The sequence below is a fragment of the Elephas maximus genome, chromosome 1, assembly GCF_024166365.1.
Source record: "Elephas maximus indicus isolate mEleMax1 chromosome 1, mEleMax1 primary haplotype, whole genome shotgun sequence".
NCBI lineage: Eukaryota > Metazoa > Chordata > Mammalia > Proboscidea > Elephantidae > Elephas > Elephas maximus.
Genome location: NC_064819.1, coordinates 16,058,545 through 16,173,802, shown reverse-complemented (window position 1 = coordinate 16,173,802; position 115,258 = coordinate 16,058,545). Strand labels below are relative to the sequence as shown.

Below are 115,258 nucleotides of genomic sequence, written 5' to 3'. Positions count from 1 at the left end.
GGGATGAAGTCGCTGCATTCGGGGGTCTGTTTGTTACTGCAGCTTAGCCTAAGCCTAGTCTAACTAACACGAGCCGAGTTAGGGAAGCCTCTGCAAAAGCTCTGACTACAGGCAGTATCAGGTGGTGGAGACGCTGGGATCACTGACGATTATACCGTCAACTTCGTTGGAATGCCCCCCACTCCTACCTCCAGAGAGGTTAGAAATGCCTGACTCCCAACTCACTCAGCCTTGGAATATAGTCTGAGATGGCTTGCCACCTGTTTCCTTCTAGATCAGTAGATTCCCAAGGCTGGAATGAATCTGAGAGGTTATCTGATGTATCCCCCTGGCCCAGATGGGGTCTCTTCTAAGCCATCTAAGAATCTTGTCTGGATTTTTATATCCCTGGGAAAGAAACATTGTAAGTGTCCCTTGTACACTTGTTTATACCTCCTCGCTACTGTCTCAGAAGTTCTTTCCAGTTAACCAGTTGCTGTCGAGTTGACTCCAACTCATGGTGACTCCGTGTGTGGCAGTGTAGAACTGTGCTCCACAGGGTTTTCAATGGCTGATTTTTTTTGGACGTATATCTCGAGGTCTTTCTTCAGAGGCACCTCTGGCTGGACTCAAACTTGCAACCTTTTGATTAGAAGCTGAGTGCATTAACCACTCAAGGACTCCGAGAAGGTCTTTACTGAACCCTAAAACATCAGAGCTGGAGCACTCCTTAACAACCATCTAGTTTTACAGGTGAGGACTGAGGCCCAGATCACACAACGAGATAGTGGTAAAGTCAGGACTAGAAACAAGGACTTAAGTCTATTACTCTTCCCAAGATTCTATGTGGCCTCAACTCTCCCTTGCTGAGATGTAGCCTGTTTTTTTCTTGTTCTCTCCTAGGCAGAGATGGAAAAGGGCTGGAATCTACCTTCACTGTGACCAACCTTTCCAGCTTCTTCATGTGCCTCTTGCTACTCGTCCACAGGCTAAGCCCTACCTAGCTGTGACAGTTAACTTGAACTCAGTCATTTCTGTTAGAAGATTAGAGAGAGATAAGCCTGTGGTGCTTAATGGGAGGAGCAGGTGGTGGGTGCATATTTGCTTTTTGGGCCTTGGTAGTAAAGGCAGATTCTCCAGTGGGATCTCTAAATACACAAGGGAAGCCCGTAAGGGTCATTAAATCATTAAACCTTACTGGTTGCCTAGAAGGACAACCAGTGCTGTGTGAAATACTCTCTGTGAAGGGAGAAAGCAGCTGTGACCAGAGCCTCTGAGCACAGCGTCTTGGCTTGTTGGAGCTTGTCAGGCTGGGTCTGGGCAGCTGCGCAATCCTGCCTGTTAACAGGAGAGCAGGGTCCAGCAAAGTTGAGTTGGGGCCATGAGAGCGAACTGAGTTATTTACAGGGGAATTCTTGTTTTGGTACTTTCCTGGAGAGACCTGGACATTCCATAGGAGAACCTTGGAAAGCTGGGTTTGTTTTGAGGTTCTTTAAAAACAAAACAAAATCGAATCAAATCTTTACTCTTTTCTTCCCCATTTAAGGTGTGTTTATACGGAGCACCCTTTATGTTTTCTGCCAAATGACTCACAGAGTGACCACTGAGTCACTAGAAAGTGGGCCCAGGACACTGTGATCTGCTTATTCCCCTAGAGGTGGGTCAAGGAGATCTGGAGACAAAGTACCAGAGAGGGGCAGAGAAGTAGGGTGGAGAGGCAGGCCCAAGGGAGGAGGCCATCCTCATTTTTCTGAGAATTCAGTGGTCAGGCTGGGATCCTCAGCAGAACTGACAAGTTTCCCAAGAAGCTCCAGTATTCGTTTCAGTGGAGACATTGTTTGAATTATTGCAAATTCTGAGTTAGGGGAACAGAAGTAATGAAGCCACATGGAAGTATCACTTCATCTTTAGCGCCAGGATCTTGAGCAAGTTTTGTCCCCATTTTGAGCCCCCTTTATTTTCACCTATGAATGAGCCTTGCACTCCTAAATTTAGACATTTTATTATTTTTTATCAGCGGCTGGGGGGTATGGACACACGTGGTATGTAATTTACCAAGAAAATGTGTTTGCGCTGAATCTTTGAAATTCTCTCCTCAAGATTCCTGTTTAAATTCAGTGATCTCTACATCCTTTTGCTGAATTGTCATCCCGCATCCCTTTTGCTGATGGTAAGTTTGCCCAAGCCCTGCCTGAATTCACAGTTTCCTTTTCCCTGCGGCATGTTTGGGTGTCCCAGCGGCGACATCCCTGCAGAACTCTGGTTTGAGCCAAAGGCAGTGGTCGAAGGGGAACGAAATCCAGGCTCCAAAGGTGGAGGGGAAAGTGATGATTCCCACACTGGCCCGACGGTGGGTGAGGTGTCAGCCTTGGCAAGACCAAGCACCACACAGCCCCGGGGGCCTGGAGAAGGGGTAGTGGTGGGAGTGAGTGTGCTTCCAAACAGTAAGGGGCGGTGGCCACGCGGTCTGGGGAGCAGGGAAAGGATCCCGCTTTTGTACCAAAGCACCTTATGTAATCTAGTTTGTGCCAGTCACATCCTCCGAGTACCTGCTCTTCTCAGACTTAGCGTCTGTTTAAGGAGTTGGGAACTTCTGGTTCCTGATTTGGAAGACTCGGCTGCTCGGGTTTTTCTCCAGAAAACAAAGCAATGCTAAGGGGGTGAGAGGGAGGACAGGGGCGTGGGACAGAAGTTGCACTGCGGCTCTGCCGACCTCATGCCGCTACCCCGGGCCAGGCCGATCTCCCGGGCGCCGGCCCCCGCCCCCTTCCTGCCCTCTCCCCGCCCCCGGCCGCCCGGTGATGTCAACCCGAGGAGGAGCCGCCCGCCCGGCGACCCGCCCGGCTAATTAGCATGGAGCGGCGCCGCGGGCCGCCTCCGCCGCGCCCGCCCGGCCCCCGGCCGCCCTCCCGCGGCTCCGACAACTTTTGAGGCGGGGACTGCGCGCGCTGCCTCACTCGGCTCACTTCCCCGGCCCCGCGCCGCACCGCCGCCCGCCGCCTGGCACTCGCGGCCGCCCCGCGCCCGCCCCGCGCGCCGGGCATGTGAGGCGCCCGGGCGCAGAGACCATGGCCTCGCCGCGCGCCTCGCGGGGGCCGCCGCTGCCGCTCCTGCTGCCGCTGCTGCTGCTGCTGCTGCTGCCGCCGCCGGCGGCCCCCGGGCCGCGGGGCCAGCCGCCCTCCCCGGCCAGCCGCGCGCCGAGCGGGGCGCCCCTCGCGGACGCGGGGCTGGCGCGGCCGCCCGAACCCGGCTCGGAGCGCGAGCTGCAGCCGCTGCCGCCCCAGCACAGCCGCGGGCCCGCGCCCCCCGCTCCCAGCCCCACGCCCTCCGGGCCGGGCGTCGCGACACGGCGGGGCCCCTCCGGCCGAGGCAGGAGCGCGGGTGAGTGAGAGCCGGAACGGGCGCCGAGCGAGCCAGGGCCGGGGACCGGGGGCGCGCCGCGGGGCTGCATCTCCGGCCTAGGCCCCTCTGCGCTGCTCGGCCCGGCTGGGGGCTTCGCTTCCCGGCGCGCGTGGGGTCCTCGGGAGGGCGGCGAGTGGGGAGAGTGGATTTCCCGGACGCTTGCGCTGGTGGCTGGACCGGGGGTGTGACCATCCCGTCCGCCCCCATCCCTTGGAAGAAAACTTATCATCCCTGGGGTACCCTGTTTCGCCCTACACATCTCCTTTTAAAAAAGAAAGAACGCTTCCAAAGCGCTTGTCCCACCTCTGAGGTGATAACACACGGCTCGTCCATTCCCCAAATTCATTCTTTCTTTTCTTTAGATGCAGAACTAGCTTCTCCAGGTGCAGAGCCTCACTTCCAAATATCAGTAACTGATGTGTAAAAGAGTTCTAGCACCGAGGATTTTGCAATGAACAAAGGAGTCGGTTCGAAACAAAACACTCTCCCCCAAGTCCGTTAAAAAGTTATTCTTTCCTGGTTCAGTCCCAAAGCAGAGTCGCTGGGAGACGGTTTGCAAGGTTGAAACCCTGCAGGACAAGCTGGCACAGGACGGTCCCCGAGCTCCCTCCCTCCTCAGCTCCAAAGGCAGCCACTGCGGCCGGGGCAGGTAGCAGGAACTGGCCTCCTCTCCTCCGAACCTTTCTGTCCAGTTCTTTCTTTCGGCCTGGAAGAAAATGCCAAGGACTGAGTGGGATTTTAACCATAATAACATTGGGACCTTGGAGACAGCACCTCTTTTGGTCTCAGTTCCACCATCTGTGTAATGGGAGTAATGATCCCTGTTCCTCCTGGCCTCCTAGTGATATGTGACAAAGTGAAAGTAAAAATAAATGGAAAGTGCTTTGAACAAAGTCAGCAACGTGGTAGTGTTAGTCTTTGCCTTGCTGTGAGTGACACAGGGTATCCCTTCTCTCAGAGTTACCCTGGGGGAGCAAGGCTGCTTGCAGCATTAGGTTTTGACTTTGAGTTTAGGCGAAGGTTGAGCAGATTTCATTGGACTAATTGACAATTCATTTCAGTTTCTCAGATCACACAAACTTTTTGGCATATGAATCAGCTTGCTCTATCAAGCCTACGAATGCTTCTTGTAGTTGAATAAGTAAAGTTTTTGGCTTTTTTTTTTTTTTTTAAATCAGGGGTCCTCTAGTCAAAACTCAAGTTCATATTTGGCCGTACTCCCATCATTGCAAAACGCCTTGCCCTTGTGAACTTCTACATCACTGGCATGAGATTGAGAAACTGAGGGAAAGTAGCTTCTCAAGACCTAGGAAACACATTCCGTTGTAACTCTGACTTGAGATAACTTACAACATACATTGGTTACTTTCCATGGGAAAGATCGAGAACATAAAAGATGTTATTTCCTGACTTTCCTGTCTTAGAAAAGTAACCGAGGAATACTGTATGCTATTTTGTGAGTTTTTCTAAATAGAAACTCAAGTTCAGGGACTTGAGGACATGGCAGAGGAAACACCCAGGAAATGAAGGCAGGTTTCTCTGGCTGGTCTTTAGGCTTTGGTAGCTGAGGGCCCGTGATCTTGTTGTTAGGAGGTAGGTGGAGGGGATGCTGACTTGCAGGGCCCTGGGGGGCTGAGGTGGCAGGGGAACCTCCTTGCTTCTCTCCTGACTGGGAATCCCCATAGGTCATGGAGAGGTTAAATGTTACGGAGAGATTGGAAGAAACTGGCTTAGGGGCTCAGCAATCTCCTTTGCCTAGCTAGTCAGAGACCTCCCCTTCATTAGAGGTGTGGCAGGTACAGCTGCCAGTCTTGTCTTTGAAACCTTCGTAGTTTGATTCATTTTGGAAAGTGAGAGTTTTGGAGGCTTCAAGTCCATGCGTCACTAGGAAGAATGCATCCTAGAGTCCCAGAAAGCAGTTAGGGAGGACTCGGGATGGTCTAAACCTTCTCCTACTACCGTGGTCTCTCTTGGGATCACCTAAGAAGTGCCGGCTCTTCAGCTGATCCAAGGTGGGATCTCAGGGGAGATGTTAGAAAGGTGGGGTGAGAAGAGATGAAAATGATTCTCTGTTCAAAACTGCTAGAAGTGACTAGTACTTTTGAGGATCCAGGCATGACCTGTACTTGATTTCTAGTGATGGTTCCAACAGTGTCACTTGGGGGAAAAAAAACAACAAGAAAACCAGTGGTAGGTAATATCAGAGATTCTGAGTTTCCTAATAACCTCTGAAGATTTTCTTCAGAGCCTTTTCATGAGCCACTGTGTGTCACCAGGTAGTATCAGCTATTTCACAACGGGTAAAGTCGCAGTCCTGAAAGGGCCTAAGGAGGTCATCTGGTCCCCCCTGCTGCAGCTGTCTGCCCTCCACAGCATCCCTGACAGATGGTCACTCAGGTTCTGTATCACCATTTTGTATTTGGGGAGTTGCTTGTTCCTGCTGGTGATGAGCCCCGTGGTCTTACCAACAATGTGCTTCGTTTGGTTGTTGGGGAAACAGCCTGCAGCCCCTTCTGCTGCAGGGATATTGTTGGTCAGTGCCTCGCCTTTGTGGCTTGGTCTTCCAAATACACTGGTGTCAGGAGCAGGGACCAAAGATGTCTCCAGAGGCCACTCTGTGACTCCTTTTCTTCCCTGTGGTCCACTTCTAGCCCTTTTCCTCCTCTTGGCAGAGTTCAAGGCTCTTGCTGTTGAGTAATTATTTCCATTCTGTATGTGGGCTCTCTGCCTGCTTTGAGACGACAAGTCACTGGAGAACAGTCCCCTGTTTGTACAGCCATTGTTAAGCTTTTGTGCCCACCTACCCACGCTGCTGGCTCTTCAGCTGATGTGTATTGCTGGTGCCACAGCCACTGGTGACAGGGAGGATGCTGAGTCCTGGAGGTTTTCTTTTTCTCTGTGTTTTTAACCTCTCGAGGTATCCGAGCTGCAGTTCAAATCTGGATGCTAAGCTTATATTAATGTCTTGGTTTTTTTTGATCCAGAGGCCATGGCTTAATTGTGAGGTTTGTAGATGAGAGGAACAAAAAGGCTTAAATCATAATGAAAGTCATTGCAGAAGGAAAGAACTTTCCCACCCACAGAGGAGATGATGCTGGAACAGCCAGCCGAAGGAATAAAAATCTTAGAAAAATGCAGCTCCCTAGAGTAAAAGTAAGGGAGCCCTGGTGGCCAGTGGTTAATCACTTGGCTGCTAACTGAAAGGTCGATGGTTTAAACCCACTAGCCGCTCCACAGGAGAAAGATGTGGCATTCTGCTTCCATAAAGATTTACAGCCTTGGAAGCCCTGTGGAGCAGTTCTACCGTGCCCTGTAGGGTCACAGTGAGTCAGAATCAACTCATGGCAATGACTTGTTTCAGAGTAAAGGAAGCGCTAGGAGCCCAGCCCCTTCTGAGCTGTTAAATAGCTGTCGCCTGTGTTGCCGTAACTGTGTGGGCCAACTTCGTCATTTAGCCTGGCTGCTGGGAGACCATTACACGGTGACCCGGCCTGGGAGAGAGGCAGCCCCTTAGGGAAGGGAGAGTGGCTTTCTTCCAGGAGGCAGGAGGCTGGCATTCCTGAGAAGCCTGCTTGCTTTGATTGGGGGGTTGGGGGTGGAGGGGGTGGTGGTGGTGCCCCAAATAGAAGGAGGGATGTGGGGAAAGGGACTCTCAGTGATGCGTGTGTGTTTTAAAAGCCACATCCTTTTAACAGGGCAAGAGCCCTTTTCTTGCCTCCCTCCATGTGAGCGTGCAAAAGCTGAACTGATACTTCCTGGGGGAGAGCTGAGTGATGTAGGCAGAGGGAGAATGCAAGGTGTTTGCTGCCCACTGGGCGGTTACCGCATCCCTGGTCCTGGAGAGCCGGGGAGGGGCCTGTGCCCTCCCGGTGATCCCTTCTCGCCTTCCAGCAGCCCTGCCCAGCTGGCTGAAAACAGAGTTCCTGGAATTAAACTTGTCATTGCCCCAGAGAGTCAGAAAGAAAGCAAAGAACAGATGGCAGTTGAGGTTTTGCTAGCCACTTATTGCTGTCTTCAGTGGCTTCCCTCTGTCCCAGTCCCACCCCAGCCCCCCTCCCTTTTTTTTTTTTAATGAACGGAGGTTTCAGCTGTAATAAAGGCACCTCCCTTTGAAGAAGCCTGGGAAGCAACAGAGAAGGCTAGTGTTGGCCTTTTTTTTTTTTTTTTTTGACTCCTAGGCTTTCAAGCTGGCTTGGCTTCCCTTTGAGCACCTATGCGTGGTTGGTGCTTTCCCACGCATTATCCTATTTATTCCTCAGAACAATGCTGTGAGGGATATTATTTCCCTTTTCCAGTTGGGGAAGCTAAAGCCTGGTGAGTTTAGATCACATAGTAAATGGAAGAGGCAGGATTTAAGTCCATTTTGACTAAATCCATTTGCTCTTTCCACAATATCATGAAATCTCAGTTTTCTTATCTGTAAAATGGGGCAATAGTTGTCCTAGACTGCCAAGATCCTCTCCAGCTTGTCATTCTTTTTCCTGTCTTCCTCAGTCCCCTGCTCTTGTTTGTTTCAGAGAATAGGGTCCAGGATTGAGGTGGAAGAAGAGATAAGGAGATGGGAATGGTAAGGGGGACAGTCTGCAGAGTACCAACCAAACAGTTGCGATCAAGTTGACTCCGACTCATGGTGGCCCCGTGTGTGTCAGCATAGAACTGTGCTCCGTAGAGTTTTCATGGCTGTGACCTTTCAGAAGCAGATCACCAGGTCTTTCTTCTGGGTTGCCTCTGGGTGGGTTCTAACTGCCAACCTTTTGGTTAGTCGTAGCTCAGTGCTTAACTATGTGTGCTATCCGGGGAGATCCAGAATTAATTTATGTATTTATTTATTTGAGGAATTGCCTGAGATAAGACTGCAAGCCTTTATAAAAACATGTATGAAATAGAATTTTGCATCGATATTACGAATTTTGCCCTATTTATATGCCAACTCATAGGTTACTGATGCTGAGGGCAGCTACATTATTTATTAACCAAACTGAAATGAATTGGTGGTGTTCTTAATGGACTGTCTTCTGGGAACATGGAGCATTGGCTGATACTATGAGGCAGTTGTTATGTTCAGTAGGAGGAGAGGTTAAAAGTACTCGTATTCAGTGCCATAAAATTGCTTTCTTTTTGAAGTCTATGCCCTCTTGTGCCCGCTCAGTCTTCATCCTGTATAAAACCAAAAAACCAAACCCGCTGCCATTGAGTCGATTCTGACTCATAGCGACCCTATGGGACAGAGCAGAACTGCCCCATACGGTTTCCAAGGAGCACCTGGTGGATTCGAACTGCCGACCTTTTGGTTAGCAGCCGTAGCTCTTAACCACTATGCTCACCAGGGTTTTCTCATCTTGTATAGGCAGATGTTTATCCCGTCTTTTCTCTCTCCTTTTGTTGGAGTGTGGCAGATGTCTCAGTCTGTGTCACATCTGACCAATTGGTAAATCGGGAAGTGTTTGCTGAGGCCTTCCCTGTGGATGAGGATCTGTGGTGGGTGATAGGGAGGGCTTCTGTGGAAGTGCATTTTGCCCCCCTGGAAATATGCATCGAACTGGTAAAAAGTGAAATAATGATGCAAGAGGTCTGAGTTCATAGCTAAAGACGTGGCAAGAAGATCAGAATGACCAAAGGAATGGTGTGGCTAGAGAAGGACAGCAGCATGGAGGACTAGAGAAGAAGACTTCAGGGAGAAGGAAGGAGTTGTTTAGTGGTTGAAAGTTGACTAAGGATATGGAGAGACAGAGAGGCAGGGTGAGTATTGGCATCAGCAAAGTCCCAGATACTGAAAAGCTCAAGGCTTTTTAAATGGAGGTGGTCACTGCTTAGGAAAGGCCAGAAGAGAAGACTTGGGGAGGCTAGTTATCCCTCTAGAATAACCAGAGTCACTGAAGACAGGACTGGAGAGGAGATTAGGGCAGATCGTGGAGGGCTTCAGAGACCTGTTGAAGGTGTTTGGTTTAATGACATCTCCATTGTGGAGCCCTTGGTGGCTTTTGAGGAGGGGAGCAGTGGAGTTTGCTGGTTCCTTGTTTGTGATTGGTGCTGGGGGCTCTCAGATGAACCACAGATGAGCCACTACTGTCCAGAGTTATGTCTGAAATATTGGAATGCTGGCAGGCATTATACCAGATGTGTTGGAAGGAAAGGACTGAAGACAGGGCATGGACTAGAATGGAGGTAGGGGAAATGGAAAGCGAGGGTTGAAACGGTCCTTTAAAAATGCAAAGCAGAGGGATTGGGGACTGGCTGGCTTAGAGACAACAGAGGGTGAGGAACCAGGGATGAGGGCAGAGAATGCAGAAGAGCTGGTTCGTCACTGAAGAGGTTACTTTAGTTTTAGTAACTTTCATTATCAAGGCTGCAGTGTGTCCTGCTGAGAATTTACCGCTGAACTAGAGAGGAGTCAGGGCTAGATACAGCCTGGTGGTGCAGGAGTTGAAGCCACAGAAGAGGAAACCAACTCGACAGAATGGAGAACATTCAGTGTAGACAGTGGGGCAGGAAGAGGCACCTGCCAAAAAGCCAGCCGAGCCTGAGGGTACCGTGAGGGGTGGGGCAGCTTGGAGGCTGGCTGTAGATCGGCAGGTGATGTGAATATAACACACGGCTTATGCATAAAATGCAACGAAGACCTATGCAAGCTAATACATAACTGCGTGGACCTGTGGTCTTATCTGGGTGCCATCCAAGTTAAAAGGAAAAGGGAGATGGGAACAAAGGCCATGGAATTTGATTCTGAGGTGCTTGGTGGGGACTTTCAAGAGTGTAGGAAGCAGCCTGCTTGCACTGTGGTAAGCATGGGAGAGCGCAGATGTTGACCTTCCTATGACAAAGTCAACAGTGAAAAGAAGCAGAAAAATCAGAAAGAACCAGAACCCTTGATTCCCACCCTCTAAATCTGTTGTCGGTCGACCCCTGAATCTTCAGCGTATCAGGAATTGGCAACACGATCCACCGAGGTGCTTACGCAAGAAATCTGAAAATCATCCTCCATTCCACGACTTTCCTCACCTTCTGCATTCATTTTTTGGGTGACTCCAGTTGACTTTGTGTCTAACAGATCATCAGTCCTGCCTCTTCATCCCTATTGCTCTTGTCTGTTCTCCCTGCATCCACTCATGTTCTCCCTCTAATCCGTGCTCACGGAAGCCAAGTGATCTTCTTAAGATGTAATTCAGGTCACCTCACTCTTTTAAAACCCTTCAAGGGCTTTGCATTGTACTTTGAATAAAATCCAAACTCCCTGGGGTGGGATACAAGGTCCGCAGGATCTGACCCTGCCAACCCTCAGACTTCTCTTTCTCTACTTTGCTAACCACACCAGACAGTATTTAGTTGTTGTTATTTTTCAGTTTTGTTGTTGTTGTTGAGGTGAAATTCAAGCTACGTAAGATTAACCATTTTAAAGGGAGCAATTCGGTGGCAGAGTCCTGGTGGTGCAGTGGTTAAGAGCCATGACTGCCAACCAAAAGGTCGGCAGTTCGAATTCACCAGCCGCTCCTTGGAAATGCTATGGGGCAGCTCTCTGTCCTTTAGGGTCACTATAAGTCAGAATTGACTTGATGGCAATGGGCTTGGTTTGCGTTGGTTTAATTCAGTGGCATTTAGTATATCCACAGTGTTGTGCGACCACCACTTCTGTCTAATTCCAAAGCATTTCATCCCCTCTCCAAAAGAAAACCTCGTACCTGTTAAGCAGTTGCTCCCTGTTCCTACTCTCCCCAGCCCCTGGCAACCACCAATCTACTTTCTGTCTCTAGGGATTACCTATTCAGACTTTTTATGTCTGGCTCTTTTCACGCAGCATAATTTTTTGTTTTGTTTTTATTTTAAGAGGAGTCGGTAAATTTATTAATTATTCTTCTCTTTACACTTCAACTTGTTTAAATAAATCTTTACCTTAATATCCTTCTTAAAAATAATTTTTTTGTTGTTGATTTTTTTATTGTGCTTTAAGTGAAAGTTTATAGAAGTTAGTTTCTCACACAAAAATTTATATACTCATTGTTGCGTGACCCTAGTTGCTCTCTCTATAACGTGACAGCACACTCCTCCTCTCCACCTCGGATTTCCCATGTCCATTCAACTAGCTCCTGTCCCCTTCTGCCTTCCCATCTTGCCTCCAGACAGGGGCTACCCATTTAGTCTCATGTATCTACTTGAACTAAGAAGCACACTCTTCACGAGTATCATTTGTCTTATAGTCCAGTCTAATCTTTGTCGGAAGAGTTGACTTCGGGAATGGTTTTAGTTCTGGGTTAACAGAGAGCCTGGGGGCCGTGGCTTCCGGGGTTCTTCCAGCATCAGTCAGACCATTAAGTCTTGTCTTTTTACTAGAATTTGAGTTCTGCACCCTACTTTTCTCCTCTGTCAGGGACTCTCTGTTGTGTTCCCTGTCAGGGGGGGTCATTGGTGGTAGGCAGGCATTGTCTAGTTCTGGTCTCAGGTTGATGCAGTCTCTGGTTTATGTGGCCCTTTCTGTCTCTTGGGCTAATATTTTCATTGTGTCTTTGGTGTTCTTCATCCTCCTTTGCTCCAGGTGGGTTGGGACCAATTGCGGCATCTTAGATGGCTGTTTGCTAGTAGTATAATGTTTTTGAGGTTCATCCACATTGTAGTGTGCATCAGTACTTCATTCCTTTTTTATGGCTGACTAATATTCCATTGTGTGGACATACCACAGTTTACCCATTTATTCACTGATGGACATTTGGGCTCTTTCTACCTTTCAGGCAGTTTTTATATACATGCCAAAGTCACTCCTGTCTTGTAGACTTGGCACATGGCTTCCTTCTGCCTGTAGCAAAAAGAACATTCCAGGCAGAGGGAGTAGCCAGTGCAAAAGCCTAAGGTAGGCACAAACTTGCCATGTGTCAGGACTGGAGAGAAGGAAGGCCACTGTGCCTGGACCGCGTAGGGTCATGAGAACCACTGTAGGAGTTCAGATTTTCTTATAAGTCTCATGGAGGGATTTTAAATAGGTGGAGAATAACCTGTTGCTGTCCAGTCAATTCTGACTCGTGGTGACGCCGTGTATGTCAGACTAGAACTGTGCTCTATAGGGTTTTCAATGACTGTCATCTTATGGATGTAGATCCCCAGGCCCTTCTTCCATGGCACCACGGGTTGGATTCAAGCTGCCAACATCTCGATTGGCACCTGAGAGCAAACTGTTTGCCCACCCAGGGACCTTCGGTGGAGATTATTGTAGGAAAATAAGAGTGGAACTGAAGATAGGAGCCCAGGTCTAATTTTGTGCCTGGCACATGTTAAGCACTCATGGTATTTGTTGAATAAATGATTGCAAAAAGGGAAAGTGGGTCCAGATGCAAAAGTTGGAAGTGGGAAGAAGAATGCATGCTTGCTGTCGTTTGTCCTGGCACAGCAGGAAGTGAAGGAGAAGGCAAAGAGGCTGTAAGTAGAGTGGAGAGGCTGCCCCTTGCTCTGGTGCAGAGGTGCGGTCCAGGGCGCTTGGCTGATGTGGGTGGCTGTGGAGGCAGACTCTCTAGAAGCAAGGATTTGGAGGTACATCTCTGGAGTGTGCCTTATGCTTGTTGATAGTTTTTCTGCTTCCATTGTTAGCCCAGGAACTCTCAAAGGGCAAGGATGCATCTCAGACAGGTAGCCCCTGCCCCCTGACTTTGTTTCCCCTGCCAGACCAGAGAGGGTTTGGTGCCCTTTCACCTCATGCCAGCTTCCAGGCTGAGCTCTACACGTGGTAAGCAATGAGCCAGGAGGTGATGTTTTTGATTTAGGTGTTTAAGATAAAGTATGGTATTTCCAAGTTTGCTTTTTAAAAATTATAACATTTAATTTTTCTGGCTATAAAAACTTGATGTGTTTATCAGAGATATACTTTGAAAGTTATAGAAAAGTAAAAGCAACCAAAAAAAATCACCTATATCCCAACTATTAAAACCAAACCAAACCCATTGCTGTCGAGTTGATTCTAACTCATAACAACGCTATAGGACAGGGTATGACTGCCCCACAGGGTTTCCAAGGAGCAGCTGGTAGATTCGAACTGCCTACCTTTTGTTTAGCAGCCAAGTGCTTTACCACTGTACTGCCAGGGCCCCATCCCAACTATCAGAAGTGTATAAAAATGTTAACAATTGTTATTGTTTCTATGTAATATAAAATTATGTATATGTAACAATATAGGTATATCCAATCCATATATGTATCTGTATGAATATCCAGAATGGATACTGTGCCATTATACCATAATTGTTTTTAGCCATTTCTGTACTGGATATATAGAGTGTTTCTATAATGCTGTGATAAATATCTGTGTGCAAATGTCTTTGCATTTGTCTATGATTATTTGTTTAGTCTTAATTGCTGGATGTGGAAAAATTTTTAATATACTTTATTTTTAAAAATCTTTTATTGTGATTTTAGAGAAAATTTACATAGCAAATTACATTCTCACTTAACAATTTCTATGCATATTATTCAGTAACACTTGTCACACCTTTCACAATGTGTCAGCATTCTCGTAGTTTCCATTCTGATTGTTCTGTCGCCATTAATCTAGCTTCCTTGTCCACCCTCACTTACTCATCTTCGGTCTAGGGTAAATGTTAACGTTAGGTCTCATTTAGATGATTGTTTAGAGGAGCACAATACTCATGGGTGATATTATTTATTTTATGAGCCACTTTGTCTTTTGGCCGATAGGTGACCTCTGAGAGTGGTTTGAGTTCCAAGCTTAAAGGGTATCCCAGGGTGATAGTCTTGGGGGTTCATCTAGTCTCTTCTGGCCCAGTAAGTCTGCCCTTTTAATATATTTTATTTTTTAGAGCAGTTTTAGGCTTACAGAAAAATTGTACGTATGTCCTCTCTTCCCCTTGAGCACAGTTTCTCCTATTATTAACATCTTGTATTCCTGTGGGTACATTTGTTACAGTTGATGAACGAATGCGGATACATTATTATTAACTGAAGTCCATAGTTACATTAAGGTTCACTCTTTCTATTTGTACAGTTCCATCGGTCTTGACAAATGCATAATGTTGTGTTTCCACAATGACAATAATATGCACTGCCCTTAAAATGCCCTGTGCTTCACATAGTCATCCCTCTCCCTCCCCCACGGAACCCTCAGCAGCCACTGATCTTTTCATCATCTCTATAGTTTTGCCTTTTCCCGGAATGTCAGTTCCTCCATGTCTTTTCATAGCTTGATAGCTCATTTCTTTTTATCACTGAAAAATACTCCATCGTATGGATGTACACAGTTTGTTTATCCAGACACCTATTGAAGGACATCTTGGTTGCTTCTAAGTTTTGGCAATTATGAATAAAGCTGCTGTAAACATTTGTGTGCAGCTTTTAGCATGACATAAGTTTTTAACTCTTTCTAAGAAACTGACAGACTGTCTTCCAACGTGGCTGTACCATTTTACATTCCCACTGGCAGTGAATGAGAGTTCCTGTTGCTCCACAGTCTCATCAGCATTTGATGTTGTCAGTGTTCTGGATTTTAGCCATTCTAGTGTGTAGTGGTATTTCAGTGCTGTTTTAATTTGCAGTTCCTTAATGACATGTGATGTTGAGCATCTCTTCATATGCTTATTAGCTATCTGTATGTCTTCTTTGTTAAGATGTCTCTTCCCAAATTTTGCTTACTTTGTAATTGGGTTGTTTGTTTTCTTATTGTTGATTTAAGACTTCGTTGTATATTTTGGATGTTGTTGTTAGGTGCCATTGAGTCGATTCTGACTCATAATGACCCTATGTACAACAGAACAAAATGCTGCCCATTCCTGCACCATCCTCACAGTCCTTGCTATGTTTGAGCCCATTGTTGCAGCCACTGTGTCAGCCCATCTAGTTGAGGGTCTTCCTTTTTTTCCCTGACCTACTACTTTACTAAGCATGATGTCCTATTCCATGGACTGGTCCCTCCTGATAACATGTCCAAAGTATGTGAGATGTAGTCTCGCTATCCTTACTTCTAAGGAGCCTTCTGGCTGTACTTCTCCCAAGACAGATTTGTTTGTTCTTCTGGCAGTCCACGGTATCTTCAGTATTCTTTGCCAACACCGTAATTCAAAGGCATCAATCCTTCTTCAGTCTTCCTTATTCGTTATCCCGCTTTTGCATGCATATGAGATGATTGAAAATACCATGGCGTGGGTCAGGTGCACCTTAGTCCTCAAAATGACCTCTTTGCTTTTTAACATTTTAAAGAGATTTGTAGCAGATTTGCCCCATGCAATACGTTGTTTGATTTCTTGACTGCGGCTTACATGGGCGTTGATATTTGGGATACAGGTCTCTTATCAGCTATGTGTTTTGCAAATATTTTCTTCCAGTCTGTGGCTTGTCTTTTCGTTCTCTTAATGGATGTGGAAATTTTATGATTCTTGACAGTATTACAAAATTATCCTTTAGAAGAAGAATTGTACCAAATTATACTTTCACCAGCATTATACAATTGTGTAGATTTCACCACACACTGTTTGTCAACAGGTATTTTGATTAAAAACAGAACAAAACATCTTTCTCAAAAAAAAAAAAAAAATTTTTTTTTTTACCCCAGGTATCTTCTGACTGTGTGTGTGTGTGTGTGTGTGTGTGTGTGTGTGTGGTGCAGAGGGAGCCATCAATCTGAGCACCTTGCTGCTAACCCCATTTCCTGAAGCATCTGTGGCTTCTTCTGGTCCTCTGGCTTGAGGCAAGTTGAAGAGAGGATGGTTCAGCGAGTGGCTGACTTTACAGGGCTTGTGACCGGCAGGAAGCTCGGTCTACACCGTGGGCAGAAGTAGACGCCTTGAGAGCAGTCAGGCAAGCCACTCACAGTGGTGTGTCTCGGCAGGGTGGCAGTCAGAGCTTTGGCAAAGTGTCCCGGCAGGAGGGAAACAAGTATTTTAGAAGGAGCTGGAGTACAAAATTTGGGGTGGAGCAAGAAAAGGCCATGGGAACCTGGCATCTTCTTTCTAATTTAGAGCCATTTGATTGGCAATAATTGAGCCTTCAAACATTGGGGTATTGGGCAACATTAGATTTTTGTTTTGGGCGTCTAAGAGAACATTTTGACACTGCGCCTTATGTTCAGAGAATCCTAGACATTCAGAAATGGAAGGGATCTTAAAAGCTCTGTCTTCACTCATTAAATGATAGGAAGGCTTATTTCCAAAATTAAGAGGAAAAAGAAGAATCTCCGTTTTGTTTCAGGTCTCTCACTCTTTGTCTCGTCTAGCCTGGCTGATTTCCAGCCAGAGTCAGTAAATTTCATTTTTGTGCTCAGAAACTCCTGGCCTCTTTGTTCAGGGCAAGAAGCGAGGTCATTTGAGTTTGGGAGCTGGTCTGACAAACCCAGACACTTTGTACTGAGTGATGTGACTGCGGCTCACAGACATAGCTACTCGAGGAAAGTTGCTGGAAACCAGTGAGACAGTTTCACACCCATCCTAGCAACAGAGCTATAGCTGGGTAATGGAAACAATTTCACAACCATCCTCCAACCTGTAGTGGCCAGAGGTGAAAGCCGGTTGGAAGGTCTGGGGTCACAATTTTGGTTCTGCCACTCAGTCATTGTGTGACTTTTATCTATGACAAGAGGAGGGCAGAAGTCAAGGTCAGGCTCCCCAGCTGCCTCTGCACCATCCTTGACTGTCTGAACTGAAGCAGTCAGATGGGAGGAAGGAGTAGCAAGAATCAGGAGTGAGGTGCCTGGTTGTAATCTGGTGGAGATGTTGTCCTCTGTGCGAGGCCCTGAGCAGTGGTTATCGTATGTCAGGCCAGGATTGAAAACCACTCCATTTTCCTTCCCTGGGTGGTAGGAGGAGATGGAAACGGCTTCAACTTGGGGACAGATGTCACTCCTACAGCCTCTGGGGCCGCCAGGACATTTGTTGCTGCCATGTAGTTAGAGTTTTTCCAGGATCATGCTGGTGAGCGCCCTCCTGGCCTTGCAGGCACAGACCCTGAGAGGTCCAGGCCTGGGGGTCAGACAGCCTCACTTGAGGCCCCAGCAGTGCCCCCTTGCTAGCTGTGGTTATGTAAGCTCTCTGTGCTCTTGGTTTCTCATCTGTCAAATGGGCTATTAACAGAACCTTGCTCAAGGAATATAAGTGCGAAGTGCTGGATGCCTCGGCAGGAAGACTCTGTAAATACCAGTGATGGTGATGCTACCAGATCCAGTGCCAGTTTCTGCTGATCCTTGTGTTTATGGTGATCCCTCCCCTCCAAGCCGCCAGGCTTTTAGATTTGGACGAGGGACAAATTCCAGCTTTCAAGGACCCCTGTTGCCTCATCATCCATTACCCTGGATGCCTGCCAGCCTCACTTCTTGGTATCCTTGAACCCCCTCTCCCTCATAGCATTGAACACAGAGAAGAAGGAGAGCAAGATCTGAAGCCAGAAAACCTCAGTGCAACAGCCCTAGCCATCTCAGAGAGTACAGTCATCTGAGGAAACCAGATTAACACACATGAAGCCATTAGAATTTGACAAAAACGGAATGTGAGGTGTGCCACGAAATAATAAGCCTTTAAAAATCAGTCAATCATACCTGGACCTCTGTAGCCAAAGAGTATTCTCCTTCGGGTCAGAACCTTTGGGGGGCTATTGACACATGCCTCAAAAGAGTCTGAAGGAGAGGCCACCTTCAGAGCCAGTGTAGGGGCTACACAAGCAAAACACAAAGGTGCTTCTTTGCAGCTGAACCTCCTCGTGCATCCAAGATGGCATCACCCACCTCAATCTCCTACATCATTTACTAGATTGGGCTTTGAATTTTTGTCTTCTTCCCAAAATAATCCAAGTCCATTATTAAGGAATAATGTTTGGATGAATGTTTGTCATTATTCAGGGTATTCAAGAGAATGTTCTGCAGGCTTTATTGAAAATCAGAGAATTTTAACAAATGGTTTGAACAAGAACCTCATTATTGGAGTAAGTATTGCCTTAGTGAGACCTCGTTGAAGAGGTGTATACTCACTTGGATAGGTGAATTCTCGTGGTTTGTTAGGAATTATTTATAGTATGGTCATGCCTTGTGTTAATGGAATGCTACTGTCTATAGCGCTGGCTGAGTTAGAGAAGACAAATGTCAGTGAGGGCTCAAAAGCTCTGTTGGGGAATAAGAGGACTGTTGGTCTCAACGTCTTCAACTTTCTAGCTATATGGCATTGGGCAGTTGCCTAATTTCCTGGATCTTAATTACCTCATGTTAAAGACAGGGACAATAATGTCTATCCTGCGTCCTTCATGGGGCTTTTAAGGGGGAGCAAATATAATTGTGACTGTGAAAGCACTTTTAAATGTAGACATAACAAATGTTTTGAGTCATAATACAGTTAACTGACATTGGGCAAGTCGTTTAATCTCTGAACATGTTTCTATGTCTGTAAAATGGCAATGATAATGCCAGTTCTGTTGACTTCACAGTGTTGTTACGATGAAGTGAATTAATGCACAGGGATGTACTTTGGAAACACACGTGTGCTTACATGTCAGTCATCAATGTTTCCCAAGTAAACATCAGGCATTATTATTACTGTAAGTGAGGGGAAGCTTCATGAAGAAGCTAGGATTTGAACTGGTTATGGAAGGATGCATCGAAAGTTGCAGAGCAGGTGGAGAAAAAGAGAACATTTCTATGAAATCTCTGTGGCCTTTTCAGTCCTCCATCTCTTTGTCCTCTCAGCTGCCTCTGGTTCCCATACCTAATTCCTCCTTCCCAAGACCCTGTTTTCTGGCTGTTAGGATTCTGCATTCGCTGACCCACCTGGCCTGACCTTCCCGCTCCTTTACCTTTTGCTGTCTGCCACCTCTTCTCCCTCCCACTAAGTGGGAATGTTCCTCACAGTTCTGCCCTTGACCTTCTACCTGCCCTGTCCTATGCACCCTTCTCAGCTGCATCTTAGTCCAGCGGACAATTATTGAGCACCTCCAGTGAGCTACACCCTGGGATTCAGAGATAAATGAGCCATGGTCCTTATAAGGGAGCTAGAACTGTGGTCAAATAAAGTATGATTCCTTAACAACATAAAACAATAGTCCAGAGGGAAAGAGCTCTCTCTGGGGAAGACTTCTTGGAAGTGGTGGTCTCCAGCCTGGCTGTGAGAAGTCAATCCGGTTTTGCCAGAAGGGCAAGGAGAAGGGAGTAGGGCATGCCAGGTGACAACTGCAGGGACAAGGGTGCAGAGGGTTGACATAGCATGGCTTGACATAGCGTGGCTTGACAGAGTGTGGCTTGACATAGCGTGGCTTCGTTTGTTTTCTCTGAGCTGGTGATTCCAAGAACTACCTTTCTTCTCTTCAGAAATCTAATTCTGCACCTTCGGCCTTCTGTTGGACAGACATTCGCGCGTGTTTATTATCTTGCTGAACTTAAAACTCAACAGATAACATACTTGGCAGGGTTATCATGAAAGTGTTAAATGAGATAATAGATGTGAAAACACTTAGCACTTGCTAAGCACCAAATAAATATTAGTGAAATCTGAATCTATAGATCTATAAATGTAAATGTTGCCCCTTCCTCCCCCAAAACCTGACCTTCCTTTTCTTGTTAAGGGTCCCATTAATCTCCCATTGACACTCAAAACCTCGACCATCTTTGTCTCTTGCCTTCTGCTCTTGCTTTTTTACTCACATGTGAACACCGTTGACTCTTTCCTCCCTCTCTCTCTCTCCTTCGTCTTCCCCCCTTCCTCCCCTCTCCTTCTCTCCTTCTGTCTCTCCATCTCTCCTGCCTTCTTTCCTTCTCATCTTTAAACCTTTTCACCACACAACTCTATTTGGGCAGTGGGCTGCATAGAATGTCAAGATGTAACATCGCCCTTTATATCATGAAACTGTAATTTGGATCTAAACGCCTTAGTGAGGCCTCTGCAAAGCCGACATGGAGGAAGGCCGTCTGTGTCCTTTCTGGGTTTTGCTTTCAGTACACGTTACCGTTTTGCTGTAGCTCTGTCAGAGTTGCTCTTTCTTATCCTTCATTCTTTCTCTATTTCTGTATTTCTTTTAAATTGGACTTTCTTTGGAGTCAGACAGACCTGGCTTTGGATCCATTTGTACCATTTGCTGTGCAACCTTGAGCACATTACTTAATCTTACAGTTTTTGGTGATCTGAAAAACAGGCAATTATGGTACCTACCTCATAGGGTTGTCATGAGGATTAACTGAGACAATCCATGTGAAATGCTGAGCAGAGTGCCTGGCATGGAGCAAATGCTACGTACATTTTGGCTATTATTCTTAGCCTGTTCTGGTATGTGTCTTCTATTGTTTTGTTTTAATTCTCCCTAGCTGTTATTTCTCCCTCCTCTTTATCTTTCTCCCTTCTGTTTTGTTTCTCTTCTCAGTCCTTTTCCTTTCTTCTCCCTCTATTTTGTCTCTTCTTCTTAACTTGCCCTGCTATACAGCTGATTTTTAAAATATTCGTTATATTTGACTAGAGTGTCAGGTTTCTCAATCTTAATTTAAAAATCATATCATTAAACTTTTAATTCATCTCTTTAAATAGATTTTACTCATACAGTCCCAGCGGATAGCATCCCCAGCTCCGATGTCCTCTCTGCCCCTTGGGGCCATGTGGTAAGTCTCCCGCCCAGAGTGAGGGTCATTGGGACAGCCCGTGCCCTTATCCCCTCGGCTCACAAGCATCCCAGCTCTTTGTGCTGAAACGTCACCCCATTGTGTACATTTTCTAACAATGCTAAACTTTCCAGACAGGTTATGTTTCTATGATTTCCTCAGAGTCCTGGGCCACTTCACAGAGATCTATAGAATAAATTAACTCCAGAACTTATAAAAGTCAGCTGCCAGCGCTGTGTCAATGTTGAAAGCCCAGAATGACAACTCATTAAGTTCAACCTGCACTGGCCCCAGCGGCTGAGGTTTCTTCCTGCCCCCTCCTCAAGCCCAGCCCGCTCCCCCCCTTCCTCCTCAGAACCAGGATGTTTTTCCTTGCCTTTTTATTGTTTCGCTAACCTGGCAGGCCTCCTTTGGTGGAGCCCTGCCACCCGGCTTCCTCTCTGGGTGTGAGCGAGTGTATGGTGACAACACAGGCGACAGGACCGGCGCCGCCGCCTTGGGCTTCTTTCTCACAACGGGCTCTTTGCTGAGAGACTCTTCTTCAGCAACTCTGCGGGGTGCTTATTTTTCAAAGAGCAAGAGGGGCAAAGAAAATGGAGGCAGCAAGGTAGACGCCCCCTAGAAACAAAATAGGCATCCACGCAGAAAGCCTTTTTGTTTACTTATTTAACTCAGCGGGAATCTTCTAATCTTCAGCCCTAAGACTTTTTGCCAAGCCACCCCCCCCCAAACCCTTTTTAATCTATAGAATTATTTTTACTCTCAAGAGCTTGAGGTGCTATCTAGTTCCTTCATCTTTCACTTCTGCCTGGGTAGGCCTCATCCCTCCTCAGCGCCCTAGAGGCAGCCTGGGGCAATTCTGTTTCTGGAAGCCTAAGCCCCCTCCCTTGGGTCACGCCTCAGTTCCAGATCTGTCCCCCGCCCCCACCCTAGGACACTCAGCTGAACCAAAGCCCACTCTTTCTCAGGGAGGGAGATAATATGCCTTGTCACCTTTCCATTCTAGAGGCTGTTTCAGGGGACCCTTTTTACAGATCACATCACTTCTCAGTGTGTATGATTTTTCTGAGGCCTGCTCCTTCCAGGGTAAGGACAAGGAAGGAAACGAAACTCCCCGAGAGCCCTGGACGGTCCAGATTGAGGGCTGAGTCCTTTGTTCACACAAACTCATTTGGCTCCCTCACGTCCTCCACCCAAGATCATTACATCCGCAGCAGCGTTTCAAAACACAACCCAGAGTGGCCGGCCGGGCAGAGGGGGCGGCTGCCTTTCTGGTGAGATCGTGGCCACCTCCCCCCACGCCCCCAAGGTTCCTGCCTGCCCAAAAATATCCACTGCGGCCATCCGGCCTGAAATCCCCCTCATTTGGATGGATCCTGGGGCGAAGGCAGTGAGGCAGACAGGGCCCCAGCCTTGGAAGGGTCTAGTTTTATCTGGGATGGAGGGCAGACGAGCAGTGGAAGGGGAGGCTGGGTTTCTTAGTCCTGTGCTTACCTTCCCCCTCAGCGTCCCTCTGTGCCTCTCTGGTCCACTTCTCACACCCCAACGACATTGTAATTATTTATTTACACGTTCAGCTCTCTGGGAAGCAGTAAGCTCCTTGAGGCAGATTCCGTATCTGATTCACCCTTGTAACCCTCAGTGTCTTGCCTCTGGTTGGTGCTCAGTAGACATTTCTTAAATTCATAAATGCAACTCATTGATTGTGTTGTGGATTTGGAAATGTTACCTTCCCTCTTGGGCCCTCAGTCCTGTCATCTGAGGGTTAGACTTGTTGGTTGCTGTGGTCCCTAAGGATGGTGGTCATCTTTGTGCAGGGATGGGGGCACTAAAGACAGCCCAGCCGATTTCCCAACTTTGGCCTCGTTGGATGGTGCAAAGCAGTCATGGATGCTAGCTAGTGAAGCACACTGCATACCATGAATTAGTTTAGGAGGAGCTGTCTGAGCTTCTCTCTTCTCAGTCCTCACTGGTTCTCATTTGGGTGTGGTTAATGAGGAATGGTGAGCCCTAGTGGTGCAGTGGTTAAGCACATGGCTGCTAACTGTAAAGGTCGGCGGTTCAAACCCACCAGCGATTCTGGGAGAAAGATGTGGCAGGCAGCCTGCTTTTGTAAAGATTTACAGCCTTGGAAACCCTATAGGGCAGTTCTACTCTGTCTGTAGGGTCATCGTGAGTCAGAATCTACTCGATGGCAACAGGTTTGGGCTTTTCGTTTAATGAGGAAAGACACTGGTTGAGGAATTAAAGAGCTGGGCTCTAGTCACTGCCACTGTTCTCTGGGTTACTCTGGACAGAAGACGGCACCAGAGAGCCTCAGCTTTCTCTTCTGTAAAATAGGGTAATAATTCCTATCCTGCCCATAACCTGAAATGTAAGGATCTAATAGGATAATTTAGGCCCCCTACATTATCCCATAAAAAGTGCTTTGCAGTTGTAAACGTGTGGGATTCCTTAATTTGATCTCTGAGAACAGAAGCATCACTTAACTCTCCAGGAAAGCACCTGTGAACAACGTTCCGCTCCTCTTGTGTGTGCAGCTATCCACCAAACTAAAGGGGAAATTAAAGGGGTGGAACTAAAATCTCTTTTCTCCTTCTCTGTGTGAGCAATTGGATTTTAGGAAAATCTTTCAATATTATACTTAAAAAGCCCCACTAGCATAGATATAAGGATCCGTTGCTGGTGTATAAAAAAAAAAAGGTGTATACAAGAACGTAAGTACAAGGATTCCAGGGCCCCCAGCAAGCCCAGGAGGGGTTCTCAAGGTGAGAAGCCCAGGAAAGCTTTAAAGAGGAGGCAGAGCAGGGAATTCCATAGCTAGTGATCAGTGTCATAGTTTCAGAACCTCACCCTCGCTGGCCTCAACCCCTAGCAATTTGGCCTCCATCTTCCATCCACTAAGTGGTACTCTGAAAAGCCCTTGGCACTTCTATTGACTAATTCATGGCTTTTTTGCAGGCCTGGGTGTCCACAGCCTCTGTGCTACATCTCGGTAACCACCACCTTCCTCTTACTGCTGCCTGTTCTCTCTCTTTTGTTTAGGGTTGCGGTGTGATTAATTACTTTTGTGTGTGGCCTTTCTGGCCATGGTCTTGTAACTTCCACCCACCCAGGTGATTATGTGATAGGGTAATTGTGGCCTACCAAGGGGATTGGTCGGTTTTGCCTGAAAAGAAAGCCAATTCCAGAGCAGAGAGGAGGAGCCCACCACCAAGGAAGGAGAGACCCAGCAGCAAGAGACGTTGTGGTGGGCTTCCTGCCCTCAGAGAGAGAAAGCTGAGTGGCTTTGGGCAGAGACAGAAGGCTAGGGAAGAGGTGTGCCTGCGAGCACAGCTGTGGAGAGGCTATTCTGATGGAAGAGCTGTATCCTGAGTGTTCTTAAGCTTGAATTGTAACTGTTAACGTCCCTAATAAACCCCATAATTGTGAGTGATGATCTTTGAGTTCTATGTGGCCATTGCACTAAATTGTCGAACCCCGTAGGGAGCGCTCTGGGAGGGATGGTTGGTGTCAGAATTGGTAGAGGTGGCAGAGAAGGTATGTCTGACCTCCACCTCATAGGAATCAGCCTTGGGCTGTTGATCTTTGTTCTTCTTCTCCCTTGTAGGGTTGGAGGAGGTCAGATGCTTCCCCAATGCCATTTTTACAGTGGTAAATATATACACCCCAAAAATTGCTGTTTTAATAATTTTACGTGTAGAATTCAATGACATCAGTTACTTGCACCATGTTGTACAACGATCACCACTGTTTCCAAAAATTTGTCATTGCTCCAAACAGAAACTCAGTGCCCCTTAAGTAGTAACTCTCCATTTTCCCCTCCCCCAGAACATGGTGACCTATGCTTGACATTTTATATAAGTGGGATCGACAATATTTACCCTTTGTGTCTGACTTCTTTCCCTTGGCATAACGTCTTCAAGGTTCATCCATGTCGTAGCATGTATCAGAACTTCATTTCTTTTTATGACATGATATTCCAATTTATGTATATACTACATTTTGTTTATCCATTCATCTGTTAATGGACACTTGCTTTGCTTCCACCTTTTGGCTATTGTGAATAATGCTGCAGTGAACATTAGTGTCTAAGTGTTTAAGTCCCTACTGTCATTTCCCTTGGGTATATGCCTATGAGTAGAATTGGCTGGGTTATATGGTATTCTGTGTTTAGCTTCTTGAGGAATTGCCAAATTGATTTCCACAGTGGCTGCACCATTTTACATTTGTACCATTAGTAGGTGGGATTCAATTTTTTTACATCTTCACCAACACTTGTTATTTTCTGTCTATACGTATGTATATTTAATAACAACCATCCTAGTGGGAGTGAAGCAGTATCTCATTGTGGTTTTGATTTGCATTTCTCGAATGACTAATGATGTTAACCATCTTCTCATGTGCTTATTGGCCATTTATCTATATATCTTCTTTGAAGAAATGTCTATACAAGTCCTTTGCCCTTTTTTTTTTTTTTAATTGGGCTCTTTATCTTTTTGTTGTTGAGTTGTAGGAGTTTTTAACATATTCTGGATATTAAGCCCTTATCAGATATATGGCTACCAAATATCTTCACCCGTTCTGAAGACTGGCTTTTCACTTTCTTGATAACGTTCTTGGATGTACAAAAGTTCTTAGTTTTGATGAAGTCCAGTTTATCTTTTTTGTTGTTGCTAGTGCTTTTGGTGTCAAATCTAAGAATCCATTGTAAAATACAAGGCTCTGAAGCTTTACCCCTATGTTTTCTTCCAAGAGTTTTATGGTTTTAGTTTAGGTCATTGATCCATTTTGAGTTAATTTTTGTATAGGGTCTAACCTCATTCTTTTGCCTGTGGAGATCCGGTTGCCCCAGCACTATTTGTCTGTCTCTTTCACTGACTCTTCTTCCCCCTCCAAGTTCAAGTCTTCCATTGATTCAGTTCTTGATCCTCTCTTTTCCCCTCATGTGCTGTCTTTTTGTCCTTCTTCCTAATCCCCAGTCCCAAATTTTTAACTGCCTGTTGGACATTTCTACTTGGGAGTAAGTTATAACACCACCCCAAACTTCACATTTCAGGAACAGGCTTGTCTTATCCCTCAAACTCATTCTCCCTTCTGGCCCTATTGTTTTTTTGCCATCCTTTTAATCATCTATAAAATTACCCCCGAGTTAGAAGCTGATTTTAAAAGCCCTTTTGCTCAGACTTAAGGTATTATGAAGCTGTTGTCAAACTCAAGTCTATCTGATACCATAAGCCCTTGTGATATGGACATTTCCTTCTTCTTCGTAGGAAGGAACAAGGTCAGTGCAGTTGAGTTTAAGGCTGAAGGTTGAATGCAAGGTGGGACTTTTTTTGGCCTTTGTCACTGGTTAGTGCCTTAAAGCTTTGCGTCCAGAATTAAGCTGAAGTGTTGATGGAACCAGCACCAAAAAATTGGAATTAGGAGATGTGGGTTTAAATGGTGTTTCTGCTGCTGTTTGGCTTGTGACTTTGAGCAATCACCTAATCTCTCTGCCCCCAGTTCCCTAAGTGCTGTATGAGGATAATAATACCCACTTGGCAGGGTTGTCATGAGCATTAAATGAGATAATAGATATGAAAACACTTGGCACTTGGTAAGCACTGAATCAATGCTAGTGAAATCCAAATCTAAACAGAGAGAAATGAAAATAAAGCGCTCGTTCTTCAGCTCTGTGCCCCAGAAACACAAGCGTGTACTGGCAGCGCTTGACTCACAGCCCTGCTGGTGACTGGCACCATGTGGGGGTGGGACAGGCCCTCCGGGAGGAAATTGCCTCTTTGGGATGACACCACATACTCCCTGTACCCTCCCACTCCACTGCTCAGAAACAATACAAGTTGAAAAACTCCAAATCGTCGGGGGAGTGGGGGTGGTGGTGGTGAGGGTTGACTCTGTAGCAGCTGCTAATTAGGAAGTCTATTCCCCGGCTGGTTCCCTGAGGATGCTGGTTCACAAACAGATGTTCTAGAACATTAAGGCACTGTAGAAGTGGAAGTTGTCAACGTGGGGGGGAAAAGAACCGGGCAAAGCAATAAAACTCTTCCTGTTAATTTCAATCTCCATTCATAGTCCAAGGGAAAGTGATGGCCTGACACAGAGGGGCGAGGGCACAGGGAAGGGTATTTCTAGCTCAAAAGGTACCTTAGAAATTGGGACATCTGAACTCCAGCGTGAGGCTGGTATGACTCAGTTGCCTCAGTATACGAGTGGGGTTTGAGTAATAGTCTCTAGCCATCTGGGGAGAGGGCCTGTGTGAGGTTCACTACAGCTGAGCCTCCAGGGTGCCTCCTCCACGCCCCCAGAGGATTCCCTGTGAATGTCAGTGGGGCAGAGTCTCTTCTGCTCACTCCACTCTGGCCTAGGCTCAGCAGCTTGAGGCATTCTTTCTCCTTTCCAGTCCTCCAGGGCCAAATTCTCTTCTCTACCAAGAGCAAGAGCTGGCTCCCTGGTACCTTTCCCAGCAAATGGTAGGTCCCTGTTGAGTCCTGTCCACTTTATTACTCTCCTACTCAGGGTTTACACGGGTGCCGACTAGGAAGTGACACCACAAACAAAATGCAACCACAATAGCTCTCAATAATTCAGTGCTTCGGAAAGGATTAGTCCTTGGACTTCAATAAATATTTTAACACTTGACCTATGGTTCTCCCTGAGATACAATATGGATTAGTGCAAAACACTCGGATGTTCACAGTCAAACAAGATTTTGTGTGGCGGAGGGGGTGGGCTAGGGGTGCTGCCTGCCCCTGCCGGGTTTGTTAATCCCTTTTCTGAGGAACAGTTAACAGGCAATGAAAGAATTGAGAGCATCCAGAGTTAAACACGGGGCCTTGGAATACCGTTCTTTCGGGACCCTTGCCATGATGGAGGTGGCCTTGGGTCTTATACTGTACCCCCTGAATTCTCCATGCACCTCCTAGGAGAGGGATCATGGAGCAGAGCTTAGGATGAGACATGAGCCGCTCCAATAGCCACTCAGCCAACCTCAGTACTTTAGTCAGAGTGGACTCCTAGCTACCAAGAGTGCGTAGGAGCCTGGGTGGTTTTCACCTGCGGTCCCACCTCTACTCCACTGTATAGAGGAGGATTGGGAGACAGCCATGATTGATGAATGCCTGCTAAGGTCATCCCCAAATCTATTTGTTAAAAGTTGATAAACCTGAATCTGTTTAACAGCTATAGTTATATAGTACTCGTTACGAACTAGGTACCATTCTAAGCTCTTACATGTATATACTCTATTAGTCTTCACAACCCAGTGAGGTAGGTAGTTATTACCCCCATTTTACAGATGAAGTCAAAGCACAGAAAAATTCTGTATCTTGCCTAGGATCACAGGGTATGTAAGTGTTGGGGCCAGAAGATTAGCCACTGAGTCTCTTACTAAGAATGGGATTCTGGTTCCAGGCATGGAGCTGGAAGCAGGTTCTTTTCCTTCTACATGAGTTGACCTCTACGTAGAGAACACAGAGTTACAAGGTATGGGCAAAACAATGCAACTTTTTGTGTTGTCTCCTGTGCTCCTAATACCCATAAGGGAAGAAAAAGATCCCTAGATAAAGAGGGCAATTAAATGTTGTAGTTTCTCACCATCCTGGCAGCTGTGGCATTTAGTGCCTGAGGAGAAGTGGTGGAGGTATCACCATAAGCCAGCAGGTATCCAAGGTCAGCAGGGCCCAGAAGTAGCAGCACAGACCAGGGATGTGTCCCATTGCCTCTAGCTGCCCTGGAGAGATAGTCATGGTCAGCTCTCTGATCAGGCCACCAGTTGTGGCCATGACTGGTACTGAGAACAGTTAGGCATCCATGGGGCAAGAGTCCTGGGCACAAGTAGTCTTCAGCCTGCTAACTCTGCATTCAAAAGCCACTCACATTCTTATGATCTAGAAATAGCATCAGAGCCAAAACCTATACACTGTATTAATATCAAGTTGTGTGAATCAATTTTATATTTAAGGCTTTCTGCTTTGTAGTGAGTTGAATAGTGTTACCCCCAAATTCATGTCCACCAGAACCTCAGCTGGAAGCTTGACCTTATTTGGAAATACGGTTTTTGCAGATGTAATTAGTTAAGGATCTTAAGATGGAAGTATCTTGGTTTTAGGGTGGACCCTAAATCTAATGACTGGTGTCCTTACAAGAAGAGAAGAGGACATAGACACAGAGGAGAGGGCAATGTGAAGATAGAGGAAGAGATTGGAAAGGTATGTCTACAAGCCAAGGGACACCAAAGATTGCCAGCAACCACCGGAAGCTAGGAGAGAGGCATGCAATGGTTTCTCCTTCAGGAACCAACCCTGCTGAGACCTTGAATTCAGAATTCTGGCTTCCTGAACTATGAGAGAATAAATTTCTTTTGTTTTAAGCCACCCAATCTGTGGAAGTTTGTTATGGCAGCTATAGGAAACTAAAACAGACTTCAAATACTTTAGGAGGCAGTCTGGGGGCCAAAGAAAACCCATTACAAAGACATTTCTCCATGTCTCCAGAGATTGTCCTGGGGACCTCTTACTAGGATAGCGACCTCTTTTTGTTCTTTTTCTAACACACACATTTTTAATAACATGGGATCATATGGTACATACCATTTGGTAATTTTTACTTACAACATTCCTGTTGCCGTCCAGTGGATTCCAACTCATAGTGACCGTATAGAGTAGAACTGCCCCATAGGGTTTCCAAGGAGTGGCTGGTGGATTTGAACTGTCAACCTTTGGGTTAACAGCTGACCTCTTAACCACTGTGCCATCAGGGCTGCACTTACAACATAGGGTGAGCATAATACATATTTAAAACTGTATATCTATCGTTAATATATTTTGCTCAGTCCTTTAAAATTTTTTCTCGTAATTAAGTTAGCCAACTCCCTGTTGCAGAAATTTAGGTTGTTTCCAATTTTCATTATTATAAACAGTGCTGTGATAAACTTCCTTAAACTTAAAACCTGGTGCACTTCCTTAATAATTTCCTTACAATTAATTTCCAGAAATGGAATTCCTGGATCAAAAAATACTTGTTTTTAAGGCTTTCGATATGAGTTGTTAAGTTTCTCACCATAAAGACTGTGCCAATTACATTCTTACCAACATTATAAGTCTCCATTTTCTGTACCTGCACTGACGTTAGATATTATCATTTGCAACTTGATTGGCAGTCAGTCAATCAAAGTAAAGATCTTTTCTAGTTTGGGTTTGTATTTCTTTGCTTTCCAACAATACTCTCATGTATTTATTCTCCAGTTGTATTTTCCTCTTATAATTACATATTCTTTTATGATTGCACATTCATGTTCTTTTTCTATGAGATATACATCTTAGGGTTTTGAAATTTTTTTTTCATGTATTAAGGATGCTAACCTTCTGTCATGTGTTGCAGATATTTATTATTCAACTTTTAAAAATTTAGTGTTCATTTTTATAAAAGTTACACATAGTTTAATCAAATAGCTTCTATAAGGCTATCATAAAAAACCCTGACCACCCTATCACCATCATTTTCTGCTCCCCAGAATCAACCGTTTTAACTGATTCTTTTAGTAATTATATCCGTAATATGCTTATATTGCCACTTTTTTGGTTTGGTTTTTGCCAATATTTACTGATTTCTCTTTATGGAAATTTTCTATTGTTTCAAGCTCTGCCAGCTAGGAAGTGATGCGTTTGATTTTATTCTTTAAGGTCTGCTTGAGAAACTTTAAAATTCATTTTTAACACAATTCAAAGTTACTTTTCTTCTATGCAGCGTGATTCTGACTATGTACCTTTGAATTAAAAAATAAATTAAAAAAAAATTTTTTTTTTAGTTATCCAGGATTTGTTCTATCTTGTTTTAGCAATCTCACAAATTAGAAATTATTATTATTTTATAAAATCAATGATTCTTTAGATTTATACACATACTTACCATTTTCTTTGCTCATTATTTCTTCTTATATCTCATATCCTTCACCTAGGATTGTTTTTCTTCCATTTGAAATAAGTCCTTTATAATTCCCTTTAATGAAGGTGGTCAATAAGCTCAAATTTGACTGCAGTTGTTTTTATTTTGAAAGATAGTCACAAAATGTTTTTGAAAAGATAGTTTTGCTTCATACACAATTCTAGTTTTTTTTTTCCACTCTCTCAGAACATTGAAAATATTTATCCACTGTCTTTTGGCTTCAATTGTTGTTGTTGGAAAATCAGCTGTTAGTCCAATTGTCATCTTCTGTAGATGATTTTTCATTTTTAACCCTAGCTTCTTTTTATTTATTTTTTGTGGTAAAGTACCCTCTGGTTGCTTTTAAGATCTTCTCTTTGGTTTTCTGCAATTTCACTATAATGCAAATGTAGATTTCTTTTTATTTAGCCTTCTTAGGGCTTGTTGGGCTTCCTCAGGCTGAGAATTTATGCTTTTTATTGGTTCTAGAAAATTCCCATTCACCTTTTTGAATTGCTACTTCTCCATTCTCTCTCTCCTCTCCTGCTAGAACTTCAATTAGATGTGTGTTGGGCTTTCTCACTTTATTTTCCTTGCCTCTTAAACATTTTTCATATTTTCTCTTTATCTCTTGTTCTATTTTGGGTATTCTGTTGTTTTTTGTTTGTTTTTATCTTCTAATTCTTAATTCTTCATTTATATCTAATATGCTCTTGAGTTTTAGTTTCAATTTTTTTGTTTATAAAATTTCCATTTTAGTTTCTTTCAAATCTTGATCATTATTTATAGTCTCATTTTCAGTTTTTTTTTTTATGTACTGTATATTTATTTAGAAGCCCCGGTGGTGCCGTGGTTAAGCACTCAACTGCTAACTGAAAGGTCGATGGTTCAAACCCTCCAGCCACTCTGCAGGAGAAAGATGCGGCAGTCTGCTTCCGTAAAGATTTACAGCCTTGGAAATCCTATGGGGGCAGTGCTTCTCTGTCCTATAGGGTCTCTATGAATTGAAATCGACTAGACGGCAATTTTGGGGTTTTTTTTTTTTTTGGTCTATTTCATATTCTTTGATAATTCCAGTATTTGAAGTCTCTGCCCATCTAACTTTGCTCTCTGTTGTTTCTGCTAACTTTTGCTCATTGGTGCCCTGTTTTCCTCTATATTTTGTGATTTTTGACTGTGATTTCTCATTCTTAGAATTTTGTCAGTAACTATTAAAATTGGGTTGAGGGTATGTTCGTCCAGGGAGGATTTCCATTTGTTTCTGCTAGGTTCCTGGAGGCGCTACAAATCAGGGGCACTACCCCTCCCATTGATATTTATATATATACGTGTGTGTGTATGCATACATATATATATATATATATGAAACCCATTGCCGTCGAGTTGATTCCGACTCATAGCGACCCTATAGGACAGGGTAGAACTGCCCCATAGGGTTTCCAAGGAGCTCCTGATGGGTTTGAACTGCTGACCCTTTGGTTAGCAGCCATAGCTCTTAACCACTACGCCACAAGGGTTTCCTATGGATATATATATATATATATACACACACACACACCCACACCTCACTTATTGACATGGTTAGATTCTAAGGACCAGATATTTATGTGAAAATCAGTGTTATATGAAAATGGAGGATTTTTTTTGTGTGTGTTTTCAGACCATCCATTTGTCCTTTTTTTTTTTAAAATTTAGAAAATATCATAGAAATAGTAGCAAAGATTTGCTGATATGCTCATCCCTGTGACGAGTCCAGTTATGGATTATTCTTCTGTGGAGAAGGAGCCTTGGCGGAAATAAGGCTGGATAAAGCTGGAGGGCCCATGGCTTAACCACTTCACCTTTCTCTTGTGCTGGGTCAGAGCTTCCCTCTCACAGCTGCCTCCAGGGCTCCACTCCTACCCCTACAAGCCCTGTATTTATAATCCTGGAGCCTGCTCTTCCCTCTGGGCCTGGCAAGTCATCAAGGGTTGAGTGCTGGGAGCCTGGCCTTGCCCCGGCTGCAGCCGCGCCAAAGGCAGAGGCTTCAGGCCCCATTGGGCTCACTTTGGGATGTCATTAAACTCATACACATTTCTTCCAAACACCCTCCTGATGCCTGTCTTTCCTCCCTTCTAACCCCACAGAAATTTTGAGCTCCAGGGACTCAGGCAGCATAGGAGCTGGGAACCCAGAACAGGCGCCCACTGGCTGGCTCAGTGCCATGGCTATGAAGGAGGCCAGCCCCGCATGGTAGCTGGATGAGCAGGACGCTGGAACCATGCAGCAGAAAGCAGAGGACACAGGGCAGCGTGGCCCAGCTTCTCCGAGGCCGGCTGCTCAGAGACAGCCATTGCCGCCTTGCCCTGCCTTGCCCTCTGCTTTGTTAATGTGCAAAATAGTCGCATAGTAGATTTTTTATTATTGTCGTAAATGCAAAATGTTATATAACAAGATAGTCGCTAAGTGAGGAGCAGGCAGTTCAAATATATACTGGACAGTGGTCCTGAACCTTGTGAATCTTTTCAGCATAAAAACCTCTAAGTTATACACTTCAAATGGTGAATTTTATGGTACGTGAATTATATCATTCATTATCTAAAGTGTATAATTCAGAGATTTTTATGTTGAAAGATAAACAAGGGTCAGGACCACTTTTAAGCATATCCTCAGCTCGAGGTTTAGACCACACAGGTAATGTAAAATTATGCTGCACACCCACATGGTTACAAATTCTTGGGTGAGATTTGTTTTTTCTTTCCCCTACCACCAAGATTGAAAGGCCAGGGTTCCTTGTTGTCCCCTTCTACAGGACAAATTTGTCTCAATTTGCCTTATACCCAAGGTACGGTCCTTTGGGGTCCAAGCTTTATATATGGGTTTCCTTTTAGACTCCCTCCTTGAAGGGTTTGGTTTCTCATCTCCTGTAGTCCATGCCGTCAGAACAGAAGTTCAAGGTCACAAACATTGAACAGACGCCGCCAGGGAAGCTACCAGCTTTCAAGTTAGCTCGGCTGTCTGAATTCCCGTGCTTTATTCATTTTTGTCCTTCGAAGATTCGAGTTCTTACTTGTCAGCTCAACAGTGCAGTTAGAAATATTTTTTAAACTATCGTATTCAGCATTTTTAGTTGTTTGCAGCGGAAGAGTTATTTAGGATACTCCAAAACTATTGTCTGCCTTTGAATTTTTTTTTTTTTTCTCTTACGACTTTAGTCCACCCTCTTGGGAGAGAGTGGTTCAGAGTTCGGCAGGTCCTTTCTGCATGTGACCATTCTTTCCCTTTTGGAGACTGCAGTAGAATTGCTTGAGCTGACTGGGGCTGGGACACCCACACCTTGGGACATCGTGGCTTCCTCAAAGGCTCAGCCACACTCACAAATGACTGAGTCTCATGGCCTTCCCTTTGCTCATGGCTTGCCAGCTTTGGGGCATGGGTTTTGAGTCTCTTCTTCTGCCTCTCTACAAGCACTTGTTTCTGGCTTCCTTTGAGAATAATTTCTCACATTGTGCCCAGTTAACCAAGAGGATAGAGAAGTAGTCCTCAAACGCCTTCACCTTCTACTCTGCCTGAGGAACCTTTGTAGCTCAGATAGGAAGAATAAAGGGAACTTGCCCTACAGGTCACTGCTGTCTGTAATCTCAGAGTCTCAAGTTGAAATTATGGACTTTTTGGTTGCCCTAGAATCTCACCCTCCACATCCTGTATCTAGCCAAGTTTGGTCCTTGCCTGTCTAGGACTGGGCCCCAGAACAGGCTAGGTGCCTGGTCAACTTCCCTTCTCATCCAGGAAGCTCCTGTTCATTACCACCTACAGGAAACAGGACAGGAGACATCAACAACAGTAATTCTGAAGGGCTTTTAGGATTCCCTTAGGAAAGTTTATCAGAATCTTGTATGGAAGTTTTTCTAATCACTAGCGCCTCACTTCCAAACAGGTGAAGCCACTGTTCCTGTTAGGAGCGGACCAAACCAAAAAACCACTGCTGTTGAGTCGATTCCGACTCATAGCGACCCTATAGGACAGACTCGAACTGCCGACCTCTTGGGTAGCAGCTGTAGCACTTAACCCCTACGCCACTTAACCAGGGTTTCCAGGAGTGGACCAGCATGGGGAAAATGTTGAGAACCATTGGTCTAGAACCTCACTGTCCAATATAGTAGCCACTAACCAAGTGAAGTTATTGAGTTCTTGAAATGTGGCTGGTCTGAATTGTAAAATATACACTGGATTTGAAGATTTAACACCAAAAAAAGAATATAAAATATTTCCCTACATTTCTCATATTGATTACTTGTTGAAATGATAATATTTTTGGATATGTTGGATTAAATAAAATAGTTATTAAAATTAATTTCACCTGTTTCTTTTTATGTTTTAAAATGTGGCAACCAGAAAATTTAAAGTTACCCAGGTGGCTTGGTTTGTGGCTCATGTTCTATATCTCGGGTACACGATGCTGATCTAGAAGGTAACACGTTCCTTTTGGGAGTATATGGTGTGCCTGTGTATGTATGTGTGTGATATTTTGAGTTGAACTGTAGATTCTGCCTTTAACCTCTATTTATCAGATGGTTTGCCATTTTTAGGGTCACCATGATTTGGAATCAACTCGACGGCAATGGGTTTGGCTTGGTTTTTGGTTTTCGTATGGGTAGAAGTGACTTCTTTCATTGCTGCAGAGATTTCTCAACAGTACCCATAGTTCCGGATCCTGAGCAGAAAAAAAAAATCTTATTCTCAGATGGAGAAATAAAAATGGGTTTTTCAAGAAGCCATGTGGTCAGTAATCACTTCAAACGATTCTTGTCCTCATTCTTGCTCTCTCGAGACGCTCATTAAACTCAGCATCCTGTAGTTAGCACGTGCATTTCAGATTTGCTGCCATGTTAGTTTGGATATGGTCTTAGAATGCTCTTTATGTTTGATGTTATCTTCCAGAGGCTTGGCTCATCCAGCTTTTGCTTCCAGGCTATGGCTGGGCTGGGTGCAGATGTCTCCCAAGTTGCAGGATAACCTTCTAAGGCCGGACTTGGGCATCCCACCTATCAGTTCTGACTCTGAACCCCCCACCTTCACAAATGACACTTGAAACTCCAGAGGATTTCCTCTGCAGTCACTTTCAGCCCCTAACTTTAACTTCATCCTCAGAGCATTTTGAACTAATATCTTCTTTGCTATCATCTTGATGATGGTGGAAACCCTGGTGGCATAGTGGTTAAGTGCTACGGCTGCTAATCAAAAGGTCAGCAGTTTGAATCCACTGAGCACTCCTTGGAAACTCTATGGGGCAGGCAGTGCTTCTCTGTCTTATAGGGTTGCTATGAGTCGAATAAACCCAGCAATGGGTTTTTTTTTTTTTTTTTGGTTGATTGTGATGGAAGTAAAATGATCTTTTAAACATATTTTCTAATATAAATGAATTCCTGATTTATAAACTGCATGTCCATATTTACACGCAACATTTCATCGGCACCCCTAAACTGAAAGTTAGAGGGCATGGGAGGATCCATCCTAAAACTCTTCCCCAGCACTTTATTCTTCTGGCTGAGCACAGCTAAGAGGGAAGGGGCTGGGCTCGGAGCAGGCTGCCTGGTGGAGTCCTAGTTCTGTTGCGAGTCCTAGTTCTGTTGCTTTTTAACTGTGTGACTTGGACAAGGTACTGACCTCTCTGTGCCTGCGTCCTTGGCCTCATATGTAAAATGAGGATAATAAGACCACTTATCTCTGATTTTGTGTGAAGATTAAATGAATTAATGCTCATAAAGTCCTTAAAACAGTGTTTGGCATGTACATAGTAAAAATTCAATACACGTTTGCTAATGTTTTTATTATTTATGTTGCAAAAACGGGATCACACTCTGAATTCTATTTTGAAGCCTGTTGCTTTAACTCAGTAATATGGTTACTTCTAGAACATCTTTCTTTATTCTTATATAACATCTTTTTTTAATAACCATAAAACCTGTTGCCGTCGAGTCAATTCCAACTCATAGCGACCCTATAGGACAGAGTAGAACTGCCCCATAGAGTTTCCAAGGAGCACCTGGCGGATTCTAACTGCTGACCTTTTGTTTAGCAGCTGTAGCACTTAACCACTGTGCCACCAGGGTTTCCTTTATGACCATACACTATTCTTTTCATATGGATATAACTTAACTGATTTATCTCTGGTAAGATTTTTTTGTTTCTTTCTTTGCTTCTTTTCTATAGTAAACAATGCTGTAATGAGCATCCATGCAGTCCACATTCTTGAGTATTTCCTCAGGATAAATTATTAAAAAAAAAAATTACTACATCAAAAGTATTTACATCATTAAGGTTTTAGCAATATTGCCGAATCTTTCACATGTCTTACCAGAAACTGTACATGCCCCGCCTCCTGCCTACAGGAACAGCTTTCAGGATTAGGTGTTGCTATCTTTCACCGCCCTACTGCCTCAGAGGGCACAGTTCTTAACAGCCTTGGCTGTATAAGAAGAGCTTCCCCATCCGTCCAACCTGACCCGCCTCTTCCATGTCCCTCTCTGAGACTGCCCAGGCCCCACAGGTTCAGGCGTTCTTCCTTGAGCCCCGAGTCAATCTCTTTCTATTAATTTTCATCATTTATTGCACCCACTACAGAATTTGATTTTATATACTGTGTTGTTGCTCCATAATTTCTCCCATTGCATTGCAGGAATAATTAATAGAGGAATTAAAGACAGATGAAATTATTTTACTTGAATCTATTTCTGTACTGATACATTTGCGTTTCATGTCTCTGCTGAAGGTTTACTTTTCCTTTCAGAAGCCAGCAAAATCTCACTTATCCATTTTCTTACTGTTCCAGCTGCCGTCCGGAACCATTGGCCAGAAAATAACACTGAGCCCCACTTAGAAAACATCACCTTTTATCAGGGTCAAGGAAACTTTTCAGCAGTGGTCTCCAAAGAGCCTGTGATGGTTCAGACTTCCAGAAAGAGCCACACTTCTTCGAGCGCTCCAGAAGACTTTACTCTACTGACTGAAACAGCGAATACTGGAAGACGATCTGACTCTCTTAGTGGAACAGATTTCATCATGTCCCCTGCTGCGGGCTCACCTGAGGTAGCAACAGCTCTGAATTCCCAGAACAACACCTCAGGTGAGTTTGTGCTGATGAGGTTCATTTCATTCATGTGTGTCCACTCATGGAAAACAAAGCTTCCACCAGAGTTACCCCCCTCCCAAGGGTCCTGGGCTGGGGTGGACCAGACCTGTGACTTAGGGTCCCCTTGTGATGTGTTGTAGTTAATTGCTGGAGCCGTGATGGCGCAGTGGTTAAGCACTTGACTGCTAACCCAAGTTCGAATCCACCAGCTGCACCTGGGGAGAAAGATGTGGCAGTCTGCTTTTGTAAAGATTTACAGCCTTGAAAACCCTATGGGGTGGTTCTACTCTGTCCACAGGGTTGCTATGAATCAGAATCGACTCGACAGCAGTGAGTTTGGTTTTTGGTGGGTAGTTGATTAAGTTGCAAGTACAAACCAGATGAGGGTACAGATTTGCTAAGAGATCTAACAGTTGACAGGTTTCAGAGCTGGGATTTGAGCTTAAGTCTGTGTATCTGAGCCAGGCGGGAAGGGTGTCTGAGGAGTGGGACTTCCCAGCAGTGTGGATGAAGATGCACAGGAGAGATAGAGAAGGTGGCCTCTTCACGGGGCAGCAAGGCCAGCAGCCTTGCCTGGGGAGGCTGGTAATTGCACACCGAGGAGAGGAGCAGAGGCAGAATACAGTCATGTGAATGGGACTCTGGAAACCAGACAGTTCAGATTTGATGGGATAGGAAGAGTCACGGAAGGCTTTTGAACAAGGAAGTGGCATGATGAAAGCAACTTGGGGGAGGATTTGCCTGGCAGTCATGTATAAGATATTAGAGGCTGGAGGGGTGGGATGGGGAGGGAACCTGCAGTCAGGAGGACCACTCAGGAAGACACAGAAATTCACACCCAGATCTCAGATGCTGAGATATGGCCTAGTGACTGCAGGGATGGAGAGGAAGTGGTTGGTAAAGTGAGATCTCACAAAGGAAAATTGATGGACTTGGTAAGGGTCTGAAAGTAGAAGATGCAGGCATCAGAGAGCGTGCCAGGATTCACGCCCTAGTGACAGGAGGTCTGGTCGGAGACTCAACTCTGTAAAGAAGACACATGAAGGTATTTCGTGCTTCATCCATGAAGGATGGTCGCAGAGCTTGCGGCCACTGCATGTGTTGCTGCCTGTGTCACCAGCCATGCAACTAGTGGGAGTTTTGTTTGTGTTAATGTCAAGCAAATCCTGGGACCAACTTTGTGGAATGTGAGTGATGTGCCATGATGACTGCAATCTGATCTCTGATTCCATATGATCTGATGTTGCTGTTAGTTGCCATCATGTCTATTCCAACTCTTGGTGACTCCAAGTGTGCAGAGTAGAGGTGTGCTCCATAGAGTTTTCAAAGCTGTGACTTTTCAGAAGCAGGTCGCCGGGCCTGTCTTCCAAGTTGCCTCTCGGTGGGTTTGAACTGCCGACCTTTAGGCTAGTAGCCGAGTGCATAACCATTTGCACCACCCAGGAGCAACCCATATCTTCTGATACTTAGCTCCAGTATGCCCCTTTTCTGATAATTTTACTATAAAATGCAAAGTATTTGGTTAATGAGATCCAAAAACAGCCTTTGTCTTGGTTTGTGATCTCTCTTTCAGGACTTAATGTTTCATAGAATGAATTAAAAAAACCAAACCCAGTGCCGTCAAGTCAATTCTGACTCATAGCGACCCTATAGGACAGTAGAACTGCCCCCACAGAGTTTCCAAGGAGCGCCTGGCAGATTTGAACTGCCGACCCTTTGGTTAGCAGCCGTAGCCGACCCTTTGGTTAGCAGCCGTAGCACTGAATAAAGTTGTGCCTAATTTCTTTCCATGGCTACACATTTTGTAGAGGTCAGAGCTGGGCCCACTAAAAGACTGTTAAAGCATTTGGAAGTCTGCTGATGGAATTTTAATTGTTGCTGTCTGGTTTCAGCCTGGGAAAAGCTTCACTGGTCATCCAGCGGTTCAGAGTCAGAAAAAAGGATTGCTGCTTCTCAAACAGAGAGTGGAACGCTCCAGGGCTCCCTGGCCACGGGAAAGGGTCTCCCAGAAGAAGCGACTATGCGCCCTCAAGTGGCTGCCACTTCTGTTTTGAGCCAGTCCTCTCTTCCTGCTTTGGAGATGGGAGAACAGACCATGTTCTTGGGGAAGAGAAACTCCTGGGGACCAGAGCTCTCCTCCCAACATTTCTCCAGGACTCCGGCTTACACCCCTCCCTCAGACCATTCTTCATGTGAGTTCTCCCATCCTGGGCTTAAATGGAAATAAATAGATGGATGCAGCTAGGTAGAGGCTAAGGCGGAAAGACAGTATACAGAACTGGTGTCACTATAATGCAAAATGTTTGATCCTAGTGTTTTCTTTAGCTGCATAAGGAAGAAAAGAATAGTTGGTCTGGTGACTCCTGTAGGTCTTTCTGTCCACCAACCCCCTGCTTTCTGCACCCCTCACCGCCGCTCCCCCCACATACTCCCACATATACGCACAACAAAGACTAATTGTTATTGGTGTGTGTTCTTAGACAGGCGTCTCAAACGCTTACCACACTCAGCTGCTAACCGAAGGGTTGGTTTAAGTCCACCCAGAGGTACCTCGGAAGAAGGTCCCGGGCTGCTACTTGCCCCAAATCAGCCACTGAAAACCCCACAGAGCACACACTTCTACTCTGACACGCAAGGGGTCACCATGAGGCACAATCAACTCAATGGCATCTGGTTTTATTCTGAGACAAGAGACCATGGCTGGAATACTGTATCCTTTGATTGGGAATTAAACTTTTAGTTTGTCTCCGTTACTGCAAACATGTTTCCTTTGATTGTGAACAAAATGTGAGTGTACATTTTTCTAGGAAAAAGAAGACAACAACTCAATGCAGATGTTGGCAGGGCATGATATTAGTAAGTGCAGCTGTAGCATAGCCATCTTCCTCCCTGCCAACCCCATTCCTACCCATCATTTACGCCTCAGCACAGGTATTCCACTTCCGTGAAGCTTTTCTTCAACCACACCCCCCACCCCGTCACCCCAATCCTCAGTGATTTACAGACTGTGCTAGTCCCCTGGTAACGCTTCGTTGTCTAATACCTTGTCTGCCCAGGTAGACTGTAATTCTCTTGAGGACACGGGCCGGGTCTGTTACTTCTCGTAGCTTCCCCCCTGCCTGAGAACAAGGTGCAGTTGATAAGCAATGGAGATTAGCGTGTGCCCATATACCCTCACAGGGCAGATACAGCCGGCGGACAAAGAGAGGGTTAGAAACTGCCCGTCTTTTCTATTCCCCGAGGTTTTATTCCGAGTCTGTGTGTGTTACTGGTTTTCCTCCCCGTGTCAGAGGGAGAAGACAGAGAGGGCTGGAAATATGACTGGGAAATAGAGGTTAGCTTGTTTCAGGGATTGCCATTTCCAAAATTTTTATAGGTCGGAGGTTTTTAGAAGTACTTTGCAAGGCTAGGTATTTGGGTTTATGTCATCAAAGCAAAACTGAACCCAGAGGTCCTTTCTGTAAATCCTATTTTGAAATCAGCCAATTCCTCTTCTGTATCCCCTGTATACAGTTTCCTGCTGACTGGATATACGTATAATTTATGATTCATGTTTTTAAGAGATTGCTTTTTAAGGTTATGATCCTTTTTAAAGCTATGATCCTTTCCAGATCCGAAGAACTGTGGTTCAGTGATTTACAACCAGCTTCACTGAACAGTGGGAAGAGAGCTTTTTCTAGACAACTATACTTTGATTCTGGTCAGGGTCATTTAATATTTATAATTTAAATTCAACCCACTAATGTGGTATATTTGAAAATCAGCATGTTTCCAACTTTATTGGATTTTGCTATGTAGTCACTTATATTTTTCAACATTAAAAAAATAATTGGTCCTAAAATTCTTTGGGAAACCCTGGTGGCGTAGTGTTTAAGTGCTATGGCTGCTAACCAAAAAGTTAGCAGTTCAAATCCACCAGGTGCTCCTTGGAAACTCTGTGGGATAGTTCTACTCTGTCCCATAGGGTTGCTATGAGTTGGAATCAACTCAACGGTAATGGTGGTTTTGAAAAAAAATTCTTTGGGCATTCATCCTTTTAGAACTGTATACTTTTAATTTCTGGAGAGTGCTACCGTATCTTTCATACTCCTTGGGTCTTTGTGAACTGGGTTATCTCTTCTAGGTTGGGTCCTAACTCCCTCTGAAGTATCAGAGAGGGCTTTGGACACTGTTAAATGGGAGTATAAATGAGGGGATCCAGGATCCTCCTTGTGGAGATCCCAGACAAGACTTGCACAAGGAACGAGACTTGCACAAGGAACTGAAGCCATACTAAAGTTCTGCTGTATTTTAAAGCTGGGCTAACAACAGCAACAAAAAAATTGCTACTGTTGAGTCAGTTTCGACTCATAGCAACCCTATACAACACAGTAGAACTGCCCCACAGGGTTTCCAAGGAGTGGCTGGTGAATTCGAAATGCTGACCTTTTGGTTAGCAGTCGATCACTTAACCACTGCTCCACCAGGGCCTTAAGCTCGACTAGCACCTGCTAACTCCCTAAACAGAGCTTTGGTCTCCTTCCTGAAACAAAACCAGTTGCCATTAAGTCAATTCTGACTCGACCCCACGTTTGTCAGACTAGAACTGTGCTCCGATGGGTTTTCAGTGGCTGTGATCTTTCAGAAGTAGATCACCAGGCTTTTCTTCTGAGGCATCTCTGGGTGGACTCGAATTACCATCCTTTCGGTTAGTAACTGAGTGATTAATCATTTGCGCCACCCAGGAACTCCTGGTATACCTCCTGCCTCCCTTTAAATCTAAATCCTAAGGCGTTACTACCTGGTAAAGGAACTGGGCATGCAGGCAAGAGTGCTGAGAGAGAGCTGGCAGGACTTGCCAAAGGTGGACCCAGAGTCAACCCAACCCGGCCGAGCAGCTCTATGGAAGTACAGAAGAAAGGAGGGAATGCAGTGTGGGCTTGTGCCATTTGACACTTGGCCGCTCCATCTACTAGTTAAGTGTGACCCAGTAAAACCCTTGGCCCTTAGACCAGTCAGATTAGTGATGTTTCTCACTTGGTGAGAGCTAGGATGGCCACCCAGGAGCCTGGCACGAGGTGGACGGGGCTAGCAAACAAGGTCCTTATTTGTAATATGAGGGGACTAGACTTTTTTTTTTTTTAGACTAGATGATCTCAAAGACCCTTTCTAGTTCAGCATCTCTTATTCCAAACACATTCAGCCTTTGTATCCTGTGCCTTCTTTCACGCACCAGTCTGTTACACAACACAACCTCTTCTGAGGCTGGAAGAACCGGGCGTTACCTGCTTCCGGAAAGAAATGGTTTGCCTTACAGTATTAAAGCAGGTATAGGATCAGGCAGCTAAAACAGATTTATGAAAGGGATTGGAAACCTTTTGAAAGAAAAAAATTTTTTTTTCTGCTTTACGTCTTTGTATGCTTTCTGTATTTTCTATCGTGAACATGTATTATTTGAACATTGGGGTGTGGCGAGGAGTAAATGAAGGAACAAACAGGAAGAAAAAGCCTCTTTTGAAGGCGAAAAGATATGTGTATGTTCAATTGTGTGAGAGTTGCTACAGTTGAGCACTAAATTTAGCACTGAGCTTCCTGGAAACCAGGGCATAAAGGGAAAACCGGGTGGAGCATGCGATTGTTGTCAGATAAAGCAAGCCTATGGTTTTATCCATAGGCATAAGTGCTTTGTGAGCAGTAAATTCTACAAGGAATATTTACGGAAGGAATATGGAAGATCATAATGGACAAGGCCTCCAACTGCCATTTTTGGGAAATTTGTGCTCATGTTCTATAAAAGGTGGTCTCTTCTATAGATCTTCAAAAGGAGCTCAGGGTATAATAATGCATCTTAACTCATGAAAGTATTTCTGTGGGTTGCTGAGCTAACATGGTTCGGGGTAAATTGCTTTGTGGTGATTTCATTTTGTAAAGGGAAACAACATTAAAAAAGAAACAACTCAGAAGGTTGTTGATTGAACGTATCTTTCGCAAATATCAGCTGTGTCAGCTGTAATTTTGGCAAGTTCTGGATAGCAGTCAAGATTGAGTATTCTGATGTATGCACGAGGGTCCGGTGTTGGATGTTGCGCCTGGAGAGCCACCCATATGCTTTTACCAGAGTGGTAGGTGTTCTCTCCAGCTCCTGTTATAAAGATTAAGGAAACTGGCTTATTTCTGTTCCCAAATGGGTAGTTGTGGTTTTTTGTTTTTGTTTTTGTTTCTATTTGAATGGCTGATTCAAAGATAGAAATGAGCAAGGAAGGGCAATTATTAAATAATCAACAATGCTGGCCTCTTGATTAGAAGCAGTAAATCCCCCCTTAGATTTATCTAATGGGCATTCATTTACTAGTATAAGTGGTGATGGTGGTTGGGTTTGACCAAACGTTTACTCCTTTTACTAAGAGGCACCAGCTCTACAGAAGTACTCACACCCATTTCATGGTTTTACTATGAGGATTAACTGAGATTATGGATATAAAGTATTTAACACAATGCATGACACATTGTAATTGGCCAATAAAGGGTAGCTTTTAATAATGATGATAATAATGAGATCAGCCAAAGAATGCTCCGTAGAGCCGTCAGGGCCAGGGAAAACATAATAACTTCCCTTTTGTGACTTTCAGCATTTGCAACTTTTGTGATTGTATTTTTGTGGTCACTGATTTGCCAAAACCGCAGGAGGTGAACAAGCCTGAGATCTTCAGGCCAAGTCCAACATAGCTGCTGCTGTGTTTTGGTGAGAACATTGAATGAAAGCATGAGGTTTGCTGGAAATAAAAGTGTTTTGAAAGAACACCTAGCAATCCAATGAGGTTGTAATTTGGTGAACGTAAAAGATGGACTCCAGGTTAGGTCTGAGAAGGTAAGGGATTGAGTGAGAATTTGGGAATAACGTATAATAAATCTTTTCCAATGAGCCCTGGTGGCACAGTGAATAAGCTTTCAGCTGTTCACCAGGAGGCCAAAGGTTGGAACCTCCCCGGGGGCTGCACGGGAGAAAGACCTGGTCATCTGCTCCCATAAAGACTGCAGCCTAGAAAATCCTACGGAGAAGCTCTACTCTGTCGCGTGGAGTCGCTAGGAGTCGAAATCGACTTGATGGCACTCAACAACAACCATGCTTTTCCTTTTTTATACTCGAAAGGTTTGTGTGTGTTTGTTAGTTTTGTTTTTGTTTTTTAAATAGGAGTGAATAGACTAGAACTCTGCTTTTGTGTCCAGGCTTTTCTATTTATTTTGGGTACTAGTTTGATGGATCACGTGCGTGTTCATTTCGTCTTCCTTAAGGTCAAGGGACCAGAGCTGCAGACCGTACTCTGGGTATAGCTGGTTCCATAGGTTTTGTTCAAGAGTAGAAGGAGCCTCTTCGTTTCCTCTCTCTAGCTGATATTTATTTGTGCTTTTGGTCACAACTGCACATAGGAATGGTCTTCAGAGAACAGTTTATAATGACCACTTCCTTCTTCCCTTTTCTCGGTCATAATTAACAGCTTGAAACCTTTCATTATATAGGTGTAGAGTACTTTTTGTTATTTTTCCCCCACAAGCAAAAAAAAAAAAACAAAAAAACAAATCACCCTCTTTTCTTCCCTTTGAAACTTGCCAGCCATGTTTCTGCCCACTCACTGAGCTTTCCTGCAGTTGGCTCCTGGCTTAGGGATTAATAGCCCTTTGTACCCCCTGGAGGTCAGTTCTCAGGGTGTCCTTTGGGAAAGTTCTTTGTGGAAGGGAGCCTTCAGCGAGTCACCTACAGAACAGAGTGTGGATTTTGACCAGTGGTGTAAAATTTAATCCTTGAAGTTCTTGACAATTGTTTAGTGGCTACCATCCTTTTTGATAAGTATTGAAAAACTCTTCCCAACCTGAAGTCCTTGGTCTCCTAGGGGCCTGTTGGAGTAGTATATAGTGTCAGGAACTCATCTCCAAAGTCTAATGAGGCTAACTAAAATAATGAAAAAATAATGAAGCCTGTGTATTTATGGATGGAATTATATTAGCGGGGTAACGAGGAGCCCTGGTGGGACAGTGGTTAAAGCACTTAACTGTGAACCGAAAGGTCGGAGGTTCGAACCCACCAGCCGCTCAGCAGGAAAAAGATGTGGCAGTCTGCTTCCGTGAAGATGACAGCCTTGAAAACCCTGGGGCAGTTCTAGTCTGTCCTGTAGGGTCACCGTGAGCCAGAATCGACTCAGCGGCGATGGGAATGGGGCAGCAATGAGTATCTCCTGCTGATCAGAAGCTCTGTTACTTAATAAATGCAGTTTGGTTTATAGTCTCTCAAAACATAAGGTTTATCGTGGCCCTGAGGTGGGGAATACTAGAGTCCTTGATGGTGACTAGGCTGAGAATTATTGTTCTGGGCCAGTAGTGTTCCAGCTGTGTTCTGCAAAGCCCTAGACCTCCTCAGTCATGACCTGGGAGTGGGTGCCCTGGAACTGGCCCACTTTTACTCATTTGATATATTGGGTTTTAATGTGTAATAGCATTTGAACAAAAGAGTTATGCTGCTAAAACAAAATAAAATACAACAAAAATCACCCTGTGCCTTATCATGAGGGCCTATCCTGTTTAAGTCATAATGTGGAATTCAAGGGTAGAAGTGTTCACCTTCCTCTATAGAAACCAAAGCAAATAATATGGAGAGTCTTTCTCCCGTCTTCCCTTTAGCCTGAGCATAAAATTTTCATTGTGGCTGGTAGATGACCTCACTGCTTCTCTACTTAGCTTATGAGAGTTAGAGCTAGGGAAGAAAGAGTACATGAAGGTGTCCTGATTGCACAAATGTTTATTTCTATATTAAGCCCACAGTCATTAGATTTTTTTTTTAATTATTTATTTTGTTGCTCTTGTTTGGAATATACACAGCAAAACAAACTAATTCAACAGTTTCTACAGGTACGATTCGGTGGCATTGATTACATTCTTTGAGTTGTGCAGCCATTCCCACCCTCCTTTTCTGAGTTGTTCCTCCCCCATTAACATAAACTCACTGCCCCCTGAGGTTTCTGTCTAATCTTTTGAGTTGCTGTTGTCAGTTTGATCCCATATAGATGGATTTTAAAAGACCATAATGCTCAAAGCAGACATTTTTTACTAGTTAAGCTAAAGTGTTGTTTGGTTTTAAGATTTCAGGGGATATTTTTGGTTTAAGGTTTAAGGATTATCTCAGGGCCATAGTTTCAGGGGTTCATCCAATCTTCATGGCTTCGAGAAGTCTGGAGTCCATAAGAATTTGAAATTCTGTTCTGCATTTTTCCCCTTTTGATCAAGATCATTCTATAGAATCTTTGCTCAAAATGTTAAGCAGTGGTAGTCGGGCACCATTCAGTTCTTATGATCTCAAGGCAAAGGAGGCAGTTGTTGGTAGAGGCAATTAGCCACACATCCCATATCCTCCTCCTATTCCTGACTCTCCTTCTTCCTCTGTTCCTCCAGGCTAGTAGAGACCAATTGTTGTGCCTTGGATGGCTGCTTGCAAGCTTTTAAGACCCCGGACACTATGCAACGAACTAGGGGGTAGAACAGAAGCACTAAACATGTTATTAGGCCAATTAACTGGGGTGTCCCATGAAACCATGACCCTAAACCTCCAAACCAAGGAACTAAATCCCATGAGGTTTTTCATTGTATATAAGCAGCCTCAGCAGCTGTTTTTTTTTTTTTTTTTGTCATTGTTGTAAATTTATCTATCACACAGCTTTTGCCAATTCAGCTGTTTACAGGTGTACAACTTATTGACAGCAATTGCAATTATCGACTCTGCAGCTGTACCCTTAATCAACATTATATTTCCATCACCGTTAACCCCTCCTGACCCCCTCCCTACCACCCTTGGTAACCACTAATAAACTTTGTTCTCTATACACTTGTCTTTTTATGTAAGTGAGGTTATACGGTATTTCTCCTTTTGTGATTGACTCATACCACTCAGCATCACGTCTTCCAGTTCCATCCATATTGTAGCATGTATCAAGACTTCATTTCTCTTACTGTCTGAGTAGTATTGCCTTGTATGTATGTACCACATTTTGTTTATCCATTCATCTGTTGATGGGCGTTTAGGTTGTTTCCACCTTTTGGCTATTACGAATAGTGCTGCTATGAACCCTGACGTACAAGTCTCTGTTTGAGTCTTTGCTTTCAAATCTTTTGGGTATATACCTAGGAGCGGAATTGCTGGGTCATGTGGTAGTTCTATTTTTAGTTTTTTAAGGAACTGCCACACTGTTTTCCACAATGGCTCTACCATTTTGCATTCCCCCCAGCAATGGACAATGGTTCCAATTTTCCCACATCCTTGCCAACATTTATTATTTTCTGTTTGTTTTTAATCTTAGCCTTCCTAATGGTATCTTATTGTGGTTTCAATTTGCATCTTTCTGATGGCTAATGACACTGAGCATCTTTTCATGTGTTTGTTGGCCAGTTGAATCATAGTCCCTAGATTTATCTACTAAAATCTAAGAAATGTTATTTGTATCTAGATACTTCGCTGATTTTCTTAAAACCTTTGAGTTTTGAAGCTTATTTTCTTCTGTTTTAGCTTCTGGAAGTATAAAGGAGCTAAATAACTTCACTGCCTTCAGTAGTCCCTCAGCCAGTCAGACAGAGAGTATGCATGATGCCACCATGTTTACTGATGGTGTCCCTAGGATGCTCCAATCTTTACCTGTCAGCCTGGGACCTGTAAATGAGACAGAGCACTTCCCTGAGTACTCCGAAATTGCCGCCACTTCAGCGTCAGTCCGTTCTTCACCCTCTGTAGAGGAATCAAGAAGGAACAGTGAAGTAACTGGGAATCTAGGGAATGCGGAGATCACTGAACCGTCAACAGAAAATGGATTTAAACTTACATCTTCTGAGATCTCGATGGAATTTTGGCAAAGTGATTCTCCAAGTAAGTGTTCAGTCTTTCCTTATGAATGTTATTAGATAGTTGAATTTTCTTGAGAAGTTGCTTCAAGACCATTTGCAATCTCCAAAGAAAAGCATATTCTTAGATAACACCAGCTCCTTTATCTGTTACACCACCTTGTTGCATTTTGATTTGCATCCTTTGCAGACCATTGTGCAGTAAGCCAAACAGGTACCACTCCTCCCTCTTTTTTGATAGATGAGGACACAAAGGCTCAGAGGAGTTGAGTAATGAGCGCAGGATCTCTCAGCTCACTCACAGCAGACTCGGCTGGTCCCTCAGCCTTGGGGCTCTCGCTTCCGGTTCCACCTGCTTTTCACTCTGAAGCATTGTCTTCACAGTGAGAGCCGGCCCACCCTTTAGAACGACCTTTTGTTATTTTATGTATGGATTGTCATTACAAAATAAAACATGCAGATATAAATATATTCCCCAAATCCATGATTTTTGTTTACTCCCTATACTTGATTTATTTCACTGTATTTCAGAATTAGAATAATCTTTTCCAATATCAGAACTGTTTTAGAAAAGTGTTTCTGACCATGCAGAATATTTACGCCTATCGTATTTGCTAGACTTAATGACGCACTTAACTCCTTGACCACTTTTTAGGGGAAAGATAATAAAACACTCAAGCTTATAAGTAACTCTGCCACTTTGCACATGTTGTTCAAAAGCACTGAACTCCAGCTTCCCTCTTCACTACCTTTTACTTAGGTATCGCTGTCTTGCTGACACCTAAGAGTTTTGAAATAATTACTTAGAGTATGAAACTACATGCCTGGTTATACATATAACAAATGCTGTACAGGGTTCCTTGGCAAAGGGGATCTCTTTTTAGAGAGGAATCACCTCTCGGTTGTTGAGGATTCTCTCTTACACCTATGTAATGGTGGCATTTTTTTCTTTTTTCCCAACTTACAGCCTCCGGAGGACATCAGCTTGCCACCATCTCTGATGCAAACAATGGAAGTTCCATTTCTCAGACTGAGACTGTGTCTAGATCGGTGCCATCCATTGAAGGTGGAGAGAGCACAGCACACTGGTCCTTGACCAACAGCAAGATGTTTGTAAATGGGACAGGAAGCTCGACTTCACCTCCTGAAGCTATGAACTCTTCAGTTTTGACCCAGTTCTCTGACTCTGCTCCACAGCCCGAAGGAAGCACGTTGAGTGATAGGAATTACTCTGAGCCATCCACAGAGTCTTTGTCTGTATCTTCCTCAGAAAGCCTGGATCCCTCAGCATCACGTGGTGAACGTTCAAGTGAGTTTTCATTTCATAAAGCTGAACCCCACTGCGGGGAGAGGGGACGTACTGTGTTTATGATCTTTGTGGCATAGCACCAATAATCAGTTACCATTGAGTCGACTCCAGCTCATGGTGACCCCCATGCATGTCAGAGTAGAACTGGGCTCCATAGGATTTTCATTGGCTGATGTTTTGGAAGTAGATTGCCAGGCCTTTCTTCTGAGATGCCTCTGGATGGACTCAGTCCTCCAGTCTTTCCCTTAACAGCCAAGTGCCTTAACTGTTTGCACCAGTCAAGTATCCCCTGTAACGTAGCAAGGTCAAGCATTAATGAAATAACACTCCTGGGCCCCTCTAGTTTTATGCGTTAATGAAATAACACTCTTGGGTCCCAAGTCATTCTTCTAGCTCATTGCTACACATATACCTGTATGTTCCCAAATTCTCCCTGATACATCTCCAAGGAGCCACTGCTGCCACCTGCCCCTCCCAGATGCAGCTCAGGGACCCCACTGCCCATCTTCTCTTACTCCCTACTACCTACCCGCCATCCCACGTTGTTGTTGTTGTTAGGTGCCATTGAGTAGATTTTTGACTCATAGTGACCCCATGTGTTACAGAGTAGAACTGCCCCATAAGGCTTTCTAGGCTGTAAATCTTGAAGGAAGCAGATCGCCAGTCTTTCTCCCACAAACCCTATGGTGGGTTCGAACCACCAACCTTCCGGTTAGCAGGCAAGCACTTAAATGTTGCGCCCCCAGGGTTCTTTCCCTATCCCCATACCTGCCTCAATCACAGAGCTCCTGAAAGATGAAAATAACACCTTCTTAGGAGCAATTGTTCGCCACTGGTCTGGATACTCATCAAGGGAAACCCTTTCTTCCTTTTTTATTTTAACAGCTTTATTGAGGTATAATTCACATTCCATACAAATTCACCTGTTCAAAGTGTGCAATTCACTGGTTTTAGTATATTCACAAAGTTGTGTAACTATCACCACTATCGAATTCCAGAACATTTCTGTCACCCCAAAAAGACGCCGTGTGCCTGTTAGCACTCACTCCCAATTCCCCCTCCCTCCATCCCCTGGCAACCACTAATCACTTCCGTCTCTATGGATCTCCTATTCTGGACTTTTCATATAAATAGAATCATACAGTACGTGGCCTTTTGTGTCTGGCCTCTTTCACTTAGCATAATATTTTTAAGATTCATCCACACTGTAGCATGGGTCAGTACTTCGTTCCTTTTTATGGCTGAATAATATTTCATTGTATGGATGTGCTACATTTTGTTTATCCTTTTGTTAATTTATAGACATTTTGGTTGTTTCCATTTCTTGGCAATTATAAATAATACTGCTGTGAACATTCTGGAACACATTTTTGTGTGAATGTATGCTTTAATTTCTCTTGGAATTGCTGGATCATATGGTAACTATGTTTATCCTTTTGAAAAACTGCCAAAGTTCTTCCCAAAGTGGGTTACCATTTTACATCCCTCTCAGCAATGTATGAGGGTTCCAGTTTCTGCACATTCTTGTCAACACTTGTTATGGTTCATCTTTTTTATTATAGCCATCCTAAGTGGGTATGAAAGAGCCTGGGTGGTGCAAGTAGTTTGCAATCAATCACTGCTAACTTAAAAGGTTAGCAGTTCAAACCACCCAGCTGCTCTGTGAAAGAAAGGCCTGAAAAACTGCTTCTGTAAAGATTACAGCAAAGAAAACCCTATGGAGCAGTTCAACTGTGTAACACATGGGGTCGTCTGGAGATGGGGGCTGACTTGATGGAACCTAACAACAACAGTGGGTATGAAGTGGTATCTCATTGTGGTTTTGATTTGCATTTTCCTAATGACTAAACTCCACTCATCTGTCGATTTGTCAACATGCGTGCTGCTGTGATGCTGGAATCTATACCACTGGTATTTCAATACCAGCAGGGTCACCTACGGTGGACAGGTTTCAGGGGAACTTCCAGACTGAGAAGACTAGGAAGAAGGACCGGCAATCTACTTCTAAAAAAATTGTTCAGTGAAGATCTTATGGATAGCAGCTGAACATGGTCTGATATAATGCCGGAAGATGAGCCTGTCAGGTTGGAAAGTACTCAAAATATGACTAGGGAACAGCTGCCTCCTTAAAGTAGAGTCAACCTTAATGACGTGGATGGCATGAAGCTTTTGGGACCTTCCTTTGCTGATGTGACATGACTCAAGGTGAGAAGGAACAGCTGCAGAAATCCATTAATAGTTGGGAAGTGGAATGTATGCAGTACAAATCTAGGAAAACTGGAAGTCAAAACTGAAATGGAATGCTTGAAGATCAGTATCCTAGGCATTAATGAGCTGAAATATTGGCCATTTTGAATCAGACAATCATATGGTCTACTATGCCAGGACTGGCAAATTGAAGAGGAACAGTATCACATTCATCATCAGAAAGAACATTTCAAGATCTATCCTGAAGTATAGCACTGTCAGTAATAGGATAATACCCGTACACTTTCAAGGAAGTCCAGTTAATACGTCCAGAATTCAAATTTATGCACCAGTCACTGATGCCGAAGATAAAGAAATTGAAGATTTTAACCAGCTTCTGCAGTCTGAAATTGATCAAACATGGGATCAAGATGCATCGATCATTACTGGTGATTGGAATGCGAAAGTTGGAAAAAAGGTAAAAAGATCAATAGTTGAAAAATACGGCCTTGATGATAGAAATGACACCAGAGATCGCATGATCGAACTTTACAAGACAATGACTTATTCATTGGAAATACCGTCTTTTCAATACCATAAATGGTGACTATACAGGTGGACCTAGCCAGATGGAACACACAGGAATCAAATCGACTACATCTGTGGAAAGAGATGTTGGAGAAGCTCAATATCATCAGTCAGAACAAGGCCAGAAGCCGACTGTGGAACAGATCACCAATTACTCATATGAAAGTGAAAATTAAAGCTGAATAAAATTAAATCAAGACCACGAGAGGCAAAGTATGACCTTACGTATAGCCTACCTGAATTTAGAGACCATCTCAGGAATAGATTTGACTCTTCGAACACTAATGACTAATGACCAGATAAGTTGTGGGACGATGTCAAGGATACCATATGCAAAGAAAGCAAAAAGTCATTAAAAAGCAGGAAGGAAGGAAAAGACCAAAATGAATGTCAGAGAGACTCTGAAACTTGCTTTTGAACATAGAGTAACTAATGTAAACAGAAGAAATAAAGTAAAAGAGCTGAACAGAAGATTTCAAAGGGTAGCTTGAGACAAAGTAAAATATCATCATGCAATGTGCAAAGACCTGGAGTTAGAAAACCAAAAGAGAAGACAACGCTTGGCATTTCTGAAGCTGAAAGAACTAAAGAAAAAATTCAAGCCTCAAGTTACAATATTGAAGGATTCTATGTGGAAAATATTGAATGACATAGGAAGCGTCAAAAGAAGATGGAAGGCTTAAAAAGCTAGAAATAGAACTACCATATGATCCAGCAATCCCACTCCTTGGAATATATCCTAGAGAAATAAGAGTCTTTACACGAACAGATATATGCACACCCATGTTCATTGCAGCACTGTTTACAATAGCAAAAAGCTGGAACCAACCAAGGTGCCCATCAACAGATGAACGGATAAATTATGGTATATTCACACAGTGGAATACTATGCATCAATAAAGAACAACAATGAATCTGTGAAACATTTCATAACATGGAGGAATCTGGAAGGCATTATGCTGAGTGAAATTAGTCAGTTGTAAAAGGACAAATATTGTATAAGACCACTACTATAAGATCTCGAGAAATAGTTTAAACAGATAAGAAAATATTCTTTGATGGTTGTGAGAGGGGAGAGGGAGGGAGGGTGGAAGAGGGATATTCACTAATTAGATAGTAGTTAAGAACTACTTTAGACAACACACAATACAGGTGAGGTCAGCACAACTGGACAAACCAAAAGCAAAGAAGTTTCCTGAATAAACTGAATGCTTTGAAGGCCAGCGTGGCAGGGGTGGGGGTTTGGAGACCATGGTTTCAGGGGACATCTAAGTCAATTGGCATAATAAAATCTATTAAGAAAACATTCTGCATCCCACTTTGGAGAGTGGCACTTGGGGTCTTCAGCACTAGCAAGCAGCCATCTAAGATGCATCAATTGGTCTCAACCCATCTGGACCAAAAGAGAATGAAGAACACCAAGGACACAAGTAATTACGAGCCCAAGAGACAGAAAGGGCCACATAAACCAGAGACTACATCAGCCTGAGACCAGAAGAACTAGGTGGTGCCCGGCTACCACCAATGACTACCCTGACAGGGAACACAACAGAGAATCCCTGAGGGAGCAGGAGAGCAGTGAGATGCAGACCCCAAATTCTCATAAGACCAGACTTAATGGTCTGACTGAGACCAGAAGGACCCCAGTGGTCATGGCCCCCAGACCTTCTGTTGGCCCAGGACAGGAACCATTCCCAAAGCCAACTCTTCAGACAGGCATTGGACTGGACAATGGGATGGAGAGGGATGCTGGTGAGGAGTGAGCTTCTTGGATCAGGTGGACACTTGAGACTATGTTGGCACCTCCTGCCTGGAGGGGAAATGAGAGGGTAGAGGGGGTTAGAAGCTGGTGAAATGGACACGAAAAGAGAGAGTGGAGGGAGTGGGCTGTCTTATTAGAGGGAGAGCAACTGGGAGTATGTAGCAAGGTGTATATAAGTTTTTGTGTGAGAGACTGACTTGATTTGTAAACTTTCACTTAAAGCACAATAAAAATTAAAAAAAAGAAGATGGAAGGAATATACAGAGTCACTGTACCAAAAAGAATTGGCCTACATTCAACTATTTCAGGAGTTAGCATATGATCAAAAACTGACAGTATTGAAGGAAGATGTCCAGGCTACGCTGAAGGTATTGGTGAAAAACAAGCCTCCAGGAACTGATGGAATACCAACTGAGAGATTTTGTCAAATGGATACAGTGCTGAAAGTGCTCACTTGTCTATGCCAAGCAATTTGGAAGACAGCTACCTGGCCAACTGACTGCGAGAGGTCTCTTTTGTCTGTGTTTGTGCCCGTTCCAAAGAAGGGTGATCCAACAGAATGCAGACATTATTGAATAATATCATTAATAATCGCACTGAAATAAAATTTTGCTGAAGATCATTCAAAAGTGATCGTAGCAGTACATTGACAGGGAATTGCCAGAAGTTCAAGCAGGATTCAGAATAGGAGATGGAACAAGGGTGTCATTGCTGATGTTAGATGTATATTGGCTGAAAGCAGAGAATACCAGAAAGATATTTACCTGCGTTTTATTGACTATGCAAAGGCATTTGACTGTGTGGATCATAACAAATTATGGATAACATTTTGAAGAATAGGAATTTCCAGTACACTTAATTGTGCTTGTGCAGAACCTGTACATAGACCAAGATACAGATGTTTGGACAGAGCAAGGGGATACTGCATGATTTAAAATCAGGAAAGGTGTGTGTCAGGGTTGTACACTTATTCAGTCTGTATGCTGAGCGAATAATCCGAGAAGCCTAACTATGTGAAGAAGAACAGGGTATCAAGATTGGAGGAAGACTCATTAACAACCTGCAATATGCAAATGACACAACCTTGCTTGAAAATGAAGAGGACTTGAAGCACTTACTAATGAAGATCAAAGACTACAGCCTTCAGTATGGACTACACCTCCACATAAAGGAAACAAAAACCCTCACAACTGGACCAATAAGGAACATCATGATAAACAAAGAAAAGAGAAATTGTCAAGGATTTCATTTTACTTGGATCCACAATCAATGCCTATGGAAGCAGTGGTCAAGATATCAAATGACTTGCATTGGGCAAAAGACCTCTTTCTTTAAAGTGTTAAAAAGCAAAGGTGTCACCTTGATGACTAAGGTGCACCTGACCCAAGCGGTGGTATTTTCAATCCTCTCATATGCATGTGAAAGTTGGAGAATGAATAAGGAAGACCAAAGAAGAATTGATGCCTTTGAATTATGATGTTGGCAAAGAATATTGAATATACCATGGACTGCCAGAAGAACAAACAAATCTGCCTCGAAAGAAGTACAGCTAGAATGTTCCTTAGAAGAGAGGATATCGAGACTTCATCTTGCTTACTTTGGTCACATTGTCAGGAGAGACTAGTCCCTGGAGAAGGACATCATGCTTGGCAAAGTAGAGGGTCAGCAAAAAAGAGGAAGACCCTCAATGTGATGGATTGACACAGTGACTGCAACAGTGGGCTCAAACATAGCAACGATTGTGATGATGACACAGAACAAAGCAGTGAGTTGGAATGGACTTGATGGTACCTAACAACACAACAACAACGGCTAATCTAGAGCATCTTTTCATGTGTGTATAGGCTTTTTGTACATCTTCTTTGGAAATGTCTCTTCAAATCCTTTGACCGTTTTTTAGTTGGGTTGTTGTTTTATTATTTACTTGTAAGAGTGTATATTCTGGATAGTAGGGTCGCTGTGAGTCAGAATGGACGCCATGGCAGCGGGTTTGGTGTCGTGGTTTTTTTAGTCCTTTATCAGGTACATAATTTGCAGATATTTTCTTTCGTTCCATGGATTATCTTTTTGACCTTTTTGATGATATCATTTGCAGCTCAATAGTTTTGAGTTTTCGTGAGTCCAATTTATCTGTTTGAGAAACCTTTGCTTTAATGGTCCCTTTTAATAATGTGTTTATTTAAAGTGATTAGAAAAAAAAACTCTGAGCAGCCTTATCAATGTAAAACATATGTTGATGAAAGCAAAAACCCATTAACTTATCATTTAAAGTTATCACAGGCTTAAATTCTTGCTTCTCTACCACTAATAATCATAGCTCCAGTTTCTCTGTGTGAGAATCCTAACTAGTGAGGAGAATTGGCGTTAGAAAAGCATGTGCTTATCATGAAAGAATGACCACGCATGGGTGGAAGATATTTATGCTCTTCTATGTCTGTACATGAAAAACACAGTATCTGTCTCCTAAAGTAAAGGAGTCCTGTCCCACCGTCACCACTGTGGGGCTCAGAATTTTACCTTCTCAGACCAAGGGCTTGGCTCCCAAGGCCTTTCCCTTTTAAATCTCTTCAGTCCCCTTTCTCTCTGCAGCTCACGCTCGCTCCGTTGTTTAATCTGGAAAATGGGATTCCAATGTGAGCAGATCTTGCAGTTCGATTATAAAGAGCTAGATGAGGAATAACCTCACTCCTGTCTAGTTCAGTTATAAAGAACTAGATAAGGAATAATCTCAAAGGTTTTTCTTGATTCCTCCAAATCGGCCAGAGCTGACTGATTCTGCAATCCAGCTTCAGCATCCACTATTCATTTCTTTTTTGAGTTCAGATATAGTGCCTGCTTCAGGGTGTGGCCCTCTACTTCGTAAAGTCTGTAACCCTGACGTGGTTATTTGCCTGGATTTAATTAACCAGAGTTTTTTTAAGATTTCTCCAGCCAAGACCTTTTTCTCTTTGCCCGGAGAAATTGCGCTCAGATACGCTGAGTTCTTCAGCCTCTCCTGGTTGACTTTTCATAGGTCTAGAGCCCTGCGGTTCTACTCCGTCCTATAGGGTCGCTATGAGTCGGAGGAATCGACTCGAGGGCACTGGGTATGGGTTAGAGCCCTTCAGCCTGAATCCAGTCGTCTCTCTCTGGTCTCTGGCTTTCTCAGTGCTGCTCTAGGTCACTGTACGTTCCTGTCCCCACTCTTTTTCCTGCCTATCAGTGAACTCAAGCCTATCATAATCTTACCTGAAATTCACCTTTATATCTATTTTCCATGAGTTGTGTCCATAGGATGCTAAGGGCCAGCCTGGGCTGGAAATGGGAATAAGAATCTAGAAAAGAGCCTGTTTCCTCAGAGTCAGATTGTGAAGTATTTAGGCCAAGAAGGGATTGGGCCTCACTTTCCTCATATGTATCTGAAAAAAGGGGTTTGTTTGATAATCCATGATCCCTTTTCATTCTAAGACTCCTTAAGCTTAGAACATAAAATATACCCGAAAAGGGAAGGAAAGAATATACATTCATGTGTCACTTATCCCCCTCCATCCCCATCCATAAAATAGAACAAATGCATTAAAAATAATAATAAAACGAAAAGCAAACTACCCGTAACCTCCAACCACAGTGCCATTGCTCGCTGATGTGTTAAGGCAAAGAAATAACACTGCACAGAATGAGAGGCCCCGTGTTAATTCGTGTGTCACAGGTCATACAAAGAGGGGAAAGCCTTTTGAGTAACGTGTGCCTCCCTCCTGGGCCTTCTCAGAACACCTAAATCCCCAGTAGGGTGGTTAGTCTTTTACCCGTCATTCACCGCCCCCACCACCAATTTTCCTGACGTAAACTCTATTTATTATGTGTCACTGAGCAGAAATGCGGCATTGATCCTGTTCACTGAAGTAATAAACCTTCCCAGAAATCTGAGTCACCTGAACAGATATGCTGATCCGCAGTCCCTCTTGAGGTTTTAGTCATTTTGCTATGTGTTTATAAGAATGACATATATTTTGGTTTTCCGCATTGTCGGTCTCAGATAAAGACCCTGAGATAGCATAGGGAGGCGTTTTGGCTCACATAGCCCAAGAAGTGGGCCTTATTCCTGACACTCGATTTCATGTGCAATACTGTTGCTCTGTTCCTGTATTTGGGGGCGGTGGTGGTTCAGTGGTAGAATTCTCACCTTCCATGCAGGAGACCTGGGTTCGATTCCCAGTCAGGGTACCTCATGTGCAGCCACCACCCGTCCGTCAGTGGAGGCTTGTGTGTTGCTATGATGATGAACAGGCTTCAGTGGAGCATCCAGAATGAGACAGACTAGGAAGAACGGCCTGGTGATCTGCTTCTGAAAATCAGCCAATGAAAACCCTATGGATCACATGGTGTTTTGTTCTGCTGTCCACGGGGTTGCTGTGAGTTAGGAGTCAACTCGACAGCAGCTAACAACGGCAGCAGTAATCACCGTTCCTTTTTTTCAATCTTCTTTTAGCTGTTGAAGGCAGCCATGACGTGGCAGGCAGTTCAGTCCCACAGGAAAAGACTTCCGGTTCTCACCCTCACAGCCCACACACGTCAGCTACTTTCACTAGAGGTGGAGAGCGGACGCTGCGGTCTCTTACCAACGGGAGCACAGCTCCTGAGGAAGTGGGGAGCTCTGCCTCGGTGCTCAGAGAAACAGAGAGCGCCACACAGCATCTGGACGTGACTGAGGACACAGACTTCGTTTCAGGTTCACTGGCTGCCTCGCATGTCCTTGGGGGTACTGTGTCTGCAGCTGAATCTCCTTTTCCACATTCCTTCAGCTCATCTGTCCATCTTCCCACAGCCCTAGAAGGACTCAGTTTTCTGTCAACCCGGAATGTACCTTTCAAGCTCTCCGGAGGTGAAGGGAACTTTCTGGGTTCTCCCTGATCAGGAAAATGAGCAGCCCTTCCCAGCCTGTTCCTCCCCACCCCCCCACACACATACACACTTGCCTTGGCATTTGGGTTGATGTCTCCTTCAAATAAAGGAGACCAGCTACTTTGTGGCTAAAGGAAACCCCCTGGGAAAGAAATATCTCATTACACGTGATGGAAAGTTGGGAGGGTTTTCCTTTTTCCATTTAGGCATAACAATTGTTCTATTTGGGGTCTTAAGAGCTTTTATCAAAAAAGGCACGTGGAAGGAATTTGGATCTGTTCCCAATTCTTAGGCTTGCAGCCCCTCCTTCTCCTTTATTACCATTTCCTTTGCCACTACCACTGTTCCTCAGGGGAGGAGTAAATAGCCTCAGAGCAGACACTGTTCTGCCATCTGGTACTGTCCCTTATCCGGAGTGCTCGCCATTGAAAACCACCTCCCAAGGAAGTGTTTCACCTCAGTCGTGTTCATGGAAAGGACATTGAAAGTCTATTTTATATTTCATGTTTGTTCAGTTGACCTAACTTTAGTTTTTCCCTTTGCAGTCACTGGAGTTGGTTACGGTCAATTGAATGGCACAGATATGGAACAGAGGACTTCCAGCGACCTCACGGACCACACCTACGCTTCATCTACTTTCACCAAAGGAGAACGGGCATTACTGTCCATTACAGACAACCTGGACACAAGGGAGAGTTCAACCTCTTATATCAAGATCTCCAACTCTTCACATGTGGAGTATTCTTCCTCTTCTCATGCTCGGACTGAGAGAAGTAATGCCTCATCCTCATCCTATGATGGGGAATATGCTCAGCCTTCCACTGAGTCACTGGTTATGGGTACTCCCAACCCTCCATCCTACACGCCCACCACTAACTTGTCAAATACTTCAATTCTTCCGGACGTGTATGCTGAACCTGTTGGTGACTCCTCTTCTTCTCCATCAGGGGCCCCTTTGCCTCTGCCGTCAGTGTCACAGTCCCACCAATTGTTCTCATCAGCCCTACCATCAACCAGTGCCTCTGCTCCTCTACTGAAGTCTACCTCGGATGCGTTTTTATCTTCCTCACCTTCACCTTTACCAGTGTCCTCGATAGCATCTACCCCTGCCTCATCTACCACTGCCCCGTCTACCCCTGCCCCATCTACCCTTGCCCCATCTACCCTTGCCCCATCTACCCTTGCCCCATCTACCCTTGTCCCATCTACCCCTGCCCCATCTACTCCTGCCCCATCTACCCCTGCCCCATCTACCCCTGCCCCATCTTCTGTCTCACAACCAACCTTACCACGTTCATCTTCTACCCCTGTCCTGCCTAGGGCAAGGGAGACTTCTGGGACTTCACTTGGGACATGGACAATGGCATCATCCATAGCCATGCTCCATAGCAGTCAAACAGCAGATCCTAAGAACCAGAGTGACCCATACCAGGAGAAAGCCATTACAGAGCCAAAGTCACCAAGCCTAGGGTCTTTGCCAAAAGTGTCCACTGAAGCTGGAACAGTGAGTTCTCCTTCGGGAGTCCCTTTGCCCCCAGCCTTAACAGAGTCCTCCACCAAGCAAACTCTTCCAGCCTCGAGCACCAGCTTAGCCCAAGTGTCTCCAGCTCTGAGAGCCACCACTCTTGAGACTTCTCATCCCTCTGTGACCACTGTCAGTCTCCCATCAAGCACAGTGGCTCTGATGAGTGGTACCACAATAGTACAGACTACATCTGGAAAACAGGTCTTGCCAATAAGTCCTGAGATCCTAGTGCCACAAATCTCAACACAGGATGCTGTCACCACAAAAAGGACTCAAGTTCATGTAGATACTACCACCAGATTGATTCCTCTGACCAGTGCACCCACATCAGCAAGAGAATTGGCTACAAGGCTTAGTGTTACAGAAGAGCACAGCCCAGCTTCACATTTCTCCAGAGCACCTCCTTCTCCTCAAACCACAGATGTTTCTACTGTTCAAGCACTGACTCTTAAATCTACCACCTTCCCTGCTCAGGACAGCACACAGTCACCAACGGCATTGTCATCTCCAGCCTCAGGTAAAACTCAGTCTCACAAGCACACATTGAATGGGAGGCCCAGTCAAACACCGAGAGCTGTACAGGGCTCAAGGTTCGTGTGGATGTGTGGATGTGGCTAGTATTTGAAATAGTATGTGTGTATTCTGTGATCTAAAATGCTTCCTGTTGAAGCACTTAAACCATGAAATAATGTCACGGTGGGCCTAATGTTCCCACCCCTGAGTTACATGATTCTTCCTGAAGAGGAGCGGATGCACTGGCGTGCATGACATTAGTAGGCAGCATAGCCGTAGCTTTTAATGCCCTGTAATTGCAAGAGCTTTCAAGCGTGACTCTCACCCTTCCAAGGTCAGAGAGGGGCAGCAGTGTGGGATTAGAGGGTGAGGAGACTGAAGTAAAGAAGCTTTAGGTGGCCTCTGGGACACGGAATGAGTCCGCCTGCTCCCAGATCAGAGCCCAGGGCTTGTGAGCCAGTCAGCAGGCTCCCCTACCCTCTAGGGAGACTTCTCTTGATCCAGAGGAAGCATGAGCTGCTCTGTCTCCCTAAGATTGTGTTGCTGGTTGAGATGGCAGGGCTGGAGGGGGCATGGCCAGTAGACCTGTCCAATGAACTAAATTTTTTCCATAGTGACTGCATGGCCAGGGCTCCTTTACATTGCGCTTGAGGTTACCTTTATCTATATTCATGTTAAAGTAACTGGTGCAAGGAAAATAAAGCCATCCAAATGATTCTTTACCATTTAAGAAAAGATAGAAGGAAGCGGGATGATGTACCTTTTGATGTCATGTTCAAGGTTGTCCTTTTGGCTTGTCCAGACCAGGAAGGAAAGAAGAGAAATGTTTTGTAGTGACAGGAGCAGGGACTCAAGTTACTGACAGTCTCAACCAGTCTGCCGTGATCAACCTGCAGAATTGGCGGGGGATCATAAACCACCACCCTCGCCAGCCTCAGAATACATGAAACATCGATACCCCCCACCCCCTTTGTGCCAGTGATCCCAGGACCTCTGGGAAAGGAAAGATGGATCATTCTTCAGGGAAATTTGGGAACCCTGCTTCAGAGCACACAAGGCTTCATTTCCAGAGGCCAAACATATTACAATACCAGAAGGTACTTTACAAGTCTCCCCTTAAGGAGGTGATGGAATGCAGTTCATAGGTCATTACAATGATAACTATAGGCAAGTATTAGGAGCGTAATTACTGGCTGGTAATGTATTCTTTGTGATGGTGTTTGTGTGTATGTAAGTGTTTTTAGGTAATAGTTAAGGTAGCAGTGAAGAATAGCAACACCACCTTTAGATTTAGGCATTTGTTTCTTGGGGTTATTGTGTTGGAGTTTGAGCTCTTGACTTCTTTTCTTGTTCCACCATGGATATGCTCCTTGTAGACAATGGAGGTATGTTGTGGGTTCCAGCTTTTCTAAGTCAGTGCCAGTAGCCTTTGTTACGAGGCCCCTGGAGCATGGTACTAGCAGTTATACAGAGCAAAGCAGAGAGTTGTGGTTACTGCCCTTGGGGGCTGGGAGTCCAAGATGATGTCAAAGTGTGTGAACCATTACGGCCTAAATGAATTCAGATAGGGCTGATTTTTACATTATGTGAAGAGAGAGGGCAATTGTAGTGCCCAACTCTGATCATTTTTCTAAATGATTGCACAGTGTGTGGAGACCCAGTTAAATTTTGAGTTTTCAGATAAAGGATGCTATGGTTTTGATAAAACACTCAGTTGCACAGTTACAGCAGGGGGAATGGCTTGATCAGGGATGCTTTCTTCTCCTTAACATGTTGGAAATTGGCATTGATTCAAACAGAATTTTCCAAGTGTCACAAAGGCAATATAGCCATCAATCCTGAACTGAGGGACCTGTGAGCAGTGTTTAGATGTACAACAGAGCTTACATTCAGGGAGCCACTGGTCTCGCATTTGTATGTGTACACAAACTGGTACCAATGCCCAGGGCTACAGCACCTGTCTTCTGCACCTCTTGGGGGTCCATAGTATTCTGGAAGTATGGCCTTTCAGGGTAAGTAAACACAAATAAGCAAGAATCAAATATTAGCTGGGAATACTAAATACCTACCTAGAGCTGCCTTTACATTTCCTGTGCGATTAACTGCCTTATTCCTGGAATGTGTTTTCAGTCAACATCTGTGCCACCAACCCTTGTCTTCACGATGGGAACTGCATTGCTGATGCCTCCAGCCGTGGGTATCGGTGTGTGTGCTCACCTTCCTGGAGAGGGGATGACTGCAGTGTGGGTAAGAGCAAAAGTAATGTCCAGTCCACCACAGTGTCCCTTTGAGATATTCAGTGAGCTCTATAGTCCTCCAGAATTAGGGAAATAATATTTTCTAATTAATACTCTGATCCACTGAGAGTTAGCATGATTATGTGTTCTCTGCAGGATAGCGTCAGACACCGCAGTGTGACGCCGACAAGCCCCACGAGCTGGCTCCACTCTGTGGGCTTCCGATATGCTAGCCACACTGGACCACCTATAGCTCCCTAAAGACCCCTACACCTTCCTGCCCCGGCCTTTAGCTTACGGGTGCTTAGGCCTAGAGCGCCCCCTCCCTCTGCTTATTAAAGTCAGTCTGCCTTAGTCCAGATGTTATATAAACAGTTTTTAATTCTCTCCCTCCATCAAAATCTACTCCTTTCTTTATACTTCCAAATCCTGTCTTGTATTTATAGTCGAGGAGCCTTGGCGGTACAGCAGCTAAGTGCTTAGCTGCTAACCAAAAGGCCAGCAGTTCATACCCACCCACTGCTCCGTGGGAGAAGGATGTGTGGTGGTCTGCTTCCATAAAGATTAAAACCCACTGCCGTCAAGTCAATTCTGACTCATAGCGACCCTATAGGACAGAGTAGAACTGCCCCGTAAGGTTTCCAAGGAGCACCTGGTGGATTCGAACTGCCAGCCTTTTGGCTAGCAGCTGTTGCACTTAACCACTACGCCACCAGGGTTTCCTCCATAAAAATACAGCCTTGGAAACCCTAGGGGGCAGTTCTACTCTGTCCTTTAGCGTTGCTATGAGTCAGAATTGACTCAAAGGCAATGGGTATTTATAGTTGGTGATTTACATGGTGGCCTCCACCCTTACTGGGTTTTTTCCACCCTTAATAGACTATCAGCCCCCTGAAGACAAGGCTGATATCTTACTCATCTCTGTGGTCCCACTGTACCTGGTGCCATTTGGCCCTTAGCAAGTGCGGACTGTTCTAGATCATGGTCATGCTGTCTGCCACAGATCCCATAAGGTCTGGTTTCCTCCCTTCCGCAGATGTGAATGAATGCCTCTTGAATCCCTGCCCTCCCCTCGCCACATGCAACAACACTCAGGGATCCTTCACCTGCAAATGCCCCGTTGGGTACCAGTTGGAAAAAGGAATATGCAATTTGGGTAAGAGACTTGGTCTATGTTGGATTTTATTTTGTACCACCATGTATTTTATAAAATAACATCTACTGTTTTTTTTTTAATCTCTAATCAAAATCAGTATTTCTCCAATCTGTAAACTTAAGGAATATGGAGAGAAGTAGAAGACATTTCCTGTAATTCCCCCACTCAAAGAGATAGCACTTTACTTTGCAGTCTTTTTTGGTATGTGTTATATTTCTACATAGTTGAAATCCTAAGGCATATGCCTGCACTCTGTATTTTAAACATTTTCCCGTTATTAAAAAAATAGTATACAAACATCTTAATGACTTCGTAATATGCATTACATAATTTACTTAACCATTCTACACTGCAGTTAGGAAAAAAAATTATCAAAAGGGCTTTCTAACAACACAGTAAAAAAAAAAAATTAGGGGGAGAAAAGAGAATAAAACCCTGATTGGCCTACCACTTGCACATTCTTTTCAGTTCTAAAAATGGTCTCCCTGTTCTTACCCACAGTCAGACAGGTTTTCACAAAGATGCTGTTGTAACTGTACCACATCATTCGTTGTGTTTTTGTTCCCTAATTTGTAACTTAGAAGCTAGTTGATTTTAAGTATAATCTCTGCTTTGCAAGTTAGAAAGCAAACAAGTAAACCAAATGAAAACAAAAGCCCTGAGAGGGTGCTATGCTAATGTGGGTAAGCTTATCCAACTGGCTGATGAGAGAGGCCTGATTTCCAGTCCACAGTTCTTTCCGTTATACAATAAGGCATTAATCATAAGAGCTTTCTTGCATACAATAAAAATAAACTAAAAAAAAAACCACTATGGGGCCCAGTCCTGCTCAGACACACACGGGGTTGCCACGAGTCAGGGTCAACTCGATGACAACTGGTTGGGTTTAAAAAAATCACTTGCTATCTAGTGGATTCCAACTATATGTATTCGGTAAAACTAATTTTCCTTTTTTAAACATGAGAATAACAAACAGAAAAATAACCTTGGAGTGAGAGAGAGGCAAGGCATTGGAATCTATGAGAAACAGACAGGGGCTTTCAAACTATGGTAATATGAGGTGGTAAGTTCACATGGTTCTTAAATTATTAGTATGCTTCATAATTTACAGTGATATTACATGTATTCTTGGCAGGTACTAAATAGTAAATAAAGATTTTTTTTACCTCTTATTTTTGTACTTTAGACGAAGGTTTACAGGGCAAGTTAGTTTCTCATTAAATAATTAATACACATATTGTTTTGTGACATTGGTTGCCAACCCAATGACATGTCAACACTCTCCCGTTCTCGACCTTGGGTTTCCCATTACCAGCTTGCCTGTCCCCTCCTGCCTTCTTGTCCTTGCCCCTGGCCTGGTGTGCCCATGTAGTCTCGTTTTGTTTTATGGGCCTGTCTAATCTTTGGCTGAAGGGTGAACCTTGGGAGTGACTTCAGTACTGAGTTAAAAGGGTATCCAGGGGCAATACTCTTGGGATTTTTCCAGCCTCTGTCAGACCAGTAAGTCTGGTCTTTTTTTTGTGTGTGTGGTGAGTTATAATTTTCTTCTACATTTTTCTCCAGCTCTGTCTGGGACCTTCTACTGTGATCTCTGTCAGAGCAGTTGGTGGTGGTAGCCAGGCACCATCTAGTTGTGTTGGACTCACTCTGGTGGAGGCTGTGGTAGTTGTGGTCTATTAGTCTTTTGGACTAATCTTTCCCTTGTGTCTTTGGTTTTCTTCATATTCCCTTGCTCCAGAAAAAAAATTTAAATAGTATGTAAAAAAAAAAAAGAAAAAAAAAAGCTCTGAGTAAGTATTTTTTGAAAAAACAATTGTCTGTGTCCTTTCAAAGTGTTATCTGTATGAATTCCTATTATTTATAGGGCTACAACAACAACAATATAGGGCTACAACAACAACAGTAGGACTAAGGAGATCATCAGACTTTTTAAGAAGGTTGGAATGCTACTAAAATAACTAGAATTTTGAAAGTTGATTAAAATATAAGATTGAGCCAAAGCATTATTAAAAGAAAGAAATATCTAGAAATATAAAAAAAATATATATATATAGTCAGTCAAAATCAAGAATTCGTCATATTTGAATCATTTATCTGCATTTGGATAACCTAACCCGCTTAGCCATACCCAATAAGGAATAAAGCAGGAATTCTGGGTTCATTCAGGAGTGGAGGAGGTAGAAATGATTTTGTTTTGAAACAATATGGAAAGTTACACTTGCCCAGCGTCCAGCTCCAGGCCTCCTACCTCCCATACCTGAGCCTCAATTTCCTCATCTATAAAATCAGATTACCAACTGCTCTGCTTCCCACTCAGGGTTCCTGTAAAGATGACATCAAATAATTACTTCCACAAGCTCTGAAAATGATAAAGAGCTCCCCAGATGTGTGGTAACATTTAACATTATTCTTCAAACTCTTGGACCACAATTAAAAGCAATAAAAACAACAGACTACTATGAACACAAAATAATAATTACAGATCTTTTTAAAAATCATCTTAGATAACATATGGATACCAACAACAAAATTTGAAATAAAAATTCAACTTAAATCAGATGATCTAACTGTAGGCATGAACGGGTGGGAAGAATACTGTATGATGCTGTCTTTATATTCTTAATGAAATCCGAGGCCATGCTTACTTGAAGCCATCCTCTCGTGATTCAGATGAGATCTGTGTGCTTAACATTTACAATATGGGTTTCTTTTTTTTAATTTTCTTTCTATTTTAATATTTTATTGTTGAGTGTATACACAGAAGAGCATTCATCAATTTCTATGTGTACAATTCAGTGACATTGATTACATTCTTCAAATTGTGCAACCATTCTCACCCTCCTTTTCTGAGTTGTTCCTCCCTTATTAATGTAAACTCACTGCTCCCTAAGTTTTCTGTCTCATCTTTCGAGTTGCTGTTGTCAATATGATTCCCTGGTGGTGTAGTGGTTAAGAGCTCAGGCTGCTAACCAAAAGGTCGGAAGTTCAAATCCACCAGCCATTCCTTGGAAACCCTGTGGGGCAGTTCTGCTCTGTCCTGTAGGGTTGCTATGAGTTGGAATTGACTCAGCAGCGGGTTTCGTTTGGTTTTTTAGGTAGTTATGAAAAGAGCACAGTGCTTAAGGCAGACATTCTTTACTAGTTAAGCTAAGCTATTGTTTGGCTTAAAGAAGACGTCAAGGAATATTTTTGGTTTAAAGTTTAAAGATTATCTCAAGGCAGTATTTTCAGGGGTTGCAATATGAGTCTGGGTATAACCCTTGACATGCATGGCCCTATGAAATATAAAGAAAGATGAGGAGTAGGGTGACCGTTCTGGAAGCCTGTGTGTTGAGTGTCCCACAGGTAGCCCGGATCCAGAGGAAAGTAATTCTATTGTGTTAACAGCCATCTTTTCCTTTTCAAGTCATTTAGCTTCATTGTTCATAAACATCGCAGGAACATGCAAATTAGAGCATGCTGGAATGCTTTCATTTGGTGGAGAATGTTTTCAAAAAGCTCCCTGCTGCTCAGAAAGAGTCCTAAGCAGCTGGCTTCACTGATCTGTAGAACAAGCAGAAAGATGTTAAATAAGGATTAAGGGCTTTAGACAGTAAGTATAAGATGTTAAACGTTTTCCCGGGCTCATTGTGGGCCTTTTTCAGAATTCAGCATGCAAGCTTTCTATGTAAGGGCAGCTTCAGGGCTTCTGGTTTTTGTTTTTGTTCTGGAGGGTGGGGTGGCTAGGAGGGATCCTTCCCTCCCTCCTTAGGGAAAGATAAGAATTTAATATAAGGAGAGATAAGAGCTAGCTATAAAGCAGGCTATACTCATTTTTTGGTTGCCTGCCCACTTATAAGTTTTGTTTTGGTGTTGCCCACTTATAAGTCCCATTTCCCTTAGGCCCAATCAGCACAAATTGGTATTAAATACAATTTTATTTTATGAGTGAAATAGGCCTTGGAAACAGGGCTGCTTTCTTTCACTTCTGAACCCACAGTATCTTCATTATGAGTTGTTTTCATTGTGTGGCTTATAATCATGGATTCTGGCAACTCCCAGAGTGTGGGACCACTACAAATGTTTGACATCTTTCTCTGTAGCCCCTTGGTTGTCCTCTGATGCCTCTGGGGACAGAGGGTGTGGTGGGTAAAGAAGAGCTTTGAAGATGAACACACATGAGTTTGAATGCTAACTTTGGCACTTGGAAGCTGTTTTTCTGAGCAAGAGGGATGATGACAGCTCCAGTGAGAAGAAAAAACTGAAGCAGCCCTTTGAAGTTGAGGGGTAAACTTGGTAAAGGACCCCAGAGACCAAGAGTGTTCCTCAAAAGCTTTGGCAGGCCTGACAAACATTTTAGTATCTAGCGCCCTGTCTTCCTCCCATTCTCCTCAGCTTATATTTAGAGCAGCTCATCTTTCTTCTTTGTCAGCTTTATTGAGCATCTGTTATGTGCAAGGCCACAAGAAGTTGCTTGGAGTCTCTCACCCAGAGACTTAAGTTCAACAGATGCTCACTGTGCTGGAAAGGGAACCCAGGAAAGGGAGAGGTGGTTTCCACCCTCAAGGAGAAAGAAATGCACAGATTGTTCCATGAGGTCAATCTGGATAAAAGATGGACAGCCCAGAGATTTACAAAAACATAGCCTTGAGTAGGTCAATTCATCATGTGGTCTAACAGGTTATGTTTTCATTTGCAGTTAGAACCTTTGTGACAGAGTTTAAATTAAAGAAAACTTTTCTCAACACTACTATGGAAAAACATTCAGACTTACATGAAGTTGAAAACGAGATCACTAAAATGGTAAGTTTCCTAAAGAGCATCTTTGTGCTAATGTTTTGTTCACTAGTACAGATTTTATTCAGAGTTAGGAACCTCCTGGGCTATTCGTAGCTATCATGTTTGGAAGATAAACTTCGTGGTAAAATAAAAAGTCTCTCAGAAGCGGGTTATTAAGGACTAGAGGAGCCCAGTAGATACATTTGTTCCGTGTGTCCCATTTGCAGTCTTATCTGTACGTTGATATTTCTTTTCCATCTACAGATTTGTAGTCAGAGACATATAGGTGACATACATCGATAAGTGCTGTTAGGAAGAGGAAGGACCCCCCAAAACACTAAAACCCATTGCGGTTGAGTCAGTTCTGACTCAATGATCCCACTAGACAGAGTAAAGCTGCCCCACAGGGTTTCCAAGCCTGTAATCTTTATGGAAGCAGACTGCCGCATCTTTCTCTGGTGGAGTGGCTGGTGGGTTCGAACTGCTGACCTTTTGGTTAGCTGCCGAACACTTAACCACTGCACCACCAGGGCTCCTAGGAAAGACCCAGATAATCCTAACATCACATCTGCAGTAGACCTCTCTGCTTTGGAGGTTGAAGAGAATAATAGTCTTCCTCCAGGGAATGCCAAAGGAGTAAGAGTTAATCCAGGATTCGGGAGTCCACCGCTTAGAACATACAGGGGCCTTTGATTCTTCTTCTTTCCTTCTTTACCTACTTCCTGTCAGAAAAAAAGAAAAATGGAGAGGAAAGAAGAAAAAATGAAAACGAAGCTCAAATCAGTAAATTCTGCTTCTCCATTGCTACCTGAGTCTAAGATTTGGTGTTCAGAAAATTGAAATGTGCCATTCAAATAAGTTTTAGAGATTAGTTGATGTTTGATTTCAGGTTTCCTTGTTCATCTGGATAAGAGTTAGTATAAAACCAAACCAAACCCATTGCCGTTGAGTCAATTCCAACTCATAGTGACCCTATAGGACAGAGTAGAATTGCCCCATAGGGTTTCCAGGGAGCAGCTAGTGGATTCAAACTGCTGACCTTTTGGTTAGCAACCTGAGCTCCTAACCACTAGAGTTAGTATATTAGCCAAGAATTCTAGAAGGGTATTGTTGACCGTGGATTTTATTAGTGTAAGATAGGCATTCGAATTCTGTTTCTGTATCTCCTGAGCATCTATCCTATGGCAGGCCCTATGCCAATGCCTCACTCTTGTAGGAGGTGTTGCCAAACCCTTTTACAGATGAGAAAACTGGGAGGCGGTGGAATATTAGTGGCAATGGCCAAGTTCACACAGAGCAGGATTTGAAGCTTACGTCTTTAGCGTTCCACATAGAGCTCTTTCTTATACTTCCGCCACAGCTCGGTTGTGCTGTAGGTAGATAACTCTTTCTGAGGTAGTTCAGGGCTTTAGGACTCTGGGCAGGGGCACAGTTCTTCACATTACACACACTAGGTGACTTCTCTGACTTGTTAACTTTTGCCCAGTTTCAACATATGCTTTATTGGTGATGTGACCTCCCCACCTTCAAGAAATAATGGAGATTTAGGCAGTGACTGGGGAAACGACTCAGATGGCCTTTCCCAAGATGTCATTCTGCTTTACCAATATCTAGGGAAAAAGTTCAGATAATGCAGTGAAACCTGTGAGAGCTGGAACTCAACGGAACTGCCTTGTTTTTCCGGATCTCGTGAGTTTTCCGCCTTTGGAAAATATTTGCATTTTCCTTCTCTGACAGGTTTCTGCCTTACACAAGTTTTGGTTTTTACGTCATAATTAAATAATATATCATTGCCTATCAAAATATAAATCAAGGTAATGCAAAGCCAGAAAGGGTTTGATAACATGCCATGTTTGAATGCGTCTTCTGAAGAGTAAGATCTGTCTGAGACATGAGCTTTGAAGACAAGTGGGTCTGCCCCGTACACAGTATGGAGCCCCTCGGATCCATAGAAGGAATCTCCAGCCCCTGTATGGGGGCAGTGGGGAAACAGGCATGATACTTTGTGCTGTGGCAGGGTTTTCTGCTCTCTCTGAAGGCCCAAGGCAAACATAGGGAGAGTCATCCTTAATTTACTCCCAACAAAAGGGTACTTGACCCATGTAATGTAATTTCCCTTTTTGAAGAAGACCTATCTTTGAGTTAGATCAACTCATTGTAGATTATGAGGCCTCTGTGTGGGGCCCACCAGGCCTGGGGTAGCTGAAAGGACACCAACTTTTTCAACAAGGCTCATTCACGATGCAAAGTCCAAATAAACAGTGGCTTCTGAGCCCTTTGAAACCCTGGGTCTTAGAAGAGAACCTGCTCCTTTGAAGATGTTTTGCATCCCAGGGTGCTGTTCTGAACATCATTTCCTGCCAAGCTTGCCCCCTCTGATTTACTGTCTGCTTTTCTCCCTTTGTACTCGTGAAACAAGAGAATGAGAGCAGAAACGCATGTAAGAGGAAACAAAAAAGGGACGCCACTTCTGTGTAAAGCTGGCCGCTGGTAACTTGATGGCTGGAAAATGTCTATTTTGTCATAGAAATAGAAAATTGGTTCTAGGTCCCAGGCTTTTGTCTAATTCCCAGTTAACGACAAACCTGTTCTTCTTTTCAGTTAAATGTGTGTTTTTCAACGTTACCTGGCTATACCCGATCCACAGCTCATGCTTCTGGGTAAGTAACAGAATTACGTTTGCTTGTGAGCCAGTCCATAGAAACGGGAGGATAGTCTAACACGGGTGATAACAACAAACTGGTCTCTGTTTTAACCAAGTCACTGGGTGACCCAACACCAAAGTCATTCCACCTTGATGTTCTTCCATTCCCTCACTGGAGAATGGACATGACGGGGATTTTCCGAGAACGCTGCCATTTTGAACAACTAAAAACCTACAGACTTTGCCCACAGGGAGTCCAGCATGGTGGTGCTGTCACTGCAAACCACCTTTTCCCTGGCCTCCAACGTGACGCTGTTTGACCTGGCCGACAGGATACAGAGGTGTGTCAACTCCTGCAGGTCCTCTGCCGAGGTCTGCCAGCTCCTGGGATCTCAAAGGAGATTCTTTAGAGGTAAGAGCGATGCCTTCTGAGAGGCCCCCACCCATACAGCTAGGCATAGACCTAAGATAGAACAGTAAAGCATTCAGGGCTCAGGGCCAACAACGCTCATCACAGAACCTGTCTTTGAAGTGGGTGTTAACCAAAAGGCCTTGGTATGTACACACCTTTGTGCATGTACACATACACACTCACACTCCTATACACGTAGCCTTGAAGACACCTGGTCCTTGGCATGTACTGTATTACTGTTATTATTTGCAAATGACAAATGCACAGAAAGAAGACCCGAGGAACATAAGCCAGAATGTTCACCGTGGTGCCATGAACGATGATTTTCCTTTTCTTGTTTTTGCTTTATCTATTTGGTCAAAAGCTTCTACAGTGACTCTAGTGTGAGGCTATTGAAGAAAGGAGTTAGAGACAAGTTCACGGGGAAGATCTAGGGCTTAGAGGGAGGTTTTCATTGCTGGGATGGGGAAAACACTGCCTAGGAATCAAAGATGTTTCCTTGCAAAGAGGCCCAACGCCCTCTGCCATATCGTAAATGAGCAAGCAGACTCTGGCTACTCATTTTACTACAAAACTAGGGCTGGCAAAGGATGAATGATCAGTCTAACTGTCATCATCTGGTATCCAGATGCTAGCCCTAAGCTGTAGGGATCAGATTTGGGGGGCTCTTTTTAGCCTTCTAGTAGATCTAGGGCATGCCTGTGGATCAGGTTTCCGTAACTGCTGGTCCAGAGAGCGTTCCTGAAGGGGACTGTGAGTTGCAGAGCTTGGGAACTGGGTATTAACATTTCACATATGGGATACGTGCTGCTAGTGTGGCCCATGTGAGGGTCCGTTATTAATGTGAAAAGCAGTCAAACTTTCTGGAGTTGAAGTTGATTTGATTTAGCAAGAATTGGGGAATTAGGTAAAACATTCGTGCACCATTATATTGTGCTCTCAATGTTGGGCAAGAGCTCTTTGTTTTTACTTTTTGATTCCCTCAGCAAGGATTCAAGGACACCACTTTTTCGCCTCCAGAAAGATAGGAACGGTACCATTCAATTCACTAAATATTTATGGAACACTTGAACTGCCAACTTTTTGACTAGCAACCAAGTATGTTAACCATTTTCACCACACAGGGAGTCCATAGGGTACTTTCTATGTGGTCAGCGTTGGACCAAGTTACTTTTTTTTTTTTTGTCCCCATTTAAATGCATTCATGCCTTGCAGATCTAGTAGCCAGATATTTGGATTTGTAAGATCCTGCTCCTAACAGCCCTGCCCACTCTTTGACCCTCCATTCTTTTGACTGCTTGGATGTGGCTTATGGGAAAGTTCATGTCTTCCTTTCTTGAGGTCCAGGGTCCCCATTATTTACCTCTCCTTTCAGAGCCCTGGAGAAAAAAGGCAGCACCCCCATGTTGGCTATGTGCAGCTCCCAGGCCTTCTCCAGTATTCCCCATAAACCCAGCTTGGTTTCTTGCTAACCTTTGTGAACAGTGGAGAGGTGGATCTGACTGGCAGGAGCTGTCAGCTGTAACGCCTGTGTTTCTCGAACATATGGGCAGTGCTGGGCCACCCTGGAAACTGCCATGGGAAAGGAGATTTTTCCCCTTCTGTTCACAAAATACCCACTTCCTTGCCTTCCAAAGAACACAGCTCTGATCATCGCCAGAGGTCTAGAGTCTGTAAATCCCCAGTGGAGTGTCTCAGTCTTAGATTTATATAAGTTCTCATTGTCTGACCTCTTGGCGTATGTTATGCCGAGGAAAGAGCATGGGAATTATGGACGTAGAAGAATCACATCGGCAGACTTAAAATGAAAATGGCCTTAAACTTGACTCCATTTGATGGATTATGAATTTTTAGGAGAGCAACTCCTTCTCTATTGTAGAGACAAGGCCAGTTCTCCCTGTTTTCACGTGAATTTGCTTCTGTGCGAAGGAGGCTGAGTGAGCAAGGCGATGAGTATCTGCCGACATACGAGGTTAAGAGTGAGGATGGAGGGAAAACGCTGTATCAGCTTCCAGAAAATCACTCGTTGGACCAGGGGCTCAGGGCTGTTGAACATGGCTTGTGGCTGGCCTAGAAGGACCTATAGCTTTTTGCCCTAGACTATCTCTTTATATTAAGGCTTGACAATGGGTAAAGCCCTCAGAGAGGTTAGACGGGTGTTACGGAAGTTCAGTTCCTCTCTGGTGCCAGCTTCTCTGTGTTTGCCTGGTGTGATTTTCCTCTTTTAACTCACCCCCCGCCCCCCGCCGTCATCTTAAATACAAACTTTTCACAATAAACAAAGGAAACTCTATCACGCATACAAATGGTGTTCTGATTAAACACACCAACTTCCACTGATAAAGACAGGAAGTACAGCGTTGAGACTAAAATTGTGTCCTGAACTCAACTCCCCATGACCAGGCTGCCAGCCCAGCCCAAGCTCTCAGGACTCACAGAAGGGGAGGGTGCTGGGAACCCAGTGCAGCCAGGAGCCCTGCCTGTCAGTTGACATCACCTGAACCTGCCTGAGTGGGGGCGGTTTTCCAGAGTGTTAAGATCTATGTATTAGTCAGAGTCCTGTAGAGAAATGGAACCTTCTCCAGGGACTGGTCCCTCCTGGTAACATGTCCAAAATACATGAGAAAAAGTCTTGTCGTCCTTGCTTCTAAGGAGTATTCTGCCTGCACATCTTCCAGTATAGGTTTGTTTTTATTTCTATAAGTCCATGGTATGTTCAATATTTTTAGCCAACATCATAATTCAAATACGTACATCAATTCTTTTTCGATCTTCTGTATTCATTCTCCAGCTTTTGCTTGCATATAAGGTGATTGAAAAGTACCGTGGCTTGGGTCAGGAGCCCTTAGTCCTCAAGGTGACATCTTTGCTTTTTAACACTTTAAAGAAAGATCTTTTGCAGCATATTTGCCCACTATAGTACGTCATTTGATTTCTTGACTGCTGCTTTCATGGGCATTGATTGTGGATCCAAGTAAAATGAAATCCTTGACAACTTCATTCTTTTCTCCATTTATCATGATGTTGCTTATTGGTCCAGTTGTGAGGATTTTTGTTTTCTTTTCTTTTTTTTATTTTGAGGTGCAGTCCATACTAAAGGCTGTGGTCTTTGATCTTCATCAGCAAATGCTTCAAGTCCTCTTCACTTTCAGCAACCAAGGTTGTGTAATCTACATATCGCAGGTTGTTAATGAGCCTTCCTCCAATCCTGATGACTTGTTCTTCTTCATACAGTCCAGCTTCTCAGATTATTTGCTCAGCATACAGAATGAATAAGTATGGTGAAAGAACACAACCCTGACGCACACCTTTCTTGACTTTAAACCACACAGTATCCCCTTGTTCTGTTAGAATGACTGCCTCTTAATCTATGTGCCAATTAATTGTTCTGAAATTCCCGTTCTTCACAATGGTATCCATAATTTGTTATGACCCACACAGTCCGGTGCCTTTGCATAGTCAATAAAACACAGGTAAATATCTTTCTGGTATTCTCTGTTTTAGCCAAGATCCATCTGACATCAGAAATGATATCCTTTGTTCCACATCCTCTTCTGAATCTGGCTTGAATTTCTGGGTATTCCCTATTGATATACTGCTGCAACCATTTTTGAATTATCTTTAGCAAAATTTTACTTGCATGTCATATTTATAATATTGTTAGATAATTTCCATATTCTGTTTGAGCACCTCTCTTTGGAAATGGGCACAAATATGGATTTCTTCCAGTCAGTTGGCCAGGTAGCTGTCTTCTGAATTTTTTGGCGTAGACGAGTGAGTATTTCCAGCTTTGCTTCCATTTGTTGGCCCCTGACCCCTTTCCTTGTTCTGACTGGTGATATTGAGCTTCTCCATCCATAACTTCCTAAAGTCTTGTTTTTCACCAGTGCCTTCAATGTACTTCAGTACCATCAGTTCTTGATCATATTCTACCTCCTGAAATGGTTGAGTGTCAATCATTTCTTTTTGGTAGAGTGACTTTGTATATTCCTTCCATCTTCTCTTGATGCTTCCTGCATGGTTCAGTATTTTGCCCATAAACTCATTGCTGTTGCGGCAATTGTGACTTATAGCAACCCAATAGGACAGAGTAAAATTGCCCCTTAGGGTTTCCAAGGTACAACTGGTGGATTTGAACTGGTGACCTTTTGGTTAGCTGCCGATCTTAACCACTTCACCATCAGGGCTCCATTTTGCCCACAGAATCCTTCAATATTGCGACTGAAGCTTGAATTTTTTCTTCTGTTTTTGCAGTTTGGGAAATGCTGAGGTTGTTCTTCCCTTCTGGTTTTCTAACTCTAACTCTTTGCACATTTCATTATAATATTTTACTTTTTCTTCTCGAGCCACCCTTTGAAATCTTCTGTTCAGCTCTTTTATATCATCATTTCTTCCATTCACTTTAGCTACTCTGTGTTCAAGGGCAAGTTTCTGAGTCTCTTCTGACATCCATTTTGGTCTTTCCTGTCTTTTTAATGACCTTTTGCTTCCTTCATGTTTGATGTCCTTGATGTCATCCCACAACTTGTCTGGTCTTTAGTCGTTGGTGTTCAGTGTGTCAAATCTGTTCTTGAGATGGCCTCTAAATTCAGGTGCGATATACCTGAGGTTGAATTTGGCTCTTCTGGACTTGCTCTAGTTTTCTTCAGCTTCACCTTGAACTTGCATATGAGCAGTTGGTAGTCCGTTCTGCAGTCGGCCCCTGGCCTTGTTCTGACTGATGATATTGAGCTTCTCCATCATCTCTTTCCACAGATAGAGTTGATTTGCTTCCTGTGTATCTGGCGAGGTCCACGTGTATACGTTGTTGAAGAAAAGGTATTTTCGCTGAATAGGTTGTTGGTGTTGCAAAATTCTATCATGTGATCTCCAGCATCATTTCTATCATCAAGGCCATGTTTTCGAACTATTAATCCTTCTTTGTTTCCAACTTTTGCATTCCAATCACCAGTAGTTATCAATGCATCTTGATTGCATGTTTGATCAATTTCAGACTGCAGAAGAAAAAAAATGTTTCTTCATCTTCGGCATTAATGATACATAAATTTGAATAATAGTCATATTAACTGGCCTTCCTTATAGGTGCGTAGGTATTATCCTATCACTGACAGTGTTGTACTTCAGGATACATGCTGAAATTTTCTTTTTGGCAGTGAATGCCACACTGTTCTTCTTCAATTTGTCATTCCTGGCATAGTAGATCATATGATTGTCCGATTCAAAATTGCCAATACCAGTCCATTTCAGCTCACTAATGCCTAGGATCTATCTTTAAGTGTTCCATTTCATTTTTGACAACTTCTAATTTTCCTAGATTCAGACTTCATACATTCCACATTCTGACTATTAATGGATTTTTGCAGTTATTTCTTCTCAGTAAATGAAGGTCCCGAATGCTGTACTCCATTCATGTCATTAATTTAACTCTCCTTTGAGGAGGTAGGAAACCCTGGTAGCATAGTGGTTAAGTGCTATGGCTGCTAACCAAGGGGTCGGCAGTTTGAATCCGCAGGCGCTCCTTGGAAACTCCATGGGGCAGTTCTACTCTGTCCTACAGGGTTGCTATGAGTTGGAATCGACTTGACGGCACTGGGTTTTCTGGGTTGAAGAGGCAGCTCTTCCTCAGTCGTATTTTGAGTGCCTTCTAACCTGAGGCACTCATCTTCCAGAACTATATCAGACAATGTTCCTTTGCTATTCATAAGGTTTTCACTGGACAATTTTTTTAGAAGTACATTGCCAGGTCATTGTTCCTACTCTGTCTTCGTCTGGAAGCGTCACTGAAACCTGACCACCATGGGTGACCCTGCTGGCACTTGAAATACTGGTGGCGTAGCTTCCAGCATTATAACAACACACAAGCCAACACAGTATGACAAACTGGCAGACGAGTGGTGGATATATATGTATAGAGAGAGAAAATCATGGGGTGATTTTAAGGATTTGGTTCACACAATTGTGGAGGCTGATAAATCCGAAATCTGTAGGGCAGGCCAAGAGGGTGGAAACTCGGCTGGATTTCTACATTGGAGTCTTGAGGACAATTCCTTCTTTCTTTGGGAAACTTCAGTTTTTGCTCTTAAGGCCGTCAGCATTATGGAGGGCAGTCTGCTTTACTTAAAGTCAACCGACTGTCAATGTTAATCACATCTAAATACCTTCATAGTAAGATCTAGACTAGTGTTTGACAAAACAACTAGGCACCGTAGCCTAGCCAATTTAACACATAGAGTTAACCATCACAAGCCGGTACCTGGTTTCAGAATAGGTTTGGTGTCTTCCTTAAGGTGGGAGGGGGAGACTGCTCCTGGGAGATTGTCAGCTCTTCCGCCCTGCCCAGTGTGTATGTTGTGCTTCTGAGTGGCTCTCTTCCCATTCTGAACTTGCTTTTGCTCTCCAACAATAACAGAAGAGTCTGTGTCACCTTACTGTATACATGGGGTGAGTACATTACTATTCACTGGCCAATTGATTTCCTATTTTTGTTCTACTGTCTACGTACCCCATTTACCTATATCCTTTTTGCAGGCCCTAATTTAGGTGGTAAACCAAAACCAAAAACAAAACCCATTGCCACCAAGTCGATTCCGACTCATAGTCCACTCTATACAACCTCACAGAGTGCCACGTGCCCAACAATGCACACTCTTTGATCAATAATGAAATGAGTCTTTGTCATCCGTGAAACAAGTACAGCCCACATGCCCAGGGCTGGACAAAGCCAGTGGACATACAAGTAAGAAATAAGGCCCAACCATGAATGCGGCAGCAAGCCTGTGAGATGTGGCCTCCACGCTGCCCACCTTCTGTTTCTCCTGGTCGTGGCCTAGTCACTGTTGGTCTGCCAGTACCTTTAGCACATGGACACTGAGCACTGTCTGCGGACCAGTCTCTCTGCAAGGTGTTGGAGACTGAGAGATGAATAAGCCTCACGAAACTTTCAGTCCAATGGGGGAAATGGACAGGTAGACATAATCACCACACAGCCTTGGAGAAGCAGATATCTTTCATCCCTCTCCCTGTAGTAAGTTTCTGTTAGGTAGCTCATTGTCGGGGTAGCAAGCCACTCAGCCACAAGAAAGGCCCTGGCTGTCCAGGCAATACAGACACCCAGAGGCAAGGCAGGCTTCAGCTTGAGACAGGTCCGGCAAGCTTGAACCCTTCCTGCTCTAAGCCACTCAGCTTCCTTTGAAGAACATGGCCATGTTTCCAGACTTGTGCTGATTCTCCACCTGTAGTCACTTAGCGTAAAAGCGCAGAGGACGCCACACACCTCAGGGCTGGGTGTTAGTAGTGGAAGCTGGGAGGAGGTGATGGGGCCCTGGTCCTTCCCAGTTTGGTTTTACACTATGTCTGTGGAATACGGTGAGGGTGTTTTTAATGGGGAAGTGCTCATGAACTTTCAGGAAATCGATCCAGGGGCTGACACGGAACGAGTGGCAGAAGCCAGTGCAAAATGGACCCTGGAAAGGAGTTTTGGCACCATGGAGATTTTTCTGAAGCCCATTCCCAGAGCCTCTTTAAATAGAAAGTTCATGCATTTTAAGGTTTGAAGTAGAGGAAGCTTGGGTTTGTTTCACCATCTTGTTTTTCCATTGCAGCGGGCAGCTTGTGCAAGAGGAAAAGTCCCGAATGTGACAGAGACACCTCCATCTGCACTGATCTGGATGGCATTGCTCTGTGCCAGTGCAAGTCGGGCTACTTTCAGTTCAACAAGATGGATCACTCTTGCCGAGGTACCGGCGGACTCTCTGGGCTTCTGTGGCCGGAAGCTGGGATGGAGGGAGACGCTTTTCTCTACAGGCTCACGCGTGCTTTGTCTCTCGCTGTCTGGCTCTCTCTCTGCTAGAGGTGTGACTGTTTTAAACTGGGGCTAACCAGTTCTTGTTATTTGGCTCACAGCTAGATTGAATACATTCTGTCCTTGGGACGGTGGCATTGTCTCTGGCCGGTGCATTCTGGTCCGGCAAATCAGATTCAAAGGAAGAGAAAAGAGAATGGATTGCTTGTGGTGGCAATACCTTTGCTTTCTTTTTTTATTTTTCACTGAAGAGGAAGTTAGAGAAATTATTGTTTTAATTCCCCACCACCACCCTCCCCCCCCAACACACAAACCAAATCCATTGCCTTTGAGTTGATTCCTACTCATAGCAGCCCTATAGGACAGAGTAGAACTATCCTATAGGGTTATCCAAGCAGCGGCTGCTGTCTGCTAATCTTTTAAAATGGGGATACAAGCATGGTGCCAGCCCCTTATCTTTTAGAGGCAGCTGTGGCTCTATGGACGTAAGACTTGACTGAGGCTCAAATACCTGAGCCAGAGCCTGGCTCTGCCTCACTGATTGTGTGACAAGTTGCTTTGCTTCTCTGTGGCTCAGTTTCCTCTTCTGTGAAATGGGTATAATAATACTTCATTGGCTATCCTAAGAAGTAAAGAAGGCAGTGTATACGTAAGGGCTTTGTAAGCAGTCAGTTCTTGTATTTTACCCAGGTTGTTGTTAAAGTAATGAGTTATACTTTTAAAAGTTTCATAAATGTTTGAGAGCAGAAATCTAATTCTTCAAACCTTTTAGGTGAGGCTTACCAGATTTTTACACAAATAACACATGCCTTCTACGTTTGTTTGCCAACCATGCCCCCTCCAAGGTATTTCTGTAAGTGCAGTATGCTAATTTTTTTCAGCAACATGTAAAAAAATTGGCATAGCGTCAGGGCTTATGAAAATACCTCACAGGGAAGGGCGCAGTTGGCAAACAATTGCAGCAGGTGCGCATTATTTGCGTAAAAATGCGTTTGGTTTGAGATCAACACAGCTCAGTGAGTGTAGTGCAAGAATAAAACCCAACCAGGTTGTTGTGGAGTCAACCCCAATTCGTGGTGACCCCAAGTGTGTCAGAGCAGAACTGCGCTCCACAGGTTTTCAGTGGCTGATTTTTGAGAAGTAGATCTCCAGGACTCTCTTCCAAGGCACCTCTGGGTGGACTCAAACCTCCAACTTTTCGGTTAGCAGCTGAGAGCTTTAACTGTTTGCGCCACCTGGGAATACTGATTCAAAATAAAATTAATTCAGGTCCGGAGCACTGTGTACCCTGCCTTCTAAAAAGCTGTTGAATTCTGACTTCCTCAATTCCTGATCACCAGAAAAGCTAGCACAGTAAAGGGCATAATGCAGCCTTAAACACTGCGCCACCTCAGAACATGCATGGTGGTTTTCCTGCTCAATCAATACCTCGCTGGCAACAGATACATTTGAATCTGAGTCAAAACTGCATTCTGGGGGAAGGTGACGTGCCTCTTGTTTCTGTCAGGACTTCCATTTCAGAGGGCTCGTTCCATCAGGAGAGGATAAAAATACATTTGAGGGCAGTGGCCTCATCCTGAGCTTCCAACCCTCTGGCATTGGTAGGCTTACATACAACGTTCTTTTAAAGGTTGCACGTCCTCAGCATTCCACGCGGGACCTGGATGGGTTTTAAGAGGAGAGCAGACGCCTGCGTTGGGCGTCAGTATTGATGCGTGACTGGTACACGGCATTTCTCAGCAGTGTGTCAGACTGCCTTGGGCCTGTGGTGACCTTGGCTTTGGATGTACATGCTGTGTGAGGGGGGCAGCGGGGAGGGGGTTCCCTGCTTTACCACAAGGAGGTAATGCCTCCTAATTCCATCTTATCTGGTTTAATGCAAAGTGTTTCTCGCCCTTCTTAGAAACTGGGGACTTGAGCCCCATTTCATGTGGGAAAGTGACCTTGGCTGAAATCCATGTGTGTGGGGTTCTGTGCAGCTGGCTGGAGGGAAAGGTGTGGCGGGAGGAAACGTGGATGTGTAGGAGCTGTGGTCTCTGTAAGCATTTCCTCTGGGGTTTCTAATGACTTTAAGAACACCCCTGCCAACTTTGCTTCTGGCTGCTCTGAGCTGTTGTTGTCATTATTCAATGCCATCCAGTCAGCCCCGACTCATGACGACCCCTCACACAGTAAAATGACGTGCTACTCAGTCTGCACCATCCCCATCCTCAGTTGTGGATCAGACCCTTGTGGACCGCAGGGTTTTCACTGGTCGATTTTCAGAAGTAGATTGCCAGGCCTTTCCTCCTAGTCCATCTTAATCCATGTCACAGCAACATGCAAGCTTCCGGTGACAGACGGGTGGTGGCTACGCATAAGTGGCATTGGCCAGGTCTACCACTGAACCACCACTGCCCTGTTCGCCTGAGCTCCTTCCTTCTATTCCCAAATCACCTGTTTCATGGTTATCTCACTTACAGGCTAGCAATAGCAGAGCCATCAAAGATTGGCCAAATGCAAATGACACAGGCGCTAGCAAGCGATGTTTATCAAGTAATGACCCAAAAACAACATCAAGAAACCTGGGTGTTAGCTTTTAGGCTTGTTGCTGAGGACCCGTGACGTGAAGCTTCTTCTCAGCAGTAGAATTGTTGGTTAGATTTCCAGTCTGCAGCCATCAGACCTCGGATGAGTAGACTCTGGAGCTCCTTGGATCCTAGCTCTGTCAGCTGGTTCTGCTGGGTTAGCAGTGACATCTTCTGGCCATTGGTGCTGGAGCACAAGGGTATGTCAAAAGACTCCCTTTCTGGACAATTCAAATCCAAGGTCAACCCCCTGTATAAATGGCAGAGAGAGTTGTGTGTATACGTGTTTTAAAACACTGCAATTCACAGCTATACATTGGCAAGTTTTTATAGCATTCTGTCTCTCACACACTCACGCACACATGTACTTCTTAGTCTCGTACATCAAATGTCTTTACGATATCTTTACCAAGCTTTCAAAGCTTCATATGAAATTCAAATAGACATTTTTCCTGTAGGTTTCATAGCTTCTTTCCATCATGCAAGTATCACAATAAATTCCAACAATCTGTTTGTGTATCTCTTTCTCTCACCAGACTGCAAGTGCCTTGAGAGCCTGAACTGGATCTAGATTCGTGCTTAGCACCTTGTAGGGTTCGACAAATGTTCATCAAATGAACAAATGAATGACAAGACAGCACCAAAACAACAAAAAAAAAAAAAAACCCAGTGCTGTCAAGTTGATCCCGACTCATAGCGACCCTATAGGACAGAGAACTGCCCCATAGAGTTCCCAAGGAGTGGCTGGTGGATTCGAACTGCTGACCCTTTGGTTAGCAGCCATAGCACTTAACCACTATGCCACCAGAGTTTCCATAAGACAGCACAGATGATAGGAAAAGATTGGCTGGTCTTGACTGAGTTTCAATTTCATGGGATAGATTGCCTGCAAGGAGATAAAAGTTTTTAGTTTTACTGATTTTAAACTAGAAAGCGTAAGTTTGCTTGTGGCTGAATCAGTGGGGGAGGCCCCGTTTTGGCATATCTGCTGGCTGTTGCCACATGCATTTCACCATTGGTGCTCTGTGGGTCATCAGAGTCCCTGTGGTGTCGGTGAGAAGCTGGGTCTCAAGGAGGTTGGAATTTCCCTCCAAGTGCTCCTGGAGCAGCGCCAGGCACACAGTAGCACCCAATCTTTGATGAGTGACCAAATGAGCACATCTGAAAGAAATAAATATCATTACACCAGAGGGTCAGCCCACTTCTGAAGCTAAATGAGAATGGCCCAGCCCACCAGCTCCCAGGCAGGACCACAGATGGACCAGACGTCCGGCTGGATGACAGCCAAAGGATGGAACGCTCCCACCCAGCAGAGGAGGGTGGGTGGGTAGATGTGATGTAGGAGAGATTCCAGGAAAAAGTGCTCTGTGTAAGACAGACTGGTGTAACGTCAGCCTGCTCATTGCCACCCCGGTGGGGATCAGTCCCTGGAGAACCAAGCAGTCCCTATGCAGTTGCCGCACAGATGGAGGCCGGGTCCAGGGACAGCTCCTCCCACTCCCAGGACCCTGTCCTAGTAGAGGCAGAACAGCGCTGACTGCCAGGGTGTGGTGCTTTCCACCCTGAGAGAGGCTGAGGCACTCAACTTGATCCTTAGAGAAAGCCCAGTTGTGGCCAGTGGAGAGCTCAGAGGTATCAAAGATTTGGGGGATGAGACCTCGTTACTTTTTCCCTAAATGGGGTATGATTATGTATGCTCAGCTTTATTGCAAAAAGAATTTGAGGCACCTAGTAAAAATCATGCCATAAAACAAGATTTTGAAATATTTAACAGGCAAATCTGATTGAAAGGGAAAGAAATGGACTACTTTGATGAGGCTAGAAGGAAAATGAATGTGTAGAAAGATATACCATACAAACCTGCATGTTTGCTAAAGGTGGGCACTCATTCAAGTTCTGAGCTTCCTAGACTCTTAGGCAAAGAGGGAAACAAGATTTCTAGAAGAGTTGGGGTCCATAAGATAAAGTATAGTGGTTCAGGGGCATCCCCATCTTTCTGGGCACTGAGGCTCCAGAGAAATTTCTCTGGGGCGTTGTCATCAGGAGGTGACTGAGTGATAGTATGACAACATGGCCCATGACATCCCTTGAGTAAACACCACAGGGAGTTTCCCATGGCTGATCCTTATCGTTGTTGTTTCTGTCTGTTGTTGAGTCAATTCTGACCCATGGCAACCCCAACCCCATGTGTGCTGAGTAGAACTGCTCCATAGGGGTTTCAATGCTGTGGCCTTTGGAAGCAGATCACCAAGCCTGTTTTCCAAGGTGCCTCTGGGTGGGTTCAAACTGCCAACCTTTCGGCAAGTAGTTGAGTGCTTAACTGTTGGTGCCGCCCAGGGACGAGCAGTCCTTGCAATAAATAGCCCATAACTGTAAGAGAATGTTTCTTAGAAAAAGTGATTCTATGGAGCCAAAGTATTGTAGTTGAGGTTCACAGCTTCCTAATGACCTGTTGTGAGATAAGTTACAAATGACTTGCAACAGCATTTTCCAACCTGTTCTACAAAACTTCACAGTTAAGTTCATAGAGTCTATGTCAATAAAATACATGCTAAAAAGACTAAACTTCTACCACTAAAAAAAATTGATGGGAGAAAAGAATATTAAACATATCTATGCAGTGAATGTAATCCACTAATCTTCTGTAAGGGGCAGTGGTGGTTCAGGGTTCCAGGCAGGAGACCCGGGGCCAGTGCGCCTCGGGAGCAGCCGCCACCCACCTGTCGGTGGAGGTTTGCGTGTTGCTATATGATGGTGAATGGTTTCAGCAGAGCTTCCAGACCAAGACAGCCTGGCGATCTACTTCCCAAAATCAGCCAGTGAAAAGCCTATGGATCACAATGATCTGATCCACAACCCATCATGGGAATGGTGCAAGACCAGGCAGTTTCATTCTGTCGTGCACGAGGTCACCGTGAGTCAGGGTCCAACTTGCCGGCAGCTAACAACAACCACAATCTTCCATAGTGGAGGATGCCAGGAAGTCTCATAGGAAATCTCCGACTTGGCCCAAAGGGCATGCACCCCACCCAGCACTGCATAATGCTGGCACTCACAACTTGTCCTTGTGCTGTGTTGTCTGTTCAGGGTTGCTGTTCTACATTATTTGCCCTTTTTTGGGGGAGGGGGGCGGGGAATGATATACTGTAAGGGACTGCATGTTTGCAAAAGGTGATCTTTTATGCAGTCCCTATCTTATATTAATCATGAATCAAATTTTTATCATTCCTTTGCAGCAGTGAGTTTGTCTGTGAGGCCATTGTTTATTGTCTGCTTTCGTCCAATCATGTACAGTATCTCATGGTGTTCTGTCAGCTTATTGCAATGTGGATAGCGTTCTGTGATCAGATCGGTTTGGGAACTGCTGATCCAGGAGCATGGCTCGATTGCAGGTCCTGGTCCTTCAGTGAAGCAGTGTTCTGTGATCGGCACAGCCAGAGAGTTGAAAGTTATGTCCTCGGGCAGATGCCAGTCAGGGACACATCTAGATATGTCCAAAATACCCTGCACAGACCATTGGGTGAGAATTCTCTTATGAAAACTGGGATATCTACCAGGACCCTGGCCCAGAAGATGCCAGCTGTAGCTCCCATTTCCTCATGGAACGGGGCAAAGGGGTTGCTGCCAGGCCAGTGTCTCTATATATGGAAGGACGTCACACAGAGGACGTTCTTCATTTCCAGAGAACTTATGAAAAACAATTGCATTGCTGGATAGTAATTACTGCAAACATTTATTTGGTGGTTATTATGTGCCAGGCACTGTGCTAAGCCATGTGCATACCTCTTTCACTTAATCCCCTCCAAGAAACTTGTAAGATAGATATTATTGTTATTATCCTCTTTTTGCAGATGAGAAACAGAGCCACAGAGGTTAAGAAAAATTTCTCGATAAAGTTAAGAGTTGAGCTGGCAACACTATTTCACCAGGTTATAATCCTAAAGCTATCTGTAGCCTTCTGATTCTAGAATATTCTTGCAGACTTTAGGGTAGCTGGAGTTTAACTGGAGCACTCGTGGTGCAGTGGCTAAGTGTTTGGCTGCTAACCAAATGTCAGCAGTTTGAATCTACCAGCTACTCCGTGGAAACTGTATGTGCCAGTTCTACTCTGTCCCATAGGGTCGCTATGAGTCAGAATCAACTCAACAGCAACGGGTCTGTTTTAGTTTGGAGTTTAATCAACTGTGAGTTTGGGCAGAGGGAGGTAAACAGATCCATTCATGGATTTTTCTTTTCTCTTTCAGCCTGCGAAGATGGATACAGGCTTGAAAATGAAACCTGTATGAGGTAAGGCTCCGTGTTCATTTATTCTGATGAATTTGTTGCACACCTTACCTCAAAATTACTTAGGTAAATTGCCTTATTTCTTTTGAGATTTGAAACTAATTCTTTTTCTTTTTTTTTTTTGACTTGCAGTTGCCCGTTCGGCCTTGGTGGTCTCAACTGTGGAAACCGTAAGTATACAAAATTCTAGAGCCCCCTCAGGCCAGGGCTTGGGCCCATCATTAACGCATGGGATGTTAGCCCTCTCTCATTTCCCTCAGTTCACATCCTCTGCCTTCTCAGGTCATGCACTAGGTGGTACGGAGAGAACAAAGCTCAATGACTTGATTGGTGCTCTTTAGGGGCTCAGGGTAGGGGAGATAAACACATTCCTAAGGAACCAGACTGCGCTAATGCCCTCCTGAGTGTTAATACAATAAGTAAGGTGTGAGGTGTGAGGCAGGGACCATGCCCAGAGGAGAGTGGAAGAACATCAGTAAATGGCTCTTGGAGATTTTTAGGAGGTTTCGAAGACTTTGCTGGCAGGTATGGAGAGAAGAAAACCCAGCTAGAGGGAGCAAGTTAAACAAAGGTCTTGAGGGAGGTATGAACCTGTGGAGTTCTGGGGACAATGAATGAATGGGTGTGGCTGGAGTATAGAATGAAGGAAAAGGGGGAAATGAAGGATTAGGTTGGTGAAGTATATGGGGACCAAACTGTAGGAGGTTTTCAGGCTGAGTGGTTTAGACACTAACCACTGGGGAGTGTTACAGCAGGAAAACAGTTTGATCAAGGAAATCAAGTTGGGTTGCCAAGAGGAGGATAGACTAGACAGAGGAGACCATGAAGACAATTTATACTGGTTGCCATCGAGTTGACTGTGCCCCATAGGGTATTCAGTGGCTGATTTTCAGAAGTAGATTGCCAGGCCCTTCTTCAAGGTGCCTCTGGTGGGCTCTGAACCTTTGGGTTAGCAGCTGAGTACGTTAACCATCTGCACCACCCAGGGACTCCTAGGGGCAGTTTAGAGACTTCCAGTATAGTCATGGCCAGGAGTCAGGGCTAGAGACGGACTTAGGTGTCATCTGCTCCATTACGGCTTCTGAAGGACAAGAGAGAGAATGCAAAGAAGTCCGAGAGTGTTGGTGGTGACTGCTCAGATAGTGTGTTTCACAACCTAATTCAGTTGTTTGAGAAAATAGTTGTGATTCATTTAAGATTATTTTCACTAACATTTTCTTGCATTGAGACCTTAGAAATTGAAATCACCTTCAAAAATATGAAAGAAATATTTTGGAATAATACCTCAGTACTTTATTTTAGGGTAGCTTTGTAATCCCTGGTGGTGCAGTGGTTGAGAGTTTGGCTGCTAACCAAAAGGTCAGCAGTTTGAATCCACCAGCTGCTCCTTGGAAACCCTATGGGGCAGTTCTATTCTGTCCTATAGGGTCGATATGAGTTGGAATTGACTTGACAGCAATGGATTTTTTGTTGTTGTTATTGAAGAATGTGCCAATATTAAATATCCCATGTTTACTGGACCAAGACTAGACATGATTTGACTTAATATGTATAAAAGCTCTCAGTTTCTGTTCCCTAGCAGTAGACCTTACATTTTATTTTATGCCCTCAAATGCTATTAGCTTTGTTCATAAAGCTTTCCTATCAGCAAATTTCATTATTGGATTGAACTTCCTTTGAACATAAAAAATGAATAAAATAAATCCAGTGTCCTAGTTGACAACTTTTTTTGCAGCACTTTTTATTTGTAGAATTTATGCAGGTTCGAAACTTTATAATCAATTTAGTTTATGTTTATTTTTTCCAAGAATATTTTGGGTGACCCTTCATCAAATACTTCAGTAAAATTCACTAATTTTGTGATACTGAATACTGAATAAAAGCCATGAATTTAATTGGCACAATCTTTTCTTTAAAACATGTATTATTTTTTTCCTTGATGCTGCTGCTTCTACATTTTGAGACATTCCTTCTCTCCTATGATTTATTTTGCTAACAATTTCTGTTTGGAGAGTCATACTGTGTGTGTGTGTGTGTGTGTGTGTTTTAGGGGAAAGTTTACAGCGCAAATTGGTTTCTCATTCAAAATATATACACAAATTGTTTTGTGATGTTGTTTACGATCCTCACAATATGTCATCATGCACTCTCTCCCTTTCCCTTTACACCCTGGGTTCCATGTGCCCGTTCATCCAGTTTTCCTGTCCCTTCCTGCCTTCCCGTCTTTGCTTTTGGGCATGTGTTGCCCATTTGGTCTCATAAACTTGATTGAACTAAGAAGCACGTTCCTCACAGGTGTTATGTTATATAGGCCTGTCTTTGGCTGAAAGGTGGGCTTTGGACATGGCTTCAATTCTGAGTTAGCTGGCTGTCTAGGGGCCATAGTCTTGGGGGTTCCTCCACTCTCTGTCAGACCAGTAAGTCTGATCTGTGCTTTTGTGAATTTGAATTTTGTTCTACATTTTTCTCCCACTGTGCCCAGGACCCTCTATCGTGATCCCTGTCAGGTTGGTAGGGAGTGGTGGTGGTAGCCAGGCGCCATTTAGTTCTTCTACACTCAGGCCTGGTGGAGAGTCATACTTTTAAAAGGTGCCTTTTGAACAGCTTTCTTAATGCTTTGTCTTAAATTATCTCAATCAGTTGTATATATTCTTAGGATGATGTGTTGCTATCTGGACTTGGGGTGTTTCTATTGCTACCCAGGTTATAAATTTATATGCATTTGAATTTTAAAGGGATTTTAGCCAGCAGTTGGTCTTTATGTCTTCTAATTGCTCCTCCTCCTACATCTGAGGTTCAGGTTCCCAGCCACCCTCAGGCATCAGTGACATGACTTTGGAAGGCATGACACTGGAAAGAAACAGAACAGGTATCTGGGTACAAACCAAAACCTGTTGCCGTTTAGTCAGTTCTGACTCATCAGTGATCCTAAAGGACAGAGTAGAACTGCCCCATAGGGCTTCCCAAGCTGTAATCTTTACAGAAGTAGACTGCCACCTTTCTCCCCCAGAGCGGCTGGCGGGTTCGAACCACTGACGTTTCGGTTAGCAGCCAAGCACTTTACCACTGTGCCTGAGTACAGACCTGTTGTGAAACTCTCCCATTGTCCCCAGCTGGAGAAGCAGGAAGCCACCTTCAGGCCAGAGGCTAGGGATTCGGAATTACATGTATATTTACGACCCCCGATGAGCGTGGTCATTTGGTTCATCCTGACCACAAAGTAGACAGCCTAAGACTTGGAAAGGTCACCTAGAAGCAATGTATTCAAGAAGTCATACTGAATAGAGAGGAAGGAGCCCACAGAATTAATGTTTACTAAAAAAAAAAAAAAGTAGTAACCTGAGGCCACTTACTGGTTGAGTAAACAACCCTATATACCCTTTAATAGCCCCTATAGCACTAAAAAATATATATATATTTTTTTTATAGCACTGTTATATTATTATTTAAGGACGTCACGGTGCCATAAAACCATATAAACACAGACATTTGTTACGACGGACCAAGTCGTTCATATACATTAAATGATTTTCAGTGTACTCAGCTTCATAAGGCAAGGAAGTATATCATAACTTAGATTTTTTAAAAGTCAAAAGGTGGTCAAGATGATTTTTTTTAATGTCAGTGCTTAAAAGGGTAAGCTTCAGTTACTTGGCAATTTAGCTAGATGGCAATAAATGGCCTTTTCTAAAAATCACTCTTTAGCCAAGCCAGTTTCTCTCTCAACTGGGTTCAGAGCCTTTGTGTTCAGGAAGATATCTGTGCTTTCAAGGGGCTGTCCTGAGGTACAGAATTGCATTTATTCATTTTTTCCCAAGACTCTGATTCCTCACTCAAAACCGGAAGTGACCCACAGAGAGCCCTGAAACTGACCAGAGAACGGAGTAGCCTGCACACAGAAATAGACTAAAAAAACCCAGAGCTTTTCAACATGGAAAAAGAAGGCTAAGTAATTAGGCAAAAAAAAAAAATCAGATATTTTAGACTTGCTCATCAAATGCTGGAATACGAAACCGAAGTGGTATCATTGTCTTATAGAAGAAATGGTTTCAGGGCTAAGAGCAATGATTCCACCCAGAGCATAAGTCAGCAGGCCTTGTCTTAAGACATTAAGTATTAAAAACAAAGGAGCTTAGATACTTTCATGAAGGGTGGATTAAGAAGAAGGAAGAAGGTTCAAGGTTCAAGGTACTGCAGAGTTGCATCAGACTGTAAGAAACGCACTTGGATCCAATCCCACGTGGATGGCAGAGAGAGAGGGTGTCAGACAAGGTCTCCTGAGGGTGCCAGCATTTACTGGAAAATGCTTCATATTTTTCAGTGAATGGGTGACCCAGAAATGGAAAACGAGTTTATAAAGGGTTGAAAGAAAAGGGAATGACCCACAGGGGATTGTTCTAAGTGGCTGTCTCAGTCATCTAGTGCTGCTATAACAGAAATACCACAGTGGATGGCTTTAACAAAGAGAAATTTATTTTCTCACGGTCTGGTAGGTTACAAGTCCAAATTCAGGGTGTCAGCTCCAGGGGAAGTCTTTCTCTCTCTATCGGCTCTGGAGGAAGATTCCTTGTCATCAGTCATCCCCTGGTCGAAGAGCTTCTCAGGCGCAGGGACCTTCGGTCCAAAGGACGTGCTCTGCTCCTAGGGCTGCTTTTTTGGTAGTTTGATGTCCCCACTCACTGCTTGCTTCCCTTTCCTTTTACCTATTGAGATAAAAGATGGTACCGGCCATACCCCAGGGAAACTCCCTTTACCTTGGATCAGGGAGGTGACCTGAGTAAGGGTGGTGTTACAGTCCCACCCTAATCCTCTCAACATAAAATTACAATCACAAAATGGAGGATGACCACACAATACTGGGAATCATGGCCTAACCAAGTTGATACATTTTTGGGGGGACATGATTCAATCCATGACAGTGGCATTCACTTTTTTTTTTTTTTTGGTCAGTGGTAATTAAATCCTATATTTACCTGAAGGTGATATACCACTACATTCATTGACAATTCTGTAAGTGCTTATGTCGGGAAGAAGATAAATCTCCATTATGTTTGTGGAGTCCTGGAAGTAGCTAGAATTTCTCTCTGATCCCTGAGACTTCTTTTTTCCTCCCTATTTGTCCAATCTGGGTCCCTGGGTGATGCAAACAGTTAACACACTCAGCTGCTAACCAAAAGTTTGAACATTTGAGTCCACCCAGAGGCACCTCGGAAGAAAGGCCTGGTGATCTATGAAAAATCAGCCACTGAAAACCCTATGGAGCACAGTTCTGCTCTGATGCACATGGGAGCACTATGAGTCAGAATCAACTCCATTATCATCATGATGCCTAGCAGATGGTAGACTCCTGTCTGGATGGGTAGCTCCCTGCCACCCTATGCAATTGGCAGTTTATCATTAAGGTGCAGTGACTTTTTTTAACTCTCTGGTAGTGTGGTGAATATCATTTACGATTTTGGTGTCTGCATCAGGGCTTCAAACCAGTTCATTCTGGTTCATCTTATTAAAATGTAACAAGATCCCCAGGTGATTGGAAAACCATATGGTGCATTCTTAAAAAGCTAGAAATAGAAATAGCATATGATCCAGCAATCCCACTCCTAGGAATATATCTTAGAGAAATAAGAGCCGTCATACAAACAGACGCATGCACACACATGTTCATTGCAGTATTATGCCCAATAGCAGAAAGACGGAAACAACCTAAGTGCCCATTAACAGGTGAATGGATAAACAAACTATGGTGCATACACACAGTGGAATACTGTGCAATGTTAAGGGGCAATGATGAACCTGCAAAACGTCTCACAACGTGGATGAATCACTCCTCATTCCTCATAAAGAATATCCTTCAAACTGGAAAGGGTAGGACAAATTCTTCTCTCAAGACTTTTAACTCCTGAGTAAATTTGAACCTGATTAGACTCCCGTGCATGTACGCCTGGCCTAGGTAAGGCCACCCACACCGGGCCAGCTCAGGTTTGCACTTGTCTTACCACCGGTCTTTTCTTTCCATGGGAAATATGTCTCTGTTTGTACCCTGTATTCCAACAATTCTGTCCTCTTATACCATTGGTCAAATGGCCTCAGAATTCTTTTACAAACTTGTTGTCGGAGATGCTCCTGTCTTCCCTGGCCCCTCCACCCTTTTCTTCTAACCAATCAATTCAGTTGCCATCAAGTCGACTCCAACTCATGCCAACTCCATGTATATCAGAGTAGAACTGTGCTCTATGGGATTTTTCGAAAGTAGATTGCCAGGCCTTTCTTCCAAGGTGCCTCTGGGTAGACTAGAACCTCCATGTTTTGGTTAGCAGCCGAGTATGTTAACCAATTGCACCACCTATGGGCACCCTCCACCTTTGCTTGGATTTTATGTTGACTCTTCCTCAGTTTTATAATCTTCCCCATGACATCTTAGTATACTTTACCTCCTTTTTTTTTTAAATAAGTTCTTTTTTTTTGTAACATAAAACAACACATATGCATTGTTCCCTTTTTTAACCCCAAATTAATTAGAAAATGGATTTAAAAGAAGAAAACTGAGGTAAAGAATTTCATCACCCATTAAAAAATCATTGCTAATACACTCGTAGATAACTTGAACACTACATGGGGTCTGAGGTGCCCTAGTGGCACAGTGGTTAAAGCACTCAGCTGCGAACCAAAAGATCAGCAGTTCAAACCCCCCCCCCCCCCCGGGGAGAAAGATATGGCAGCCTGCTTTCATAAAGATTTACAGCCTCGGAAACCCTGGGGGGGCAGCTCTGTTCTGTCCTGTGGGGTCACTGAGAGTTGGCATTGATCTGTGGGCTGTGGGTTTTTGGTAAGTGTGGTCTGTGGGACAGCAGCATCAGCACCGCCAAGGAGCTTGTTGGAAATGCAGAATCTCAGGCCTCCCCACTCCAGACCTACTGAATCAAAAGCTGAATTTTAACCAAACCCATAGATTTGGTTGATATGCAGATTTGTACACATATTAAGTTTTGAGAAGCACTGGCATATATTGTTCTAAGAATATGTATGGGAATATGTTTTAGGTAGAAATTAGATCTTGGATCTCACTGAAGGTTAGGTTTTGTCACCTGTTTTTAACCTAATAAACTATGGAATGTTGTCATTTACATAATTTTATAATGGCACTTTCGATAGCTTTATGGACTTACTCTATGGATATGCCATGATATGCCATTCCCCTCTATGGAATGTTGTCATTTACATAATTTTATAATGTCACTTTCGATAGCTTTATGGACTTACTCTATGGATATGCCATGATATGCCATTCCCCTCTTACTACCTTTTAAAAAGCTCTTATATTGCCATCCTCTAAGCCATTCATCTCTTTTATGGTTATTGTTACTTTGTGATTATAGAACTCATAATTTTTCTAGGTTACCTTTTCCTGGCCTTAGACACATTTAACCATCCCTCTTTCATATTTACAATATGCCCTTTTTGTAGGTCGTCCTTTCCATTTAAAAGTTCTGTGTCTCTTCAGTGGGGACTCCTTCCCCACCAGCCTTCCAGCACAGCCAGAGAGAATTCAGAGCCTCCCCCTTCCCCCATTTATGTTCCTCTATCTCCTCTCCCAGTAAAACACCAATGCTCTCCTTCACAGTAATTCTACAGTGTCTTCCCACCCCAGCCGACAGCCTCACGGCAGGTGTATAAAGTATCCATTAATTGGGTTTGCCCCGTTGTTACATTCAGGCTATAAAAAGATTCGCATCAGTGAAAATGCTGTGTGTTGGCAAGAGTTGCTCAACAAACACACAGGAAGGCTGCACTAAGCAGTGTAAGAGGAAGGACTGACAATTAGTTATCCAGACATCAGCTGCACATGTCATTCAACTGAAAGCAAACATCTCATTCAGTTTCGATTGGCCTCATTTTACCTCAGAATGGAAAGGAAGTAGAGGTTAGGGAGAGAGGATGCTATTACGTATCTAATCTTTCTACTAGGAGGAACTGAGACAGAAGGGGTGGAAACTTCTAGAGAAAATGATGGAGTCATCTGGGAAGTTGTCCCGGTGGAGGGAGGCAGGCACTGGGTACGGTCACAAACAGCCTGCAGCCTTAAGAAAGGCAAATTTCAAAAGAAAGAGAAAATAACAATGCTGTGAGCAGAGACCCTAAAGAAAAGATGATGCAAGAGCTATAGAAAGACTGAAAAGGCTCTTTCCTGTGTAATCTACATGGTGCTACCCAAAGACTGGTCTCCATGCTGGCAGCATCACCATCACCTGGAAGGTTACCAGAAGTGCAGCTTCCTGGTTCCCAGCCCAGATCTATTGAACCAAATCTCTTGGGATCAGGAATCTGGGTTTTAACAAGCCTTTCACAACATTTGGATGCACACAAAAGCTTAAGACAGACTTTCGAACTAGTTCTTCCTGGTTCAGTCACGGCCGAGGAAGCGACGCCAGAACAGACCTGAATTTTTTAAAATTTGGAGGTGACCCAGAATCATAAGAATGGGAAGAATTACAGGTCAAAGCCCCGCAAGAAACTTAAGCTCCCTTTTAGAAAATCAGGACAGAGTACTCGCTACATGGCAGCCAAATTTCTTGCCTGTCAGATTCTGTGCAGAGTCGGAATCAGCGGTGCCTGTCTCAAAGATGGCGGCCAACTATGCCACTTTAAACATGTGTCGCTCTCCTCAGTCCTGGAAGTCATCCAGTCGCATGTATCAGGCTTCTGAAAGGGCCCACTACACCTCTTGCGAGTCTGATTCCAGGGCTTCAACTCATAATTTTTCCTGTTCCAGATATGGTTCCGTATCACCCAGATTTGAAAAATTCAAGTCTCTTCTAGTTTCTCTTCATCAGCCATGACTTCGAAGCCTTGGTTTCAGAAACACTAGTTTACACCAGTGCTCCTCAAAGTGTGGCTTGTGAACCATCAGTTACCAGACCATGAGGAGAATGCAAAAATTGAGAGTAAACATTTAGAAATGTTTCTAATTTGATATGGCCATAATATCCAATTATGGAATTCTTTAAAAATCTTGACTGTGTTTTACAAAATATCAATCTACAATAGATTGGAAATTTACAACAAACAGCTCAAAAATCCTCAAAACTTTTACTTGACTACAGATAGTTTGAGAAGCACTGGTCTATACCATTTCTATCTCTTTTTAGACAAAACTGCTTGTGAAATTTCCAAGAGCCACTTACAAGGGTCACTTTCAAAACAGGTGTTCACTTGTTTCATTGGACGTGAAAACTCATGAACTTGGTGTGCAGGGATAAGCCGGTACTAGACCCTACAGGGTCATGAAGGGTCCTGCTGAGGGATTTGGTCTTATCTAAGACCAAAGGGAAGCCACTGAACATTTTTTCAATAGGAAAACGGTACAATCAGATTTGCATTTTGAAAAGAGTAGGCAAGACTGGGTAAAGGGAGAAAGCCGGGAGGCCATTGCAGTTGTCCAGACTAGAGATGACGGTGGTTTAGATAAGGAGATGAAGAAAAATGTATAAATTCCAGAGATTTATCTTTTATCTTAAAAGTGCATCTTGAATATATGTAAGGATGCGAGAGAATTACCTCGTTCTACTTTCTTTAAGGACCCCTGGTGCCACAGTGGTTAAGCACTCAGCTGCTAACCAAAAGGTTGGTGGTTCAAAACCCACCAGCCACTCTGTGAGAGAAAGATGTGGCAGTCCCCTTCCATAAAGATTACAGCCTTGGAAACCCTATGGGGCAGTTTTTTGTTTGTAATTGTGCTTTAGATAAAGGTTTATAGAGCAAATTAGTTTCTCATGAAATAATTAATACACATATTGTTTTATGACATTGGTTGCTAACACCACGACGTGTCAACACTCTCCCCTTCTCGACCTTGGATTCCCCATTACCAGGTTTTCTGTCCCCTCCTTCGTCTTGTCCTTGTCCCTGGGTTGGTGTACTCATTTAGTCTCGTTTGTTTTATGGACCTGTCTAATCTTTGGCAGATGAGTGAACCTCAGGAGTGACTTCGGTACTGAGTTAAAGGGTGTCCAGGGGCCATACTCTCAAAGTTTCTTCAGTCTTTGTCAGACCAGTAAGTCTGGTCTTTTTTTGTGAATTAGAATTTTGTTCTCTATTTTGCTCCAGCTCTGTCTGGGATCCTCTGTTGTGATCCCTGTCAGAGCAGTCAGTGGTGGTAGCCGGGCACCATCTAGTTCTGCTAGACTCAGTCTGATGGAGGCTGTGGTAGTTGGCATCCATTAGTCCTTTGGACTAATCTTTCCCTTGTGTCTTTGGTTTTCTTCATTCTCCCTTGCTCTAGACATGGTGGAACTATTGGGGAATCTTAGATGGCTGCTCACTCACCAAAGTAGGATGTAGAACATTTTCTTTGTAAACTATATTATAGTAATTAAGCTAGATGTTCCCCAAGACCATGGTCACCTATGGGGCAGTTTTACCCTGTCCTGTAGGGTCACTATGAGTCAGAATCAACTTGATGGCAACAAGGTACTTTCTTTGGCTTTGTTTCCTGTATATCTTAATACTGGTGGTTTTTCATAACAATCAGGTTTCTATGCTATCTGTTTAAATGAAAGGGTGGATAGGTAGTTGTACAGCTTGTGTTTGCTCTTACCTCATTCTAGTCAGTGCTGATGTTCACGCCCAACCAGCATCATGGGATCCATGAGCTTAGGGAAGAGAGGGCGAGCGTACCTGGTTCTGTGCGTTATCCTTCTGAGCCCCTAGCAAACCTGGTTCTAGTCTTAATTTACTGTAGGAAAACTGACTATTGGCCCTTTTTTTTTCACTCTGGGTCTTACAACCCGAGAATATAACTCTAATTATATTTCCATAAAAAAATCAATGTTGAAATTTTGAAATATTTTCATAAGCAGAGTATATTGGAAAATATAATTTTGCCAGAAATACACAGGTGTAAAACCAATTAACTAAAATTTTTAATGTGGATAATCACACGCGATATGTGCTTATTTGTGGACTGCCGGTTTGTGGTAATTAAACACAATGCATATTTATCAAGGGCAGACTTGGTGCCTAGCAGGGTTTATGCAGTCATTCCCAGACTCCGGGCGTTTGGGGAGTCAAACCTAGGGTTGCTTCCTTTTTATTTTATCAAGAAAGAGCTAAAGCCGAATAAAGAATTTTTCTATTTACTTAATTCAAAAAATGAAAACACAATTAACATCAAAGGATGGGAAGTGGCCAAGAAAAGATTCTGTGTTTTCTCCATTACTTTTTAAAAGCCAACTTTATTGAGACATAATTTACACATAGAAAAGTATAGTCATCTTAAGTGAGGGAAAAAAACAGGTAGGAAGGACAAAATCTTAGAATACAGAACAGTTCTTAAAATTGAACAATTTAGCTTTTGAAAAGTTTACTACATTCCCTTTATTTTGTTCATTTTACCATCCGTACATGGGTTGATGAAAATGTCATAAGGGACTGGTCTGCAAGTAGCATGTAGGAGCCACCATTCTAGGAGTGGCTAGAAAGGGGAAACTCTCCATGCTATCTATTTAAATAAAAGGATGGGTGGATCGTTGCATAGCTCTATGTACCAACATTAGGAGCCCTGGTGACACAATGGTGAAGCACTTGGCTGCTAACCAAAAGGCTGGTATGTGAATCACCCAGCGGCTCCGCAGGAGGAAGACCTGGCAATCTGCTTCCGTAAAGATTGTTAGTGTTGTTAGGTGCCATTAAGTTGGTTCAGACTCATAGTGACCCTATGAACAACAGAACAAAATACTGCCCGGTCCTGCGCCATCCTCACGATCGTTACTGTATTCGAGCCTATCATTGCAGCCACTGTGTCCAATTATCTTGTAGAGGGTTTTCCTCTTTTTTGCTGACCCTCTGCTTTACCAAACATGATGTCCTTCTCCAGGGACTGGTCTCTCCTGATAACATAAAGATTACGGCCTAGAAAACCCTATGGGGCAGTTCTATTCTGTCACCTGGGATCATTAAAAGTTGAAAGCAACTCAACTGCACCTAACACCACCAACATGTATTAACATGCTGGGGTCTAGGAAGTAGAAGGTGAGGTTGCCAGTGGAGGGAAGGTGATGCTTTGTGTGTGTATATATTGGTGGGGGTAACCATTTTTCTGTACTTATGCATTACTTCATTGCTTCTAACCAATCTACTTCTTTTTTTTTTTTTTTAATGTTTAGCCTATCAGCTCATCACGGTGGTGATCGCAGCCGCAGGAGGTGGGCTTCTGCTTATCCTAGGCATTGCACTGATTGTTACCTGTTGCAGGTGAGTGGTGGGAGTTCAAGTTCTATTTCTTTGCCTCTGCTATGCAAGGCTCAATTTTTACCCTTTTAAAGAAAGTTTTTTTAAAGAAAGTTTGGGGTGGTTTACATGTTAAATCCTAATGTATGGCTGATCATTAAAAAAAGGAATAGAGGAAATTCATGACACTTGGTGCTAGTGGGGAAAGAAATGGGAGCAAATGAGACTTTGTTCTCTTTATTAAAAATGAATGTTTAAAAACACAATAAGAAAGAAAAAAGAGGTGAATTGGACTTCATCAGAATCAAAAACATTTGTGCTTTTTAAAGGACACTGTTGAGCAAGTGAGAAGACAACCCACAGAACGGGAGAAAATATTTGCAAATCATATGTCTGATAAGGGACTTGTATCCAAAATATGTGAAGAACTCTTATAACTCAATAATAAAAAGAAAACCCAACTGAAAAATAAGTGAAGGATCTGAACAGACATTTCCTCACAGAAGAACAACAAATGGCCAGTAAACGTAGGAAATGATGCTTGACATCATTTGTCATCAGGGAAATGCAAAACCACATGAGGTACCATTTCACACCCACGGTTGTTGTTGCTGGGCGCCAAGTCTATGGCTATAATAAAAAAAATTAAAAAAGAAAAAATAACAGGTGTTAATGAGGATGTGGAAAAATAGGAACCCGTATACACAGCTGGTGGATTGTAAAATAGTGCAGCCACTGAGGAAAACAGCCTCAAAAAATTAACCATGGAGTTACCATATGACCCAGCAATCCCACTCCTAGGTATATACCCAAGAGAAGTGAAAACATATGTCCACACAAAAACCTGTACATGAATGTTCATAACAACATTACTCATAATACCCAAAAGGTAGAAACAACTCAAATGTCCATCAACCAATAAATGGATAAACATACAATGGGTTATTATTTGGCCACAGAAAGGAGTAAAGTACGGATACGTGCTGCAAAATGTATGAACCTTGAAAACATTACACCGAATGCAAGTGAATGCCAGTCAGAAAAAGACCACATATTGTGTGATCCCATTTATATGAAATCTCTAAAACAGGCAAATCTGTAGAGACCAAAAGGAGCCCCTCGTGGCACAGTGGTCAAAGCGCTTGGCTGCTTGAACCCAGCAGCCTCTCCGTGGGAGAAAGATGTGGCAGTCTGCTTCAGTAAAGATTACAGCCTTGGAAACAGTTCTACCGTGTCCTATAGGGTTGCTGTGAGTCAGAATTAACTCTAAAGCAGTGGATTATAGACACAGAAGGTAGATGTGTGGTTGTCTACGGCTGTGGGGAACATCGTTGGGGGTGGGGCGGGCGGAGATTAGAGGTGGTTGCTAAGGGATGCCAAGTTCCTTTTGTTCTAAAACTAGTTGTAATGATGGTTGGACAACTCTGTGCATATACTAAAAAACATTGAATTATACACTTTAAGTGGGTGAATTGTATGCTACGTGAATTATATCTTAATAAAGCTCTTATCAGAAAAAAAATAATAATTGTAGCAGGAGTGTGGAATGAATAGCTACTCAACAGTAAACTTGGCTCTAGGCTTTCTGGAAGCCAGTGGTGATTGGGCTCCTACTGGAAAAGGAAGGGAGAAGGAGAGGTTGGTCTCCCTTCTGTGTGATCATCTATTCAGATAAGGGAAACTTAGGACCTTATCTCTCAGAACACCAAACCTTTGCCTAATCTTTACCAAACTGCCATCAAACCATCAAAGATAAACTGTATGCGTGGAAATAAAATCCTGGGTATGAGACTAGGAGCAGTTACCTAGAGGGACAAAAACTGAGTGCTCAGCTTTTAGCCTTACATTTGCTTGGTGTCCTGTAGCATTTCCTGTAGCCATTTTGGGAAGGAGTCTGTGATCATTGGTTACTGGGAAGGGAAGGTAGTTGTGAATGAGTAAGTCATTGTTTGAGACCGGATACCCCACCCTCCAGGGAGCCACACAGTGACAGGTGTGCTCTGAACTTACAAGAGGGGCCAACACCTAAGGCACATGCTGGGCATTTGGTTTTATGACCCTGAGTCTTTTCCTGCCTTCCCCTCAAAATGTATTTATAGGAAAGTGAGGTAGGAGGAAGAAACTTCAGATTATTTTACTCAGGGAAAATACTGTTAGAATCTTCTTATCTGAGGCCCATTAGGTAGGTGGATAGCATACAGGTGAAATCTTCCCAGTAGGAAGGCTGTCCCATAGTTGTCCTGATCTGCTGAAATGAGAATATATACCTAGAAAAAAAAAAAAAAAAATACCTCTACAGGTGTATAAATGTGTGTGGCGGGGGGGGAGGGTTTGCAAACAAGACCTCCTGTTTCTATGAAGTAGTTTTATGTAGTTGACAGAGCATTGGCTGGGGAGCTGGGAGGCCTGAATTCTAGTCCCAGCTCTGGTCGTAGCAAAATGTGACCCAGGGCACAAGTCTCAGCTCTTTGCTGAACCAGAGTTGCCCCATCCCCAGAGACCCTGATTCAGTAACTCTGAGTGAGACCTAGAAGCTTCCCATGTAAATTCTGATGCTAAGCCAGGTTGGACACCGTTGGACTAGAAGGATTCCAAGGGCCCTTCTGGCTCCAGTGTTCTGTGAAATTATGATTCTTGTTTGCCTGGTCACCCCAAGACCCAGTGATCCCTGCCCCCACACTAATCTAAGTCTGCTCTACTGCAGCTGTCATTAGCTTCCCCATCCCTGATAACCTTGTCCTTTTGGGTTGGAAGATTTTTTTTTTCTTTCCCACCCAGTTGCATTTGTGTTTGTATTAGGCAAGTACTGCTACTAATAACAACCATCATAAGACTCCTCAGCGGGCAGCTACCAAGAAATACAGTGGCGGCTTTGGGTCTAATGTTGCCTGTAAAATGATAGTTGGTGCTCTCAGAGATACCATTTCTTTATAGAACTCATTCATTTAACTTGTCAAATGTTTTTGTACCCCACAGAAAGAATAAAAATGACATAAGCAAACTCATCTTCAAAAGTGGGGATTTCCAAATGTCCCCATATGCTGAGTACCCCAAGAACCCTCGCTCGCAAGAATGGGGCCGAGAAGCTATTGAAATGCATGAGAATGGAAGTACCAAAAACCTCCTCCAGATGACAGATGTGTATTACTCGGTGTGTATCCCCAGGCTCCTCTGAGAAGTGACGGGATGCTCTTTTGTGGTAGTAAAGGCATTGCAGCTAGTGAAGGGTTAAAGAGAATAGTGGCCATCTCTTATTTGCATATTTTAATATTCGATTACTCAGGATCTATTTGCATGATATTTAAAAGTTTTGGCTTTGGAATGTGAAGGGTAGTTCCTTACAGCACAGTACTTTTATGGGGTTGTAGGAATAGCCCTCTTGTTACCAAACTTGCTTATAAATTATATAGGATTAGAAACTGAAAAGTAGGAAGAATTTAGGGATATTTAGCCCTTGGCCCTTTTGGTTTTATCTTTGTTCTGCCATGCTTTACCTCATGTGGTTGAGTAGTTAAAATTGGGGGAATAGAAGAAGGTATAAAGAGAATAATTCAATGTAATCATCAACAAGGGCTTCTCAGAGGTTTAGAACACTATCTGCTCCCAAACCAGCCAAATCCATTGCTGTCAAGTCAATCCAACTCATGGTGACCCTATAGGACAGAGTAGAACTGCCCATAGGGTTTCCAAGGGTGTCAGTTTTAAGGAAGCAGACACCTTTCTTCTATGGAGCAGCTGGTGGGTTTGAACCACCCACCTTTCGTTTAGCCAAGTGCTTAACCACTGGACCACCAGGGCTCCTTTGTACTTATGCCTACTCAATAACATTTATACACGTTCATTTATCTTCCGATTTTATCTGGTCAAAAACCCGTTGCCATTGAGTCAATTCCGACTCATAGCACCCTATAGGACAGAGTAGAACTGCCCCATAGGGTTTCCAAGGAGAGGCTGGTGGATTTGAATTGCCGCCATTTTGGTTAGTAGCTGCAGTTCTCAACCATTGTGCCTTTACCTGCTCAGTAGGTCTTTAATAATGTGATATGTCCAGCTCTGGACTGCATCATTTGGAAAGACAGGTGACTACCTAGCACGCTTGCTTCTTCTGTCCTGCTTGAAGTAAACCCATGTAATATTTCTGTGCTCTGTCCAGTTCATTTCACATTACACTGCTCCAGCCAGAAAGCAAACACACACAGGAGTATCTGAGCTGGAAAGTAAAGGGATGGCAGGTCATGTCTCCTGCTCTGAGGAGCTGTTTGAGCTATAAAGATAAACATGAAACCTTGCCCCCTAGGGGCTTAATAGCATTAGACAATCTCATTACAGAAACCATAATCCCTCTGGTTGCTATGGGAATTAACCATGAGGATTCAGACTTTGGATGGGAGCAGCGAGTTTGTACATACTGAGGAGCTGTTTGTACTTTTCATGGGCTCACTTTGAAAAATTTGAATCTGGACGAAGAACAAGAAAAAAGAAGTGAGAAGAGTTTGTGTAGCCCCAAACTCAGCTCTAGTTAAAATGTTTTCATTGATATTTCTGCTTTAGGACTTTGCTCTTTGCTATGTTTGTAAAAATCCTTTCACTTTAACAACTGAAGGCATCACAGAGCACATATTTTACCCGGGTGTGCCCACTGCCGTCAAGTCGATTTCAACTCATAACGACCCTTTAGGACAGAATACAGCTGCCCCATAGGGTTTCCAAGGAGCGGCTGGTGGATTCAAACTGCTGACCTTTTGGTTAGCAACTATAGCTCTTAACCACTGTGCCACCAGGGCTCCCTTCAACCTTAGTGGAATGCAATAACACAGCAACACATGGACCTACGGCACTGGCGTGGTAGGACCAAACTTAGCTGCATGTTTCCATGGCATTAGCAAAAGAGTTGCCTTAAAAAGATATAGTCAAGGACTTAAATGAACCCGATCTTCTTTTCAAAATTAACAGGCTGAGCAGCCTGTAGAAGTAGAGCGTAAGCTTCAGCATGATGCTGTCTACTCCGCAGAGAAGAGTACTTTTTTAAAAATCATGGTAATAATCAGAACCATCATCACGCAGGCTTAATTCAGGTCTTTTCCTCCGTTGGCCCAAAGTCACCAGGCTGCCCCATCCATGTATTTTCAGGTCTCCTTTTAAAATATTGGCAGATGTATTTCAGGTTCCATCAAGAGATGGACCTGTGATGGCCCTGACTTCTTGGTCAGGCCTTGGTTCTGTGATTTGTATCTGCCTTTCTCTTATGTTTATTAAAACGTAGCATTCTTTTTTAGCTATAAATATAAACTCAGGATTAATAAATGGACTTTTCTTCTTTTCTCTTTGGCCACCAGCCCGCGGGTGTAAGGAATCCTGAACTTGAACGAAATGGCCTGTACCCGGCCTACACTGGATTGCCGGGATCGCGGCATTCTTGCATTTTCCCTGGACAGTATAACCCATCGTTCATCAGTGATGAGAGCAGGAGAAGAGACTACTTTTAACTAGAGAATAGAGAGGGAGGGCCCGCTGCTCTGAGCGAGTTACCCAGACTTCACGGGACTGCACCAGAACAGAGCGCCACCGCTGGCTGCTCCCGGGACTTGTTGGAGCCACACTGGAGTGGCAAGCAGAAAGTGGGACAGGCGTGAGGGGAGTGACCACAGTGGAAGGGGACAGATGGGGCCTGTGGATGTGGTACCACAGGCTGCCCATTTGGCACCTTTATCGCTGCTGTGAATGTGAACATGGGCCAGTACAGAGAGAGTTTCTAAGAATAACTGCGACATGGCCACTAGCTCTAAGGCAGATCAACTAAGGTAAATCGCGTTAGGCATCATGGCAAGGACCCAGTTTTTCCTTAGTTTGCACTTTAGTGAATTGGATGAGGAAGTCTCTTTTTGGATTTATTTCAAGACTAATCCCAAAAGACCTCTTTTCCTCAGACACTTCCATAAGCCTCAAATTTGGTGATTCATTTGAAGCAAAATACTGGCTGTAGTTATTTTCCTGCCTGGTGCCTACGTGCTAAACGACAGATGATGCTAAACATACCACTAAGGTTTGAAGATGCTGCAGTTTAACGCACAGTATTTTAATATGTTTTTAGGTCTGATTTTGCTACAGTTTCCAAGCCAACTCCCAAAATGAGGACTTGAAATGAGTGAGGCACGGCACACATCTCCAACTTGTTTTTATCAAGGTGGCACATTTACTTAAAATTATCTTGTCCCTTTGCAGTGAAGTCTCCCTTCTTCAAACAAGTCTGGGTCAGGGCAAAATAATATCTATTTAGTTCAGTTAGAGGCATCCAGCTGCCCCGTGGTAAGCCCAGCAGGCAGAATCGGGGGGCTGGCCCTAGTATGGCCCTGGCGGATGATCTAGCAAGTTGCAAGGTGGGGGCACTTTTTATCAGTGAGGCCATTGTGAGATGTATGGGACTCTGACCGCCATTTTGGAGGCCAGAGGCTGCTATGGATGGGTTAGAATGGAGTGCTGAATAGAGGTGTTGTCTGAGCTGGTATTTTCACCACCAAAGGAAAAGCAACGTGATGTGATTCTGCAGCTGAAGGTGGTTAGAGGGATGGACAACACAAGCATGTCAGAGTTCCCAAAACACCAGTGCTTCAGGAAGCTGTGTGAATTTCTGCGGAAGAATAGGGAGCCTGGATGGAGCACCACTTGGTTTGCTTACCTGCTAGTATTACCTCTTTGATTGTACCCATAATCCTATCCACAGACCCAGTGTAAACTTTCAGCTGCTCAAAGCTATTTGTTCGTTGAAGAAATCACCATCTTCTCTCATCCAGTAATTTCTGCATCTTTACACTACTGTGCCGTTCCCCAGAACCATGGTTATAAGTCAAGTCAGCATCAGAGAACTAAAGACTTCTGGTCAGTTAGGGAGTTGGGAGTTCGCCTTTGGGAAGGAAATTCTACACATCTAATTTCTTGTACCTGTGACATGGGTCCTACAAGGGGGCATATCCAGTGCTCAGTGTCTTTACTGCCTCTTGTGGAGCTGTGCTTATTCTCATCATCTGCTTTTGGAACATCCTGGTTTAGGATGACGTGAACACAGAAGCAAAGGACACATACTCTTTTGGAAATGGTTCAACCATTGGGAACAATTCCACACTGGGCATGGTTTTTTCTTCAAGGTTCTCTAATCTCCTCAGAGCTGTGTAGTCCTCATTCTGATGTCATCTTCGTTCTCCTGGTTTTAAGCACATACTGCTGTGTGCCACGGGCCTCCATTGCTCACCATCATCACTCTGCTGAGGTAGGAGTGTGCTTCAGGTGTGATGCATCTTAGCACAGAAATCCACTCATCTCATGGGACAGACACAAAAAATTCTGTTTTTATCGATGGATGCCAGGCTCAAATTTGAGAGCATCATATTGCCCTTTTGAAATCTTGGGTCTTATATCCACCTGGAGAGCTCAGAGCTCCTGTACTCAGCTCACCTGAGCTCACAGACTTGGCACCTTTGTGAGGGGAGCCCAGCTTTCTGGCTCTTTCCATAGCCTCCTTGCTCACCCCAGGACCCTTGGCTATGGGAAGAGCCCAGGTGTGGGATTCATTCCCAGGCATACACTTCTGCCTTCAGCTAACATCACAGCTGACAGATCACCTGTATCAGGGTCGTTCGCTATCAGCTCCACAGTGAACTGTTCTATCCCACAAGAATTCTTGAGAAGAATCCCAGTCCAGAAAAGAGTGTCCCATGAGTTCCAAAAATGCTTTCCTGTTAATTGTCTATATGGGGTGGATTAAGAGTGTATTTTTTTTTAACTGTGAAAAAATGAGACACCCTGCCAGGTTGAGTGAACATCGTACCTACAATTTCTAGGGGGCAGTGGGGATGGGGAAAGCACAACTGAAGAACCATGAGGTTCTAAGAAGTGCATGGCTGTTCCCCAGTGCTAGCTGCCCACCTGGTGAGGCAGGGAGAGGCTGGCTTCACCCCTGCTTGTGGGTAATCATTCCAGGAGGGTTCTGCCTGGGCTGAGGGGAAATGGCTGGTTGCCAGGAGCAACCCCTGGACGGACAGCCGGGCTGGGCACGCACCTGGCAAACAGGAACTCTCCGCTCTGACCCAGGTGCTCCAGCGTCTGTCCCCTCCTGTAAAGTGTGAGTCATGCATTTGGAGCACTGTGGGGCCCCACAGCTGGCGGAAGGTGAGAGGAAGAGAAGTGTGACACTTGAGTTGCTTAAGCTTCTGTAGGGAAGAGCCCAGCCAGATGGCACCTGTGCGGCTTGAAGTGTTCAGAGCTCACTCTCAGGTGGGGGAGGTGCTCCCCGCTGGCCTCCCAGCACCTGGGGGTTTTGTGTAAGACCCACCACCACCCGCTGCTGTTGCGTCCGACTCATGACAACCCTGTGTGTGTCAGAGTAGAGCTGTTCTCCGTAGGGTGGATCACCAGGCCTTCCTTCCGAGGCATCTCTGGGTGGACTCGAACCTCCAACCTTTCAGTTAGTAGCTGAACACATTAACTGCCTGGGACACCCAGGGCCATGCAAGCTTTCTTAGTTCCCCGATCTTTTTCTCTTTTCCCCATGAGCCAGCCCAGGGCACTAGAGTCTATTGAGGGGATGCAGCTGACATCTCTTGTGTCCTCCCGTGACAAGGCTCCATGCAAGGTACTTGGCCTCAGACACCCCTGAGAGGTAGGCATGAGAGAGCCCATTTCTCAGACAGAAACCTGCAGAGAGGCAAACTAACTTGCCTTGTAAAGCTGGGATTCAAACCCCAGTCTGCCTGGCTCTTCTTTGCACTTTCCACTATCCCTCTCAGCCTCACCATCCAAAGGGGACAAGAGAGAAGAATGGGCTTAAAAAATAAGTTCTTATTTGTCTTAAAGAGCCTAAGTATTATCAAGCAGTAGCTGACCTACTGGCATAAAGTGCAAGAAAAATGTTGAATCCCCTTTTGGAAAGTCCTTCCCGATTTGTTTTTGCATATGTGTTTTTGAAGGTGGCAGTCATCATGAAGAAAATCGTGGCTGGCCTCACTTAGCAAGGAGCGCGTTGGTATGTGGCTTTGGGTGTGAAGGTGTAAAGTGATGGCCTAGATTTTTTAGAGACATGGCCAGACTTGATGTCCCACTGAGGGCTGCCTGCGTCAGAGGAGACCCCGAGAAGACTTGAGACATGTTCCCGTAGTAAGGCCCCGGCTCCCAGCACATTGGGAGCGCATTTTTGTGAACCATTACCAGAGTTGGGAACATAGTTTGTTGAATGTCTTAAATGCTTGCAAGCCTTCCTCCTTTGAGAGGAAGTTTATTTTCAGGAGCAGCTAAGTCATTTAGAGCCAAAATTGCTGAATGGGTGGTGTAATTGAGCTGGCTGATAGCATTTGAGGTTGGAAAACAAGACGTGACTATTAAGTTCTTGAAGACATGACTCTTGAAGTTGGCTTTGAGGGCCCTTCCCCAGAGGGAAGGGCAGCATCCTTGGAATATGAGGCTGGATGGCTGCCCAGGAAAAGGCCTCTGTGGGATGATACTGACTCAGGTGTAAACGGTCCCCAAGCAGGCATGTTAGAGGCCCTTGCACTTGGCTTTGTGGTGCCCCCATTCAGCCATTTTACCCACCTGCAGGTGCCCGGGTGCCCTGTAATGCTGCTCAGCTTTGCCTGAAGAAGCTGGGGCTGCACAGCCCAGTTGCCCTTGGCTTAGTTCAGCCTAACACATTCAAAACGAGGGTTTTGACCTCCAAGCTCTTAAGTACCTACCCTGATTGTTAGACCGGAGCACTTCTTTAGAGAGAGGAAGAGAGCAAAGTTTCGTATCTCAGTATTTTGTCTCTTATGTAAAAATGCACTCAGTATCAGAGAGGTTTTTCTGTCTGAAAGCTTCTGGGGGGATTAGAAAGGACATTTCATTTGCTTCTTGACAAAGTGGCATTCTGAGGTTCTCATGCCTTTTTGGAAACAGAGGCAGGACTTTGTAGGCTTGGCCTTTTTTAATCCCCCGAAAAGAAAACTGGCTAAAATACTAGGACCGTTAAAGTATTACATGTCAATTAATTTGTTTTATAAAGTATCTTTTCAATAGTGTTGTTATTGTTGTGTGCCATTGAGTCTATTTCTGACTCATAGCGTCCCCGTGTGACAGAGTAGAACTGCCCTATAGGGTTTTCTAGGCTGTAACCTTTACGGGAGCAGATGACCAGGTCTTTTCTCCCATGGAGCTTCTGGGTGGCTTCGAACCACCAACCTTTCAGTTAGCAACTGAGTGCTTAACCATGGTGCCACCAGGGTTCCCTTCAATACTGTTATAAACCATCATATCTGGTGTTAGCTCTTCACAGACAAGTCTGTGAAACCAAAGGGGCAATTTAGATCTAAAAAGAGATTGCATTTTTCAGAAGACGTTTTAGAGAATTTTCACATGAGGTCCTGGTTGTATTTTATTCTTTAGATGCATCTAATTCATGTCAGGTGCAGGGTTATTGGGTAGCAAGGATGGGGCAAGACAGGGAGGGAACCCACCAGTCTCCCTGGCAAACTAACCCAGCTCACTTATCTTTCTGTCCTACCTTGTTGGCCTGTTCTAAAAGGAAAGGGGACATTTCATCCTGGATTGCTGTGAGTTTTGTTAATGTTTGTGTCGCTGGATTTACAGTTAAATGAAGCATATAGCTGGACTATGAACTTTTTCAGTTTTCCCATTGTCCCGGATTCCTCTTTGTAAACCTTTAAACCTTAGCCCCTGATCGACTGTGTTAAGTCCACTATGAGAATGTTATTTAAAGTTGTGTTATAATTGCAACCTCCACTAATTATTCAGTACTGTAGCAGCAAAGTATTATTTGTAAGAATTTGGTTATTTTTATACTTATATCCACTATAAGTCTGGCGTTCTAGTCAGTCAAATGATGCAATAAAATTAATATCATTTTCATTGTGTGTTTTGTCTCTTAATAACAAGCAAACCAGACCAGAGTGCAACAAGTTATTTTTCATGAGGCATCGCCTCAACAGCAGGTCTGTACAGTGACTTCCTGCATGCCAAATGTAGGAAACCAACCAACCAACCAACCAGGTGCTGTCAAGTCACTTCTGACTCGTGGCTACCGCATGTGTGTCTGAGTAGAACTGTGTTCCGTGGGGTTTTCAAGGGTGTGACCTTTCAGAAGCAGACCCCCAGGCCTTTCTTCCAAGGTGCCTCTAGGTGGATTCAAACCACCAACATTTCAGTTAGTAGTTGAATACTTAGCTAATTATGCTACCCAGGGACTCCTTCAAATAACTGAGTCACTTCTGTGTCCTCAGTGCCAAGTGCAATGAGGAAATACACTTTTTTTTTATTATGCTTTAAGTGAAAGTTTACAGTTAAGTTACTCACTCATACAAAAATCCTAATACACACATTGTTGCTCACCCTGTAATGTGACAGCACACTCCTCCTTTCCACCTTGGATTTCTCATGTCCATTCAACTATCTCCTGTCCTTTTCTGCCTTTTTATCTCGCCTCCAGACAGAAGCTGCCCATTTAGTCTCATGTATCTACTTCAGCTAAGAAACACACGCCTCACCAACATTATTTTATGTCTTATAGTCCAGTCTAACCTTTGTCTGAAGAGTTGGCTTTGGGAATGGTTTTAGTTTTGGGCTAACAGAGAGTCTGGGGGCCATGTCTTCTGGGGTACCTCCAGTCTTAATCAGACCATTAAGTCTGGTCGTTTTACTGGAATTTCAGTTCTGCATCCCACTTTTCTCCTGCTCCATCAGGGACTCTGTTGTATTCCCTGTCAGAGCAGTCATTGGTGGTGGCTGGGCACCATCTAGTTCTTCTGGTCTCAGGCTGATGGAGTCTCTGGTTTATGGGGCCCTTTCTGTCTCCTGGGCTAATATTTTTCTTAACTCTTTGGCGTTCTTCATTCTCCTTTGCTCGAGGTGGGTTTGGACCAATTGATGCATCTTAGATGGCTGCTTGCAAGCTTTTAAGAACCCCAGATGCCACTCACCAAAGTGGGATGCAGAACATTTTCTTAATAACCTTTGTTGTTCCAGTTGATCTAGATGTCCCCTGAGCCCATGGTCCCCAGACCCCCACTCCTGCTACTCTGTCCCTCTAAGTGTTTGGTTGTATTCAGGAAACTTCTTAGCTTTTGGTTTAGTCCAGTTGTGCTGACTTTCCCTGTATTGTGCGTTGTCCTTCTCTTAAGATAATCCTTGACTATTATCTAGTTAGTGAATACCCCCCCCTCCCTCCCCATCCGTGTAACCATCAAAGAATGTTTTCTTCTGTGTTTAAACCTTTTCTTGAGTTCTTATAATAGTGGTCTCATACAATATTTGTCCTTTTGCGACTAATTTCACTCAGCATAATGCCTTCCAGATTCATCCATGTTATGAGATGTTTCGTGGTTTCGTCATTTGTCTTTGTTGCATAGTATTCCGTTGTGTGAATATACCATAATTTGTTTATCCATTCATCCGTTGATGGGCACTTAGGTTGTTTCCATCTTTTTGCTATTGTGAACAGTGCTGCAATGAACATAGGTGTGCATATATCTATTCATATGATGGCTCTTATTTCTCTAGGATCTATTCCAAGGAGTAGAATTGCTGGATCGTATGGTAGTTCTATTTCTAACTTTTTAAACTTTTTAAGGAAGTGCCAAATCGATTTCCAAAGTGGTTGTACCATTTTACCTTCCACACCAGCAGCATATAATTGTTCCACAACCTCTCTAACATTTATTATTTTGGTTTTTTGGATTAATGCCAGCCTTGTTGGAGTGAGATGGTATCTCATTGTAGTTTTGATTCACAATTCTCTAATGGCTAATGATGGTGCCCTGAGCATAGAGGAAATACAATTTTGGTGGATGGATGGTTGGACAGATGGATAGACATTAATGATAAAAAGCCTAATTCAGGTGTAACATCTACTTTTGTTTTCTTTCTGTGGGTTGGAGAGTGTAAGTAGCTGATTAAGAGACTAAAAATTTCTTCCTGAAGGCCTCCCACTACCACCCATGCCAACTCTTGGCTCTTGGAGAAGAAAGGAAAGTAAATACATCTCTGCTCTGTGGTGGAGAGAGCCTGTGGAACTTTCAGACGGTGCACTGTGGGCCTTACAGTGGTCAATCTGTGTAGCTGCCTGGCTAGATATTTTTTAATTCATTAATGCCGTCTTGGGAGCCTTGCATGGCAAGGATGGATGAGCCTCTCAGATGTTTTATGGCAAAAAAAAAACTTGGTATCAGAGGAGGCAAATAATGGCAGACTTGAGCCTGACGGCAGATTAGACTGGGGATGCAGCCCAGCCCACATTTGTGAATGGAGGTGACCAGCAGCACTCTCCTCTCTTGACCCAGCTCATTCCTTCCCACTCAGTTTTTATCAGCCCTCCAATTAACAACCCCCAACTGAGACCTTGGTAGGCACCCAGTGCTGACCCCTGCTGGACACTACAGAGATCACATCACTTCCAGGCCCTCTCTCCCCTGCTGATTGATTTGAACCTAAAATGGGAGGGCCTTCTGCTGTCCACTGACCAGCTGGCCTGCGAGCTGACCTGCCCATGCCTCTGACCAGTAGTGCTGAGCCTGCACCTTGTGATTTGATTAGCCAGTAAGTAAAGATCTAAAATGTATGTTTAGACTCTTGGACTTAAAGGACTTTTAACAATGCTCAGCGAACCATTTTTCAGTTGCTTGGGAAGAAATGAAAGATGGGGTGCAATATATAGATTATACAGGCTAGCATCCTCCTATATTGAGTATTCAAAGGCTGGGACAGTTTAAAGTCCCCAAAACTGGATTGCAGCGTCAGGCAGCTGCCTGGCACAGTGAGCAGGAACTTCAGATGGAAAAGATACGAGAGAGGTGCTGGGAATAAAGATGTTTATGTTGATTTTTATTGCCCTCATAAAACCTGCTGCACCATCAGAAAGTCTGGGTTCTGATAGCTGGTACAAGACACTCTGTAATTTTTTATGACTCCTTTTCCCAGGATCATAGTTTCAGGCCTAAGAGTCTGTCTAGCTCTCTGAGCCTTGGTGTCCTGATCAGTAAAGTGGGGTAATACTTACTGCCTTGCAGAGTTGTCATGAGGACTAAAACAGAGAAGTCATAGAAGATACTTCATGAATTATGAAGAAACATACAAATACTGGTTCTCTTCAATAGGGCCCTCCTGTACCAAAAGACACATTGCCATCAAGACAATTCTGACTCAGTGGAGCCCTAGGTGGCGTAGTGGTTAAGAGCTCAGCTGCTAACCAAAGGGTCAGCAGTTCAAATCCACCAGCCATTCCTTGGAAACCCTATGGGGCAGTTCTACTCTGCCCTGGGTAGGGTCACTATGAATTGGAATTGACTCAAGGACAATGGGTTTGGATTTTTCTTTTTTTTTTCTTTTGATTATACCAAAAAAAAGGTGATGGCAGGGTTGATAGGTCATTTCAATGCTGATTTGCTAGTGACAGCCTGTAATGTTTTTGAAGTGCTGTCTTGACCTACTTTTGAGGCCCTGGACAGAGGCTGGTAAGTTGTCCTTCTTGAGCAGCTGATTAAGTCCACACTTCAACCACTTTGTTTATCAGGTTCTAACACTCTAGGCCCAGGTACCAAACAACTAGGAGCAGCCCCTATGCCCCAGAACCCATGAACTTATTAAAAAAAATTCAATCTCCAGGAGGTCTGCAAAACCTAGCTACCACTACCCTTCTTGCTATCCTTAAGCCATTGTCTACGGCCCCAGCTTGCTGTTACCCTGTCCCCGGGTGCAAATTCCTGAGCAGCTCTGCATGGTAGCCTTCTCTTGTTCAGATCTGTAAACAACAAAAGGTTCTGCCTTTCCTCTCTCTGAGGGTCTTTGTATTATGTCTGCTATAATGTTTAATGTTATGCATCAGCTTGGCTAGGCTGTGACTTTCAGTGCTTTGGCACATACTATGTTATCACCTTCCATTGTATGATCTGATGTGAGCAGCCGGTCAGTTGAAACGGGAGTTTCTTTGGGGGTGTGGCCTGCCTCCAGTATATAAACAGATGTCCTGGCAAAGCTCTCTCTCTAAACCCTGCACTCGTCTTGTCACTTGACCTTCAGTTCTTGGGACGTAAGCCTGCAGAAGTCTCTGGCCTGCCACCTGACCTATAGATTTTGGGTTCGTCAGCCCCTGCAGCTACATGAGCCAGGAGAGGTCTTCAGCGTGTTGCCTGACACACAGATTTGGAACCTCCCAGCCCCTACAACTGCATGAGCCATTTCCTTGAAGTATATTTCTCTGTACGTGTTTATGTACGTTTCACTGGTTTTGCTCCTCTAGGGAACCCAGACTAAGACACCCTCCATCCAAGGAACCTATAATCATACCTAATATCATGTGATCAAGAAACACTGCCTTGGATGACTGTCAAAGTATTCTCATCATTTTCCCTTCACTCCTTCTCCAACCTGCTCCCTGTACATGAAGGGACTAATGGGCTCAAAATTGCCAAGCCTGTAGGGATAGGCATCAAGACTGTCCTAGTAAACATTGTCTCCTCAGTCCCTATCACCCAGTAGGCATTCTCTAAAACAAAGGATGGGTGAGTTAAGTGGGCTGATGACTAACTTATGATAGATTAACATAGCTATTGATCCCTA

The 115,258-nt window shown here is 44.0% G+C and overlaps 1 protein-coding gene across 2 annotated transcripts; it reads left to right on the top strand.

Moving 5' to 3' along the window:
• Nucleotides 1-2,865: 2,865 nt before the first annotated feature.
• Nucleotides 2,866-110,539, top strand: HEG1 (heart development protein with EGF like domains 1). Of its 2 annotated transcripts, none has more exons than XM_049878778.1 (18): nucleotides 2,866-3,360; nucleotides 37,662-37,955; nucleotides 39,854-40,153; nucleotides 48,490-48,843; nucleotides 49,786-50,127; nucleotides 59,133-59,402; nucleotides 60,091-61,587; nucleotides 63,714-63,830; nucleotides 64,857-64,976; nucleotides 69,655-69,758; nucleotides 72,336-72,394; nucleotides 72,630-72,790; nucleotides 80,392-80,526; nucleotides 87,403-87,445; nucleotides 87,575-87,612; nucleotides 99,604-99,691; nucleotides 102,644-102,818; nucleotides 105,004-110,539. In XM_049878778.1, the coding sequence occupies exons 1-18, from the start codon at nucleotides 3,048-3,050 to the stop codon at nucleotides 105,151-105,153; spliced, it is 4,560 nt and encodes a 1,519-aa protein (XP_049734735.1). In that variant the 5' UTR covers nucleotides 2,866-3,047; the 3' UTR covers nucleotides 105,154-110,539. The 2 variants fall into 2 exon arrangements, with proteins under 2 accessions (XP_049734735.1, XP_049734746.1); XM_049878789.1 differs by having other exon boundaries at nucleotides 2,867-3,360; nucleotides 59,133-59,372.
• The last annotated feature ends 4,719 nt before the right edge of the window (nucleotides 110,540-115,258 follow it).

What these genes read in the sequence shown, in the direction of transcription:
- HEG1 (XM_049878778.1), top strand. Translation starts at nt 3,048, where the DNA reads ATGGCCTCGCCGCGCGCCTCGCGGGGGCCGCCGCTGCCGCTCCTGCTG. An exon ending in TCAAAGGAGATTCTTTAGAG is followed by an intron (nt 72,791 to 80,391) that starts GTAAGAGCGATG and finishes TTTCCATTGCAG; the next exon opens with CGGGCAGCTTGTGCAAGAGG. An exon ending in GAAAATGAAACCTGTATGAG is followed by an intron (nt 87,446 to 87,574) that starts GTAAGGCTCCGT and finishes TTTGACTTGCAG; the next exon opens with TTGCCCGTTCGGCCTTGGTG.